The sequence below is a fragment of the Prionailurus bengalensis genome, chromosome C1 (assembly GCF_016509475.1).
Source record: "Prionailurus bengalensis isolate Pbe53 chromosome C1, Fcat_Pben_1.1_paternal_pri, whole genome shotgun sequence".
Classification (NCBI taxonomy): domain Eukaryota; kingdom Metazoa; phylum Chordata; class Mammalia; order Carnivora; family Felidae; genus Prionailurus; species Prionailurus bengalensis.
In genome coordinates, this window is record NC_057345.1 from 103452240 (window position 1) to 103578666 (window position 126427).

Consider the following 126427-nt stretch of genomic DNA (forward strand, 5'->3'; position numbering starts at 1 on the left):
GGTGCTCTTTAGCCACGGGGCAGGCCCTCTGCCTTCTGCCCTCCTGCACCCAAGCGCTGTGGGCCTGGCGTGGGTGTCCTCGACTCCTCCCACTTTGTCCTCCTCAAGTGGCCTCATCGGCCAATAAGGCCACAGCTCCTCTTTAAAAAACAATGCCCTTAGCACTGGTGCAGTGCTTTTTAAGTACAAACGTTGAGGGTTTCCTTCTCCCAGTGTCTCACCCTGACTGTGGCTATTTTCTGTATTCCGTAAAAGTCTGTATTCAGAATCATTTTCCAACGTTGATTCTAAACTCTAGGAGCCACACCAATACAGACCCACAGAAACTGGATTTCTTCTCCTGCCCGAAACCAAAAAGCAACTACAAACCACACAAGGAGAGGGAATGCAGATTTCCGAGACCCTGGGCATCAGGGTTCGAGGACGGCGATCCCGGACACTTGGAAACACACAGGCGAGCCGAGCCCTACCGTGGCTCCAGTGTGCTGCCCCGAGAGACTTTCCAAGCAAGGAACCGGGAGAGGAGACTGAAGAGGAGCCCAGTGGACCTCGTGGGGTCGAGGACACGGAGCTGAGAGTCCACAGGACAGTGTAGAAGGGAGGACAGAGCTGCGGAAAGCCAACTAAGGAGAACTGCTGGGGCGCCCAAAGGGTGCAGCACAGTCCTGCTCTGTGCCTCCCTGGGAGCCATCTCCAGCAAGTCGGGGGCAATCCTGTGAGACGATTAGAGGGAATAGGGCCCGGTTCTCACAAAGGGGAAAGAATTGCTCATGAGGAGAGAGATCAATCCTTTGAACAGAGCCCAGAGCTGACCCAGATGTGAGAACCACCAGAGAAGGACATGAACACACGTATTCTGATCGTAGGTGTGCCTGGGAAGCTCACTCAGTTGGGCTTCTGACTTCTACTCAGGCCACGATCTGGAGGTCTGTGAGTTCAAGCCTGACGACAGGCTCTGTGCTGACAGCTCAGAGCTGGGAGCCTGCATCAGATCCTGTGTCTCCCTCTCTATCTGCCCCTCTCCTGTGCGTGCATATGCTTGCTCTCTCTCTTTCTCTCTCTCTCTGTCTCTCTGTCTCTCAAAAATAAATAATCATTACAAATGTGTTTTAAGTGATCATATTCCATCAGTTGAAAATGTTAAATAGATCATGGAAAACATAGAAAAGACCCTCTGTATCTTTAAGAGATGAAAATCATGGGGGTATCTGGGTGACTCAGTAGGTTAAGTGTCCAAGTCTTGTTTTGGCTCCGGTCATGATCTCATGGTTTCTTCACTGAGCCCCGCAACAGGCTCTGCACTGACAACTTGAGTCTGCTTTGACTTCCCTCTCTCCCTCTCTATTTTTCCCCAACCCCCCCCCCCGCCCCCACTTGCAGGTGCTCTCTCTCTCTCTCTCTCTGTCTCTCTCTCTCTCAAAATAAATAATTTTTTTTAAAGGAACTCTTAAAAAAAGAGAGAGAGACATGAAAACTACGATGTCGGAAAGGAAATGTAGTGTAAGAGATTGGAACAATTAGAAAATTCAGAGGAATGTCTATACTACCTAAAGCAATCTACACATTCAATGCAATCCCCATCCAAATACCACCAGCCATGGGGCACCTGGGTGGCTCGGTCGGTTGAGCATCCCACTTCGACTCGGGTCGTGATCTCGCAGTCCGTGAGTTTGAGCCCCGCGTCGGGCCCTGTGCTGACAGCTTGGAGCCTGGAACCTGCTTCGGATTCTGTGTCTCCCTGTCTCTCTGCCCCTCCCCCGCTCATGCTCTGTCTGTCTCACTCTGAAAAATGACTAAATGTTAAAATAAATAAATAAATAAATAAATAAATAAATAAATAAATAAATAAATAAATAAAAATACCACCAGCCTCTGTCACAGAGCTAGAACCAACAATGCTAAAATTTGTATCTAACCGCAAAAGCGCTTGAAGAGCTAACTCCATCCAGGAAAAGAAAAGCAAAACTGGGGGCATCACGATTCCAGATTCCGAGCTCTATTACACAGCTGTGGTCATCAAGTCAAGGTGGTAGTGGCACAACACACACACATAGACCAATGGCCCAGAATAGAAAGCCCAGAAATGGACCCACAACGATATGGTCAACTCTTCTTCGACAAAGCAGGATGAATATCCAATGGAAAAAAGACAGTCGCTGCAACCAACGGTGTTGGGAAAACCGGACAGCAACATGCAGAAGAGCGAAGCTGGACCAATCTCTTGCTTGACACAGAAAGATAAATTCAAAATGGAAGAAAGACCTCAATGTAAGACAGGAAACCATCAGAACCCTAGAGGAGGACACAGGCAACAACCTGTTTGACATCGGCCAGAACAACTTCTTCCTGGACGCGTCACCAGAGGCAAGGCAAACAGAAGCAAAGATGAGCTCCTGGCACTTCATCAAGATAAAGAGTCTCTGCACAGTGAAGGACACGATCGATGAAACTAACAGGCAGCCGAAGGAACGGAAGAAGAGATTTGAAAATGGCGAATCCGATAAAGGGTTAGTATCCAAAATCCGTAAAGAACTTATCAACCTCAACACCCAAAAAACAGAGAATCCAGTGAAGTGTGGACAGAAGACATGAACAGACAGTAATCCAAAGCAGACATCCAGCTGGCTAACAGACACGTGAAAAGATGTTCAGCATCACTCATCATCAGGGAAATACAAATCAAAACCATGATGAGATACCACCAGACATCTGTCAGAATGGGTAACATTAACAACACAAGAACCAACAGGTGTTGGTGAGGATGCAGAGAAAGGGGAACCCTCTGGCACTGCTGGTGGGAATGCAAACTGGTACAGCCAGTCCTGAGAACAGTATGGAAGTTGCTCAGAAAGTTGACAGTGGAGGTACCCGATGATCCAGCAATGGCACTACTGGATATTTACCCAAAGGATACTAAAGTACTGATTTGAAGGAGCACATCACCCCGATGTTTATATATAGCCGCGTTCTCAACAATAGCCAAACTATGGAGAGAGCCCAAATGTCCATGGACTGATGAATGGATCAGGAAGATGTGGTACATATATACAATCAAGTATTACTCAGCCCTCAGAAAGAATGAACTCTTGTCATTTGCAACACTGGGGATGGAACAAGAGTGTATTATTATGCTAAGTGAAGGAGGTCAGTCAAAGCAAAACAAACACCATAGGATTTCACCTCTATGTGGACTTTAAGAAAGAAAACAGGTGAACTTTGGGGGAGGGGGCAAGGGAGTGAGGGAAACAAATCATAAGAGACTCTTAGAGCTAGAGAACAAACTGAGGCTTGATGGAGGGAGGGGATGGGCTAGACAGGTGATGGGTACTAAGGAGGGCACTTGTTATCATGAGCACTGGGTGTTGTATGTAAGTGATGAATCACTGAATTCTACCCCTGAGACCAAGATTGCACTGTATGTTAACTACAAGAATTTAGATAAAAATTGGAAAAGGAAAAAACAAAAGTAAAAGCAGAGGGAAAGATTTTGATCGAATTGAATCTCTAGATCCCTTTGAGGAGTGTGGCCATATTAACTACATTCAGTCTTATGATACGTGAATACTGGAGGGGTTTTCCCCTTAGGTCTTCTTTAATTTCTTACAACAATGGTTTATACCTTTCAGTGCACAAGTCTTGCTTCTCCTGGAATCAGTGTATTCCTCAATAGTTTATTGTTTTGGGTGCAATTGTAACTGGAATTGTTCTCTCCATTTTGTTTTCAGATTGTTCATTGCCAGTGCATAGAAGCACACCCGATCTTTGTATATGTTGTACCCTGCAGCTTTCCAGAAGTAGTTCATTGACTCTGGTATTTGTGTGTGTGGATTATTTGAGAGTTTTCAACACATAGGACCATGTCGTCAGCACATAGAGACACAAGATGACCCTTGAACCCGGCGGGGTTAAGGGTGCTGACTCCCAAGGTCAGAACTCTGTGTATACCTCCTGACTCCTCCCAAACTTAGCTACTAACAGCCAACTGTTTACTGGAAGCCTTAGCGATAACGTCGTCGATCCACCTATATTTTGCAAGTTATACGTATCATACACTGGATACTTACAGTGAAGCAAGCTAGAGAAAAGAAAATGTTACTAAGCCAATTCTAAAGAAGACGGGGTGCCTGGGTGGCTCAGTCGGTTAAGTGTCAGACTCTTGATTTCGGCTCAGGTCATGGTTCATGAGTTTGAGCCCCGTGTCGGGCTCCACGCTGACAAGGGCCGCTGAGCCTGCTTGGGATTCTCTCTCTTCCTCTCCCTGCCCTTCCCCAGCTTGTGCTCTCTGTCTCTCGGTCTCTCTGTCAAAATAAGCAACTCAAACTTAAAAAAAAAAAAAAAGATAAGCTGGAAAGGAAAACTTAACCAGAAAGTGACAGAGGTCAAAATGGAGGTATTTAAGGCTACAACTGGGTCCTCTTTCAGTGATATTGAACACTTTTTCATATATTTATGAGTCATTTACTTGTCTTCTTTGACAAAATGTCTTCTCATGTCTTTTACTGACTTTAAAAACCCTGTTGTTTCTCTTTTTGGGGTTGGAAGAGTTCTTTGGCTCTTGCAAATACTATTCCTTCATTCCTCCAGTTCAATCTGAGGCTATTTTCTCCAGTCTGTGGCTTGTCTTTTCATTTCCTTATTGGTGTCTGTTGATGCAAAAGAGTTCTTTTTTTCCTTACACTGCTTTTTAATAAATGTTTATTTAGTTTTGAGACAGGGAGAGAAAGCACACCCACAAGAGTGGGGGAAGAGCAGAGAGAGAGGGAGATGGAAGATCCAAAGCAGACTCTGCCCTGAGAGGGGAGAGCCAGACGAGGGGCTCGATCCCACCAGCTGGGAGATCATGACCTGAGCCACAGTCAGACACTTAACTGACTGAGCCACCCAGGCTCCCCACAAAAGGGTTCTTAATTTTAAGCAACTTCAATTTCTTAATCTTTTTCTTTTATGTACTGACTGTCCTTTTGCTGTGGTGTCTTAGAACTGTTTGCTTAATGCAAATTTATGACAATTTTCTCCAAAATTCCTCTTGAAATTTTATTTTATCTCTTTTATTTAGGTTTGTGATCCATTTTGCATTAATTGCTGTATACGGTGTTGCTGAGAGAAAATCTGTCTGAAGGCCTAATATTTAAGGGAAATCATGGTAGACTTCTTTCTAAGTCAGCATAATGGTGGATAAACTTTGTTCCAACCTGAAGGGTGATTTTTGGCCTGCCAGGCACGCAGTGAGGAGAAGCATTTGCCATTAGTATTTCAATCAATGCTCTTACTCCCTGCATCCGAGCTGTTAAAACTCGTAATTCCTGCGTGTCTATGTTGATCTATAATCTTTTTGAACTTTTTGTGTTGTCTCTCCCGATCGGATGGGGGCCCCCAAAATGGGGCGAGGATTGTGTGGAAGGGGCAGAGCGGGTGTGAGAAGGTTCACCTGAGGCAGGACAAAGGGGATGGAAGTTGACTGAATACACTGCCGGGAACAGAGGGCAGGTCAGCACAGCAGAGACTGTCTGCAAGGAGGCAGTGGGGGGAAGGGGTAGGGCAAGAGGCACAGCCCCATGTGCCTCAAGAGGGATTTTCTCTCTTTTGGTAACCTTGCCTATAAGTGGCCCATTGGTTAGTGAAGGCCTGTGGATATTTTGAGGCGTGTCCCTGCATTCAGCCAGGTGGTCACTGTGGGCCCTTCTGCCTTGATGAAGTTTCCATTGCTCAAGCCTGTTGTCTGAAAGTGGCCTCGGCATTTTTCAGGAATGTACTTGTGACCTTGATTTGTGGCTCTCTGTGTAAAGCATAGGTAACCCTGTAAAAAGTGTTCATTCTCCGGAGCACTTTCTTCCCCCTGAGGATGGGGTTCCCCGGGCAGCTATCCTAATCCGGGTTTGAGTCAAACTCTGTCTTCTTCTTATATTAGAGTTCTTTCTGGTCAGTTGGCGTCGATAGTGTGATTTCAAGTAAAGTGCCACGGGGAGGCTTTGTCCTGATAGCTGTAAGAGAATTTAGCGGTAAGTTATGTTTAAGAGTTCATCTCCAGGCCAGGAAACGGAGACTTCATACCTCGGCACCTGTCAGTGATGGGCTAAATGCCCTGGGGTAGGGGAGGTGAGTGAGTTTTGGTGGCCGTACACCCCGTGTACTTTCAATCTTACAACACTGGGTAGCAAGCGGTCCTCCTCCAAGATGTCCCTAGAAACAAAAACACACCAAAAGCAGGAGAGGATTCCACACAAAGGATAAAGGGGGACCAGCAGGGACTCAGGAAACATATGCCTGAGGGATCAGAGCAGGTGGAAGGCATTTCACAGACTTGTAAACATTTTTGCCAAAAAGAAAATAGTGATGTGTGTGTGTGTGTGTGTGTGTGTGTGTGTGCGCGCGCGCGCGTGCGCTCGCGTGTGTGTTGTCTTGGAAATCATAAGGTGTTTAGATCAGGAACGTGTTGTTACTCCCCCTAAGGAAAGGAAAGGGAAATTATCTTGGGCCTTGCAGATCAAGAGCCATTCTGAGCCCTGAGAGAATCCTAAATGTTGCCTGACATTCTCCAAGATCAGTGCAGAGTCCCTATATATTTTAAGATTTGTTGACGGGGCACATGGGTGGCTCAGTTGGTTGAGCATCTGACTTCGACTCAGGTCATGATCTCACAGTTCATGAGTTCGAGCCCCACATCAGGCTCGCTGCTGTCAGCCTGTCAGATCCTCTGTCCCCTTCTCTTTGCCCCTCCCCTGCTCGTGCTGTCTCCAAAGAATAAAAAAAAAAAAAAAAAGATTTGTTGTGTTTTGTATGTGTGGTCCGAGGTACAGTAGCAGACAAAAGTTGACACGCAGAGTACAGAAGTAGCCCAAGAAACAGAATATGACCTGGATATAGCACATTACTTACCACCCTCACTAGTCTCACTGAACATGGGAGTGGGCATTGGAAATACCTGGTATTTAAGGCAGGTTATGGGAAAACACTGAAGGTATGGGCTAACAGTTCAAATTATTATGTCCTTGGATTATATTCGTTGGAAAGTGAGGACTCTGCTGAAAAGTTTTGTTGGCTCTGCAGGTGGAAAGGAGACACTAAGGGAGAATGAAATTATACAACTCATTATTATTTGTTTAATGTTTATTTCTTTATTTAGAGATAGCATGAGAGCAAGCAAGTGGGAGAAGGGCAGAGAGAGAGAGAGAGAGAGAGAGAGAGAGAGAGAGAGAGACAGGGAGAGAGAATCCTAAACAGTCTCTGGGCTGTCAGCACAGAGCCTAATGTAGCGCTTGATCTCACGAACCATGAGATGATGACCTGAGCCAAGACCAAGAGTCCAATACTCAACCGACTGAGCCACCCAGGCGCCCCTCAATCTAACTTTGATAAATATCTTTCACACTTCACATAGGTTTTCTGTCATTTTCTGTGATGCCATGGTCCCTTGCCGACGTCTAAACATATTTGCACCAAGAGGTTGATATCAAAATAAAATACAGGGGCACCTGGGTGGCTTAGTAGATTGAGTGTCCCACTCTTCATTTTGGCTCAGGTCATGATCCCATGGTCATGGATTGAGCCCCATGTCAGGCTCCACATTGAGTGTGGAGTCTGCTTAAGATTCTCTCCCTCTGCCCCTCTCCCCTACCTGCAGGCGCTCTCTCTCTCTCTCTCTCTCTCTCTCTCTCTCTCTCTCCAAAGAAAAAAACAAATGCACACACAAAAACATGAAACCCGTATGACTAAATTTGACAGTACTTATTCATAATGGTACTTTAGGCTTGTTTACTAGTACATGTAGCCCAATTATGGCTGACTCTGAAGGCAGCCCCATTCTAGCCGGGTGCACACTACTCCTTGGCCTCACCTCTAGGTTAAGCAGTACCTCTGAACTGGCACCATCACTGGGGGAAGGATGTTCGTCCAACAGGTAATAAAAGGAAATGGGACAGGGTAGTAAAAAGAAAAAGAACACATGCTCCTAAGTGGAATGATTCCACAGAGGACCATGTTCTTTCTTAGGATAATATACATATTATTGAAATATGAAATCTGGTACTGACTAATGAGCAATGCTAGGAGATATCACTGTACCTTTGCTCGGAGAAAGAAACTTGAATTCCTGCTGATGTATAAGCTGTGCCTAAAAACCCCACCTAGACACTTTCTTAAAAATGTTTATTTATTGAGTGGGGTGTTCAAATCCCCCACTAGTATCGTATTACTGTTTATTATTCCTTTTAGCTCTGTTAGTTTTTGCTTTGTATATTTAGGCACTTAGATATTGGAGGAATAAATATCTACAGTTGGCATACAAAATGTTTATTTATTTTGGTATAGAGAGAGGGGGGCAGAGAGAGAAGGAGAGAGAATCCCAAAAAGGCTCTGCACTGTCAGGGCGGGGCCCAACACAGGGCTGGATCCCATGATCCATGAGATCATGACCTGAGCCAAAATCAAGAGTAAGAGGCCTAACCAGCTGAGCCACCCAGGAGCCCCTCCACCTACACAATCGGGGACTAGAAGAGAAACTGTGTTCCTTCTACTTGTTATCATCTCCTTTGGTGAGGCAGGCCTGGAAAAAGAAACATGCCCCAGTCAAGTTTCCTTGTAAGCATCTGGTGAGAAACCTGTTGACAAAGATAGTAATGGTGGTTCCTATTGGGAGAGGTCTTCCCTGTGGCATGCTGAGAGCAGGATGTATGTGGTGTGTGGAGAACTCTTCAGGGAATCAAACGGAGACTCTGTGGATTTGTGAGGCCTCATTCCTTGCAACCTGTCACATGAGTTATGTACGTATCAGCACGGGAGATGGCCCTAAACAGCTTCATGCTGTATAAGTGACGACCTCGTACACCAGACACCACATGTGGTCGACTCAGGCCAGAACACGTCCTAATGTGGGAAAAGGGTTCTGGCAGATAGTGTTCCTGGCCTCAGACTTGCTGTTGCATTGCTTGTGCCTCCCAAGTTTATCCTCAAAACTGTGAGTAAAACTTCATAGGACGTAAAGTGTACCATCCTGGTGGGCTGACGATGCAGCAGCCTTTATGGCCAAACATGTTGGTAACATGGCTTTCATGACATGTGGGTAGAATTAACCCAGCAGATAAGAAGTCCAACAAAGCAATTGTATCTTGAAAACATACGGCCACTTTTGAATACCTACAGGACCATACATAGAAACCCAGCCTGTGTCGCCTGGGCACAACCTTGTATTCTTCACAATGTACATTCACGGTCTCTAGGCTGCAGGCCTGCCCCAGTGCACACACACACACATGCGCGCGTGCCCACATACACACACACACACACACACACACACACGCGCGCGCGCGCGCGCACGCATGTCCATCTACCCAGACTTGCAAGCACATCGGGTAGCAGTCCTAGAGTATCAGGTCCTAGAGTCTGTGAGCAACAGAAGCCTAAACAGCAGCCACTGTCAAGCCTCATCCATAGGAGACAGGTCCCTTTACATGGGTTCCTTGGCTGCCACACCAATCGGAATGATGCTCCCCCACACCTCTCCCTGCCCATCCCACCCTCCTGGCCAATGGCCTGCTGGCCTACCAGGCAGGAAGTGATGTCATTACCCTCTAGGTTCAGGCCCAGTGTGGATTCTAAGGCCTCAGGCCTTGGATGCTCCGTGGTTATGAAACCGGTGTAGAAAAATAGCTCTTGAAAATGAAAACGTCAATAGTAGGAATAAGAACAACAACAAAAAGATTCGCCAAATATATGCCACGGATATATTCTAGAAGTCAGCCAAAATATTAAGGGAACAAAATGAAGAAAGACCCAGAAGGTGTGTCTGGTAAGCACAGATACAAGGAGCGGGATTTCTGGGGGAAAAAGAGATGTCATGTGAGTCTCCTACTCGCCGGGGGGGGAGGGGGGGAACGAGTGGAGACCAGCACCCCACAGTGTCGTGGGAGGAGAAAGGAAGGGAAGGGCCAGGCACCCATGTGAAGGAGACCAGATGGAAGGAACCCGCCAAGTCCTCCTTGTGCTTTACCAAGACCGCCAGGCGCCGAACCGAGTCCGGCTTTTGCTACACAACACGGACAAACGCATTCCGAACAGCATACGTTTCAGTTGGATTGGGTGAGGACGTCTTGCTATTGACTAATTACTGAAAGAAATGTAGCATCTCCTGAACGTGGCATGGGAGAGTCCTGCGACGTTGTAGCCAACAGAAGATTTTGTGATGCTCTGATGTCACATAGCTGTAGATACGGCAACACGGTTTTTGGGCTCGATGTCTTCTTTTTGATTGTTTGTTTTGAAATTCATTTTTAGTAATCTCTACACCCAATCCGGGCTCGAACTTACAACCCTGAGATCAAGAGTCATGGGCTTACCAACGGAGCCAGCCAGCAGCCTCGTGGGCTCAATATCTTCTGAGGTGATGGAGTTAGACAAGGCAGAAGAGCCCAGAGTGGCAACTTGGGGCTAGAGAGGCCAGGGAGAGGATCAGCGCCTGCCTTTGGTTGGGTCAACACCCAGCTCCTTCATCTGCAACTGAAGGCTTGGAGCTTCAAGCTCAGCTAGGAATACTAGGTTTTAAGTGATCCCAGGCCCTGGGAAGCTACACGTGTGCTACACATTCTCTCTTAACTAGCTTCTTTCTTAACCTTATCCTTAATCTCTATCTTAAATCAGATGTGGAGAAAAACATCCTGCCTGAGCGCCTAAGTTTCATGTTAGTTACCAAAGGGGTTTGGTAGGGAGAGTCTTTTATTTTCTTTTAGTTTTTAAGATAAAAATCAGGTCTGGAGCCCCAGAGCCTAGGCATCTCCCAGACAATGTAACCTTTCTTCCTGAGGCTGGGTGTTTACAGCTGCTCATTCCTGGAAGGCTGGTGTTAATTCCTTTAAGGCAGATTGCCAGGAAGACACCTCTCACTAAAGAGGTTGGGATTTTTATTGCTTGCAGCCAGAAAGAACACACCCCAAGGTCTCAATGAGAGGATCTATTATAGGATTTGGACTTTGGTTGGTTGATGTGGGTGGGGGCTGATGGAAGTAAGCAGGGTTTGTTCTATAGTGAAGCCTATTAGCACTGGACATTCTATGCTTATAGCATTTCCTTATGAAAAGAAGATGTTTGGGACGTTGTAAATTTCACTGTGACCTTGCTGTTGTCTGGCCTGAACAATATTGTGAGGTAGCCTTGTTTTGTCTCGTTTTATCAAGGTCTCAAAGCAGTCTTATCTGAGGTTGGTATTCTGTATCTCACATCCTCTCTTTCCAGCATGAGAACAACACAGTCAAGCCGGGAGTGCAGAGTTCAGGGCATTGGGGGCTGGCCTTGTTCTTTCTCCCTGGACATCCGTAACATAGAGAACAAGAAAAGAGAGCGCTCTGGCCTCACAAGCTGTAGGTGCAAACCTGGTGGCAAAAGTGTGACATTGACGAAGTCTCTTGAATCGTTCTGTGGCTCCATTTCTCATTTCCAAATGGGTCCAAAGGAATTGTTCCTACGTGGGTTGTCCCAGGTGTTAAACTGATAGAGTAGGCAGCTAGACGGGAGCTGGAGGCAAGGGTGGTGGTAGAGAGTGGTTGTGGTTTCCCGCCTCCCGGGACTAGAAGAGCGGGGACACGGCACGTGCTCTACTTTCTAGCTTGTGTCCTACAATGCCCGATGGCCTCATCATAAAATATTGACCCTGTGGTTTTGATCCCCTGGGAGGGGAAGATGACCATGACAGTTCCAGCAACAACCTCATAGAGCCAAAAACTGCCCCTCCTGACCGATAGGACAAGTTCCTTAGATGATTGGAAACAGCTTCAGTTGGAGACCGCACCAGCTATGACCCATAACCTCTGCAAACAGAAGAAGAAAAGACAGCCCTAACCCTGGTGCTGTTGCCCCTCTGGGCCTGTCTGCATTCCCATCTTGAGAATGTGCTGTCCTTCATCTACTGCCCTACTGTCCTTCCACGGGCTGGTAGCATACTTTTGCTTTTATTTTCATTTTATATTTTAAGTAGGCGCACCGCCAACGTGGGGCTTGAGCTTCCAACCCCGAGATCAAGAGTCGCATGGTTTACCGACTGAGCCAGCCGGGTACCCCGTCACTGTCTTCATTCGGGCACGGATCCTCATGTCAGTCGTTCACGGGGAATCTAAGCACTGAGCTCTCCATTCACACAGTGCAGAATCTCCCACTGGTAACATCTGGTGCCGTGATTCAGATTGCTTAAGGTAAGATAGTCCTCGCCCTCCTGCTGCTAGAGGACTTCTGTCAGAGGAATTTCTCAGATGCCTGCTCTCTCATTCTCCTTGCAGGTTGGCTACCCCTGTGTGCTGCATGATCTCACATTTTCTGATCCAATAGTCTCGTGGTTCATGCTGATTTCTCTACCTTACAGTATACATTTTTCTCTTATTATACATGCGATAAACATGCTCCAAGAGATACTGAAATCATCCACTGAAGCATATGTGACATGTGGTCAAGCTGGTTTTGGAATCTGGGCCTGCTTGTCTTTTTTTTTTTTTTTTTAATTTTTTTTCAACGTTTATTTATTTTTGGGACAGAGAGAGACAGAGCATGAACGGGGGAGGGGCAGAGAGAGAGGGAGACACAGAATCAGAAACAGGCTCCAGGCTCTGAGCCATCAGCCCAGAGCCCGACGCGGGGCTCGAACTCACGGACCGCGAGATCGTGACCTGGCTGAAGTCGGACGCTTAACCGACTGCGCCACCCAGGCGCCCCTGGGCCTGCTTGTCTTAAAGCTGTGCTTTTATCGCTTCAGCAAAGACCCTGGATAGCGTTTGTTTGGAACTGTGGTTGGGACTAGAGATCGGTAAAAGGCAGTTGCTCCTGATAACTGTTATTTATCTGCTTGACAAATATTTACTGAACGTTTTCCCTGGCAGGCTCTTAATGGAGGCGCTGCGGAGACGGGATGAACAGGGCAGGCAGAGCGCCTGCTGTCAGGAAGATGATTTTCCAGCCCAGGAGATCGGTGTCTTATAGATAACCACATCAATACATTTTAATTTCTGCTGTGATGAATTTTACTTAATTGTTGAGTTCCTTGGGCCCATTGTGTCAGGCAGGCTTGAAAATCAACTGAGTATAAACTACAGGACTGTAGAAGTGTGACAAGGAAGTGTCCCAGGAAAGGTCCTTGCGACATTTTTGTTTTAACGGGGGGTGGGGGAGGGGGTACTGATGTTTGATCAGTGTCCTCTGACATTCAGATGTGGGTTCCTGGAGGGTGTGATAGGAGAGTCCAAGGGAAGCTTGAGGCCAAGACACCTGTTGGTGTGTGTGCTGCCATCAAGCGATGAGGGAGTTTGGGAAAATCTCCTCATCTCTCTGGGCCTCAGTTTCATCGTCTGCAACATAAGGTTGTTATTCAACTTCTCCAAAGTCCCTGGCCGCTCAGTCTCTCTGAGAGCACGAGGGACAGAGGTGCCTGTTAAACGTGTCCTGGGGACTGCGGCTGAGACCTGACTTGGTCCCTTGTCTGTGTGTCTCCTGCAGGAGCCCGACTGAGCCCACACTGGAAACAGAGGACCGAGGGAGCCGATGGAAGACAGAAAATCAGCAGGTGTGGAGCATGAGAATAACCCGGAGAAGGACAAAGGTAATGGTGGAACGGTGGTTGCCCAAGGACCTGAGAATACGGGCAAGTTGAGCTCAGAACAATCTGGAGAAACTGAGGAATGCGTACAATAGCATCCAACCCTGCAAGGAGCAGCCTAGGGTGAGAGGTGAGGACTGGGGGTGTAACGCACTCCACAGTGAACGGTGCACCTGCCAGGGAGCCCCACAGGACGGACGGGGGTTGGTTTGCACTGCCGGGAAGCACCGTTTCTAAGGGTAGGATGGTGTGACCACGAGGCTCTGCCCCAGTCCCCGAGCTTCGACGTTGGAGCTGCCCTGACAGTGGATGGCCTCCAAGGAAGTGTGGGTTTGGAGGGATCAATGACGTTTGGATCAGATTTGGAGATGTCCATTCTTACCACAAATCGTTTTGCCCTATGGCCAGGAGGGGCCAGGGCAGGGGACCCTTGCATCTGAAGTCATAATAGTAATAATATTCTTCTGAATTTCTGGTCAGGAATGTGGAAGTCTTTACACATAATATCTGTTGACCAGTGATTGTCTTGACTATTGGTTGAGTGCTTCATTTTCCTGAGGCTGTGTTCAGAACTTGGAAATCAATACGATTTCCCGAGGAGGACAAAGCAGTGGGAGAACGATGCAAACACAATGTGGTAGCTCTCATACACTGGGATGTTGTGTTGTGACAGAGCAGAGGATTGGAGTGGGGGTCCAGGCCCAGGACATCTCTTCCCAATGACAGAGTGAACCATTGAGAGGAATCCGCAAGGAGAACCCCATCTTCATCAGAGCTCACCACAGGGCAGTGTCCTGGGACATGGAGAAGGTAGGGCAGGTTCCTCTCTGAGGGAGGGGATTCGCTACCTGTTGGGAGAAAGCAGGGGACCCCTGAGTGGACATTTGTGACTGGAATGGAGTTGAGATGGTCAGAGATTGGCAGCAACTTGTATTTGATCAGTGAAAGGAAGTCCCTGAGGGCCTCCTCAGTGCTTGGCTCGGTGCTAGGAACCCCGAATACAGTGGTGAGTAACACATTCTCCCAACTGTCCTGGGGATCTCAGTCTGGTAAACAGGAAGTCATGAGAAGTGTAGTGGTGGTGGGTTCCTTGGAGGAAATGGCCAAAGCTGCCTGGCGATGACCTTGGTGATTGTCCTGGTCTGCCTGTGTGTTTGCCAACAGCTGGGTGACCTGCCTTGGCCCAATAGCCCTGGAGCCTCAGCCAGATTTCAGCCTTTTAGGACACAACTGACACCCGGGGTGCATGGTGGCTCCAACCAGTCAACACTGCCAAGGTGTCCAGAGGAAACGGCTGGCATCTGTAGCTACTACCCACTATGTCTTGGCCAGCTGGAGAAACAGAGGCAACTTCACTAAATCTCATAGGGTCATCCTCTCCATAATGACCAGTGATGATCTGTCTTCCTCTCTGGTAAGTTAAATGCTTTCTGGTCTTCCGTATTCTCTCGCCACATAAAAACTAATATAAATATTGGCCAAATTTTAGAACAAGGAATTCACGTACAAAGGGAGTAGAGCAACTTCTAAGCTTCAGTGAGAACGTACAGAAGCTGTTACAACTGAGTAATAATAGGATACATCACTCCGAAATTGTGTAAAAGATGTGTATGGCCATTCTGGAACAGGCACTTGAGTCATCCACCATTCTTCTTCTTTTTAAAATCACTGTGATAATTCAAGATCCTTTCCATTTCCATATGAAGTGTTGGATCAGCTTAGAAATGTTTCCTAGCATGTCTGCTGGAATTTTGATTGGCCTTGTATCAGATCTGTAGATCAATTTGGGAAGAATTGACATGTAAACCATATTGAGGTCTTCCAGTCCACAGCAAATTTTACCTCTCCATGTGTTTAGTTCATTAATTTCTCAAGGTAATGCTGTGTAGTGTTCAGTGTACTGTTCTGACACGTATTTTGTGTGATAAGACAGTGCAAGAAGAGAATTGGTCAAGAGTCTTTTATTGTTATGTATTCTGAGAGGGCTATAGAGAGCAAGCAGGCAAGGGTCAGAGAGAGAGGGAGACAGAATCCCAAGCAGGCTCCACACAGTGAGCACAAACCCTGAAGTGGGGCTCGATCTCAGGAACTGTGGGAGCATGACCAGAACCAAAATCACCAGTCAGACACTTAACCAGCTGAGCGACCCAGGCGCTCCTGGTCAAAAGTCTCGAGGAAGAAATACCTCACAAAACACGATGTACAAATGGCCACAAAGCACTTGAAAAGATGGTCCACTTGAAACCACTTAAAGTTGAAGAAAAACCAAAATGGCTTCCCTGATGTTTCCGCAGGGTTCGATTTTAAACTATGTAACCTTTTTCTTGTCTTCTGCAAAGCTCCCCTCCTCCCTTCTTAGCCTTGTGTATCAGGAAGCAGGTACACCCCAGGACATGAGGAAGGAGGGTAGCAGCATGTACACAGTTGCTGTCACTACTGGCCACACCTTGATTTTCCCAATAAGACCCCCAACCCCTTCCTCCAGGGGGCAGGAGCTGGCAGTTTTTGAAGGCCTTAGCCTGCTGTCGTCCTCTTTGCCTGGGAAAGCAAGAAAGCTGTTAGTGTTCCTCCTTATCTCAGACTCTGTCTTTGTGGTATCTTTTGGCTCCAAAGCATGGAGGTCAGTTTTCCAGAACACACTCAGTCATCAGGAGCAACACAAGTTAATGCTTCCGTGAGTTAGCATTACACGTCCATCGCCATGGGCTAAAATGAAGAAGACCGGAAATATATGTGGTGGGGATGTGAAGTCACTAGAAGTTTCCAACACTTGTGGGAATAAAAACTGGTCCAGTCCCGTAGAGAGGCTGAACCATAGTTAAACATTGACCACTCACACGAACACCCATTTCACTTCTAAGTATTTACACAATATGTCCACACACCGATCTGTACATGAAAAGTCCCCATCGCTTTCTTCACAGTGGCTAAAGCCTGGAGACCACACAGAGGTCACTAGTAGGTGACTGTATAAATCGACAGGATGTAGCCATTCGGAGGAATACTACTTAGCGATAAAAAAGCACGAACTGGCGATACGCACAGTAATATGGATGGATTTCAGGATCCTTATGCTGCACCAAGGAATGTAGGCACCAAAGCGTTCCACCTACTAGAGTTGTTAAAAAATGCAAACCCACCTGTAGGGTCAGCGGTTGCCTGGGGCTGAGGCGGAGACAGTGATGGACTGCAAAGGGCCACAAGGGAAGTTGTGAGCTGGAAGAAATGCCGTGTCTTGATGGTAGCTGGACTTTGATTTTGCTGTGCATTGAATTGTACGCCTTATTTACTTTTTTAATGTTTATTTATTTATTCTGAGATTGAGCAGGGAAAGGGTAGAGAGAGAGGGAGAGCAAGACAATCCCAAGCAGGTTCCACACTGTCAGCACAGCACCCGATGTGTGGGCTTGAATCACTAGCCGTGAGATCATGACCTGAGCCAAAGTCCAGAGAGTCAGATGCCTAACTAACTGGGCCACCCATACCCCGCATGGTACACTTTAATGTACCATGGAACACTTTAATGTACCAATGGAAGTTTTTCCATTTCTTTCTGCCCTCTTCAGTGTCTTTCGTAAGGGTTCTCTAGTTTTCAGAGTGCAGATCTTTTACGTCTTTGGTGGGTTCATTCCTAAGTATCTTACGGTTTTAGGTGCAATTGTACATGGTTTCAGCTCCTCAAATTCTCTTTCTGCTGCTTCATTATTGATGTGTGGGAACGCAAGAGATTTCTGTATGTTGATTTTGTGTCCTGGGACTTTACTGAATTCGTGTATCAGTTCTAGCAATGACGTGGATGGAGCGAGAGTGTGTTATGCGAAGTGAAGTCAGTCAGCCAGAGAAGGACACATATCATATGATGTCACTCATCTGTGGAGTTTAAGAAACTCAATAGATGAACAATGGGGGGTTGGTAAAGAGAGAGGCAAACCATGAAACAGACTCTTAAGTATAGAGAGCAAACTGAGGGTTTGTTAACCTCCGTTCTGTTAAATATGAGGGTAGGCCAAATGAACGTAATCAAATAGCCTCAAGTTTATAGATGTTTCCAAAGTAGGTGGTCACTACATGTATTCAAGGACATACGTATAAATTAACATTTTGACAGTTGGAAAGAGATCTTGTGAGAGACACATGAAATCCGTAAGTGACAAGCATGAACTATGGTTGTTTAGTGACATTATAAAAACAACAAAAAAAGCAACTCACACGTAGAGAAGGAGTCGAGGATATAGGGATATCCAACATCAGTTTAATGGAAAGCCAACATGGTGCCCCAAGAGGGGATAAGGAAGCCTCATAACACAGGAAAACAGCCAGAAGAACAGTGAGAGTCGGGACAAAACATTTTTCTCAAGTAAATATTTATTCACTTAGTATTATACTCTGCCTCATGTCTTACACTTTTTAATGGATAGAGGACAAACTAGAGAGACCCAGAGAAGAACATCATGACAGTCGAAGACTTTGGAATCTTTCACTCACTGGAAAAGCCTGAAGGTCTGTTTGACCTTAAAGAGAAGTGGGGTGGCTTCATGACAGCCCTTTAGTAAAACCTGGGAAACTATTTCTGCCTTGATGTTTTTATGCACACACAAGAATGAACAGTGAGAACGATGCTGAGATGTGTTTGGAAAGAGATGGGGTCTGTGGCACCTGGGTGGCTCATTGGGTTGAGTGTCTGATTCTTGATTTTGGCTCAGGTCGTGATCTCACGGTTCATGAGATCAAGCCTCCCGTACGGTACTGTGCAGATAGTACAGAGTCTGCTTGGGATTCTCCTTCTCTCCCTCTCCCTCCACCCCGTCCCGCTCACGTGCTCGTGCTTTCTCTCAAAATAAATAAATAAACTTAAAACAGAGACAGACAGAGAGAGAGATGGGATCTGTGGTATTAGCACAAGGGTAGACAACTACTGAGAGTGGCCGCTGAGGGGTGGTCCCCATCAGTGGTGACCTTCAGGGGAGACTAGGCAGCCTTGGGTATCCGCGTAGCCTTGGCACCTGGTAGGCAGTGGCTCCCAAGGTTCCATGACACCCCCCGCGTTCCAATTCTGTTATGGCAACTACAGACCGTCAGGTGCTCGGTCTGTCATTCCGGTTGGAGTCTGAGCTACAGGCAGTGCCTTGGGCTCTCGACTCTGGCATCTCGAACCTTCTTTTTGTAGCTGCTGAGTCTCCAGTGCTGTGCGGTGTTGTTCAAGTTGTTCCCAATAGTAAGTAAAGAATTCCTGTATCCTCGCCCCTCAGTCCTGATTGAACCTACTGGATTTCACTTGTTTTTAACCCGTCATGTGTTTGGTTTCTTCTCCCCAGTCCCCAGCTCTACCTCTTCTGCCACACGTCACCATGGCAGCACCTCTTGACCCGGTGTCTGATCCAGGGACAGAAATGAGCCTCCTGGAACTCAACCAGGAGCTTCAATCCAAGCTGGAAGCAAGCCAGCAGGACTTCCGAGACCTCAGAGAGAAATTCCTTGTATCCCAAGCTACTGCCTACTCCCTGGCCAACCAGCTGCAGAAATATAGTAAGTCCTACAAGGCCAGGGTCACCAAAGTGATGACTGTCTGTATTCCTGGAGACAGGAATTGGCTTTGTGTGGAGAGAAAACGAAAGCCCTCTCCGGACTTTGTCTTCTCTATTTCCATCGTCACGATAAATTCCATTGTGACCACAATCCAGGAAAAGTAGCAGTGGGTATTTCTTAATGTATGTTTGTTGGTTTTGAGAGAGACAGCGTTAGTCGGGGTGGAGCAGAGAGAGTGGGAGATAGAGGATCCCAAGCAGGCTCGGTGCTGTCAGCACAGAGGCTGACGTGGGGCTCGATCTCAGGAATGTGAGATCATGATCTGAGCCAAAATCAAGAGTTGGGCGCTGAACAGACTAAAGCTCCCGGGCGACCCAGTGGAAGTGGGTGTCTTACTCTCATTTCGCTAAGGATGGGAAGAATGGGGAAAACGAGACTAGCAGTTTCTCCAGGTTGGTTTGCAGTGCTGTATAGGGCGGGGTTAGAGTTAACTTTCTAGTGATTGATTCCTGACGCAGACCCGGAAATGCCTGGTCCTCTCAGGATCCTCTGTGTGTGTGTGTGTCACATCCTGCATCACCGCTGGCCTTCGTGCATCGGACTCATGAACTCCATGACGTCACACTTCTCTGAGGTTCCATTGGCAAAGCAGCGAGCTGGCTCACTGGGGAAACTTGCTGATGGTGCACACGGGGCGCGGGTGGGGACCAGGGGACACGGCCAGCTTGCAAGGAGCTGGAAGATGGGTCTGCTTTCCCTGAAACTGCGGTATCCACGAGCGATGCCGTCCAGACAGTGACTCCCCTGATGAGAGGGAAGCCGTGCTTCGTGGGCACAGGCTCTGCTTCCTGAGTCCTCGGTAGCCATTGACACCCTGTGGCGAGGTAGAGGGCATTTCAAGGCCCATCAGACAATCTGCGCTCCCTCCTGTGTCTCTCCCTGAGCTGGGGAACCTTCAAGGATGCAGGATGGCCAGCAGGGCCAGGCCTGGGCCAGGAGTCAAGTGGCCCGGTGGGAATGAGGGTGAGCGGGGGAGACCACAGCCCCGGTGACCGCCCAAGCCAGTGTGTGGAGCTGGCCCTCCCCCACAGTCAGCCTGGAATGGGGAGGCCCGCTGCCTGTTCATTCAGAGGGGGCTGCCATGGCGGGAGGAATCCTGAGTTAGGGGCACGTGTGCAGCGGGGCAATGGGAAGGAATCCTGACGACTCTGAGCCCGAACTGTTGCCGTTTCCTTACCAAGAGTTTTCCATGAAACAAGGGGAGGTGGGATTACAAATGACTGATGGGGAGAAAAGTAATGTTGGAAGCGGCTCTTTAGCAAGGTGGAGAGATGATGAGCTTTGGGGAAAGGACAAGCAGAGTTTTCTTTGCGTCTTTCCTGATAACCATGACACAAGTGCGGGAAACCACTTGTGAAGACGAAGAAGGAAGACATCCCCCAGGAGCTTGGGGTGGAGGGAACACAGTATGGCTCTGGGCCAGTCTTCCTGTGCTCCCCCCCATGCTGCCCTGCCCCGATTTCTGTGCCTCACATTCCTCCTCTGTGATCCTGCTGCTGTCATAGTAGCTGCTGCTTTGAGTGGAGGGGACGGGCAGGGAGAGAGGGACACAGGATCCGAGAAGTGGGCTCTGCGCTGAGAGCAGTGAGCCTGCTGCGGGGGCTTGCCCTCACGAACCACGAGGTCATGCCCCGAGCCCAAGTCGAAGCTCGCCTGACTGAGCCACTCAGGCGCCCCACCCCGTCTGCTGCTTCCGACACCACAAGCTTTGTTAGTGTTTGGCCGTATCGCTTTCAGGTCCTTCCGGTTTTACGCACCATAGTGCACACAAGAGTATGCGGGTGAACTTTTTGCCTTTGAGATATGTGCTCATTATCCAACTCAAGGGAACCATGAGTCAGTCCTGTGGTCCTAAGGGCCTCACTTCATGTCCCTGCTTAGTGTCCTACCTGAGAGGCTGCAAGCTCGGGTGAGTGGCCGTGATCAGGGTGAGTGTCAGGGGATGTGGATTCTGATTCTGCCAAATACCAGTCATTCACCTTGTCTAGTTCCTGTGCACGCCTTTGGAGCTGCTCTTCCCTCAGCTCTAAAACAGGGAGGTATCAAATACCGTGTAGCTGGGGGGCTGAGGAATGAGATGCTCAGAGCCCGATGCTGGGCTTACATTGTCCTGGGGTACACCCCGCCCCCTCCCTGGAGGCCGCGAGCACAGCGGCCCGTGTAGCTTGTCCACTGAGGCCGGTGTCTGTGTTCTCAGAGTGTGAAGAGTTGAAAGACATCATCGAATCCGTGCTGGGGGAGACGCTGCAGTGTAAGCAGGGGAAGTTGGCAGAGACCTTGACCGAGAAGCTCAGGTAAGGAGGGCTCCGTGGCTGGTGGGAGGCCGTAGGCATCTCTGACTCCTGTCAGCGACAGGTCTGGGCCAGGAGAAGGGCAGAAACTTGCCTGGCACACAGGTGCACACACACATCTGTCAAACAGTGAAGACAGCAGTATCTGGTGTATTGCGGACTCCAATTATTCGGGGCCTCGCTCAATGTTTGTGTTTTTTTTTTTTAATTTATTTAAATCCAAATGAGTTCGCATATAGTGTATAAATGGTTTCCGGAGGAGATTTTAGGGTATCATCTCTTACAAATGACACCCGGTGCTCATCCCGAAAACTGCCCCCCTAATGCCCATCTCCCATGTAGCCCATCTCCCACCCAAAACCCCTCCAGCAAGTCTCAGGTTATTCTTTGCATTTAAATGTCTCTAATGGTTTGCTTCTGTCTCTGTTTTTATCTTAATTTTCCTTCCTTTCCCCTGGTGCATCTGCTTTGTGTCTTAAATTCCACATATGAGTGAAATCATGTGATCTTTATCTTTCTCTGATTGACTTATTCGGCTTAGCATAATACACTCTAGTTCCATCCACAGTGTTGCAAAGGGCAGATCCATTCTTTTTCATCACCAAGTAATGTTCCGTTGTATCAATTCACGTACCATGTCTTCTCAATCCATTCATCCGTCGATGGACATCTGGGCTCTTTCCATCCTTTGGCTATTGTTGATAACAGTACTGTAACATTGGGGTGCAGGTGCCCCTTCGAATCAGCATTTCTGAATCCTTTGGATAACTACCTAGTAGTGCCATTGCCGGGTTGTAGGGTAGCTCTTCTCTTAATTTTTTGAGGAACCTCCGCACTGTTTTCCAGAGTGGCTGCACCAGTTTGCATTTCTACCAGCAAAAGTGCCAAAGTGGTCCCCTTTCTCTGCATCCTCACCATCTGTTATTCATTTTAGCCATTCTGACAGATAGGAGTGGTATCTCATTGTGGTTTTACTTTCCTTTTCCCTGATGATGAATGATGTGGAGCAAGTTTTCATGTGTCTGTTACCACCTGGATGTCTTCTTTGGAGAAGTGTCTGTTTCTGTCTCTTGGCCATTTCTTCACGGGATCATTTGCTTGTTGGGTGTTGAGTTTTGAGTTTGATCAAGGTTGTTTCATAGATTTTGAATACTAGCTCTTTATCCGATATGTTGTTTATAAATATTTTCTCCCATTGCTTCGATTGCCTTTGAGCTTGTTGTTTGTTGAAGCTTTTTATCTTGATGAGATCCCAGTGGTTCACGTTTGCCTCAGGAGACATGTGTAGTAAGAGGTTGCTGCGGCCGAGGTCAAAGAGGTTGCCACCTGTCTTCTCCTCCAGGATTTTGATGGTGTCCTGTCCTACATTTAAGTCTTTCATCCATTTTGAGTTTATTTTTGTGTACGGTGTAAGAACGTTCTCCAGGTTCATTCTTCCACACGTCTCTGTCCAGTTTTGCCAACCCCCTTTGCCGAAGAGACCGTCTTTTTTCCATTGGATAATCTTTCATGTGTTGTCGAAGCTTATTTGGCCATACATTTGTGGGTCCATTTCTGAGTTCTCTCTTCTGTCCCCTTGTTCTATGTGTCTGTATTTGTGCTGATACCATACTGTCTTGATGAATCCAGCTTCATAATGTGGCTTGAAGTCCAGAAATGTTAGGATTCCTTGTTCTAGCTCCGTGAAGAATGCTGGTGTTCTTTTGATAGGAATTGCATTGAGTCTGTAGATTGCTTTGGGTAGTATTGAGATTAAAAACATTTTTTTTTTAGTATTTCTTTTATCTTGGGAGACAGAGAGACAGAGTACAAACAGGGGAGGGACAGAGAGAGAGAGAGATCCAGAATCTGAAGCAGGCTCCAGGCTCCGAGCGGTCAGCACAGAGCCCGACGTGGGGCTCGAACCCACGAAGCACGGGACCATGACCTGGGCTGAAGTCAGATGCTTAACCGACTGAGCCTCCCAGGCGCCCCACTGATGACATTTTAACAATATTTGTTCCTCAGATCCAGGAGCATGGATTGTTTTTCCATTTTTGTGTGTGTGTCTTCAATTTCTTTCATAAGTTTTCTACACTTTACAGCTTTTTATAGTGACAGCAAATCTTTTACCTCTTTGGTAGGTTCATTCCCATGTATTTTGTGGTTTTCAGTACCCTAGTAAATGGGATCAGTTCCTTGAGTTCTCTGTCTGCTGCTTCATTATCGGTATACAGAAATGCAAGCAATTTCTGTACGTTGACCATATTCCAGCGAATTTGCTGAATCCATGCATCAGTTCTAGCAGTGTTTTGGGGAGTCTTTCCGGTTTTCCATGTGGCGTATCATGTTGTCTACAAAGAGTGAAAGTTTGACTCTTTCCTTGCTGATTTGGATGCCTTTTATTTCTTTTGCTGTCTGGTTGCTGAGGCTAGGACTTTCAACACTATGTTCAACAACAGTGGTGAGAGCGGACCTTCTGTCGTGTTCCTGACCTTAGGGACCTCAGGTTTTCCCCACTGAGGTGATATTAGCTGTGGGTCTTTTGTAATCGGTATATATGATCTTGAGGTATGTTCCTTCTATCCCTACTTTCTTGAGGGTTTTCTCAAGAAAGGATGCTGGATTTTGTCAAAAACGTTTTCTGCATTGATTGAGAGGATCATGTGGTTCTTATCCATTTTTTATTCATGTGATGTATCAGGTTGATTGATGCGCAGATATTAACACAAACTTGCAGCCTAGGAATAAATCCCCCCCACCCCCGATTGTGGTGAATAATTCCTTCTGTTTTTTTTTTTTTTTTAATTTTTTCTTCATTTTTGAGAGGCAGAGGGAGACAGAGTGCAGGTGGCGGAGGGGCAGAGAGAGAGGGAGACCCAGAATCCGAAGCAGGCTCCAGGCTCTGGACTGTCTGTACAGAGCCCAATGGGGGCCCAAACTGACGAACCTTGAGATCATGACCTGAGCCGAAGTCGGACGCTCAACCGACTGAGCCACCCAGGCACCCCGTGAATAATTCTTTTAATATATTGTTGGGTGTGGGTGGCTAGTATCTTGTGGAGAATTTTTGCATCTGTGTTCATCAGGGAGATTGGTCTGCAAGTCTCCTTTTTAGTGGGGTTTTGGATGGTTTTGGGGTCAAGTTAATGCTGGCCTTGTAGAATGAGTTTGGAAGTTTTCCCCCCATTTCTATTTCAAACAGCTTCAGAAGAATAGGTACGGACCCTTCTTTAATGTCGGGTGCAATTCCCCTGGGGAGCCATCTGGCCCTGGACTGTTGTTTGCTGGGAGTTTTTTTATTGCTGATTCAATTTCTCCACTTGTTATGTATCTGTTCAAATTTCCTATTTCTTCCTATTGCAGTTTGGGGAGTTTATATGTTTCTAGGGATTTGTCCTTTTCTTCCAGATTGCCCCATTTGTTGGCATATAATTGCTCATCATAATGTCTTCTTTTTTGTGTGTATTTCTGCAGTGTTGGTTGTGGTCGCTTCACTTTCACTCCTGAGTTTATTTATTTGGGCCCTTTCCTTTTTCTTTTGATAAAGCTGGCTAGGGACTTACCGATAATGTTAATTCATTCAAAGAAGCAGCTCTTGGTTTCATTGATGTGTTCCGTTTTATTTTACTTCCATATCATTGACTTCTGATCTCATCTTTATTATTTCCCTTCTTCTGCTGGTTTTGGGCTTCATTTGCTGCTCTTTTTCCAGCTCCTCTAGGTGTAAAGTTAGGTTGTGTATTTGAGACTTTTCTTCCTCTTTTACGAAGGCCTGGATTGCTATATGCTTCCCTCTTATGATCGCCCTTGCTGCATCCCAGAGGTTTTGGACTGTCGTGTTTCATTTTCATTGGCTTCCATGTATCATTCACTCTGTGTCCAATAAATATCATTTATTAGGCTGAAAGTCACCAAATTGAAGTGAACAATTTGTGGCATTGGCCACATTCACAATGTTGTGGGATCACCACCTCATTTGCCTGTAACACAGTCACCTCCTGAGGGATGACAGCTTGTCGGTCATGTTTTCCTTCAGACAATGCTGTCCTCTTGACCCTGCCGTTCTCCTGACCTGTGTAGTCCACACCAGCTGTCCTGTCCACATTTCTGTGGCTGGCGCTGGGTCCATGCACAGCACGATGCACACCGTGTAGGTTCCCGGGAAATGGCTGTGCCGCAGCGAGGGGCTGAAGGGACATCTCTCTGACGGGTGTTGAGGAAGACACCTGGCTTTGTTTACAGAAGAAGGAGTGCAAAGGAGGTCAAGGAGCCTCCCCGACACAGAGGAGCCTCGTTTTACCTTCTTCTTTCTGTGTCACAGGCAGGGCCCCACACACGTGCCGGAACGTGGCCTTGAGGGCTCCTTGCGGAAATTCTCACAGAAACGTCCGTGAAAGCTCTTAGAGAATCTATTCAACTCTGTGTTTTAAAATTTTCTCTATGTCCCACCTTAGGCAATATCATATCCTGATTAAAGCTCAGGCTGCAGAGCTGACCCAGTTGTGGCAGAAGTTACGGGAAGGGAGAGAAGTTTCTGAGCCAGTCGATCAGCACCTCAAGGACCTCCTCACCCACGACGACCCCGAGCGTTCCCAAGGCCAGGGCTTCCGGGAGCAAGTGGCCGAGGGACGCAGGCTGGCAGAGTGCCTTGCCCGCCAGCTCAGCCCCGGTAAGGCGGCCACAGGCCCTGAGTGCACTGAGCTGCTCCGAGGTCCTGGGCTCCCCAGACATCTCCCGCCTCCCCTCACGTTGTTGGCAGGCGCTGTCTTGGTTTCCATGTGACACCTGGGGCCACCAGAGGACCCGGACTAGCAGGTGGGAAAGGAGAGGAGAAGTGCACAGGGTGGAGGTCACGGTGCTCCACCCATCTGTGTCCTCCCCGAGGGAACTGCCTTTAGGGCAGGAGACAGCCTCCACCAGTGTCAGAGCCCAGAAGGGAGGACGAGGAAGGAGGCAGCTTGTTCGAGTGCAGGGAGCCCTGAGCTAAGCGGGCAGTTCCAGGCTCCCGCCCAGGAGCTGTCTTTATGAACTGTGGGCGAGAGAGTGATCTTCGCTTTCTCCATTACTGTCTCCTCATCTATCTATCAAGTAACCTGTCATAGCTGTGGTGATCACATGCGGAAAGTTCACGAATGCGCTTCAGGAAAAATAAAGCCCCTGACTGTGTGGAGGTGAATGAGGTATTGGATGTAGTAGGCCTTGGAGGCGGAACGTCGTTTAGACTGAAACACTTTTCATACAGACGGCCCGTCCATAACACTGACGTCCACTTGGGGACCCGTGAGTCCACATGTGGAGGGACTTGGGACCGGGTGATTGTGCTGTCCTCGGGGCAAGGAGGAGACTCTACGTGAGCACTGGGAGCACACAGGGCCTGTGCCTGTGGCATGACTGTGGCACCTGCAAGACACTGTTCGCAGAAGTCAGATCGAAACTGGACAGGCATCCACGGATCTGGACAAGAGACAGTTTAAACTTTTGCCCAGTCTCAGTCATGGTGAGCCTCCGAATCAGAGACACTCCCTGCTGGATCTGAAATCCATACCGCAACGGTTCTCAAGGGCAGTGCCCTGGAGCTTCAGAACAAGAGTTAGTCATGCATAGATAATTATGTCGCTAGGGCATATAAGCCACTGTGTTTATAGTGGTGATGTGGGAGCTCGCTGACGGGAGATTTCTGAATTTCTTTGCAGAAGATGAGGAGAAGGAGGAGGAGGAGGAGGATGAACAAGCAGAAGAATCCCTCACCACCAGGTAACAATGAATACTGGGGACCCGGTAATGTGTGGGTGAAAAAGGATAGGGACTCAGAAAGAACAGTAGGTGCGGTCACAAGAGTCCAGGTGGCAGATGCAGGGATCAGCAGAGCTGCAGATGGTAGTGATTGAATTCCCTCAGCGGCAAATGGCCCTGTTCCCTCGGTTGTCTGCTGTCGCGGGGCTGCTTGTCTGGGGAGCCCCAGATGAACTCAGCAGCCTTAGGATTCCCCGTACGCACAAAGTACCCGTTCTCTCCTGTAAATGAACACCAGGAGGAGACGCATCTCTACACAGTTCTCAAAGGTCCCTGGTAGGAAGGTAACCAGCAAAGGAACTGATAGACACACAGCTGGCAAAATTCACACGGCATTACCTAACCAAAACCAAAAAGTTGGGGTGTCATGTGACACTATGAATAGAAAAGTGCCTGGAGGGCACAAGTTTCTGCAGGGCACAGTGACTCAAGAGCTGTAACCGCTTGATCAGTCTATGTTAAATTCAACATGACTCAGGCACGTGGCGGTTGCCCCTGGCATGGACTCCCATTGGTCCTTCGTCTCGTGACTGTACCATACTGGGATGGTCGAGTCTCATTCCTCATTGCTCGTTATGTGGCCAGTGGACTGAGTATCTATCTGTTGTTGCTTCTCTCCCACCCCTTCCTGGCCACACTCTGCCTCTTGTAGGATAACCTTTTGTCTCTCAAGGCTATGGTCCCTTTCCTTTCTGCGACCACTCCCTTGCCTCCCATCCACACCAGCTAGGTAGCAAGCCATGGTGTCTGATCCTCCTGGTTTCCTCTTCTGTCGTTCTTGCCCCACCTGGCACAGCATGGAGCTTCCGGAAGCTGAAAAGAAGGAAGTCCTCCAGGACACGCTGAATGAATGTGTTTTGACACCTTCCATTGGCCAAGAAGGGCGTGACTGCTACCAGCCTTACAGGGATGGCACGTTCCCATCGGATAAACAGGAATTCGGCTCTGCTCTGCATGTAGCCTGTGAATGCTCCCATTCCAAAGGGGATGAAACTCCACCCAGTTCCCCAGGTAGGGTGCATAATCTTTGTTTGCACACACCCTGTGTAGACTACGAGATTTAACCCGCAGAAGTGGACCATGTACTCACAGACAGTTTCCATCCAGGCTCTAGGACTGAGTTTGAAATAAGACATTCCATGAGTCAGTGAGCTTTGTTCGATTCATGTCTAAGCCATGGCACTTTTGTGTCTGAGCCGCCGCCCATCGCTGCTCTGAAGGTGGTCCTGCCAGACTCCTATACCTCTCTACCCCAGGCACAGGAGGTCGCTATCAGACCTCCAAATTTTGGATTAATCTCTTATCTCTCTTGCCAGGCTCTGATTTCCATCCTTGAACCATGTTTCTGAATATCTATGGCCACCCAAGGCTGTTGGAAGCCTTTTCTATATCATAGGAAATGTCACGATCCAGGTTCACTGTCTCTACCTGGTCTGTCTCTTCCTTTTCTTCTTGTCTCAAGTCAGCTGAGAACCAGGACAGGACTACGTCTATCATACGTTGTATGTTTCTCTGCAGCCAGGCAGGGCCCTGGAACTTCCCGACCCCATGAACGGCCCCTGGTGCTTTGCAGCTTTGAAGATTATTCTGCTTTGATGGTGTGTAGATTCCAATGGTCAGTTTAATCTCAACGGCTGATTCCTCAAAACCATTAGCCTGAAGCATTTCAAATGGAAAAAGCCTGAATATTGCAGCAATGGTCTAGGAAGCAGCCAGGTCCTTCCCCAAGATCTCTGGGAAAAAGGATAAATTTTCTGTGTGTGTTGACCTGTCTTAGGACACTGTGATCATGGCCTGTCATATCAGGGACATTTATTTGCTCAAGAAAGCAATCCCAGTGATTTTTTTCCAGGGCCCTACTGAATCCCTCCTGAATGATTTCTCTCACAATTGCCTGTTATGACTGTGCTTCTATTTCTGTTTTCTGCTACACGGCACATGGGAGTGAGCATTTGTGGAGGGGAATCTGCCTAATGGAACTCTTTCTCTTCATTTATTTGCAGACAACCAAATGGGTCACGAGGGGCTGAAAGGGCGAGAGTCAGATGCCCCCAGGTAATTCTGAATACTTGGGGGCTGGGGAATCAGTGGTGGCGTCAGCAGACCTCAGAACCAAGGAAAGGCAGAAAGTGCTGGATAGAACCATGTTATCCATTCGGTCGATGGCCAATTATCCGCTTTCACAATGGTTTCTGTTTTCATTGTGGTACTTGTATCGCTCCCATTTCTTAATTACGACTCAAGTTGAGTAACACACAGTCAGCTGGCCCAGGTGAGCTAAAGGCACAGGGATTCCTGCACTCACCATTCTCCCCAGCATTCGAGAGAAAGGCAATCTACTTGCTGCCCCGTTCGATTTAGCAGGTGGGCATGTATTTCAGAGCAAGAATGTACTTAGACTAAAATGTGCCATCATGCCGTGATATTGAGAGAGACAGGCCTTCATGGCATGAGAATTCTGAGACAGTAGCCGGCCCCCGAAGCTGCACGCACTGGGCCACTCCATGCAGGACTCAAGGGCATTTGAACGGAAGGGAGGGAGCCACTGCTGTCCTGTGACTCTGTGTGTTTGAGTCAGGACTGGATGGCACGGTGCTCATTCAGGCTCTTTCCTCATCAGCTTGCTAGGTGGCCAGTGTAGAGAGCACTTACTGTCCTTTCTGTCTGCCGCCCCTGTGACAGACACACCCTGTCCCACACAAAAAGAAGAGTTGTTTCTCTCATTAATGAGGCACTCTCTTTGCTTTTGTGAAAATGCCTTTTGCCTTCCATCAAAGCCAGACAGGACGTAGGATTTCAGATCCCTCTTTGGTTAATCTTCAGTTTTGCCCCTGCCTCAGGCTCAGTAGACTGCTGCTAGAGGTGGTGGAGGAGGAAATCACATGGGACTCTCTGGATGAACGCTACTGGACATATTCGGTTCTTCCTGACCTGTCTGACTCCTACTGGCCTTACAGGAGCACCGCCATCTTCTTCCCTGAGGAACTGGAAGTCTCTTCTGCTCTGGAAATGGCCAGTGAGTACTCCGCTGTCAGGGTGATCAAGCTCCAGCTGGACTGCCCCGTACATCTCCTGGTCTTTGTGCCCCACACCTGTGCTGTGCTGAGAGAGCTCATCCCTGTGTGCAGGCCCTGTACACACATCTTGATCTGAGCCAGGCTCCAGGATGGATGGAGTTTCAAGCACAGACATCATGTGGGTCAGGGAACTCTTCTCCCTTCCTACTCCCAGGACATGCCCATGTCCCCTGGGCTTCACTGTCAGGTCATTGGACCCAAGGGCGGCATGACAGATACGACTCGCCTCAGCAACACGACCATAGAAGGTGTCTGTCAGACCTTGGATGCAATGCCTCTTCTCAGCTTTCATGCTCCACATTTCATCTCTGAGCCAGGTCCTTTAAGAATCCATGCCTGCCACAGTCAGTCGGAATCCTTGTCCAGGGTGAAAGATGTAACCTTGGCTTTCCTGTTCTTAGCCTCATTCTCTATCTCTTTGCTTTGGCTTGTCTTCCTAAGCCTCGTCTGAAAACCCACCCTACTAGGTGCCTCTACTGTTAGCTCGTTTGTGTGTTTCCAGGAGTAGAGCTGTGCGTTGGCATTCCCTCATCACAGGAATTGCGCCAAGGTTTCTGTGTCGCTCAAAGACTCATTTTAATTTGAGGCTTTGTACTTGCACGCTCTCTGTTCCATCTCAGTGTATAAATTCCACTAAGCCGTCACCAGCCAGGTATCTCACGAGAGAAGGCTGAAAACTGCACGTATCCTTTTAGAAGGTAGAGAGGCCAGGTCCCCAGAATCTGTGTGAAAAAGAGAACTGAAAGTGTTTGCACAGACTCAAAACAGAGGAACTTGTGATGATGATCTCTTGGAGAGAGCAAATTTCTCCCAGTGGCTCAGGCCAGGAAATCAAGCCAGTTGTCACACTATCTGAGATACCCTGAAATATTTCTCACTCAACCTGTGCTCTCATTGAGCATCGCTGAGTCCCCGGGTGGCACCGAACACTGGGTTACTAATGTGCAAGCAGGGATCTGTTTAACGTGACTGGCCCCGTCTGTATTTATTTGCAGAAAATCACACCCATCAAGAGGAGGAACAAGACCAAGACCTGACATGCGCCAGGTAAGTCTGAGGAATCATGGGATTTTATTTCAGTGGTTCAACTCTACATTTCACAGGAAAAACAGAAACCGCCAAATTTACCTATTTCATCCATTCTCCAGTCTCAGAATATCTTTTTTGGCCATGACGTGTGTCTTCATGTATTATGTGGATAAGTTCCTTTAATGATCCCTCAGTTTCGATAACGGGCAGTCAGTTGAAGTAGGTGAATTGTCACTCCCTGAGGTGCTCTGTATTGCCCTGATCTCTCCTTTGGGAAACACCAGAGTGACAGACGTGTCTACTTCTGTCTCTCTGGTGTTACCTCTTTGAGGATCTGCTGTAGCAAATGGATAACTGCCAAAAAATCAAAAAACCTCACGTGATGTCACGATAGTAAGAGAAAGAGTCCTTGAAGATGCAAATCTCTCCATGTGGATGATGCCTTTTAACATGTGTTCACTTAGCCACTGAATGTATATCAACAAAATTTATGCAAAAGGGTTGAACTCATGTTTAGGATTCTCCATGTGTGCTGTGAGTCATGACATCCATTCCACAGTAGTTCAGTTTGGTGCACAGAAGTTGGTTCTGTGGCCAGTGCCCTGAACACCTCTGTTCTGTGTGTGTGTGTGTGTGTGTGTGTGTGTGCGCGCGCGCGTCTCCCTGTCTCTCCCTCTCTGCCTCTCCTGCCCCCATAGCATCCCCACTGTGCCCCTGAAACAGGAAGATAGTTTTCCCTGTCAATAATGGGGTTGCCCCTACGTTATGACTACACTTCTCGGCTCCCCGTGAAAACCAGTAAGATGCTGTGGTGTCTACTTTTCCTGTTTTAATCTTCAGACCTCCCCTCCCCACCAGGTTCTGCAGGGAGCTGCAGGAGAGTGCAGAGCAGGATGTCCAACAGGACTCACTGGATGAACGCTATTTGACTTACTCAGCTCTGCCTGACCTATCTGATTCCCCCTGGACACACAGGAGGGCCAACATCAACTCATATGAGGATCTGGATGTCTGTCCTGCTCTGGAAGCAGCTAGTGAGTCCTCCACTGCGAAGGTGCTAAAGCTCCAACTGGACTCCCAAGTCGACCCCATAGTTGGGTATCCCTACTCTGCTTATGTTGGAATTTGTTATCCAGGTGTTTCAGCCCTGTAGACATATGGATCTGAGTCAGGCTCTAGGATAGACTTCTAAGCACAGACATCAGATGCATCAGGGCCCTGCCCTCTGTTCCTCATCTCAGGCCATGCCTGTGGCTCCTGACACAAGTCAGGACATTGGGGTCAGGGCGGGTGTGACAAACTCACACTCATCTGTGAGGCACACGCAGAGGAGTCTGTCTTGTTCCTGATTTCCACACACTGTGTCTCCTCAACTGCCATCCTCTCACTTTCATCCCAAACAATATTCCTTGAAGTTTTGTGCCTGTCAAGGCGATGTCAGCCTTACCCATGTCTTTGGGTGTGTTGTTTCCCTGGTTTCACTGCTCTGGTCCCCAGTGTCCGTGTCCTCTGTGTTGGTTGTCTTCCCTAAGTCGTCGTCTGAGTGTCAGGACATAACCACCTCCACCATCAGCTTGCTTGTACGTTTCCCTGAAGCATAGCTGAGCCCCGGCATGGCCCCACCCCGTGCATGGCCCATGTGCCTGTGTAGCAAAAGGGATCACGGACAAAAGATTTCCTTTGATTTGAGGGTCTGCAGATTCCGTGCATCAGTCTGGCCTCTGTAGAAATTCCCTAAAACCCTGCCACCTAGAGTATCTCATGAGGGAAGCTAGTGAGAGAAGTTTGCAGTACGTTTTGAGAATGCAGGTAAGCCGTTCCCCGGAATCTGCGGTAAAACAGAGGTTGACCTCTGCAGACGGACTGTTGAGATGGGGCTCTACCAGATCAGGGAAATCCTGCCCGATGCTTTAGGAAAGCTAGCCAAGGCATGTTCCCAAGGCATTGCTTGAGGCCTCTTGGATTATTTCTCTCAATGCCCTGCTGCCCAACTAAGGACATTAGTGCCCGTGTGCTAGTTGCGTGGGACACTTAATTTTCATGTCCAAGTGCTGCTCTGTTTATGTGACTGGCCGGTCTGTATTTACTTGTAGACAATCATAATGATCTTTGCGATGAAGAAGACCAGGACCCGACATGCCCCAGGTAACTCTGAAGAATCATGGGCTTTAATTCAGTGGTGACATCTGGGGATCTCAGATCTAGGCCAATCTAGAAAGAGCTAAATGCACCTATTTCATCCCTTCCGACACCCACAAGGTGGTCCTTCAGCAAGGTCCTCTGTGTCATGTGGTACTCGCATAGGCCCCGTTATTAATCCCTCTCAAATGGAGTATCTTTCGTTCACTGACGCAGGTGGACTAAGCAGTCCCAGGATGCCTTGCACTCTCCCGGTCTCTCCTCGTATTAGGTCCCGTGTAAGATGCACAGCTCTCTCTGCCGGTTGCCATTAGCACATTGGCGGGCATTCACAGCAAGGATGGTTTTAGGAAAACAGTTTTCCCGTCTCAGTATTTAGACACGTCGGCCTTGGGCCCACGAGATATCCAGGAGTCTACAATGCTGCCTTAGCCTGGGGTTCTCTTGGTGCTTTGTGTAAATGTCCACACAGTGTATGCCAAAGTGTTGATGGTGCTTTATCGTCTTCTGGTGTGCTGTGGGTCATGACTGTTGTGCCCTGGGGTGGTTCCCACTCCTGCCCCATAAGCTGGCGCTCTGGCCATGCCCTGAGCACCTGCCTGTCCCCATCCCCCCCCCCCCCCCGCACCTATCCGGGTGCACCCACACTGTGGCCCAGCTGCAGGCAGACTGCTTCATTTCCCTTTGTGGGGATCCTGCTTGTGTTCTGTGACCAGTCCCTCCGCCCTGCCCTCAAAACTAGCTGGCACTGCATGTTGACTAAACCTTCTTTCTGCATGTCTCGTCCTCCCAGCAACACCAGGCTCTGCAGGGAGCTGCCAGTGGCCCCAGAGGATGAAGACCCACAGGACTCAGTGGGGGAATGCAATTTGACTGCTTCTGTTGGCCATGACCTGTCAGACACCTATAGGCCTTATAGGAGTGCCTCATTGACCTTTGACAAACAGGAAGTCTTCTTGGGCGTGGATGTAGATGGTGAGTCCTGTTCTTGTGAGGGGCACGAAGTTCCTGCTGGGGCCCCAGGAAGCCTGTCCTCTGTGTCTTCAACAACCTGAATCGGCTGAGAGTTGCATCCCTGCCAACAGGCCCCGTAGGCTCGTACCGGTTTGAACTCTGCTCTCGGATTCACTCTTTGAAAGGCATCCTGTGGCTCAGAGCCCTTTCCTTCCTTCTGTCCCAGGCTGGCCTCTGTCCCCCGGCCCCGTCCAACATGCAGGCTGTTGGTACCAAGTGAGGCTCGAGAGGAGAAATGGAGAAAAGGGAAAAAACGGTTCAGAATCTCAGCCACCGCTATCTTACCCGGAGACAGCTGGGTGACAGTCCTCCTTTGTTTTTTCCTGATTTTGTTTTGTTCCAAAAGGAGACCACTGCTACTTGTGCAATTCTGCTGCCAATTGTATTTCTTGTGTGGCTTCCTACAAACTCCCTGGCTTTCCACACAGGTTTGTGGTCAGCTCCACATTGGCTGCATCTGTTAAATCGTTGCTGAGCTGCTAGTTGTTTCTCCTGGGGCGCCCGCCTCCCTGTGTACCAGAGCACCCAGTTCTACCCAAATGATCTGAAACAGTTGTAAATGCAAAGAGAACAGTTGCTAGACGCCCCCAACGACCCCTGTGACCCTGCAGGAGTGCCAGCTCCTACCCTGTCAGTGCACTTTGTGGTGTGAGCAGAGCCAGGGCTCATCCAGCCCCTCCAGGAGCTCAAGGTCTGCAGGAGACGCTCCATGAAAAGCAATCAGAGCTGAGAGGTCCCAGACGATTTCTGTTCTCACTAGGGGTCCCATGGTGGCTCTTCACTTGGCTGCCTGGCACCCTGGTAACCCTGCAGAGCTCTGTGTCAGAGACCCTGACAGCCAGGTCTGGGTTTCCATGGGGGCAGGGATGGGACAGGTTAAGACGCGTCTCAGGAGGGTGATGCGTGTGACATGGCCTTGCATTAAGCCTGGGCCATGAGAGGCTATGAGGATGGGCGGAGATGAATGAAGGCAGCGTCTCCATTATGCACAGTCCGTCCCCGATGCAGGTTCTGGTGGGAACGTGGGAACAGTGTGTGTGGGCTGTGATTGCCGCAGGGGGCGCCCCAGGAGGGCTGCCCTGCCCCAGCCTCCCTGCACTGGGACCAGCCAGGGAGAAACAGGCATCTGAAGCCTTGAGGCCAAATTCTGCCCCTCTTCTTTTTTCTTTTGGGGCACATATCAGCAGTACTTTCTCGTTCTGCCCTGAGGCCTCTCTAGAACCTTCTCTCTAGGCTGTAGGACGAAGGGTACTACTACAGAATAATAGGCATGAGCCCGCCTCCCATACAAAGCCGTCTGGACTCCAGGGGGTGACCTTCCCTTCAGGGACTTTGCGTCCTGGACACTTGCCATCTCAGCATGCCCAGGCACACAACGGTGACATCGCCTTCGTATCCATGATGTCTGCCTTTGTACCTGCTCACTGGCTGGTCTCACAGACGGTGGGGGACGAGGCGGGAGGACATCACAAATGGAAGTTCTGGCAGTGCTGAGTTAAGAAAACTGGGGTTTGTCCATTGAAGTGTCTTCTTGCTTCAGCCCCGATGCAGGTGCCCGGTCCCCAAGGGCCATCGAGTGGAAACTTGACTTTCCCAAGGACGGAGGTGCAAGCTTCACAAGCACCGCCACAGTCAGATACCCAGGTGGCCAATTCTGTGCCAGGGCAGCCGGACCAGCAGTTGGCTTGTGGTGACCGCAGAGCCAGGCTCCGCCCCTCCCCCGCCATCAGGAGACTGGCAGCCACGATGGTTTCTGGGAGCCAACGGCCGCTCTTCCAAGGTGAGAGGTGCGGGGGGGAGTAGGAAGCTCTAGTCACAGGGTTGTGGGCGCAGGCAGCAATGGGGCCTCTTGCAGGCTTGCTTTGCCCAGCTCCAAACTCACAACGCTCCAGCTCCAAAGAGCTTGGGGGTGAGGGTCAGCTCTGTCTGCCCAGGTGCCATGGTTTCAGCCTCCTGGCTGTTTACTGGCCACGTTATTCATCATCTCATGTATGTCCCCCTCGGTCCCTTCATCTGAAACCATTGAAAATGGGATCTCCATCCCATCAATGCTGGGAGCAGGAAGCTACATAATTTCCAGGGACCCGAGTGAGCAAAATGGCTTGAGAACATCGATGAATCTGTAATGCGTAATTCTTGTGGCTTTGTGGCGTCTGAACACTTGGAAAATGGTTCCATGGCATTGTTTCACGTGTGCCAGAGCTGTCCTTACCTGGCTCCGCTTTCGCTGGACCCCATCTTCCCGGACTCTCTCAGCAAGGCTTGTGGGCCAGTGTTTGCTCTCCTTCAACATCCATCAGGCAGCCGATATTCCCTGTTAGGCGCTCACAGTAACGGTGGAAATACTGGCCCCACGACAGTTTCCCATGCATTTGCCTGGTTTCCCTTCTCTGCAACTATAAGGGGCCAGTTTCCTAAAGTGCACACTCTGTTCTCCGATACTTCACCTAGTTCCTCTTGTCCCGCCTCATCTCCACGAGCACGTCCCCAGCTTTGTTGTCATCAGGATCCGCGTCAGCTCACATTTCATGAAGACCGAGCGTTTCAGCGTTCCCCTGGGTTGTGTCGTCTTTACCCTCCCACCCTTGGTGTCCCCTCCTGGAGCCTGGGTCTCCTTCTTCAGGCACCAACTTCATCTGTGAAAAGAGGAGACACAGTTCCCAAGTGAGGTGATGAGGGCGCAGCCCTGTCGCCCCGTGGAGATGCTCCAGAGGACGCCTCAGTGGGAGTTCAGGGAAGCACAGCCCTGACAGGTGGCTTAGGACGGGAGATTCTTACTGTCTTCTCCCTCTTGCCTCTCTGCCACTTCTCCCTGACTCCCGTGGTCCCGGCCCAGACTCTCCTGCTGGCTCAGTCCCTCTCTGTGGCTCACCTTCCCCACAGGCCTCAGCAGGAAACGGGGCTCCATGCCAGACTTTTGTCCAAGGAGGGTTTCTTAGTCCATTCAGGCTGTGATAACAAAAATGCCATAGACCGGGTGATTTAGTCAGAGCAGAGATTTGTGTCTCCCGTTCTGGAGGCTGAGTAGAACCAAAATCGAACAGTGGCACATTGGGCGCCTGGTGGTACCTCCTTCCTGCTGATGTGTGGCCGCCTTCTTGCTCTGTCCTCACAGGGTGGAGGGGTGAGGGAGCTCTGTGGGGTCAATTTCATAGGGCACAGATCCCTTTCATGGGGGGATCTGCCTCCCATAGGCCCACCCCACCCAGCATCACGTTGGCAATTGGGTTTCCACAGATGAATTTGGAGGAAGACAAACTATCACTCTGGGGCAGGTGGTTTTACTCTGTTTGATTCTCAGCCTGTAATTCTTCCTCGGTGCTTAAAAGGTCACCTGTTTCTTGCCACAACTCTTCTCATCCTTCTCAAGTTTGTATATATTTTCCACTTGCAACTGACTGAAGAGTGTTTAGAACTTTATGCTCGATGTCCCCCAACGCTTAACTGCCCATTTACTCAATTAGATAAGAATGTGCTTATAGACACACATATTACGTCTTACGTCACACACATTACGTGTATTCGGTGTGTATGCTCTGCATAGTGTACATATATGAAATATATCAAGTATTGGGGCGTGTTCTGTAAATTCCCCAGCTTTGGTTTCCCCGGTGACTCTCAAAAGGCTTGCCTTCAACTTTGACTCCTCCCTTGAATAGGACAGCCTCTTTCGAGCACCACCTCCTGGCCTTTGTCTCTTCTTTGTCAGAACTGTGTGTTTTGACCAATTCTACTTTTCTCAATTTCACTTTTGGCGCTGGGGGCATGTTGGCCTCCCCGCGCTCTTATCCTTACAGGGTAGCGTGAGAGAGGTCAACAACACAGGCTGTAATCAAAGCGTGTCCCTCGGCGCCCCTCACACGTGAACTTCCCGATGGCCTTTCTCGTCCTGCCCACCGTCCTTATTCGATGTCAGCGTAGGTAGAGGATTTAGTCACAGGAAGATCACGACTAACAGTGGATCCTGTTGATGTGCTTTTATTTTCAGAGCAGGGTTTGGAAGCTTCCATGGGTGTGAAGATCCCTCCCAAGCTGGAGGGTGACGCTGCTGAGGGCTCGGTGGCCAACCAGTGTGCAGGTCAAGTCTTTGGCCACGTTAATGCCCTGGGTGTGATGAAACAGAAGATGATCAAGAGAAAAGTGCAGTTCGGCGAGGGCAGACTCGCGTGCAGATTCCGTGGCATTCAAGCTTAGGGCACAGAGGTAATGGCGTCCGTGGCTCTTGGAGTATGGATTCCTGTTGCTGTGTTAGATTATAGCTCCTCCCACACCCCAAACTGTTTTTCTCTTCCTCGTTTGGTCCCTCCGCCAGCTGCCGCTGCCTTTGTCTGATCCTGCCTCTGACTGGTCCTGCCTCTGTCTGGTCCTGCCTCTGTTTGCCACGGGGACTGCCACCCTGGGGGCCCTCCCATCTCCATCAGCTGTGGCATGTGAGCTGTGCTGTGTCCCCACGGGGGCTGTCCTGGGGTTCCCTCTCCCATGTCCTCACGGCCACGGGAATTAGGCCCCACGGCCCCCCTCAGCAGACCGGCATCATTTACACGTGTGGCCAAACACATGGCACTCTGGCACAAGGCACCCACTTTCCTGGCTTCTTTGACTTCCTTCCTTGCTTCCCCAGCTCCATGACCTCTTTCTCCCAAAGCATGGTCTTTTTTTTCCCTTAATTTTTCTTTTAAAGTCATTTATTTTCAGAGAGACAGAGACTGCACGAGTCGGGGAGGGGCAGTAAGAGAGGGAGAGGGTGGGAATCCCAGGCAGGCTCCAGGCTCTGAACTGTCAGCACAGAGCCAGATGCAGGGCTTGAACCCTCAAACTGTGGGCTTGTGACCTGCGCCAAAACCAAGAGTCAGACGCTTCACCGACTGAACCACCTAGACGCCCCATCAGGAACATCGTCTTAATGTCTCTTGCACATGGCTTCTCCTCTGGGGTGTTTCCGGGAACACGACCTAGAACGACACTTACCCCTCAGCTTCCCCACGTGAATAAGAAGTGTTAAAACTGAGGAGAAAGAGCACCCCGACAAAAACTCCACGACATCATGGGTCACCTCTGGGACTGCCACACGGCCTGCCTGGGGTCAGGTTTGTCCTCGGCCCCAGGTGAGCAGGCCTGTGCTAATGTGTGTGGGGTTTCCAGGACTCAGTGTCCACCCACACCTTGGGACCTCAAGAGAGCTGGCATCAAGTGGAGGACAGTCATGGCACTCTACAGGGACACTGGCCAAACACAGATGCAGAGGCCAGGTTTCCAACCTGCACAGACACGAGGTGTTCAGGCATCCACCTGTCTTCCCTTTTCACTGCCGTTACCTTGTCTACATGCCCAGCTGGTTCATAAAAGGATCCACCGAAAGGAACTGAGTTGATTCTCAGGCCAGAGCACATACGCGAGCATTGACTGAATTAACTCTGGGCAGCTCTGTGAAGTCCCCGCGAGATCCAGGGGAACACGAGACAATCTGTGCCTCATACAAGTCCAGCGGAGAACGGGGATTCATGGGAGGGTGTCCGAAGGAAGACCAAAATCTTTAGGGCCGGTATCGTCATGGTGGCAGAGATGAGGACAAGAACACCATGGTCTGAAACAGAGTAGCTTCGCTAATAGTTCTAAATCACGCTGTCGTGAAAGAAACACTGACTGAGCTTTGAACTCACGTGAATGCCGTCACCCAATCCCTTGAGATTTTGATTTCAACATTCTGGGCTGGGGTGTGGTAATGGGAGATGTTTTAAAGCTCTGCTGGTATGCACCTAGGAATCAGAAGGACTGTGGAGCTATAGGATGTTCATAAGCCAGATAGAAGGATCCCGTGTGTGTGTCACTCATTTTGTGGACAAGCTGAGAATCAGCCCCTGATGGAGTTGACATTCCTCCCTCAACAGAGCCCAGAGAAAGAAGAGGACAAAGACACATGAATGAATTCGATGAATACTCGCTCTTCTGGATCCAAGTGTCTCACAATTTTTATACTAGAGGATGCAGTAAGAAAGAAATGTTGCCTAGAAACCCAGTGTAAGAACAGTCCGTCCCCTGATTACCAGTAACGGAATTCAGGGCTCTTTTTCCTCCTCGTGCAATGAAAATCACGGTTGACTCTTCACTAAAATGCGTTTCCCAGCCTCCTGACAGGTGCACTGCAGATGGAAAGGAAATGTTTTACTCAAACTTTCTCCTTATATAAAACCTCAGTAAAGAAGCTTAGGTCTCCCTCTGCCCTTCGCAGGCCCTCGTTTACATTAGGGTCAACACCGAGAGACTCTCCTCAGGGACAGTTTGGGAAACGTGCGAGAAGAACCTAGACGAGTAAAAGGAAGGCTCTTCCGTTTTCTCTGCAGAGTTCCGAGTGTGTCCACTGAGAATATTCCTAGACGTTCCCTCAGGTGTATCCTGGCGTGAGGTGCCCTGCAGGGGCTGTTGGGGTCCCTGAGCAAAAGGGGGTGAGGCCCTGGGTACACTCCCCACTCTTTTCGTCATTCCTCTTGGAGTTTCTCCCTTTGGGGTTCTTTTCGGCCCCTTTGGGGCAGGATTTCTGTGCAAAGCCTTATTTCCGTCCAGCCAAGCGGCCAACAGCGTCTACTGCCTGCCCACACCCCCAGATCGGAGGCTTTCGTCTCCCGACCCCCACAAGGATGGGAAGGGCCCGAAGCCTGGGTTTCAGTTCCAGGGTGTCAGGCACAGGTCACACGGCTACAGGTGGTCCTTATCAGCCCCTTGGCCCACGGTTCCTCATCTGCACACGGCAGGACTGAACGGGGACATCGTCTGAGGCCCCTGTTGCATCTCACGTGCTGGGGCTCGTTCCATAGCCTGGCCTCCCCCTTCAGAAGACCAGGGCAGGGTGAGAAGGGGTGTGTTTGTCTGCAGAGGGCCCCCTCCTGCCTTCGGCAGTCTGTTTCTGAACGTGTGTGTCAGGGGCTAAGCACATGCCTCCGTGGGACACATGAGAAAGCCATCACTTTGCTTCTGAGGAAGGGGGTTCCAGGGTGAGGTGGCTGCTGAGGGAGGGATGGTCGGGACCTGGCAACAGCTCAGGGCAGCCTTGAGCTGGGATGCCACCAGGCGCCTGCTGCGGGGAGCACAGGGGTCCCTGCATCCTACAGTGTAGGCTGGATGCAATTGAGGGGGCTATTGCTTCAGGCTTGTGGCTCTCACTCTCCCCCTCAGCCTGCCTGCAGACCCCCCTTCAGCTCCTTCTCTGCACGGGGGCTCAGCTCGCCCCTGGCCTCTGTCACCACGGAGCCATCCCTCCAGGCTCAGCCGTCAGCAGGACCTGAACAAGACTCACATTTGATTCCTCTGTCTCTCTCTCTCACTGTCTCAGATACCAAGGACTTCAGGAACTAAGAAAAGATACTCCTCATTTAAACGAAACCCCATCATAAAACCCCATCATTCTCCACTTGCTGAAAAGAACTCTAAAGCAGCAAATCAAGCTAAAGCCCAAACAGAACATGCGAGGGATCCTTTGCTGAGAATCGACATCTCGATCACAAGCCACTCTCTGGGATTTTTACTCCAAAAGTCTGGTTTCGTGAGAGGAATTCTCGCTCTTCTGACTCCAGTCGTGATAAGTCGCCGAGGCAACCAATGCCCAGACCACACGCCCTTGTGAGACACCTTCAGTCTGGCCCCTCTCCATTCCATCCTGCGGATAAGCGGAGGCTGGAGCAACGTGGCAATAGACCCCATGTCAAACTGGACATTCTGGGCCACCAGCTGGGCTGTGCCAGGAGCAGACAGCATTAAGTACGCAGCGTTCTCGCTGAAGAGGCTTAGCCTGAATCTGAGCACGAGGTAGGGATCAGAAAACTGCAGAATTTTGACCATCGAACAAGACATCGGGCCTGTCTTTCTTCAAACAGCCAGTGTCCACAGCACAAATAAGGCGACAAAAAGGAGAAGAGACATCTTGGGTTCCAAAGGACTCAGAAGATTGTGCTATCGTAATTTTGTAGTCCTTTCGAACCCCAAACATCTCCTCACCTTTCTGTGGCTGTCTCTGGTGGTGGTGACACTTCCTTGTCTGTAGGGGACAGGCCAGATGTCTGGCTTGATGGTCTACATCCTGAAGGTGTCTGATCACTTCCTCCTGATTAAATTCAGTCTAACCTTTTCCCGGGTCGTTCCCTCGTGAATGCAGTGTGTGTCCCAGCCCCGCCCACCCAGAGACCCAGAGCCTCCAGTCTGCCATCACCATCATTGTGAGAGCAGCACTGGTTGCCTTCTATGGGGGGCCTATCAGATCGTTCATGGTCTTCTGTTTGGGTGTAACATCTGAGACTGTGTGAAGATGCTCTCTCTAAAGTCTGTCTCTACAATGTTACCATCTTTTAGTGATCCCTGCAGTGTGTCACAACCGTATCTGTTTGTATGTTGGAAAAACTCTAGTTGTATCATCCTTGTGTATGTGTATTTGCTGGCATCGTGCTGTGGAAAAGAACACTCCCTCCCCGTTCTCTATCATTAAAGTGTTTATTTTGACAATCACTGGGGACTGGTGAATTATGTTTCCTTCAGGGCTCCAATCCATCACCATCGTGATGTAAATGTTCTTGGTTCTCTTCTGGTATTTAGTGCTGAGTCTCTGTATCTTTTAGCCTCTGTTGCCCCTAAGGGCAAGAGTACATATGCGTGTCTGAATGTGCACCTGTTGTTTAGAAAGGTTGTATATGTAGGGCTGAACACTGCATCACAAGTGCGGGACATGTTTGGTTCTGTATTAACTTGTGAAACTTGTCACATCGCCATTCTAAGATTTAAACGATCTCGGGGTGACTGGGTGGCTCAGCAGGTTGAGGGTCCAACTTTGGCTCAGGTCATGGCCTATGGGTTCATGAGTTTGAGCCCTGCATCGAGCTCTGTGCTGTCAGCACAGAACCACCTTCAGATTCTCCGTCCTCCCCCCTGTCTGCCCTTCTCCCGCTTACATGCTCTCTCTCTTAAAAATAAATAACCACAGGGTCACCTGGGTGGCTCGACTGGTTGAGCGTCCGACTTCAGCTCAAGTCATGATCTCACGGTTCGTGAATTCGAGCCCCGCATCGGCCTCTGTGCTGACAGCTCAGAGCCTGGAGCCTGCTTCAGATTCTGTCTCCCTCTCTCTCTCTCTGCCTTGCCCCCACACACACTGTCTCTTTCTCTCTCTCTCTCTTTCTCTCTCTCTCTCTCTCTCTCTCTCTCTCAAAAATAAATGAAAACAACACAAGTTTTAAGTGATCTCCCAACTTCTCAGATCTCAGACTTCTGACATTATTCTATTTTCTCTTCTGTCTCCACCTGCCACTTGTTATAGTATTGTTCCCGCCCGGTGAAACGGATGCCATTTACATCCTATTTCTCCCACTGGTTCCACTCCCAGACTTTTGTCTCAGATCTACAATGAAGTGTATTCAGTGACAATCAGTTGTACAAAAGTCAAAACTTCTCTTATTGGGCAGAGTTCGTCTTTAAATGACTCCTAGTGACGGAATCAAGACTCCCTGAGTGTTGCATATTTAGTACTCTTTTTCTACTGCCTTTGTACATGGACATCTTAGGTGAATAGAAAGTGCTTGTACAATGAGTTTTTGCTGAGGGTTTAAAATATATGGCCTTGCTTTGTATGTTTGGTGGGGATGTAGACTATAGATTGATTTTTCTCTGCATGCGATATAAATTGGCTTCTTTGGGTGGTGGGGAAGGTGTCTGCAGCATCAGAGGTTTTCTCCTTTTTCTGGAAAATCTACTAGTTCTAGGGGTGCCTGGGTGGCTCAGTCAGTTAAGCGTCCACCTTCAGCTCAGGTCATGATCTCACATTTCGTGAGTTCAATACTCAAGGTGGGGAATCTACTGCCAGCACAGGGCCCACGTAGCACAGAGCCCACTTCATATCCTCTGTCCCCCTCTCTCTTCTTACTTGACACATCTCCAAAGGCAAGGGAAATACAGGCAGAAATGAACTATTGGGACCTCATCAAGATAAAAAGCTTCTGCACTGCAAAGGAAACAATCATCAAAACTGAAAGGCTACCGATGAAGTGGGAGAAGATATTTGCAAATGATAGACCGGATAAAGGGTTGGTATCCAAAATCTATAAAGAACTTACCAAACGCAACACCCCAAAAAACAAAGACTCCAGTGAGGAAATGGGCAGAAGACATGAATAGACACTTTTCCAAAGAAGACATCCAGGTGGCTAACAGACACGTGAAAAGATGCTCCACATTGCTCATCATCAGGGAAATACAAATCAAAACCACACTGAGATACCACCTCACGCCAGTCAGAGTGGCTAAAATGAACGACTCAGGAAACAACAGATGCTGGCGAGGATGTGGAGAATCGGGAATCTCTTGCAGTGTTGGTGGGAATGCGAAGCGGTGCAGCCGTTCTGGAAAACAGTGTGGAGGTTCCTCAAAAAGTGAAAAATAGAACTACCCTATGACCCAGCAAGAGTACTACTAGGCATTTATCCAAAGGATACAAGCGTGCTGATGCAGATGGGCACGTATACCCCAGTGTTTACAGCAATGCTTTCAATAATAGCCAACTTATGGAAAGAGCCTAAATGTCCATCACCTGACGAATGGATAGAGAAGATGTGGGTTATATATACAAGGGAACACTACTTGACAATGAGAAAGAATGAAATCCTGCCATTTGCAACAAGGTGGACGGAACTGGAGGGTATTATGTTAAGTGAAATAAGTGTCACAGAAAGACAGATACCATGTGTTTTCACTCACATGTGGAACTTCAGAAACTTAACAGAAGACCATGGGGGAAGGGAAGGGGAAAACATAGTTTCAAACAGACAGGGAGGCAAACCAGAAGAGACTCTTAAATACAGAGAACAAACTGAGGGTTGATGGTGGGAGTTGGGGAGAGGGGAAATTTCGTGATGAGCATGGAGGAGGGCCCTTGTTGGGTTGAGCACTGGGTGTTGTATGGAAGCGATGAATCATGGGAACCCAGTCCCGAAGCCCAGAGCACACTGTTTTGACTGTATGTTACCTAACTTGACAATAAAGTATATTTGGAAAACAGAACAAAACAAAAGAATGAGGCAGATGATAAAAACGCTGACGGCAGAGGACCGAGCAGACCTAATACGTGCTGAGTATTTACTCCCTGCCAGGCACTGGGCTCAGTGCTTCCCCTGCACCTCTCCTGTAACACCGGGGACGACTCGTGTAGAAGAAACCCCATTGGCCCCATTTTGAAATGAGACACTGAGCCACAGAAAGGAAAATTCAAGACACTCAGGCAAAGTCACACTGTAACTCAGCCAGGCTCGCACCTACAGCTTGTGAGCCCAGAGTGCTCTCTTTCTTGACCTCTAGGTTAGGGATTTCCAGGGAGAAAGAACAAGTCCAGCCTCTGATGTCCTGAATGGCCCTGCTGACATCCCGGCCTGGCTGTTTTGTTCTCACGCTGGGAATAAACAGTCTCAGATACAGGATCTCAACCTCAAAGAGACTCTGAACCCTGAGACAATGAGACACAACAAGACTACCTGATTATTCCAAGCAGGCCCCACAAACACCAGGTCACCGTGCAAACTACAACGCCCCAAACACCCTCCTCTTTTCGTAAGGAAATGACTGCTGACTCTCACCGCAGTCAAGACGGGCCCGTGCAGACTACCAGTGTTCAAGGTAGAGCAGACCCTGCTTCCTTCCAGCCTCCCCGCCATCAACCAACCACAGCCCCAATCCTGTCATGTGTGGTTCTTTCTACCACTCTCTTACTGAGACCGTGGGGTGTGATCTTTCCGGCTGCAATGATTATAAACCCCCACTTGTTTCTTGGGATGTACGTTCCTGCTGATTTGGCTGAAGAGAAATCCGAAATTTCTCCTAAGGCTACGTTTCTCTAAGATTATGCCAGGGGAGACAGGGAACAATTTTTCACTCGTGGTGTGGCAGATTTCCCCAAGGTCGATGTACCTCCTCAAGGTAAGAGTGCTCACTGTACTTGATATTCTCTTATCTCTGCTCCTTTCCTAACATGGGAAATTAACATTTGCTAAGGGATAGAGAGTTACGATATATGGGCTTTCTCCTGTGTGGGATTTAATGAGAGCTGTCATCATCCTGAACTTGTAGGGAAGTGAGGACAAGGACCACAAGGGGTAGCAGGGAAAGGTGGCTCTGGGCTTTGGGAGTCACAAATGGGCACGTGCAAAAAGAACAATACGTGATTTTGGAAGACGTGCCAGCAAGAAATGTGGCCATAAAGGCCACTGCGTATTTAATCCATGATCCACCAGTCGCTTTGCTCACAGATTATCCCTGTTTATCTTGGCCATGATGAGTGCTTTAAGAACACTCAGAGAATTGCATCAGACACATCCATCTGAAAAGGACACACATAAAATACTGCATCGCCAAATCAGACCTACCAAACCCACAAATCTTCTCTGATATCAAGTTTGACGTACATTTTCAAGGATAAAATTAACTGTGTGAGGCGCAAGCAAAGCAACAAGAAATCTCGGACAACCAACACTAACTGCAAGAAACTTCTTCCCACCTTAGGACGTGTTCTGGCCCCGAGTTAACATAGGTGCTCTCTAAGTGCTGCATGAAGTCGTCACTTGTACCCAATGAATCTGGTTGAAGTCGATGAACCTGGTAGAAGTCATCTGCTAGGCTGATACTCACAGAACTGATGCGGCAGTTTCCAGGACACTAAGCTACATAAATCCACGGGCATATGTTTGAGTCCCTACAGGGTTCTGCTCACACGAGATCCCTCCCACTTACAGGCATGTCGTAGGTAAGGACTCTCCCTACACTAACTACCATGAGTGTGTTTGCCAAGAGGTTCCTCACTCGATGGTTATGCGGAAAGTTGACTGGGGTACCTTTCTTTCTTTCCAGGCCAGCGTCACTGAAGGAACTGAGCAACTGCAAGGAACCCAGTTCCTGTTCTTCTGTCCAAATTGTCTGGGTGGAGTGTTTAGGCTGAGCTTATAAATCAGCAGGAATCCAATTTTCTTCCTCCGAGAAGAGATACAATGGTTTCTCGCAGCATTGCTGATTGGGCAGTGCAAGTTTGCAGAGAGAGACAGAGAGAGAGAGCGAGCGAGTGAGAGAGATATCGCCAGGCATGTTATTTTAGCATTGCCATAGTCCTCCCACATTGTCCATCCCACTCCTGACAATGCCTGCTTTAAGCATCCTCTCTCCATTTCCCTTTATTACCTGCTTGACCTACATCCTTCCCCCAGTGAGGGAGCCAGCTCAGACGGTCTGCTTAACCTAGACTAGAGGTGGGCCAAGGAGAAGTGTGCCTGTGGCTAGAATGGGCTGCCTTCAGAGTGAGCCACAACGTGGCTACAAGCAGTTAGAAACCAGCCTAAAACACCGTTAGGAATAAGCAGGGCCAAACGCAATGGTATGGATTTTACGTTTCGTGTTGATAGCAGCTTTCTTGTACAGATACATTTAGACTTACTCACGGGAGCAGGGCATCAGACAAAATGAAAGAAAACTGTGTCAAGTGTGAAAGATACTAAGTTACCAAAGTTACATTGAGTTGTAGAATTGTTTTTTATCCTTTAGCCCCTCATTTCCACACTCAGAACCTAGAAAACTTTCTTCACTGCCCATAGGAATTCAATGTGGACACAACAATTTAAACTATTAACCCAAACTTTCCTTTTTTTTTTTTTTTTTTTTTCCATAAACCTCGTTGAATACCAGGTATTGAAATGCCCACTCCCATGTTCGGTGAGACTAGTGAGGGCGGTAAGTAATGTGGTATATCCAGGTAATATTCTGTTTCTTGGCCTACTTCTGAACTCCGCGTGTCAACTGTTCTCCGCCAGGGGACCTCTGGCCACACACGGGAAACCCAACAAACTTAAAAGTGTAGGGTCTCTGCGTTGATCTTGAATTGGAATGTCAGTCAACACGTAAGATTCTCTCAGGGCTCAGAAAGGCTCTGGATCTGCAAGGACAAAGGTAGTTGCCTCATCCTTTCCTCAGGGAGAGTACCTCCAGATTTCCTGATTCAGGCACCTTATGACGGCCAAGCACATACCACGATTTCCACGTGAGGCAAAATGTTTACAGATGTGTGAAATGCCTTCCATATGCTCCAATCCCTGTGTGCATGTTTCCTGAGTTCCTGTTGTGTGAGAGTCCCCTTTCCCCCAACCCATGGGGACCCTGTGGGAACCCAACCAAATCCCCCTGTGATTCTTTTTGTCTTTTCCATATAATCCCCTCCTTTCAGAGTGTTTTTCTTCTCTTTTTTTTAATGGTTCTTATTTATTTTTTGAAAGAGAGAGCGCGCACAGTGCAGAGAGGGAGCCAAGTAATGCAAAGCAGGCTCCAGGCTCAGAGCTGTGAGCCCGGAGCAGGAGGTGGGTCTTAAACTCAGGAACCCTGAGATCATGACCTGGGCCAAAGTGGGACGCTCAGCCACTCAGCTACCCAGGCAGCCCTGGAGTGATTTTCTTTTTTCTCTTTTTTTTCCCCAAAGACAGCTCTGAGTAGCACTGGCCTTAGGCTCCTGGGAGCTCCCTTGTACCTGCTGGCAGAAAATGGGGAAGCCAGGCAATGGTTGAGCACTGCAGCCCCACTTCCCTCCCCTCCTGCAGAGAAAGCACTGAGGCCATCCCTAAGAAATGCGAACACGTGAGGCGCCTAGGAGGCTCTGTTGGTTAAGCATCAAGACTGCAAGCATCCCAAGCTTCTGACTTGGGCTCCAGCTCATAACCCAGCTGAGGTCAGGTGGTGAGCTCCCACTTGCAGTCCTGGCGCCACGTGTGTGGTGAGACGTCAGAGCCCTCCCGCCCTTTTTACAAAGGCAAAACCGTAAAAAAGCCTTTGTAGCAGGATCAGGGTGACCAGTTCGAGCCCCCCAAGGAACATTGCTCCCACCGCCAAAAGTGAGACACAACCAACCACACAGGAGACCAATACCAAAGATAAGACAAGTAAAGAACTGCCTACAAAACTATTTACTCTCCTGTGAAGAGACACCTAAAAGTAAGAAAAAGGAGAAAAACAAGGTAACGAAGCACTCAGACACCTGTCTTTGAAAGACCGCTGACCAGGGGAGAGCGCGAACGCAGTCCCCCACTACCACAAATTATGCAGTCGAGTTTCCCACATGTGGGGAAATCGCAGGGGTCAGCACGCCCGCAGTGCAATGGGCAAGCCTCGCCCTGGGAAAACCACCTTCCTGATCATGGTGTCTCCCCTGCCAGGTAAGTATGACTTCCTCCCCCTCCGCCCCAACCCAGCCTCACACGCACCACACTGTACACACACGGTCACTGGCCTCCCCGCACCCCAAAACCCTCCGCACCCACTCCCGTCTCAACCATCCTCACCCCACACACGTCGTCCTCACACAAGCCGAGCCACAGCTCGGGCACTTCCACAGCCCGGGGAATTCTACCGCCCGGTAGAATTCGACCGCGCCCACCGCGGCCTCATTTCCATAAGGCCACGCCCCGGTCACGGCGCAACGGCCCCGCCTCACTCCCCGCCCCTCCCCGCGTCACCCGGCTCCACGCGCACGCCGTCTCCCTGCCCCCAGCTCCGCTCCCGCCGGGATCTCAGCGCTGAGGCTTCTCCTCTTCCTCCCGCCCCCCGCCTCCTTCCTCTCCTTGCGAGGCTCCTCCGTCTTCTCCCTCCACACTGATTTGCTTCCCGCTCGTCTTCCCTCTCCATGCAGCTCCCGCAACGGCCCCTGCGCCCGTCGTGGCGCCCACGCGGCGGGCAGCACCGGGCCGACTGCGCCCGCCAGCACCGGGCCGACTGCGCCCGCCTGAGAGGAACACGAGGGAGGACGTCCCCCAGCCGGAGAAGCGCCCACACACCTCGCTCGCTCTGTCTCTCGCTCTGCCTCTGCCCAGAGCCCGGTTTGAAGGAGACACAGTGCGATGGCTCGACCTGAGGGGCTCAGCCGCCAAGCCAGTCCCCCCGCACCAGGGCTGGACACCAGAGCGGGGGGACCGAACGTCTGGCAGCTGGGGGCGCGCGATACCACACCTGTCGTTTGAGAACTGCCGCGTGCCTGCTGCTTTACAGGTGCCTTCGCGGGGCGGGGCGGGGCCGCGGCGCCCCCTGGTCGACGCCCGGGGGGGCGCACCAGGATCCCCGCGTTGAGGCGGGGGCGGGTCCACGGAAACCTGCCTTGAGCTCACTTAGACCCTCCCCCCACTGCCGGAGGTCACAGCAGGGGTTAGTGGGGTCCCGGGCGCCCCACTCTGCCTCTGCCGTCCCTTCCTCCCCTCCTGCGCGCTTCCCCTTGGAGGAGATTTCTGCCAGCAAAGTCCCCTTCCGTGGGAAAAGCCAGGTCTGGAAAGCCAAGCAGCACCTACTCGGAAGAGACTAGTCCTGGGGCAATTTCCTGGTCCTGTCCCTGGCGTTCTGGTTTCTGATTTGCCTTTGTCTCCCTTGGGCCTTGACGTGTGCTTGACTTTTACTAGACTGCTGAAATTAGAAGAGACCTGGGGGGGGGGGGGCGGGCGTCTGACATTAGTTGTCACCTGAGTCAATAGTGTGGCGGTCCGCGGAAGGATGCCCCCTGCCTGGGAGGTCCCCAGCCTCATCCCGGATCCTGTGAAAATGATCCATCACACAGCCAACGGGCCTCTGCGAAGGTGCTTAGGTCAAGGACCCTGAGATGGGGAGATCGTCCTGGAATATCCGGGCGGCCCCCTGGGATTACAGGGGTGCCTTCAACCTGGAGGAGGCAGAGGAGGAGATGTCTGCCTGCTGTAGCTGGTGGTGCGGAAGATGGAGACAGAGGAAACCAGGGCGGGTGGGACACAGGCGCTCCCTTGCCAAAACCTCCCGACTGCACTGTAGTGAGGTTTCCCTGGATTAAATTGCTCAGTCTCCCTGAGCCTCCAGAAGGGGCGGTGGCCCTGTTGACATCTCCATCTGAGTCTGGTGAGATCCTTTTTGGGACTTTTCACCCACAGAAATGTCAGGTGACAAACGTGTGTCCTTTTAAGCCTCTAAGTTCGCGGTGAGTCGGTACCCCGGCGACAGACAACCCATGTCAGGCGTCTGGCTCATCACGATCTGCGGGATGGAATCAATTCTGTATAAATGCTGCAGGTCGTGAGTCTTAGGTGGTCCGGCCAAGCGCTGCTTTTCCCCGGTGAAGTGTTAGGTTAGGGACCTGCCGATGTGAGGTGCGCCAGGAGCGAAAGGTTCAGAAAGGATTCTCGGGGCACCTGGGTGGCTCTGTGGCTTCAGCATCTGACTCTTGCTCTTGGCTCAGGTCCTGATCTCACAGGTTTGTGAGATTGAGCCCAGAGTCAGGCTTTGTGCTGACAGCAGGGAGACCGTTGGGGATTTTCTCTCTCTCTCTCCCTGTATCTCTCTCAAAATAAATAAACTAAGAAACAAAACAAAACAAAGACTTCGTGAGACGTTCTCGGTGCAAAAAGGTGTTTATAAAAAGCGTGAGGACAGGACAGGGGGACAGGAAGAGCTGCACTGGGATTGTGAGGTGTGACTGGTTATAAAGTTTTAATTTGGGGGTGGGGGAGGATGGGGGCGTAGAGCCCAATGAAGTTTCCGTCAGGAGTTCCATACGTTCCAGAAGGCTTACAGGACCCTGGAGGTCTGGTTAGCCTCAAGCCGAGGTTGGTTTTTGCGTCCAGCAGAGCGTTAACATTAAGGCAGTTGTGAGTTCCTTGAGGAGGTCCTGTGTCAGCTATTGACCAGTGGGCTGCAAGGTGTAAGGAAATTGAATTGCATCTCCATTTCTTTTGCCTTTCTTCACCTCATCACCCGCCATCTTTTTTCTTTCCCTTTTCTGTAACATTCAAAGTCTGTTCCCTGCACACAGGCTCAGCACGTTCTTATGCAAAGTGGAAGCCACTGGTGGTCACACAGATTGACTGTTCACTTTTCAAGAGTGGGCTGTGCTCCTTTCCCAAGGAGGGCAAGGACATAACCTACAAAAGGAAAAATACGGGAGAACCCCCTCCTCTCACAGCTACGTTTCTGTTGCGCACGTTCTCTTCAGGCACAGAGCTACTTTTCAGCATGTCACAGAGAGCGAACATGCAAGCATGGCGTTTACGGCTTTCCCCCAAAAGTGATCTGTGACTGGATCGCGAGCAGACCTGAGCTTTATAGGGTGTCATAGGCTGTTGCTTTCGTAAATGTCACGGACATAAAACGAACTTTGTGGAAGCACCGAGTTCTCCTGAGTACTGATTCTGCGACCAGGCCCGGCAGCACAGGGATGGGGGAGGAATTGTCCGGATCCTGGAATAATCACGGGGCAGCACGGCCTCGCTCTGGGCTTCTGTGTCCTACTTGTTTACAGACTCGTCATCCGTTCTGCGGATTGGGCCAGCGAGTTGCTCTGTTGACAGCCAAAGGCACTCATGGGAAGACTTAAACAACCAAGTGTGACAGCACACGTGGGGTCACTCCGTCTACCATGAAAGTAGGACCCGTGTCTGCCTCAGGTGTGAGTCTTTGGATGGATCTATTTGTTACTGGAGGTGGTGGGGAGGATGGTGTTTGAGGGTTTTGTGGTTGCTGCTGTCTGTGTTGTTGAACTCTTTCTAGGAAATCATTGTGGAGTGATAGCTTTGTGTTAGGTCCTGGAAGGACGTGACTAAGACACTTGCTGAGGGTTAGTTGCAGATCTCGGTGCCACATTTGTGGAAGGACTTCCACGCTTTGCAGTTAAGATGCTCCCTTAAAGGAAACCAACTTCATTCATACCTTTGGGTCAGTGTTAGAGAGCAATATGTTGGAATTGGTCTGCAGCCCACTTGCATCAGAATCACCTGGGTTTGATGTAAGAAATGCAGATTCTGGGGCCTCACACCAACTACATCTCTTGGGGTTAGAGCCCCGGTGGTAGCTTCTGTGACCTCCATTGCCGACTCTAAGGCTTTCCCAACCTAAGACCCACTCTCTTTTACTTTTAGATTGGGGATTCTTACACAATGATCAAAGAAGCCCAAACTTTTTCCTTTACTCCAAAGACTTTAAACACTGGACCGTGACCTTCTTAGGGACAGTGTGACTTTGCTCCTCTCTCACACTCAGCCTAGAGATGGTGCCCAGATCGGAAATAAAGCAGCTGAAGAAAAATGTTTGATTTCTTTATACACTTTTTACTTTCATAGCCACCGAAAAGACTGTGTTTCATTTCCTCTAACAGACTTCCACCAGTTATGTTGCCCAAAACATATCGCTATAGCGACAGATAGAAATATCTATGATACATTTATACACACAGACACACGTTCTGAAGCACTGCGAAGACACAGACGAGGCTTTCACACAACTGGGGGCCTCTCAGGTGCCACTTAAGTATGATCACTGGGTTATCTTATAGAGGACTCTCGATGGGCTTGGTGTGGCCACGAGTCCCAGGTCCCCAGAGAGGACTTAGTTCAAAGGGGCAAGCGTAACTAGGCCGCGGTCATCGCCACACTTTGGAGGCCATAAACGGAAATAGGAGGCGCCAGGCTAAGCGGGACATTGCGCGTGGGAAGCCACCACTTTCGCCACGTGGATTCAAAGCACTCGGGTGCTGCAGTGTAGACGGACGCCCAGCCCACGCTGGCCGGGCTGAGCTAGCCCCGAGCAAGCGTACATCTGGGAGTAGTGCCGGCTGAGCCCCACTGTCCCTCAGGGCACCGCTGTCACTTGTGTGCTTTAGAACTGCTGAGGAGCTCCCGTGTGGGGACCACGCGTCCCATCCGTAGGGAGCAGGGTCCTGTTTCCCCTGGGTGACCACGTGAGGAAGGGCACTGAAGCGAGAATTGGCCGTTGCGAGTTCCCAGGCCAGTGTGGCATTTAGAAACAGGGTCACGAGGCCCTGTACAAACCGTGCCTGTTCTGCTCAGGGTTAGGCCCAGGGCACCCTGGCTGGTGGTTCTCTTGATGGTGCTCCTTAACCGCAGGACAGGCTCTCTACCTTCCGCCCTCCTGCACTGGGCCACGCGTCTGGCTCCTCCTGCACCCTCCAACAGGTGTGCAGGAGTGGGGCCCAGGTCTCATCAGCAGGTGGGAGTTGCACCACGGGGGGGTGGGCCCATCCTTCTTGCTGCTTGAAGGATCTCTGCAGGCTCCTCTTCTTGCGTGACTCCTGGAAGGCAAGGGTCACAAGACTGGGGTGCCTGGCAGAGCCCTCAGGGACTTCACCTGGAGACAAAAGTGCAACAGGGTGAGTCCATTGTCAGGCCCTGCTGGTGGCTCCCTGAGCTGCAGTGAGCACTGGGCGGTGGCAGGGCCATGGGCTCAGTGACAGCCTAGGGGAAGGGCTGCTGTCCTGAGGAACCTCTGGTGCCACCGGGTTAGAGGGAAAGCTTCCCACCACCTCGGGTTGTGATGGCCCTGCTCAGAGCCGCTGCCCGGATCCCACACTCCCTCTTTGGGACCCAGTTCACTCCCCAGTTCACTTGGAGCAAAATGATGGCTTCTGTGACCTCCCAGGAATAGAAGCACCTAGCATGAAACATGCATGTGTAGAAATAGCCTGTTGCAGGATGGATAGCACACGGTGCAGGGAAGTCCCCTGTGAAGTTCATGTCTAGCACTTAATGAGGAGAGGGAGGGGCAAGGCAGCTGGGAGCTTAGAGATCCCCTAAGTCTAGTGCCACCTCCTACAGAAGCAGGGTGGTGGACTCACAGAGACTGAGGGGCCAGCCAAAGCCACAGGGCTGGTTGGTGACAATCCCAGGATTAGAACCCAGCAATGGGCCCTTTCCATTGTCTCTCGGAGGTGTGGAGGAAACTTCCATACAGGGGGAAGCCAGTGGGTATGTGGGGCTGTGGGGTTACCTTTGCTGGGACAGGAATAAGGCTTTACAGAGGCCATCTTGTAAGTGTTCTTCTAAAGAGGCTCAGGAAAGAAAGGAATTATCAGAGAAAAAGGAAAGGGAATTAGCCAAAAAAGAAAAAAAAAAAAAAAAAGGAGGGTGACGTCATGGCCCGACCCATTTTCACACTGTGGGATCAGCTTTCTCTCAGGTTATAGTTAGGGAACATTCCTAGGAATAGGCCCAACTGCTTCTGGCAAAGCTTTGAGGTCCAAGTGAAAGGTATAGTTTCTGATTTACAAGCCATTTCCTACACTTCACGTATTTGGTGAGCATATTTGCTAGGGAAGGTGTTAGTATTTTAAGTAAACCTACAGAATGTCTGCCATATAGATAAAATGTTTCTCTTCAAGTTCCATTTTTATTTATCATAAAATTCTCTTTTAGGTGGATAGGACCCAATGGTTTTCTTTGGGATGAGATATATCAAAGTCGAATTGCTGTCCTCAGCGCAATAGGGGGTGGGATGGACTCAATCAATTAGATGGCATCTTGGCTTTACTTTTCATGAGGTGGAAAGTGCTCCAGGAAACAGCTGAACGGGCCCCAGCACCCTCTCCCAGAAGCTCATTCAGAGGCGGACTCCCCTCTGACCTTGAGAATCAACTCACTTGCTTTCCTCGGACTCCTGACTTGGCCTACAGGAGGGAAGAAGTGGGGTGAGGAAACAAGAGGGTGACAATGTGACAGGGAACAGAGATGGCAGTGGAGGGGTTGGGAGGGGAGCTAGAAGGACACTTATTGAGGACCTGAGTCCTACAAGTGGATGGGAAATCTGGAAGGTCAGAGCAGGTCAGGGATCACCTGCAGACTCTGAAGACACATGGAGATGGGTGTGGGCTGGGCTCTGTGGCTCTGACTGGTCAGTGTCCCCCTTACCTCCAAATTTGTCCTTGCCTTCTTCAGCACGTCATGTGTCCTGGTCACTGAAACAACAAAACAGCCCAAGAAAGCAGGGATCACCAGCTGGGCCCATACCTGCCTTGGGTGTGTGTTCTGAAGCGTATCCTTCTGGCCACTCAGCTCAGTGTCTCCTGCTGTCCCCACATGCCCCTCCCTCCACATCCACAATCACTGGTGGCACGGGAGGTTTGGGGATGTCACATCAGTGTGCCCCCTCCCTAAGTCTGTATGGTCACCGTCTATCCGCAGCACAAGTGGGTAGGCTGGAAGCCCCCCCACCCCAAATTCCTCTCCTGTCCCTCGGCTTGGGGGCACTCACACTGGCTGAAGATGAACCGCTCCATGGTCTCCTTCTGCTGGTTGGCGGTCTTCAGACGCTCAGCTGTGCTCTGAAGGAGATTCTCCTGTGCAGACAGTTTGGTTCTCAGTTCCAGAAGTTCCCTTTTCAGGGACTGTCCCTGAGGAAGAGAAACAGGCTCTCTGTCAGTGGTCAGAAGGCCTAAGCACCCCATGCTTTGTGGCTCTTGAAAATCGAAATTGGGATTCTATGATCTTCTCCATTATTTCTGGCCTGGGTTCCCTCCCTGAAAGCCTCTAAAACCCTCCAGCGGAGGCCCGCCTAGGGTGGTCTGGAACGGTAGGATTAGGAAGCCTCCCTGAAAACCTGGGAGCCCCACACAGAGGAGGCCTCCAGTCCTGTTGCTGAAGAGAACCTGACTCCGGGCAGTGCCAGAAGTCCTGGTGGTTGAACAAGAAAGAACCCACGTTTGGTGCTGATGTCATGTCTGGTACCCTGGCATCACAAGTATGACTTGCTAGTTGGGAATGTGACATCCAGAGAGAGAGGGCTGGCCTGAGACAGTCTGAGATTTTGTAGATATTTGTGCCAACTTCAAGATGGCAAAACACCCCCTCCCTTGGTGCTGGCATACTTAGGTCTCCTAAGGTGTCAGTGACATTAATCTGGCTTCAGAATCCCGGGGTGGGGGGCAGATGGAGAAACCTTCCTGTCCAAGGTCCCAGCAAGCAGATCCCAGGCCTCGGGTCTGAGGGCACCTGGCGGAGGTGGGGGGAGGGCTGACTCTCTGGGGCCTGGCCCAGGGATGCAGAGGTAAGCTGTGTGTTGGGATGCGGTAGGTGGCTTCTAGAGGCTGGTCCTCTCATGGTGATATTCTGTGGGGTGGCACAGGGACACGAATGTTGACACTTTCACATGCCCCTAAACTCTCAACTCAGCCAAGTTTAGAAAGTGAAAGAAAGCGAACACTCATGGGCCACCAGGGCTCTGCTGCGCGCCCTCTCCACAGCCTCCTCTTCCGTCTTCACAGGGGGAGGAAGGAGAAGGGATGTCGTCAGAGCTGTACTGCATGCAGCCAGCACAGATGACAGGTCTCCCTTGGGGACACTCCTCTGAGGAGCCTCGCACTGAAGCGAGAAGTGGCCGTTGTGAGTTCCCAGGCCAGCGTGGCGTTTAGAAGCAGGGTCACAAGGCCCTGTACTAACCGTGCCTGTTCTGGGCTGCAGGGCCGGGCCGAGGGCACCCTGGCTGATGGTGCTCTTTAGCCACGGGGCAGGCCCTCTGCCTTCTGCCCTCCTGCACCCAAGCGCTGTGGGCCTGGCGTGGGTGTCCTCGACTCCTCCCACTTTGTCCTCCTCAAGTGGCCTCATCGGCCAATAAGGCCACAGCTCCTCTTTAAAAAACAATGCCCTTAGCACTGGTGCAGTGCTTTTTAAGTACAAACGTTGAGGGTTTCCTTCTCCCAGTGTCTCACCCTGACTGTGGCTATTTTCTGTATTCCGTAAAAGTCTGTATTCAGAATCATTTTCCAACGTTGATTCTAAACTCTAGGAGCCACACCAATACAGACCCACAGGAACTGGATTTCTTCTCCTGCCCGAAACCAAAAAGCAACTACAAACCACACAAGGAGAGGGAATGCAGATTTCCGAGACCCTGGGCATCAGGGTTCGAGGACGGCGATCCCGGACACTTGGAAACACACAGGCGAGCCGAGCCCTACCGTGGCTCCAGTGTGCTGCCCCGAGAGACTTTCCAAGCAAGGAACCGGGAGAGGAGACTGAAGAGGAGCCCAGTGGACCTCGTGGGGTCGAGGACACGGAGCTGAGAGTCCACAGGACAGTGTAGAAGGGAGGACAGAGCTGCGGAAAGCCAACTAAGGAGAACTGCTGGGGCGCCCAAAGGGTGCAGCACAGTCCTGCTCTGTGCCTCCCTGGGAGCCATCTCCAGCAAGTCGGGGGCAATCCTGTGAGACGATTAGAGGGAATAGGGCCCGGTTCTCACAAAGGGGAAAGAATTGCTCATGAGGAGAGAGATCAATCCTTTGAACAGAGCCCAGAGCTGACCCAGATTGAGAACCACCAGAGAAGGACATGAACACACGTATTCTGATCGTAGGTGTGCCTGGGAAGCTCACTCAGTTGGGCTTCTGACTTCTACTCAGGCCACGATCTGGAGGTCTGTGAGTTCAAGCCTGACGACAGGCTCTGTGCTGACAGCTCAGAGCTGGGAGCCTGCTTCGGATCCTGTGTCTCCCTCTCTATCTGCCCCTCTCCTGTGCGTGCATATGCTCGCTCTCTCTCTTTCTCTCTCTCTCTGTCTCTCTGTCTCTCAAAAATAAATAATCATTACAAATGTGTTTTAAGTGATCATATTCCATCAGTTGAAAATGTTAAATAGATCATGGAAAACATAGAAAAGACCCTCTGTATCTTTAAGAGATGAAAATCATGGGGGTATCTGGGTGACTCAGTAGGTTAAGTGTCCAAGTCTTGTTTTGGCTCTGGTCATGATCTCATGGTTTCTTCACTGAGCCCCGCAACAGGCTCTGCACTGACAACTTGAGTCTGCTTTGACTTCCCTCTCTCCCTCTCTATTTTTCCCCAACCCCCCCCCCCGCCCCCACTTGCAGGTGCTCTCTCTCTCTCTCTCTCTCTGTCTCTCTCTCTCAAAATAAATAATTTTTTTTAAAGGAACTCTTAAAAAAAGAGAGAGAGACATGAAAACTACGATGTCGGAAAGGAAATGTAGTGTAAGAGATTGGAACAATTAGAAAATTCAGAGGAATGTCTATACTACCTAAAGCAATCTACACATTCAATGCAATCCCCATCCAAATACCACCAGCCATGGGGCACCTGGGTGGCTCGGTCGGTTGAGCATCCCACTTCGACTTGGGTCGTGATCTCGCAGTCCGTGAGTTTGAGCCCCGCGTCGGGCCCTGTGCTGACAGCTTGGAGCCTGGAACCTGCTTCGGATTCTGTGTCTCCCTGTCTCTCTGCCCCTCCCCCGCTCATGCTCTGTCTGTCTCACTCTGAAAAATGACTAAATGTTAAAATAAATAAATAAATAAATAAATAAATAAATAAATAAAAATACCACCAGCCTCTGTCACAGAGCTAGAATCAACAATGCTAAAATTTGTATCTAACCGCAAAAGCGCTTGAAGAGCTAACTCCATCCAGGAAAAGAAAAGCAAAACTGGGGGCATCACGATTCCAGATTCCGAGCTCTATTACACAGCTGTGGTCATCAAGTCAAGGTGGTAGTGGCACAACACACACACATAGACCAATGGCACAGAATAGAAAGCCCAGAAATGGACCCACAACGATATGGTCAACTCTTCTTCGACAAAGCAGGATGAATATCCAATGGAAAAAAGACAGTCGCTGCAACCAACGGTGTTGGGAAAACCGGACAGCAACATGCAGAAGAGCGAAGCTGGACCAATCTCTTGCTTGACACAGAAAGATAAATTCAAAATGGAAGAAAGACCTCAATGTAAGACAGGAAACCATCAGAACCCTAGAGGAGGACACAGGCAACAACCTGTTTGACATCGGCCAGAACAACTTCTTCCTGGACGCGTCGCCAGAGGCAAGGCAAACAGAAGCAAAGATGAGCTCCTGGCACTTCATCAAGATAAAGAGTCTCTGCACAGTGAAGGACACGATCGATGAAACTAACAGGCAGCCGAAGGAACGGAAGAAGAGATTTGAAAATGGCGAATCCGATAAAGGGTTAGTATCCAAAATCCGTAAAGAACTTATCAACCTCAACACCCAAAAAACAGAGAATCCAGTGAAGTGTGGACGGAAGACATGAACAGACAGTAATCCAAAGCAGACATCCAGCTGGCTAACAGACACGTGAAAAGATGTTCAGCATCACTCATCATCAGGGAAATACAAATCAAAACCATGATGAGATACCACCAGACATCTGTCAGAATGGGTAACATTAACAACACAAGAACCAACAGGTGTTGGTGAGGATGCAGAGAAAGGGGAACCCTCTGGCACTGCTGGTGGGAATGCAAACTGGTACAGCCAGTCCTGAGAACAGTATGGAAGTTGCTCAGAAAGTTGACAGTGGAGGTACCCGATGATCCAGCAATGGCACTACTGGATATTTACCCAAAGGATACTAAAGTACTGATTTGAAGGAGCACATCACCCCGATGTTTATATATAGCCGCGTTCTCAACAATAGCCAAACTATGGAGAGAGCCCAAATGTCCATGGACTGATGAATGGATCAGGAAGATGTGGTACATATATACAATCAAGTATTACTCAGCCCTCAGAAAGAATGAACTCTTGTCATTTGCAACACTGGGGATGGAACAAGAGTGTATTATTATGCTAAGTGAAGGAGGTCAGTCAAAGCAAAACAAACACCATAGGATTTCACCTGTATGTGGACTTTAAGAAAGAAAACAGGTGAACTTTGGGGGAGGGGGCAAGGGAGTGAGGGAAACAAATCATAAGAGACTCTTAGAGCTAGAGAACAAACTGAGGCTTGATGGAGGGAGGGGATGGGCTAGACAGGTGATGGGTACTAAGGAGGGCACTTGTTATCATGAGCACTGGGTGTTGTATGTAAGTGATGAATCACTGAATTCTACTCCTGAGACCAAGATTGCACTGTATGTTAACTACAAGAATTTAGATAAAAATTGGAAAAGGAAAAAACAAAAGTAAAAGCAGAGGGAAAGATTTTGATCGAATTGAATCTCTAGATCCCTTTGAGGAGTGTGGCCATATTAACTACATTCAGTCTTATGATACGTGAATACTGGAGGGGTTTTCCCCTTAGGTCTTCTTTAATTTCTTACAACAATGGTTTATACCTTTCAGTGCACAAGTCTTGTTTCTCCTAGAATCAGTGTATTCCTCAATAGTTTATTGTTTTGGGTGCAATTGTAACTGGAATTGTTCTCTCCATTTTGTTTTCAGATTGTTCATTGCCAGTGCATAGAAGCACACCCGATCTTTGTATATGTTGTACCCTGCAGCTTTCCAGAAGTAGTTCATTGACTCTGGTATTTGTGTGTGTGGATTATTTGAGAGTTTTCAACACATAGGACCATGTCGTCAGCACATAGAGACACAAGATGACCCTTGAACCCGGCGGGGTTAAGGGTGCTGACTCCCAAGGTCAGAACTCTGTGTATACCTCCTGACTCCTCCCAAACTTAGCTACTAACAGCCAACTGTTTACTGGAAGCCTTAGCGATAACGTCGTCGATCCACCTATATTTTGCAAGTTATACGTATCATACACTGGATACTTACAGTGAAGCAAGCTAGAGAAAAGAAAATGTTACTAAGCCAATTCTAAAGAAGACGGGGTGCCTGGGTGGCTCAGTCGGTTAAGTGTCAGACTCTTGATTTCGGCTCAGGTCATGGTTCATGAGTTTGAGCCCCGTGTCGGGCTCCACGCTGACAAGGGCCGCTGAGCCTGCTTGGGATTCTCTCTCTTCCTCTCCCTGCCCTTCCCCAGCTTGCGCTCTCTGTCTCTCGGTCTCTCTGTCAAAATAAGCAACTCAAACTTAAAAAAAAAAAAAAAGATAAGCTGGAAAGGAAAACTTAACCAGAAAGTGACAGAGGTCAAAATGGAGGTATTTAAGGCTACAACTGGGTCCTCTTTCAGTGATATTGAACACTTTTTCATATATTTATGAGTCATTTACTTGTCTTCTTTGACAAAATGTCTTCTCATGTCTTTTACTGACTTTAAAAACCCTGTTGTTTCTCTTTTTGGGGTTGGAAGAGTTCTTTGGCTCTTGCAAATACTATTCCTTCATTCCTCCAGTTCAATCTGAGGCTATTTTCTCCAGTCTGTGGCTTGTCTTTTCATTTCCTTATTGGTGTCTGTTGATGCAAAAGAGTTCTTTTTTTCCTTACACTGCTTTTTAATAAATGTTTATTTAGTTTTGAGACAGGGAGAGAAAGCACACCCACAAGAGTGGGGGAAGAGCAGAGAGAGAGGGAGATGGAAGATCCAAAGCAGACTCTGCCCTGAGAGGGGAGAGCCAGACGAGGGGCTCGATCCCACCAGCTGGGAGATCATGACCTGAGCCACAGTCAGACACTTAACTGACTGAGCCACCCAGGCTCCCCACAAAAGGGTTCTTAATTTTAAGCAACTTCAATTTCTTAATCTTTTTCTTTTATGTACTGACTGTCCTTTTGCTGTGGTGTCTTAGAACTGTTTGCTTAATGCAAATTTATGACAATTTTCTCCAAAATTCCTCTTGAAATTTTATTTTATCTCTTTTATTTAGGTTTGTGATCCATTTTGCATTAATTGCTGTATACGGTGTTGCTGAGAGAAAATCTGTCTAAAGGCCTAATATTTAAGGGAAATCATGGTAGACTTCTTTCTAAGTCAGCATAATGGTGGATAAACTTTGTTCCAACCTGAAGGGTGATTTTTGGCCCGCCAGGCACGCAGTGAGGAGAAGCATTTGCCATTAGTATTTCAATCAATGCTCTCACTCCCTGCATCCGAGCTGTTAAAACTCGTAATTCCTGCGTGTCTATGTTGATCTATAATCTTTTTGAACTTTTTGTGTTGTCTCTCCCGATCGGATGGGGGCCCCCAAAATGGGGCGAGGATTGTGTGGAAGGGGCAGAGCGGGTGTGAGAAGGTTCACCTGAGGCAGGACAAAGGGGATGGAAGTTGACTGAATACACTGCCGGGAACAGAGGGCAGGTCAGCACAGCAGAGACTGTCTGCAAGGAGGCAGTGGGGGGAAGGGGTAGGGCAAGAGGCACAGCCCCATGTGCCTCAAGAGGGATTTTCTCTCTTTTGGTAACCTTGCCTATAAGTGGCCCATTGGTTAGTGAAGGCCTGTGGATATTTTGAGGCGTGTCCCTGCATTCAGCCAGGTGGTCACTGTGGGCCCTTCTGCCTTGATGAAGTTTCCATTGCTCAAGCCTGTTGTCTGAAAGTGGCCTCGGCATTTTTCAGGAATGTACTTGTGACCTTGATTTGTGGCTCTCTGTGTAAAGCATAGGTAACCCTGTAAAAAGTGTTCATTCTCCGGAGCACTTTCTTCCCCCTGAGGATGGGGTTCCCCGGGCAGCTATCCTAATCCGGGTTTGAGTCAAACTCTGTCTTCTTCTTATATTAGAGTTCTTTCTGGTCAGTTGGCGTCGATAGTGTGATTTCAAGTAAAGTGCCACGGGGAGGCTTTGTCCTGATAGCTGTAAGAGAATTTAGCGGTAAGTTATGTTTAAGAGTTCATCTCCAGGCCAGGAAACGGAGACTTCATACCTCGGCACCTGTCAGTGATGGGCTAAATGCCCTGGGGTAGGGGAGGTGAGTGAGTTTTGGTGGCCGTACACCCCGTGTACTTTCAATCTTACAACACTGGGTAGCAAGCGGTCCTCCTCCAAGATGTCCCTAGAAACAAAAACACACCAAAAGCAGGAGAGGATTCCACACAAAGGATAAAGGGGGACCAGCAGGGACTCAGGAAACATATGCCTGAGGGATCAGAGCAGGTGGAAGGCATTTCACAGACTTGTAAACATTTTTGCCAAAAAGAAAATAGTGATGTGTGTGTGTATGTGTGTGTGTGTGTGTGTGCGCGCGCGTGCGCTCGCCTGTATGTTGTCTTGGAAATCATAAGGTGTTTAGATCAGGAACGTGTTGTTACTCCCCCTAAGGAAAGGAAAGGGAAATTATCTTGGGCCTTGCAGATCAAGAGCCATTCTGAGCCCTGAGAGAATCCTAAATGTTGCCTGACATTCTCCAAGATCAGTGCAGAGTCCCTATATATTTTAAGATTTGTTGACGGGGCACATGGGTGGCTCAGTTGGTTGAGCATCTGACTTCGACTCAGGTCATGATCTCACAGTTCATGAGTTCGAGCCCCACATCAGGCTCGCTGCTGTCAGCCTGTCAGATCCTCTGTCCCCTTCTCTTTGCCCCTCCCCTGCTCGTGCTGTCTCCAAAGAATAAAAAAAAAAAAAAAAAAGATTTGTTGTGTTTTGTATGTGCGGTCCGAGGTACAGTAGCAGACAAAAGTTGACACGCAGAGTACAGAAGTAGCCCAAGAAACAGAATATGACCTGGATATAGCACATTACTTACCACCCTCACTAGTCTCACTGAACATGGGAGTGGGCATTGGAAATACCTGGTATTTAAGGCAGGTTATGGGAAAACACTGAAGGTATGGGCTAACAGTTCAAATTATTATGTCCTTGGATTATATTCGTTGGAAAGTGAGGACTCTGCTGAAAAGTTTTGTTGGCTCTGCAGGTGGAAAGGAGACACTAAGGGAGAATGAAATTATACAACTCATTATTATTTGTTTAATGTTTATTTCTTTATTTAGAGATAGCATGAGAGCAAGCAAGTGGGAGAAGGGCAGAGAGAGAGAGAGAGAGAGAGAGAGAGAGAGAGAGAGACAGGGAGAGAGAATCCTAAACAGTCTCTGGGCTGTCAGCACAGAGCCTAATGTAGCGCTTGATCTCACGAACCATGAGATGATGACCTGAGCCAAGACCAAGAGTCCAATACTCAACCGACTGAGCCACCCAGGCGCCCCTCAATCTAACTTTGATAAATATCTTTCACACTTCACATAGGTTTTCTGTCATTTTCTGTGATGCCATGGTCCCTTGCCGACGTCTAAACATATTTGCACCAAGAGGTTGATATCAAAATAAAATACAGGGGCACCTGGGTGGCTTAGTAGATTGAGTGTCCCACTCTTCATTTTGGCTCAGGTCATGATCCCATGGTCATGGATTGAGCCCCATGTCAGGCTCCACATTGAGTGTGGAGTCTGCTTAAGATTCTCTCCCTCTGCCCCTCTCCCCTACCTGCAGGCGCTCTCTCTCTCTCTCTCTCTCTCTCTCTCTCTCTCTCCAAAGAAAAAAACAAATGCACACACAAAAACATGAAACCCGTATGACTAAATTTGACAGTACTTATTCATAATGGTACTTTAGGCTTGTTTACTAGTACATGTAGCCCAATTATGGCTGACTCTGAAGGCAGCCCCATTCTAGCCGGGTGCACACTACTCCTTGGCCTCACCTCTAGGTTAAGCAGTACCTCTGAACTGGCACCATCACTGGGGGAAGGATGTTCGTCCAACAGGTAATAAAAGGAAATGGGACAGGGTAGTAAAAAGAAAAAGAACACATGCTCCTAAGTGGAATGATTCCACAGAGGACCATGTTCTTTCTTAGGATAATATACATATTATTGAAATATGAAATCTGGTACTGACTAATGAGCAATGCTAGGAGATATCACTGTACCTTTGCTCGGAGAAAGAAACTTGAATTCCTGCTGATGTATAAGCTGTGCCTAAAAACCCCACCTAGACACTTTCTTAAAAATGTTTATTTATTGAGTGGGGTGTTCAAATCCCCCACTAGTATCGTATTACTGTTTATTATTCCTTTTAGCTCTGTTAGTTTTTGCTTTGTATATTTAGGCACTTAGATATTGGAGGAATAAATATCTACAGTTGGCATACAAAATGTTTATTTATTTTGGTATAGAGAGAGGGGGGCAGAGAGAGAAGGAGAGAGAATCCCAAAAAGGCTCTGCACTGTCAGGGCGGGGCCCAACACAGGGCTGGATCCCATGATCCATGAGATCATGACCTGAGCCAAAATCAAGAGTAAGAGGCCTAACCAGCTGAGCCACCCAGGAGCCCCTCCACCTACACAATCGGGGACTAGAAGAGAAACTGTGTTCCTTCTACTTGTTATCATCTCCTTTGGTGAGGCAGGCCTGGAAAAAGAAACATGCCCCAGTCAAGTTTCCTTGTAAGCATCTGGTGAGAAACCTGTTGACAAAGATAGTAATGGTGGTTCCTATTGGGAGAGGTCTTCCCTGTGGCATGCTGAGAGCAGGATGTATGTGGTGTGTGGAGAACTCTTCAGGGAATCAAACGGAGACTCTGTGGATTTGTGAGGCCTGATTCCTTGCAACCTGTCACATGAGTTATGTACGTATCAGCACGGGAGATGGCCCTAAACAGCTTCATGCTGTATAAGTGACGACCTCGTACACCAGACACCACATGTGGTCGACTCAGGCCAGAACACGTCCTAATGTGGGAAAAGGGTTCTGGCAGATAGTGTTCCTGGCCTCAGACTTGCTGTTGCATTGCTTGTGCCTCCCAAGTTTATCCTCAAAACTGTGAGTAAAACTTCATAGGACGTAAAGTGTACCATCCTGGTGGGCTGACGATGCAGCAGCCTTTATGGCCAAACATGTTGGTAACATGGCTTTCATGACATGTGGGTAGAATTAACCCAGCAGATAAGAAGTCCAACAAAGCAATTGTATCTTGAAAACATACGGCCACTTTTGAATACCTACAGGACCATACATAGAAACCCAGCCTGTGTCGCCTGGGCACAACCTTGTATTCTTCACAATGTACATTCACGGTCTCTAGGCTGCAGGCCTGCCCCTGTGCACACACACACACATGCACGCGTGCCCACATACACACACACACACACACACACACACACGCGCGCGCGCGCTCACGCATGTCCATCTACCCAGACTTGCAAGCACATCGGGTAGCAGTCCTAGAGTATCAGGTCCTAGAGTCTGTGAGCAACAGAAGCCTAAACAGCAGCCACTGTCAAGCCTCATCCATAGGAGACAGGCCCCTTTACATGGGTTCCTTGGCTGCCACACCAATCGGAATGATGCTCCCCCACACCTCTCCCTGCCCATCCCACCCTCCTGGCCAATGGCCTGCTGGCCTACCAGGCAGGAAGTGATGTCATTACCCTCTAGGTTCAGGCCCAGTGTGGATTCTAAGGCCTCAGGCCTTGGATGCTCCGTGGTTATGAAACCGGTGTAGAAAAATAGCTCTTGAAAATGAAAACGTCAATAGTAGGAATAAGAACAACAACAAAAAGATTCGCCAAATATATGCCACGGATATATTCTAGAAGTCAGCCAAAATATTAAGGGAACAAAATGAAGAAAGACCCAGAAGGTGTGTCTGGTAAGCACAGATACAAGGAGCGGGATTTCTGGGGGAAAAAGAGATGTCATGTGAGTCTCCTACTCGCCGGGGGGGGAGGGGGGGAACGAGTGGAGACCAGCACCCCACAGTGTCGTGGGAGGAGAAAGGAAGGGAAGGGCCAGGCACCCATGTGAAGGAGACCAGATGGAAGGAACCCGCCAAGTCCTCCTTGTGCTTTACCAAGACCGCCAGGCGCCGAACCGAGTCCGGCTTTTGCTACACAACACGGACAAACGCATTCCGAACAGCATACGTTTCAGTTGGATTGGGTGAGGACGTCTTGCTATTGACTAATTACTGAAAGAAATGTAGCATCTCCTGAACGTGGCATGGGAGAGTCCTGCGACGTTGTAGCCAACAGAAGATTTTGTGATGCTCTGATGTCACATAGCTGTAGATACGGCAACACGGTTTTTGGGCTCGATGTCTTCTTTTTGATTGTTTGTTTTGAAATTCATTTTTAGTAATCTCTACACCCAATCCGGGCTCGAACTTACAACCCTGAGATCAAGAGTCATGGGCTTACCAACGGAGCCAGCCAGCAGCCTCGTGGGCTCAATATCTTCTGAGGTGATGGAGTTAGACAAGGCAGAAGAGCCCAGAGTGGCAACTTGGGGCTAGAGAGGCCAGGGAGAGGATCAGCGCCTGCCTTTGGTTGGGTCAACACCCAGCTCCTTCATCTGCAACTGAAGGCTTGGAGCTTCAAGCTCAGCTAGGAATACTAGGTTTTAAGTGATCCCAGGCCCTGGGAAGCTACACGTGTGCTACACATTCTCTCTTAACTAGCTTCTTTCTTAACCTTATCCTTAATCTCTATCTTAAATCAGATGTGGAGAAAAACATCCTGCCTGAGCGCCTAAGTTTCATGTTAGTTACCAAAGGGGTTTGGTAGGGAGAGTCTTTTATTTTCTTTTAGTTTTTAAGATAAAAATCAGGTCTGGAGCCCCAGAGCCTAGGCATCTCCCAGACAATGTAACCTTTCTTCCTGAGGCTGGGTGTTTACAGCTGCTCATTCCTGGAAGGCTGGTGTTAATTCCTTTAAGGCAGATTGCCAGGAAGACACCTCTCACTAAAGAGGTTGGGATTTTTATTGCTTGCAGCCAGAAAGAACACACCCCAAGGTCTCAATGAGAGGATCTATTATAGGATTTGGACTTTGGTTGGTTGATGTGGGTGGGGGCTGATGGAAGTAAGCAGGGTTTGTTCTATAGTGAAGCCTATTAGCACTGGACATTCTATGCTTATAGCATTTCCTTATGAAAAGAAGATGTTTGGGACGTTGTAAATTTCACTGTGACCTTGCTGTTGTCTGGCCTGAACAATATTGTGAGGTAGCCTTGTTTTGTCTCGTTTTATCAAGGTCTCAAAGCAGTCTTATCTGAGGTTGGTATTCTGTATCTCACATCCTCTCTTTCCAGCATGAGAACAACACAGTCAAGCCGGGAGTGCAGAGTTCAGGGCATTGGGGGCTGGCCTTGTTCTTTCTCCCTGGACATCCGTAACATAGAGAACAAGAAAAGAGAGCGCTCTGGCCTCACAAGCTGTAGGTGCAAACCTGGTGGCAAAAGTGTGACATTGACGAAGTCTCTTGAATCGTTCTGTGGCTCCATTTCTCATTTCCAAATGGGTCCAAAGGAATTGTTCCTACGTGGGTTGTCCCAGGTGTTAAACTGATAGAGTAGGCAGCTAGACGGGAGCTGGAGGCAAGGGTGGTGGTAGAGAGTGGTTGTGGTTTCCCGCCTCCCGGGACTAGAAGAGTGGGGACACGGCACGTGCTCTACTTTCTAGCTTGTGTCCTACAATGCCCGATGGCCTCATCATAAAATATTGACCCTGTGGTTTTGATCCCCTGGGAGGGGAAGATGACCATGACAGTTCCAGCAACAACCTCGTAGAGCCAAAAACTGCCCCTCCTGACCGATAGGACAAGTTCCTTAGATGATTGGAAACAGCTTCAGTTGGAGACCGCACCAGCTATGACCCATAACCTCTGCAAACAGAAGAAGAAAAGACAGCCCTAACCCTGGTGCTGTTGCCCCTCTGGGCCTGTCTGCATTCCCATCTTGAGAATGTGCTGTCCTTCATCTACTGCCCTACTGTCCTTCCACGGGCTGGTAGCATACTTTTGCTTTTATTTTCATTTTATATTTTAAGTAGGCGCACCGCCAACGTGGGGCTTGAGCTTCCAACCCCGAGATCAAGAGTCGCATGGTTTACCGACTGAGCCAGCCGGGTACCCCGTCACTGTCTTCATTCGGGCACGGATCCTCATGTCAGTCGTTCACGGGGAATCTAAGCACTGAGCTCTCCATTCACACAGTGCAGAATCTCCCACTGGTAACATCTGGTGCCGTGATTCAGATTGCTTAAGGTAAGATAGTCCTCGCCCTCCTGCTGCTAGAGGACTTCTGTCAGAGGAATTTCTCAGATGCCTGCTCTCTCATTCTCCTTGCAGGTTGGCTACCCCTGTGTGCTGCATGATCTCACATTTTCTGATCCAATAGTCTCGTGGTTCATGCTGATTTCTCTACCTTACAGTATACATTTTTCTCTTATTATACATGCGATAAACATGCTCCAAGAGATACTGAAATCATCCACTGAAGCATATGTTACATGTGGTCAAGCTGGTTTTGGAATCTGGGCCTGCTTGTCTTTTTTTTTTTTTTTTTAATTTTTTTTCAACGTTTATTTATTTTTGGGACAGAGAGAGACAGAGCATGAACGGGGGAGGGGCAGAGAGAGAGGGAGACACAGAATCAGAAACAGGCTCCAGGCTCTGAGCCATCAGCCCAGAGCCCGACGCGGGGCTCGAACTCACGGACCGCGAGATCGTGACCTGGCTGAAGTCGGACGCTTAACCGACTGCGCCACCCAGGCGCCCCTGGGCCTGCTTGTCTTAAAGCTGTGCTTTTATCGCTTCAGCAAAGACCCTGGATAGCGTTTGTTTGGAACTGTGGTTGGGACTAGAGATCGGTAAAAGGCAGTTGCTCCTGATAACTGTTATTTATCTGCTTGACAAATATTTACTGAACGTTTTCCCTGGCAGGCTCTTAATGGAGGCGCTACGGAGACGGGATGAACAGGGCAGGCAGAGCGCCTGCTGTCAGGAAGATGATTTTCCAGCCCAGGAGATCGGTGTCTTATAGATAACCACATCAATACATTTTAATTTCTGCTGTGATGAATTTTACTTAATTGTTGAGTTCCTTGGGCCCATTGTGTCAGGCAGGCTTGAAAATCAACTGAGTATAAACTACAGGACTGTAGAAGTGTGACAAGGAAGTGTCCCAGGAAAGGTCCTTGCGACATTTTTGTTTTAACGGGGGGCGGGGGAGGGGGTACTGATGTTTGATCAGTGTCCTCTGACATTCAGATGTGGGTTCCTGGAGGGTGTGATAGGAGAGTCCAAGGGAAGCTTGAGGCCAAGACACCTGTTGGTGTGTGTGCTGCCATCAAGCGATGAGGGAGTTTGGGAAAATCTCCTCATCTCTCTGGGCCTCAGTTTCATCGTCTGCAACATAAGGTTGTTATTCAACTTCTCCAAAGTCCCTGGCCGCTCAGTCTCTCTGAGAGCACGAGGGACAGAGGTGCCTGTTAAACGTGTCCTGGGGACTGCGGCTGAGACCTGACTTGGTCCCTTGTCTGTGTGTCTCCTGCAGGAGCCCGACTGAGCCCACACTGGAAACAGAGGACCGAGGGAGCCGATGGAAGACAGAAAATCAGCAGGTGTGGAGCATGAGAATAACCCGGAGAAGGACAAAGGTAATGGTGGAACGGTGGTTGCCCAAGGACCTGAGAATACGGGCAAGTTGAGCTCAGAACAATCTGGAGAAACTGAGGAATGCGTACAATAGCATCCAACCCTGCAAGGAGCAGCCTAGGGTGAGAGGTGAGGACTGGGGGTGTAACGCACTCCACAGTGAACGGTGCATCTGCCAAGGAGCCCCACAGGACGGACGGGGGTTGGTTTGCACTGCCGGGAAGCACCGTTTCTAAGGGTAGGATGGTGTGACCACGAGGCTCTGCCCCAGTCCCCGAGCTTCGACGTTGGAGCTGCCCTGACAGTGGATGGCCTCCAAGGAAGTGTGGGTTTGGAGGGATCAATGACGTTTGGATCAGATTTGGAGATGTCCATTCTTACCACAAATCGTTTTGCCCTATGGCCAGGAGGGGCCAGGGCAGGGGACCCTTGCATCTGAAGTCGTAATAGTAATAATATTCTTCTGAATTTCTGGTCAGGAATGTGGAAGTCTTTACACATAATATCTGTTGACCAGTGATTGTCTTGACTATTGGTTGAGTGCTTCATTTTCCTGAGGCTGTGTTCAGAACTTGGAAATCAATACGATTTCCCGAGGAGGACAAAGCAGTGGGAGAACGATGCAAACACAATGTGGTAGCTCTCATACACTGGGATGTTGTGTTGTGACAGAGCAGAGGATTGGAGTGGGGGTCCAGGCCCAGGACATCTCTTCCCAATGACAGAGTGAACCATTGAGAGGAATCCGCAAGGAGAACCCCATCTTCATCAGAGCTCACCACAGGGCAGTGTCCTGGGACATGGAGAAGGTAGGGCAGGTTCCTCTCTGAGGGAGGGGATTCGCTACCTGTTGGGAGAAAGCAGGGGACCCCTGAGTGGACATTTGTGACTGGAATGGAGTTGAGATGGTCAGAGATTGGCAGCAACTTGTATTTGATCAGTGAAAGGAAGTCCCTGAGGGCCTCCTCAGTGCTTGGCTCGGTGCTAGGAACCCCGAATACAGTGGTGAGTAACACATTCTCCCAACTGTCCTGGGGATCTCAGTCTGGTAAACAGGAAGTCATGAGAAGTGTAGTGGTGGTGGGTTCCTTGGAGGAAATGGCCAAAGCTGCCTGGCGATGACCTTGGTGATTGTCCTGGTCTGCCTGTGTGTTTGCCAACAGCTGGGTGACCTGCCTTGGCCCAATAGCCCTGGAGCCTCAGCCAGATTTCAGCCTTTTAGGACACAACTGACACCCGGGGTGCATGGTGGCTCCAACCAGTCAACACTGCCAAGGTGTCCAGAGGAAACGGCTGGCATCTGTAGCTACTACCCACTATGTCTTGGCCAGCTGGAGAAACAGAGGCAACTTCACTAAATCTCATAGGGTCATCCTCTCCATAATGACCAGTGATGATCTGTCTTCCTCTCTGGTAAGTTAAATGCTTTCTGGTCTTCCGTATTCTCTCACCACATAAAAACTAATATAAATATTGGCCAAATTTTAGAACAAGGAATTCACGTACAAAGGGAGTAGAGCAACTTCCAAGCTTCAGTGAGAACATACAGAAGCTGTTACAACTGAATAATAATAGGATACATCACTCCGAAATTGCGTAAAAGATGTGTATGGCCATTCTGGAACAGGCACTTGAGTCATCCACCATTCTTCTTCTTTTTAAAATCACTGTGATAATTCAAGATCCTTTCCATTTCCATATGAAGTGTTGGATCAGCTTAGAAATGTTTCCTAGCATGTCTGCTGGAATTTTGATTGGCCTTGTATCAGATCTGTAGATCAATTTGGGAAGAATTGACATGTAAACCATATTGAGGTCTTCCAGTCCACAGCAAATTTTACCTCTCCATGTGTTTAGTTCATTAATTTCTCAAGGTAATGCTGTGTAGTGTTCAGTGTACTGTTCTGACACGTATTTTGTGTGATAAGACAGTGCAAGAAGAGAATTGGTCAAGAGTCTTTTATTGTTATGTATTCTGAGAGGGCTATAGAGAGCAAGCAGGCAAGGGTCAGAGAGAGAGGGAGACAGAATCCCAAGCAGGCTCCACACAGTGAGCACAAACCCTGAAGTGGGGCTCGATCTCAGGAACTGTGGGAGCATGACCAGAACCAAAATCACCAGTCAGACACTTAACCAGCTGAGCGACCCAGGCGCTCCTGGTCAAAAGTCTCGAGGAAGAAATACCTCACAAAACACGATGTACAAATGGCCACAAAGCACTTGAAAAGATGGTCCACTTGAAACCACTTAAAGTTGAAGAAAAACCAAAATGGCTTCCCTGATGTTTCCGCAGTGTTCGATTTTAAACTAAGTAACCTTTTTCTTGTCTTCTGCAAAGCTCCCCTCCTCCCTTCTTAGCCTTGTGTATCAGGAAGCAGGTACACCCCAGGACATGAGGAAGGAGGGTAGCAGCATGTACACAGTTGCTGTCACTACTGGCCACACCTTGATTTTCCCAATAAGACCCCCAACCCCTTCCTCCAGGGGGCAGGAGCTGGCAGTTTTTGAAGGCCTTAGCCTGCTGTCGTCCTCTTTGCCTGGGAAAGCAAGAAAGCTGTTAGTGTTCCTCCTTATCTCAGACTCTGTCTTTGTGGTATCTTTTGGCTCCAAAGCACGGAGGTCAGTTTTCCAGAACACACTCAGTCATCAGGAGCAACACAAGTTAATGCTTCCGTGAGTTAGCATTACACGTCCATCGCCATGGGCTAAAATGAAGAAGACCGGAAATATATGTGGTGGGGATGTGAAGTCACTAGAAGTTTCCAACACTTGTGGGAATGAAAACTGGTCCAGTCCCGTAGAGAGGCTGAACCATAGTTAAACATTGACCACTCACACGAACACCCATTTCACTTCTAAGTATTTACACAATATGTCCACACACCGATCTGTACATGAAAAGTCCCCATCGCTTTCTTCACAGTGGCTAAAGCCTGGAGACCACACAGAGGTCACTAGTAGGTGACTGTATAAATCGACAGGATGTAGCCATTCGGAGGAATACTACTTAGCGATAAAAAAGCACGAACTGGCGATACGCGCAGTAATATGGATGGATTTCAGGATCCTTATGCTGCACCAAGGAATGTAGGCACCAAAGCGTTCCACCTACCTAGAGTTGTTAAAAAATGCAAACCCACCTGTAGGGTCAGCGGTTGCCTGGGGCTGAGGCGGAGACAGTGATGGACTGCAAAGGGCCACAAGGGAAGTTGTGAGCTGGAAGAAATGCCGTGTCTTGATGGTAGCTGGACTTTGATTTTGCTGTGCATTGAATTGTACGCCTTATTTACTTTTTTAATGTTTATTTATTTATTCTGAGATTGAGCAGGGAAAGGGTAGAGAGAGAGGGAGAGCAAGACAATCCCAAGCAGGTTCCACACTGTCAGCACAGCACCCGATGTGTGGGCTTGAATCACTAGCCGTGAGATCATGACCTGAGCCAAAGTCCAGAGAGTCAGATGCCTAACTAACTGGGCCACCCATACCCCGCATGGTACACTTTAATGTACCATGGAACACTTTAATGTACCAATGGAAGTTTTTCCATTTCTTTCTGCCCTCTTCAGTGTCTTTCGTAAGGGTTCTCTAGTTTTCAGAGTGCAGATCTTTTACGTCTTTGGTGGGTTCATTCCTAAGTATCTTACGGTTTTAGGTGCAATTGTACATGGTTTCAGCTCCTCAAATTCTCTTTCTGCTGCTTCATTATTGATGTGTGGGAACGCAAGAGATTTCTGTATGTTGATTTTGTGTCCTGGGACTTTACTGAATTCGTGTATCAGTTCTAGCAATGACGTGGATGGAGCGAGAGTGTGTTATGCGAAGTGAAGTCAGTCAGCCAGAGAAGGACACATATCATATGATGTCACTCATCTGTGGAGTTTAAGAAACTCAATAGATGAACAATGGGGGGTTGGTAAAGAGAGAGGCAAACCATGAAACAGACTCTTAAGTATAGAGAGCAAACTGAGGGTTTGTTAACCTCCGTTCTGTTAAATATGAGGGTAGGCCAAATGAACGTAATCAAATAGCCTCAAGTTTATAGATGTTTCCAAAGTAGGTGGTCACTACATGTATTCAAGGACATACGTATAAATTAACATTTTGACAGTTGGAAAGAGATCTTGTGAGAGACACATGAAATCCGTAAGTGACAAGCATGAACTATGGTTGTTTAGTGACATTATAAAAACAACAAAAAAAGCAACTCACACGTAGAGAAGGAGTCGAGGATATAGGGATATCCAACATCAGTTTAATGGAAAGCCAACATGGTGCCCCAAGAGGGGATAAGGAAGCCTCATAACACAGGAAAACAGCCAGAAGAACAGTGAGAGTCGGGACAAAACATTTTTCTCAAGTAAATATTTATTCACTTAGTATTATACTCTGCCTCATGTCTTACACTTTTTAATGGATAGAGGACAAACTAGAGAGACCCAGAGAAGAACATCATGACAGTCGAAGACTTTGGAATCTTTCACTCACTGGAAAAGCCTGAAGGTCTGTTTGACCTTAAAGAGAAGTGGGGTGGCTTCATGACAGCCCTTTAGTAAAACCTGGGAAACTATTTCTGCCTTGATGTTTTTATGCACACACAAGAATGAACAGTGAGAACGATGCTGAGATGTGTTTGGAAAGAGATGGGGTCTGTGGCACCTGGGTGGCTCATTGGGTTGAGTGTCTGATTCTTGATTTTGGCTCAGGTCGTGATCTCACGGTTCATGAGATCAAGCCTCCCGTACGGTACTGTGCAGATAGTACAGAGTCTGCTTGGGATTCTCCTTCTCTCCCTCTCCCTCCACCCCGTCCCGCTCACGTGCTCGTGCTTTCTCTCAAAATAAATAAATAAACTTAAAACAGAGACAGACAGAGAGAGAGATGGGATCTGTGGTATTAGCACAAGGGTAGACAACTACTGAGAGTGGCCGCTGAGGGGTGGTCCCCATCAGTGGTGACCTTCAGGGGAGACTAGGCAGCCTTGGGTATCCGCGTAGCCTTGGCACCTGGTAGGCAGTGGCTCCCAAGGTTCCATGACACCCCCCGCGTTCCAATTCTGTTATGGCAACTACAGACCGTCACGTGGCGTGCCGGGTGCTCGGTCTGTCATTCCGGTTGGAGTCTGAGCTACAGGCAGTGCCTTGGGCTCTCGACTCTGGCATCTCGAACCTTCTTTTTGTAGCTGCTGAGTCTCCAGTGCTGTGCGGTGTTGTTCAAGTTGTTCCCAATAGTAAGTAAAGAATTCCTGTATCCTCGCCCCTCAGTCCTGATTGAACCTACTGGATTTCACTTGTTTTTAACCCGTCATGTGTTTGGTTTCTTCTCCCCAGTCCCCAGCTCTACCTCTTCTGCCACACGTCACCATGGCAGCACCTCTTGACCCGGTGTCTGATCCAGGGACAGAAATGAGCCTCCTGGAACTCAACCAGGAGCTTCAATCCAAGCTGGAAGCAAGCCAGCAGGACTTCCGAGACCTCAGAGAGAAATTCCTTGTATCCCAAGCTACTGCCTACTCCCTGGCCAACCAGCTGCAGAAATATAGTAAGTCCTACAAGGCCAGGGTCACCAAAGTGATGACTGTCTGTATTCCTGGAGACAGGAATTGGCTTTGTGTGGAGAGAAAACGAAAGCCCTCTCCGGACTTTGTCTTCTCTATTTCCATCGTCACGATAAATTCCATTGTGACCACAATCCAGGAAAAGTAGCAGTGGGTATTTCTTAATGTATGTTTGTTGGTTTTGAGAGAGACAGCGTTAGTCGGGGTGGAGCAGAGAGAGTGGGAGATAGAGGATCCCAAGCAGGCTCGGTGCTGTCAGCACAGAGGCTGACGTGGGGCTCGATCTCAGGAATGTGAGATCATGATCTGAGCCAAAATCAAGAGTTGGGCGCTGAACAGACTAAAGCTCCCGGGCGACCCAGTGGAAGTGGGTGTCTTACTCTCATTTCGCTAAGGATGGGAAGAATGGGGAAAACGAGACTAGCAGTTTCTCCAGGTTGGTTTGCAGTGCTGTATAGGGCGGGGTTAGAGTTAACTTTCTAGTGATTGATTCCTGACGCAGACCCGGAAATGCCTGGTCCTCTCAGGATCCTCTGTGTGTGTGTGTGTCACATCCTGCATCACCGCTGGCCTTCGTGCATCGGACTCATGAACTCCATGACGTCACACTTCTCTGAGGTTCCATTGGCAAAGCAGCGAGCTGGCTCACTGGGGAAACTTGCTGATGGTGCACACGGGGCGCGGGTGGGGACCAGGGGACACGGCCAGCTTGCAAGGAGCTGGAAGATGGGTCTGCTTTCCCTGAAACTGCGGTATCCACGAGCGATGCCGTCCAGACAGTGACTCCCCTGATGAGAGGGAAGCCGTGCTTCGTGGGCACAGGCTCTGCTTCCTGAGTCCTCGGTAGCCATTGACACCCTGTGGCGAGGTAGAGGGCATTTCAAGGCCCATCAGACAATCTGCGCTCCCTCCTGTGTCTCTCCCTGAGCTGGGGAACCTTCAAGGATGCAGGATGGCCAGCAGGGCCAGGCCTGGGCCAGGAGTCAAGTGGCCCGGTGGGAATGAGGGTGAGCGGGGGAGACCACAGCCCCGGTGACCGCCCAAGCCAGTGTGTGGAGCTGGCCCTCCCCCACAGTCAGCCTGGAATGGGGAGGCCCGCTGCCTGTTCATTCAGAGGGGGCTGCCATGGCGGGAGGAATCCTGAGTTAGGGGCACGTGTGCAGCGGGGCAATGGGAAGGAATCCTGACGACTCTGAGCCCGAACTGTTGCCGTTTCCTTACCAAGAGTTTTCCATGAAACAAGGGGAGGTGGGATTACAAATGACTGATGGGGAGAAAAGTAATGTTGGAAGCGGCTCTTTAGCAAGGTGGAGAGATGATGAGCTTTGGGGAAAGGACAAGCAGAGTTTTCTTTGCGTCTTTCCTGATAACCATGACACAAGTGCGGGAAACCACTTGTGAAGACGAAGAAGGAAGACATCACCCAGGAGCTTGGGGTGGAGGGAACACAGTATGGCTCTGGGCCAGTCTTCCTGTGCTCCCCCCCATGCTGCCCTGCCCCGATTTCTGTGCCTCACATTCCTCCTCTGTGATCCTGCTGCTGTCATAGTAGCTGCTGCTTTGAGTGGAGGGGACGGGCAGGGAGAGAGGGACACAGGATCCGAGAAGTGGGCTCTGCGCTGAGAGCAGTGAGCCTGCTGCGGGGGCTTGCCCTCACGAACCACGAGGTCATGCCCCGAGCCCAAGTCGAAGCTCGCCTGACTGAGCCACTCAGGCGCCCCACCCCGTCTGCTGCTTCCGACACCACAAGCTTTGTTAGTGTTTGGCCGTATCGCTTTCAGGTCCTTCCGGTTTTACGCACCATAGTGCACACAAGAGTATGCGGGTGAACTTTTTGCCTTTGAGATATGTGCTCATTATCCAACTCAAGGGAACCATGAGTCAGTCCTGTGGTCCTAAGGGCCTCACTTCATGTCCCTGCTTAGTGTCCTACCTGAGATGCTGCAAGCTCGGGTGAGTGGCCGTGATCAGGGTGAGTGTCAGGGGATGTGGATTCTGATTCTGCCAAATACCAGTCATTCACCTTGTCTAGTTCCTGTCCACGCTTGGAGCTGCTCTTCCCTCAGCTCTAAAACAGGGAGGTATCAAATACCGTGTAGCTGGGGGGCTGAGGAATGAGATGCTCAGAGCCCGATGCTGGGCTTACATTGTCCTGGGGTACACCCCGCCCCCTCCCTGGAGGCCGCGAGCACAGCGGCCCGTGTAGCTTGTCCACTGAGGCCGGTGTCTGTGTTCTCAGAGTGTGAAGAGTTGAAAGACATCATCGAATCCGTGCTGGGGGAGACGCTGCAGTGTAAGCAGGGGAAGTTGGCAGAGACCTTGACCGAGAAGCTCAGGTAAGGAGGGCTCCGTGGCTGGTGGGAGGCCGTAGGCATCTCTGACTCCTGTCAGCGACAGGTCTGGGCCAGGAGAAGGGCAGAAACTTGCCTGGCACACAGGTGCACACACACATCTGTCAAACAGTGAAGACAGCAGTATCTGGTGTATTGCGGACTCCAATTATTCGGGGCCTCGCTCAATGTTTGTGTTTTTTTTTTTTATTTATTTAAATCCAAATGAGTTCGCATATAGTGTATAAATGGTTTCCGGAGGAGATTTTAGGGTATCATCTCTTACAAATGACACCCGGTGCTCATCCCGAAAACTGCCCCCCTAATGCCCATCTCCCATGTAGCCCATCTCCCACCCAAAACCCCTCCAGCAAGTCTCAGGTTATTCTTTGCATTTAAATGTCTCTAATGGTTTGCTTCTGTCTCTGTTTTTATCTTAATTTTCCTTCCTTTCCCCTGGTGCATCTGCTTTGTGTCTTAAATTCCACATATGAGTGAAATCATGTGATCTTTATCTTTCTCTGATTGACTTATTCGGCTTAGCATAATACACTCTAGTTCCATCCACAGTGTTGCAAAGGGCAGATCCATTCTTTTTCATCACCAAGTAATGTTCCGTTGTATCAATTCACGTACCATGTCTTCTCAATCCATTCATCCGTCGATGGACATCTGGGCTCTTTCCATCCTTTGGCTATTGTTGATAACAGTACTGTAACATTGGGGTGCAGGTGCCCCTTCGAATCAGCATTTCTGAATCCTTTGGATAACTACCTAGTAGTGCCATTGCCGGGTTGTAGGGTAGCTCTTCTCTTAATTTTTTGAGGAACCTCCGCACTGTTTTCCAGAGTGGCTGCACCAGTTTGCATTTCTACCAGCAAAAGTGCCAAAGTGGTCCCCTTTCTCTGCATCCTCACCATCTGTTATTCATTTTAGCCATTCTGACAGATAGGAGTGGTATCTCATTGTGGTTTTACTTTCCTTTTCCCTGATGATGAATGATGTGGAGCAAGTTTTCATGTGTCTGTTACCACCTGGATGTCTTCTTTGGAGAAGTGTCTGTTTCTGTCTCTTGGCCATTTCTTCACGGGATCATTTGCTTGTTGGGTGTTGAGTTTTGAGTTTGATCAAGGTTGTTTCATAGATTTTGAATACTAGCTCTTTATCCGATATGTTGTTTATAAATATTTTCTCCCATTGCTTCGATTGCCTTTGAGCTTGTTGTTTGTTGAAGCTTTTTATCTTGATGAGATCCCAGTGGTTCACGTTTGCCTCAGGAGACATGTGTAGTAAGAGGTTGCTGCGGCCGAGGTCAAAGAGGTTGCCACCTGTCTTCTCCTCCAGGATTTTGATGGTGTCCTGTCCTACATTTAAGTCTTTCATCCATTTTGAGTTTATTTTTGTGTACGGTGTAAGAACGTTCTCCAGGTTCATTCTTCCACACGTCTCTGTCCAGTTTTGCCAACCCCATTTGCCGAAGAGACCGTCTTTTTTCCATTGGATAATCTTTCATGTGTTGTCGAAGCTTATTTGGCCATACATTTGTGGGTCCATTTCTGAGTTCTCTCTTCTGTCCCCTTGTTCTATGTGTCTGTATTTGTGCTGATACCATACTGTCTTGATGAATCCAGCTTCATAATGTGGCTTGAAGTCCAGAAATGTTAGGATTCCTTGTTCTAGCTCCGTGAAGAATGCTGGTGTTCTTTTGATAGGAATTGCATTGAGTCTGTAGATTGCTTTGGGTAGTATTGAGATTAAAAACATTTTTTTTTAGTATTTCTTTTATCTTGGGAGACAGAGAGACAGAGTACAAACAGGGGAGGGACAGAGAGAGAGAGAGATCCAGAATCTGAAGCAGGCTCCAGGCTCCGAGCGGTCAGCACAGAGCCCGACGTGGGGCTCGAACCCACGAAGCGCGGGACCATGACCTGGGCTGAAGTCAGATGCTTAACCGACTGAGCCTCCCAGGCGCCCCACTGATGACATTTTAACAATATTTGTTCCTCAGATCCAGGAGCATGGATTGTTTTTCCATTTTTGTGTGTGTGTCTTCAATTTCTTTCATAAGTTTTCTACACTTTACAGCTTTTTATAGTGACAGCAAATCTTTTACCTCTTTGGTAGGTTCATTCCCATGTATTTTGTGGTTTTCAGTACCCTAGTAAATGGGATCAGTTCCTTGAGTTCTCTGTCTGCTGCTTCATTATCGGTATACAGAAATGCAAGCAATTTCTGTACGTTGACCATATTCCAGCGAATTTGCTGAATCCATGCATCAGTTCTAGCAGTGTTTTGGGGAGTCTTTCCGGTTTTCCATGTGGCGTATCATGTTGTCTACAAAGAGTGAAAGTTTGACTCTTTCCTTGCTGATTTGGATGCCTTTTATTTCTTTTGCTGTCTGGTTGCTGAGGCTAGGACTTTCAACACTATGTTCAACAACAGTGGTGAGAGCGGACCTTCTGTCGTGTTCCTGACCTTAGGGACCTCAGGTTTTCCCCACTGAGGTGATATTAGCTGTGGGTCTTTTGTAATCGGTATATATGATCTTGAGGTATGTTCCTTCTATCCCTACTTTCTTGAGGGTTTTCTCAAGAAAGGATGCTGGATTTTGTCAAAAACGTTTTCTGCATTGATTGAGAGGATCATGTGGTTCTTATCCATTTTTTATTCATGTGATGTATCAGGTTGATTGATGCGCAGATATTAACACAAACTTGCAGCCTAGGAATAAATCCCCCCTCCCCCGATTGTGGTGAATAATTCCTTCTGTTTTTTTTTTTTTTTTAATTTTTTCTTCATTTTTGAGAGGCAGAGGGAGACAGAGTGCAGGTGGCGGAGGGGCAGAGAGAGAGGGAGACCCAGAATCCGAAGCAGGCTCCAGGCTCTGGACTGTCTGTACAGAGCCCAATGGGGGCCCAAACTGACGAACCTTGAGATCATGACCTGAGCCGAAGTCGGACGCTCAACCGACTGAGCCACCCAGGCACCCCGTGAATAATTCTTTTAATATATTGTTGGGTGTGGGTGGCTAGTATCTTGTGGAGAATTTTTGCATCTGTGTTCATCAGGGAGATTGGTCTGCAAGTCTCCTTTTTAGTGGGGTTTTGGATGGTTTTGGGGTCAAGTTAATGCTGGCCTTGTAGAATGAGTTTGGAAGTTTTCCCCCCATTTCTATTTCAAACAGCTTCAGAAGAATAGGTACGGACCCTTCTTTAATGTCGGGTGCAATTCCCCTGGGGAGCCATCTGGCCCTGGACTGTTGTTTGCTGGGAGTTTTTTTATTGCTGATTCAATTTCTCCACTTGTTATGTATGTATCTGTTCAAATTTCCTATTTCTTCCTATTGCAGTTTGGGGAGTTTATATGTTTCTAGGGATTTGTCCTTTTCTTCCAGATTGCCCCATTTGTTGGCATATAATTGCTCATCATAATGTCTTCTTTTTTGTGTGTATTTCTGCAGTGTTGGTTGTGGTCGCTTCACTTTCACTCCTGAGTTTATTTATTTGGGCCCTTTCCTTTTTCTTTTGATAAAGCTGGCTAGGGACTTACCGATAATGTTAATTCATTCAAAGAAGCAGCTCTTGGTTTCATTGATGTGTTCCGTTTTATTTTACTTCCATATCATTGACTTCTGATCTCATCTTTATTATTTCCCTTCTTCTGCTGGTTTTGGGCTTCATTTGCTGCTCTTTTTCCAGCTCCTCTAGGTGTAAAGTTAGGTTGTGTATTTGAGACTTTTCTTCCTCTTTTACGAAGGCCTGGATTGCTATATGCTTCCCTCTTATGATCGCCCTTGCTGCATCCCAGAGGTTTTGGACTGTCGTGTTTCATTTTCATTGGCTTCCATGTATCATTCACTCTGTGTCCAATAAATATCATTTATTAGGCTGAAAGTCACCAAATTGAAGTGAACAATTTGTGGCATTGGCCACATTCACAATGTTGTGGGATCACCACCTCATTTGCCTGTAACACAGTCACCTCCTGAGGGATGACAGCTTGTCGGTCATGTTTTCCTTCAGACAATGCTGTCCTCTTGACCCTGCCGTTCTCCTGACCTGTGTAGTCCACACCAGCTGTCCTGTCCACATTTCTGTGGCTGGCGCTGGGTCCATGCACAGCACGATGCACACCGTGTAGGTTCCCGGGAAATGGCTGTGCCGCAGCGAGGGGCTGAAGGGACATCTCTCTGACGGGTGTTGAGGAAGACACCTGGCTTTGTTTACAGAAGAAGGAGTGCAAAGGAGGTCAAGGAGCCTCCCCGACACAGAGGAGCCTCGTTTTACCTTCTTCTTTCCTGTCCTTTCCTGTCTTTACCTTTTACCTGTCACAGGCAGGGCCCCACACACGTGCCGGAACGTGGCCTTGAGGGCTCCTTGCGGAAATTCTCACAGAAACGTCCGTGAAAGCTCTTAGAGAATCTATTCAACTCTGTGTTTTAAAATTTTCTCTATGTCCCACCTTAGGCAATATCATATCCTGATTAAAGCTCAGGCTGCAGAGCTGACCCAGTTGTGGCAGAAGTTACGGGAAGGGAGAGAAGTTTCTGAGCCAGTCGATCAGCACCTCAAGGACCTCCTCACCCACGACGACCCCGAGCGTTCCCAAGGCCAGGGCTTCCGGGAGCAAGTGGCCGAGGGACGCAGGCTGGCAGAGTGCCTTGCCCGCCAGCTCAGCCCCGGTAAGGCGGCCACAGGCCCTGAGTGCACTGAGCTGCTCCGAGGTCCTGGGCTCCCCAGACATCTCCCGCCTCCCCTCACGTTGTTGGCAGGCGCTGTCTTGGTTTCCATGTGACACCTGGGGCCACCAGAGGACCCGGACTAGCAGGTGGGAAAGGAGAGGAGAAGTGCACAGGGTGGAGGTCACGGTGCTCCACCCATCTGTGTCCTCCCCGAGGGAACTGCCTTTAGGGCAGGAGACAGCCTCCACCAGTGTCAGAGCCCAGAAGGGAGGACGAGGAAGGAGGCAGCTTGTTCGAGTGCAGGGAGCCCTGAGCTAAGCGGGCAGTTCCAGGCTCCCGCCCAGGAGCTGTCTTTATGAACTGTGGGCGAGAGAGTGATCTTCGCTTTCTCCATTACTGTCTCCTCATCTATCTATCAAGTAACCTGTCATAGCTGTGGTGATCACATGCGGAAAGTTCACGAATGCGCTTCAGGAAAAATAAAGCCCCTGACTGTGTGGAGGTGAATGAGGTATTGGATGTAGTAGGCCTTGGAGGCGGAACGTCGTTTAGACTGAAACACTTTTCATACAGACGGCCCGTCCATAACACTGACGTCCACTTGGGGACCCGTGAGTCCACATGTGGAGGGACTTGGGACCGGGTGATTGTGCTGTCCTCGGGGCAAGGAGGAGACTCTACGTGAGCACTGGGAGCACACAGGGCCTGTGCCTGTGGCATGACTGTGGCACCTGCAAGACACTGTTCGCAGAAGTCAGATCGAAACTGGACAGGCATCCACGGATCTGGACAAGAGACAGTTTAAACTTTTGCCCAGTCTCAGTCATGGTGAGCCTCCGAATCAGAGACACTCCCTGCTGGATCTGAAATCCATACCGCAACGGTTCTCAAGGGCAGTGCCCTGGAGCTTCAGAACAAGAGTTAGTCATGCATAGATAATTATGTCGCTAGGGCATATAAGCCACTGTGTTTATAGTGGTGATGTGGGAGCTCGCTGACGGGAGATTTCTGAATTTCTTTGCAGAAGATGAGGAGAAGGAGGAGGAGGAGGAGGATGAACAAGCAGAAGAATCCCTCACCACCAGGTAACAATGAATACTGGGGACCCGGTAATGTGTGGGTGAAAAAGGATAGGGACTCAGAAAGAACAGTAGGTGCGGTCACAAGAGTCCAGGTGGCAGATGCAGGGATCAGCAGAGCTGCAGATGGTAGTGATTGAATTCCCTCAGCGGCAAATGGCCCTGTTCCCTCGGTTGTCTGCTGTCGTGGGGCTGCTTGTCTGGGGAGCCCCAGATGAACTCAGCAGCCTTAGGATTCCCCGTACGCACAAAGTACCCGTTCTCTCCTGTAAATGAACACCAGGAGGAGACGCATCTCTACACAGTTCTCAAAGGTCCCTGGTAGGAAGGTAACCAGCAAAGGAACTGATAGACACACAGCTGGCAAAATTCACACGGCATTACCTAACCAAAACCAAAAAGTTGGGGTGTCATGTGACACTATGAATAGAAAAGTGCCTGGAGGGCACAAGTTTCTGCAGGGCACAGTGACTCAAGAGCTGTAACCGCTTGATCAGTCTATGTTAAATTCAACATGACTCAGGCACGTGGCGGTTGCCCCTGGCATGGACTCCCATTGGTCCTTCGTCTCGTGACTGTACCATACTGGGATGGTCGAGTCTCATTCCTCATTGCTCGTTATGTGGCCAGTGGACTGAGTATCTATCTGTTGTTGCTTCTCTCCCACCCCTTCCTGGCCACACTCTGCCTCTTGTAGGATAACCTTTTGTCTCTCAAGGCTATGGTCCCTTTCCTTTCTGCGACCACTCCCTTGCCTCCCATCCACACCAGCTAGGTAGCAAGCCATGGTGTCTGATCCTCCTGGTTTCCTCTTCTGTCGTTCTTGCCCCACCTGGCACAGCATGGAGCTTCCGGAAGCTGAAAAGAAGGAAGTCCTCCAGGACACGCTGAATGAATGTGTTTTGACACCTTCCATTGGCCAAGAAGGGCGTGACTGCTACCAGCCTTACAGGGATGGCACGTTCCCATCGGATAAACAGGAATTCGGCTCTGCTCTGCATGTAGCCTGTGAATGCTCCCATTCCAAAGGGGATGAAACTCCACCCAGTTCCCCAGGTAGGGTGCATAATCTTTGTTTGCACACACCCTGTGTAGACTACGAGATTTAACCCGCAGAAGTGGACCATGTACTCACAGACAGTTTCCATCCAGGCTCTAGGACTGAGTTTGAAATAAGACATTCCATGAGTCAGTGAGCTTTGTTCGATTCATGTCTAAGCCATGGCACTTTTGTGTCTGAGCCGCCGCCCATCGCTGCTCTGAAGGTGGTCCTGCCAGACTCCTATACCTCTCTACCCCAGGCACAGGAGGTCGCTATCAGACCTCCAAATTTTGGATTAATCTCTTATCTCTCTTGCCAGGCTCTGATTTCCATCCTTGAACCATGTTTCTGAATATCTATGGCCACCCAAGGCTGTTGGAAGCCTTTTCTATATCATAGGAAATGTCACGATCCAGGTTCACTGTCTCTACCTGGTCTGTCTCTTCCTTTTCTTCTTGTCTCAAGTCAGCTGAGAACCAGGACAGGACTACGTCTATCATACGTTGTATGTTTCTCTGCAGCCAGGCAGGGCCCTGGAACTTCCCGACCCCATGAACGGCCCCTGGTGCTTTGCAGCTTTGAAGATTATTCTGCTTTGATGGTGTGTAGATTCCAATGGTCAGTTTAATCTCAACGGCTGATTCCTCAAAACCATTAGCCTGAAGCATTTCAAATGGAAAAAGCCTGAATATTGCAGCAATGGTCTAGGAAGCAGCCAGGTCCTTCCCCAAGATCTCTGGGAAAAAGGATAAATTTTCTGTGTGTGTTGACCTGTCTTAGGACACTGTGATCATGGCCTGTCATATCAGGGACATTTATTTGCTCAAGAAAGCAATCCCAGTGATTTTTTTCCAGGGCCCTACTGAATCCCTCCTGAATGATTTCTCTCACAATTGCCTGTTATGACTGTGCTTCTATTTCTGTTTTCTGCTACACGGCACATGGGAGTGAGCATTTGTGGAGGGGAATCTGCCTAATGGAACTCTTTCTCTTCATTTATTTGCAGACAACCAAATGGGTCACGAGGGGCTGAAAGGGCGAGAGTCAGATGCCCCCAGGTAATTCTGAATACTTGGGGGCTGGGGAATCAGTGGTGGCGTCAGCAGACCTCAGAACCAAGGAAAGGCAGAAAGTGCTGGATAGAACCATGTTATCCATTCGGTCGATGGCCAATTATCCGCTTTCACAATGGTTTCTGTTTTCATTGTGGTACTTGTATCGCTCCCATTTCTTAATTACGACTCAAGTTGAGTAACACACAGTCAGCTGGCCCAGGTGAGCTAAAGGCACAGGGATTCCTGCACTCACCATTCTCCCCAGCATTCGAGAGAAAGGCAATCTACTTGCTGCCCCGTTCGATTTAGCAGGTGGGCATGTATTTCAGAGCAAGAATGTACTTAGACTAAAATGTGCCATCATGCCGTGATATTGAGAGAGACAGGCCTTCATGGCATGAGAATTCTGAGACAGTAGCCGGCCCCCGAAGCTGCACGCACTGGGCCACTCCATGCAGGACTCAAGGGCATTTGAACGGAAGGGAGGGAGCCACTGCTGTCCTGTGACTCTGTGTGTTTGAGTCAGGACTGGATGGCACGGTGCTCATTCAGGCTCTTTCCTCATCAGCTTGCTAGGTGGCCAGTGTAGAGAGCACTTACTGTCCTTTCTGTCTGCCGCCCCTGTGACAGACACACCCTGTCCCACACAAAAAGAAGAGTTGTTTCTCTCATTAATGAGGCACTCTCTTTGCTTTTGTGAAAATGCCTTTTGCCTTCCATCAAAGCCAGACAGGACGTAGGATTTCAGATCCCTCTTTGGTTAATCTTCAGTTTTGCCCCTGCCTCAGGCTCAGTAGACTGCTGCTAGAGGTGGTGGAGGAGGAAATCACATGGGACTCTCTGGATGAACGCTACTGGACATATTCGGTTCTTCCTGACCTGTCTGACTCCTACTGGCCTTACAGGAGCACCGCCATCTTCTTCCCTGAGGAACTGGAAGTCTCTTCTGCTCTGGAAATGGCCAGTGAGTACTCCGCTGTCAGGGTGATCAAGCTCCAGCTGGACTGCCCCGTACATCTCCTGGTCTTTGTGCCCCACACCTGTGCTGTGCTGAGAGAGCTCATCCCTGTGTGCAGGCCCTGTACACACATCTTGATCTGAGCCAGGCTCCAGGATGGATGGAGTTTCAAGCACAGACATCATGTGGGTCAGGGAACTCTTCTCCCTTCCTACTCCCAGGACATGCCCATGTCCCCTGGGCTTCACTGTCAGGTCATTGGACCCAAGGGCGGCATGACAGATACGACTCGCCTCAGCAACACGACCATAGAAGGTGTCTGTCAGACCTTGGATGCAATGCCTCTTCTCAGCTTTCATGCTCCACATTTCATCTCTGAGCCAGGTCCTTTAAGAATCCATGCCTGCCACAGTCAGTCGGAATCCTTGTCCAGGGTGAAAGATGTAACCTTGGCTTTCCTGTTCTTAGCCTCATTCTCTATCTCTTTGCTTTGGCTTGTCTTCCTAAGCCTCGTCTGAAAACCCACCCTACTAGGTGCCTCTACTGTTAGCTCGTTTGTGTGTTTCCAGGAGTAGAGCTGTGCGTTGGCATTCCCTCATCACAGGAATTGCGCCAAGGTTTCTGTGTCGCTCAAAGACTCATTTTAATTTGAGGCTTTGTACTTGCACGCTCTCTGTTCCATCTCAGTGTATAAATTCCACTAAGCCGTCACCAGCCAGGTATCTCACGAGAGAAGGCTGAAAACTGCACGTATCCTTTTAGAAGGTAGAGAGGCCAGGTCCCCAGAATCTGTGTGAAAAAGAGAACTGAAAGTGTTTGCACAGACTCAAAACAGAGGAACTTGTGATGATGATCTCTTGGAGAGAGCAAATTTCTCCCAGTGGCTCAGGCCAGGAAATCAAGCCAGTTGTCACACTATCTGAGATACCCTGAAATATTTCTCACTCAACCTGTGCTCTCATTGAGCATCGCTGAGTCCCCGGGTGGCACCGAACACTGGGTTACTAATGTGCAAGCAGGGATCTGTTTAACGTGACTGGCCCCGTCTGTATTTATTTGCAGAAAATCACACCCATCAAGAGGAGGAACAAGACCAAGACCTGACATGCGCCAGGTAAGTCTGAGGAATCATGGGATTTTATTTCAGTGGTTCAACTCTACATTTCACAGGAAAAACAGAAACCGCCAAATTTACCTATTTCATCCATTCTCCAGTCTCAGAATATCTTTTTTGGCCATGACGTGTGTCTTCATGTATTATGTGGATAAGTTCCTTTAATGATCCCTCAGTTTCGATAACGGGCAGTCAGTTGAAGTAGGTGAATTGTCACTCCCTGAGGTGCTCTGTATTGCCCTGATCTCTCCTTTGGGAAACACCAGAGTGACAGACGTGTCTACTTCTGTCTCTCTGGTGTTACCTCTTTGAGGATCTGCTGTAGCAAATGGATAACTGCCAAAAAATCAAAAAACCTCACGTGATGTCACGATAGTAAGAGAAAGAGTCCTTGAAGATGCAAATCTCTCCATGTGGATGATGCCTTTTAACATGTGTTCACTTAGCCACTGAATGTATATCAACAAAATTTATGCAAAAGGGTTGAACTCATGTTTAGGATTCTCCATGTGTGCTGTGAGTCATGACATCCATTCCACAGTAGTTCAGTTTGGTGCACAGAAGTTGGTTCTGTGGCCAGTGCCCTGAACACCTCTGTTGTGTGTGTGTGTGTGTGTGTGTGTGTGTGCGCGCGCGCGCGTCTCCCTGTCTCTCCCTCTCTGCCTCTCCTGCCCCCATAGCATCCCCACTGTGCCCCTGAAACAGGAAGATAGTTTTCCCTGTCAATAATGGGGTTGCCCCTACGTTATGACTACACTTCTCGGCTCCCCGTGAAAACCAGTAAGATGCTGTGGTGTCTACTTTTCCTGTTTTAATCTTCAGACCTCCCCTCCCCACCAGGTTCTGCAGGGAGCTGCAGGCGAATGCAGAGCAGGATGTCCAACAGGACTCACTGGATGAACGCTATTTGACTTACTCAGCTCTGCCTGACCTATCTGATTCCCCCTGGACACACAGGAGGGCCAACATCAACTCATATGAGGATCTGGATGTCTGTCCTGCTCTGGAAGCAGCTAGTGAGTCCTCCACTGCGAAGGTGCTAAAGCTCCAACTGGACTCCCAAGTCGACCCCATAGTTGGGTATCCCTACTCTGCTTATGTTGGAATTTGTTATCCAGGTGTTTCAGCCCTGTAGACATATGGATCTGAGTCAGGCTCTAGGATAGACTTCTAAGCACAGACATCAGATGCATCAGGGCCCTGCCCTCTGTTCCTCATCTCAGGCCATGCCTGTGGCTCCTGACACAAGTCAGGACATTGGGGTCAGGACGGGTGTGACAAACTCACACTCATCTGTGAGGCACACGCAGAGTAGTCTGTCTTGTTCCTGATTTCCACACACTGTGTCTCCTCAACTGCCATCCTCTCACTTTCATCCCAAACAATATTCCTTGAAGTTTTGTGCCTGTCAAGGCGATGTCAGCCTTACCCATGTCTTTGGGTGTGTTGTTTCCCTGGTTTCACTGCTCTGGTCCCCAGTGTCCGTGTCCTCTGTGTTGGTTGTCTTCCCTAAGTCGTCGTCTGAGTGTCAGGACATAACCACCTCCACCATCAGCTTGCTTGTACGTTTCCCTGAAGCATAGCTGAGCCCCGGCATGGCCCCACCCCGTGCATGGCCCATGTGCCTGTGTAGCAAAAGGGATCACGGACAAAAGATTTCCTTTGATTTGAGGGTCTGCAGATTCCGTGCATCAGTCTGGCCTCTGTAGAAATTCCCTAAAACCCTGCCACCTAGAGTATCTCATGAGGGAAGCTAGTGAGAGAAGTTTGCAGTACGTTTTGAGAATGCAGGTAAGCCGTTCCCCGGAATCTGCGGTAAAACAGAGGTTGACCTCTGCAGACGGACTGTTGAGATGGGGCTCTACCAGATCAGGGAAATCCTGCCCGATGCTTTAGGAAAGCTAGCCAAGGCATGTTCCCAAGGCATTGCTTGAGGCCTCTTGGATTATTTCTCTCAATGCCCTGCTGCCCAACTAAGGACATTAGTGCCCGTGTGCTAGTTGCGTGGGACACTTAATTTTCATGTCCAAGTGCTGCTCTGTTTATGTGACTGGCCGGTCTGTATTTACTTGTAGACAATCATAATGATCTTTGCGATGAAGAAGACCAGGACCCGACATGCCCCAGGTAACTCTGAAGAATCATGGGCTTTAATTCAGTGGTGACATCTGGGGATCTCAGATCTAGGCCAATCTAGAAAGAGCTAAATGCACCTATTTCATCCCTTCCGACACCCACAAGGTGGTCCTTCAGCAAGGTCCTCTGTGTCATGTGGTACTCGCATAGGCCCCGTTATTAATCCCTCTCAAATGGAGTATCTGCCGTCCACTGACGCAGGTGGACTAAGCAGTCCCAGGATGCCTTGCACTCTCCCGGTCTCTCCTCGTATTAGGTCCCGTGTAAGATGCACAGCTCTCTCTGCTGGTTGCCATTAGCACATTGGCGGGCATTCACAGCAAGGATGGTTTTAGGAAAACAGTTTTCCCGTCTCAGTATTTAGACACGTCGGCCTTGGGCCCACGAGATATCCAGGAGTCTACAATGCTGCCTTAGCCTGGGGTTCTCTTGGTGCTTTGTGTAAATGTCCACACAGTGTATGCCAAAGTGTTGATGGTGCTTTATCGTCTTCTGGTGTGCTGTGGGTCATGACTGTTGTGCCCTGGGGTGGTTCCCACTCCTGCCCCATAAGCTGGCGCTCTGGCCATGCCCTGAGCACCTGCCTGTCCCCATCCCCCCCCCCCCCCGCACCTATCCGGGTGCACCCACACTGTGGCCCAGCTGCAGGCAGACTGCTTCATTTCCCTTTGTGGGGATCCCGCTTGTGTTCTGTGACCAGTCCCTCCGCCCTGCCCTCAAAACTAGCTGGCACTGCATGTTGACTAAACCTTCTTTCTGCATGTCTCGTCCTCCCAGCAACACCAGGCTCTGCAGGGAGCTGCCAGTGGCCCCAGAGGATGAAGTCCCACAGGACTCAGTGGGGGAATGCAATTTGACTGCTTCTGTTGGCCATGACCTGTCAGACACCTATAGGCCTTATAGGAGTGCCTCATTGACCTTTGACAAACAGGAAGTCTTCTTGGGCGTGGATGTAGATGGTGAGTCCTGTTCTTGTGAGGGGCACGAAGTTCCTGCTGGGGCCCCAGGAAGCCTGTCCTCTGTGTCTTCAACAACCTGAATCGGCTGAGAGTTGCATCCCTGCCAACAGGCCCCGTAGGCTCGTACCGGTTTGAACTCTGCTCTCGGATTCACTCTTTGAAAGGCATCCTGTGGCTCAGAGCCCTTTCCTTCCTTCTGTCCCAGGCTGGCCTCTGTCCCCCGGCCCCGTCCAACATGCAGGCTGTTGGTACCAAGTGAGGCTCGAGAGGAGAAATGGAGAAAAGGGAAAAAACGGTTCAGAATCTCAGCCACCGCTATCTTACCCGGAGACAGCTGGGTGACAGTCCTCCTTTGTTTTTTCCTGATTTTGTTTTGTTCCAAAAGGAGACCACTGCTACTTGTGCAATTCTGCTGCCAATTGTATTTCTTGTGTGGCTTCCTACAAACTCCCTGGCTTTCCACACAGGTTTGTGGTCAGCTCCACATTGGCTGCATCTGTTAAATCGTTGCTGAGCTGCTAGTTGTTTCTCCTGGGGCGCCCGCCTCCCTGTGTACCAGAGCACCCAGTTCTACCCAAATGATCTGAAACAGTTGTAAATGCAAAGAGAACAGTTGCTAGACGCCCCCAACGACCCCTGTGACCCTGCAGGAGTGCCAGCTCCTACCCTGTCAGTGCACTTTGTGGTGTGAGCAGAGCCAGGGCTCATCCAGCCCCTCCAGGAGCTCAAGGTCTGCAGGAGACGCTCCATGAAAAGCAATCAGAGCTGAGAGGTCCCAGACGATTTCTGTTCTCACTAGGGGTCCCATGGTGGCTCTTCACTTGGCTGCCTGGCACCCTGGTAACCCTGCAGAGCTCTGTGTCAGAGACCCTGACAGCCAGGTCTGGGTTTCCATGGGGGCAGGGATGGGACAGGTTAAGACGCGTCTCAGGAGGGTGATGCGTGTGACATGGCCTTGCATTAAGCCTGGGCCATGAGAGGCTATGAGGATGGGCGGAGATGAATGAAGGCAGCGTCTCCATTATGCACAGTCCGTCCCCGATGCAGGTTCTGGTGGGAACGTGGGAACAGTGTGTGTGGGCTGTGATTGCCGCAGGGGGCGCCCCAGGAGGGCTGCCCTGCCCCAGCCTCCCTGCACTGGGACCAGCCAGGGAGAAACAGGCATCTGAAGCCTTGAGGCCAAATTCTGCCCCTCTTCTTTTTTCTTTTGGGGCACATATCAGCAGTACTTTCTCGTTCTGCCCTGAGGCCTCTCTAGAACCTTCTCTCTAGGCTGTAGGACGAAGGGTACTACTACAGAATAATAGGCATGAGCCCGCCTCCCATACAAAGCCGTCTGGACTCCAGGGGGTGACCTTCCCTTCAGGGACTTTGCGTCCTGGACACTTGCCATCTCAGCATGCCCAGGCACACAACGGTGACATCGCCTTCGTATCCATGATGTCTGCCTTTGTACCTGCTCACTGGCTGGTCTCACAGACGGTGGGGGACGAGGCGGGAGGACATCACAAATGGAAGTTCTGGCAGTGCTGAGTTAAGAAAACTGGGGTTTGTCCATTGAAGTGTCTTCTTGCTTCAGCCCCGATGCAGGTGCCCGGTCCCCAAGGGCCATCGAGTGGAAACTTGACTTTCCCAAGGACGGAGGTGCAAGCTTCACAAGCACCGCCACAGTCAGATACCCAGGTGGCCAATTCTGTGCCAGGGCAGCCGGACCAGCAGTTGGCTTGTGGTGACCGCAGAGCCAGGCTCCGCCCCTCCCCCGCCATCAGGAGACTGGCAGCCACGATGGTTTCTGGGAGCCAACGGCCGCTCTTCCAAGGTGAGAGGTGCGGGGGGGAGTAGGAAGCTCTAGTCACAGGGTTGTGGGCGCAGGCAGCAATGGGGCCTCTTGCAGGCTTGCTTTGCCCAGCTCCAAACTCACAACGCTCCAGCTCCAAAGAGCTTGGGGGTGAGGGTCAGCTCTGTCTGCCCAGGTGCCATGGTTTCAGCCTCCTGGCTGTTTACTGGCCACGTTATTCATCAACTCATGTATGTCCCCCTCGGTCCCTTCATCTGAAACCATTGAAAATGGGATCTCCATCCCATCAATGCTGGGAGCAGGAAGCTACATAATTTCCAGGGACCCAAGTGAGCAAAATGGCTTGAGAACATCGATGAATCTGTAATGCGTAATTCTTGTGGCTTTGTGGCGTCTGAACACTTGGAAAATGGTTCCATGGCATTGTTTCACGTGTGCCAGAGCTGTCCTTACCTGGCTCCGCTTTCGCTGGACCCCATCTTCCCGGACTCTCTCAGCAAGGCTTGTGGGCCAGTGTTTGCTCTCCTTCAACATCCATCAGGCAGCCGATATTCCCTGTTAGGCGCTCACAGTAACGGTGGAAATACTGGCCCCACGACAGTTTCCCATGCATTTGCCTGGTTTCCCTTCTCTGCAACTATAAGGGGCCAGTTTCCTAAAGTGCACACTCTGTTCTCCGATACTTCACCTAGTTCCTCTTGTCCCCTCTCATCTCCACGAGCACGTCCCCAGCTTTGTTGTCATCAGGATCCGCGTCAGCTCACATTTCATGAAGACCGAGCGTTTCAGCGTTCCCCTGGGTTGTGTCGTCTTTACCCTCCCACCCTTGGTGTCCCCTCCTGGAGCCTGGGTCTCCTTCTTCAGGCACCAACTTCATCTGTGAAAAGAGGAGACACAGTTCCCAAGTGAGGTGATGAGGGCGCAGCCCTGTCGCCCCGTGGAGATGCTCCAGAGGACGCCTCAGTGGGAGTTCAGGGAAGCACAGCCCTGACAGGTGGCTTAGGACGGGAGATTCTTACTGTCTTCTCCCTCTTGCCTCTCTGCCACTTCTCCCTGACTCCCGTGGTCCCGGCCCAGACTCTCCTGCTGGCTCAGTCCCTCTCTGTGGCTCACCTTCCCCACAGGCCTCAGCAGGAAACGGGGCTCCATGCCAGACTTTTGTCCAAGGAGGGTTTCTTAGTCCATTCAGGCTGTGATAACAAAAATGCCATAGACCGGGTGATTTAGTCAGAGCAGAGATTTGTGTCTCCCGTTCTGGAGGCTGAGTAGAACCAAAATCGAACAGTGGCACATTGGGCGCCTGGTGGTACCTCCTTCCTGCTGATGTGTGGCCGCCTTCTTGCTCTGTCCTCACAGGGTGGAGGGGTGAGGGAGCTCTGTGGGGTCAATTTCATAGGGCACAGATCCCTTTCATGGGGGGATCTGCCTCCCATAGGCCCACCCCACCCAGCATCACGTTGGCAATTGGGTTTCCACAGATGAATTTGGAGGAAGACAAACTATCACTCTGGGGCAGGTGGTTTTACTCTGTTTGATTCTCAGCCTGTAATTCTTCCTCGGTGCTTAAAAGGTCACCTGTTTCTTGCCACAACTCTTCTCATCCTTCTCAAGTTTGTATATATTTTCCACTTGCAACTGACTGAAGAGTGTTTAGAACTTTATGCTCGATGTCCCCCAACCCTTAACTGCCCGTTTACTCAATTAGATAAGAATGTGCTTATAGACACACATATTACGTCTTACGTCACACACATTACGTGTATTCGGTGTGTATGCTCTGCATAGTGTACATATATGAAATATATCAAATATTGGGGCGTGTTCTGTAAATTCCCCAGCTTTGGTTTCCCCGGTGACTCTCAAAAGGCTTGCCTTCAACTTTGACTCCTCCCTTGAATAGGACAGCCTCTTTCGAGCACCACCTCCTGGCCTTTGTCTCTTCTTTGTCAGAACTGTGTGTTTTGACCAATTCGACTTTTCTCAGTTTCACTTTTGGCGCTGGGGGCATGTTGGCCTCCCCGCGCTCTTATCCTTACAGGGTAGCGTGAGAGAGGTCAACAACACAGGCTGTAATCAAAGCGTGTCCCTCGGCACCCCTCACACGTGAACTTCCCGATGGCCTTTCTCGTCCTGCCCACCGTCCTTATTCGATGTCAGCGTAGGTAGAGGATTTAGTCACAGGAAGATCACGACTAACAGTGGATCCTGTTGATGTGCTTTTATTTTCAGAGCAGGGTTTGGAAGCTTCCATGGGTGTGAAGATCCCTCCCAAGCTGGAGGGTGACGCTGCTGAGGGCTCGGTGGCCAACCAGTGTGCAGGTCAAGTCTTTGGCCACGTTAATGCCCTGGGTGTGATGAAACAGAAGATGATCAAGAGAAAAGTGCAGTTCGGCGAGGGCAGACTCGCGTGCAGATTCCGTGGCATTCAAGCTTAGGGCACAGAGGTAATGGCGTCCGTGGCTCTTGGAGTATGGATTCCTGTTGCTGTGTTAGATTATAGCTCCTCCCACACCCCAAACTGTTTTTCTCTTCCTCGTTTGGTCCCTCCGCCAGCTGCCGCTGCCTTTGACTGGTCCTGCCTCTGACTGGTCCTGCCTCTGTCTGGTCCTGCCTCTGTTTGCCACGGGGACTGCCACCCTGGGGGCCCTCCCATCTCCATCAGCTGTGGCATGTGAGCTGTGCTGTGTCCCCACGGGGGCTGTCCTGGGGTTCCCTCTCCCATGTCCTCACGGCCACGGGAATTAGGCCCCACGGCCCCCCTCAGCAGACCGGCATCATTTACACGTGTGGCCAAACACATGGCACTCTGGCACAAGGCACCCACTTTCCTGGCTTCTTTGACTTCCTTCCTTGCTTCCCCAGCTCCATGACCTCTTTCTCCCAAAGCATGGTCTTTTTTTTCCCTTAATTTTTCTTTTAAAGTCATTTATTTTCAGAGAGACAGAGACTGCACGAGTCGGGGAGGGGCAGTAAGAGAGGGAGAGGGTGGGAATCCCAGGCAGGCTCCAGGCTCTGAACTGTCAGCACAGAGCCAGATGCAGGGCTTGAACCCTCAAACTGTGGGCTTGTGACCTGCGCCAAAACCAAGAGTCAGACGCTTCACCGACTGAACCACCTAGACGCCCCATCAGGAACATCGTCTTAATGTCTCTTGCACATGGCTTCTCCTCTGGGGTGTTTCCGGGAACACGACCTAGAACGACACTTACCCCTCAGCTTCCCCACGTGAATAAGAAGTGTTAAAACTGAGGAGAAAGAGCACCCCGACAAAAACTCCATGACATCATGGGTCACCTCTGGGACTGCCACACGGCCTGCCTGGGGTCAGGTTTGTCCTCGGCCCCAGGTGAGCAGGCCTGTGCTAATGTGTGTGGGGTTTCCAGGACTCAGTGTCCACCCACACCTTGGGACCTCAAGAGAGCTGGCATCAAGTGGAGGACAGTCATGGCACTCTACAGGGACACTGGCCAAACACAGATGCAGAGGCCAGGTTTCCAACCTGCACAGACACGAGGTGTTCAGGCATCCACCTGTCTTCCCTTTTCACTGCCGTTACCTTGTCTACATGCCCAGCTGGTTCATAAAAGGATCCACCGAAAGGAACTGAGTTGATTCTCAGGCCAGAGCACATACGCGAGCATTGACTGAATTAACTCTGGGCAGCTCTGTGAAGTCCCCGCGAGATCCAGGGGAACACGAGACAATCTGTGCCTCATACAAGTCCAGCGGAGAACGGGCATTCATGGGAGGGTGTCCGAAGGAAGACCAAAATCTTTAGGGCCGGTATCGTCATGGTGGCAGAGATGAGGACAAGAACACCGTGGTCTGAAACAGAGTAGCTTCGCTAATAGTTCTAAATCACGCTGTCGTGAAAGAAACACTGACTGAGCTTTGAACTCACGTGAATGCCGTCACCCAATCCCTTGAGATTTTGATTTCAACATTCTGGGCTGGGGTGTGGTAATGGGAGATGTTTTAAAGCTCTGCTGGTATGCACCTAGGAATCAGAAGGACTGTGGAGCTATAGGATGTTCATAAGCCAGATAGAAGGATCCCGTGTGTGTGTCACTCATTTTGTGGACAAGCTGAGAATCAGCCCCTGATGGAGTTGACATTCCTCCCTCAACAGAGCCCAGAGAAAGAAGAGGACAAAGACACATGAATGAATTCGATGAATACTCGCTCTTCTGGATCCAAGTGTCTCACAATTTTTATACTAGAGGATGCAGTAAGAAAGAAATGTTGCCTAGAAACCCAGTGTAAGAACAGTCCGTCCCCTGATTACCAGTAACGGAATTCAGGGCTCTTTTTCCTCCTCGTGCAATGAAAATCACGGTTGACTCTTCACTAAAATGCGTTTCCCAGCCTCCTGACAGGTGCACTGCAGATGGAAAGGAAATGTTTTAATCAAACTTTCTCCTTATATAAAACCTCAGTAAAGAAGCTTAGGTCTCCCTCTGCCCTTTGCAGGCCCTCGTTTACATTAGGGTCAACACCGAGAGACTCTCCTCAGGGACAGTTTGGGAAACGTGCGAGAAGAACCTAGACGAGTAAAAGGAAGGCTCTTCCGTTTTCTCTGCAGAGTTCCGAGTGTGTCCACTGAGAATATTCCTAGACGTTCCCTCAGGTGTATCCTGGCGTGAGGTGCCCTGCAGGGGCTGTTGGGGTCCCTGAGCAAAAGGGGGTGAGGCCCTGGGTACACTCCCCACTCTTTTCGTCATTCCTCTTGGAGTTTCTCCCTTTGGGGTTCTTTTCGGCCCCTTTGGGGCAGGATTTCTGTGCAAAGCCTTATTTCCGTCCAGCCAAGCGGCCAACAGCGTCTACTGCCTGCCCACACCCCCAGATCGGAGGCTTTCGTCTCCCGACCCCCACAAGGATGGGAAGGGCCCGAAGCCTGGGTTTCAGTTCCAGGGTGTCAGGCACAGGTCACACGGCTACAGGTGGTCCTTATCAGCCCCTTGGCCCACGGTTCCTCATCTGCACACGGCAGGACTGAACGGGGACATCGTCTGAGGCCCCTGTTGCATCTCACGTGCTGGGGCTCATTCCATAGCCTGGCCTCCCCCTTCAGAAGACCAGGGCAGGGTGAGAAGGGGTGTGTTTGTCTGCAGAGGGCCCCCTCCTGCCTTCGGCAGTCTGTTTCTGAACGTGTGTGTCAGGGGCTAAGCACATGCCTCCGTGGGACACATGAGAAAGCCATCACTTTGCTTCTGAGGAAGGGGGTTCCAGGGTGAGGTGGCTGCTGAGGGAGGGATGGTCGGGACCTGGCAACAGCTCAGGGCAGCCTTGAGCTGGGATGCCACCAGGCACCTGCTGCGGGGAGCACAGGGGTCCCTGCATCCTACAGTGTAGGCTGGATGCAATTGAGGGGGCTATTGCTTCAGGCTTGTGGCTCTCACTCTCCCCCTCAGCCTGCCTGCAGACCCCCCTTCAGCTCCTTCTCTGCACGGGGGCTCAGCTCGCCCCTGGCCTCTGTCACCACGGAGCCATCCCTCCAGGCTCAGCCGTCAGCAGGACCTGAACAAGACTCACATTTGATTCCTCTGTCTCTCTCTCTCACTCTCTGTCTCAGATACCAAGGACTTCAGGAACTAAGAAAAGATACTCCTCATTTAAATGAAACCCCATCATAAAACCCCATCATTCTCCACTTGCTGAAAAGAACTCTAAAGCAGCAAATCAAGCTAAAGCCCAAACAGAACATGCGAGGGATCCTTTGCTGAGAATCGACATCTCGATCACAAGCCACTCTCTGGGATTTTTACTCCAAAAGTCTGGTTTCGTGAGAGGAATTCTCGCTCTTCTGACTCCAGTCGTGATAAGTCGCCGAGGCAACCAATGCCCAGACCACACGCCCTTGTGAGACACCTTCAGTCTGGCCCCTCTCCATTCCATCCTGCGGATAAGCGGAGGCTGGAGCAACGTGGCAATAGACCCCATGTCAAACTGGACATTCTGGGCCACCAGCTGGGCTGTGCCAGGAGCAGACAGCATTAAGTACGCAGCGTTCTCGCTGAAGAGGCTTAGCCTGAATCTGAGCACGAGGTAGGGATCAGAAAACTGCAGAATTTTGACCATCGAACAAGACATCGGGCCTGTCTTTCTTCAAACAGCCAGTGTCCACAGCACAAATAAGGCGACAAAAAGGAGAAGAGACATCTTGGGTTCCAAAGGACTCAGAAGATTGTGCTATCGTAATTTTGTAGTCCTTTCGAACCCCAAACATCTCCTCACCTTTCTGTGGCTGTCTCTGGTGGTGGTGACACTTCCTTGTCTGTAGGGGACAGGCCAGATGTCTGGCTTGATGGTCTACATCCTGAAGGTGTCTGATCACTTCCTCCTGATTCAATTCAGTCTGACCTTTTCCCGGGTCGTTCCCTCGTGAATGCAGTGTGTGTCCCAGCCCCGCCCACCCAGAGACCCAGAGCCTCCAGTCGGCCATCACCATCATTGTGAGAGCAGCACTGGTTGCCTTCTATGGGGGGCCTATCAGATCGTTCATGGTCTTCTGTTTGGGTGTAACATCTGAGAATGTGTGAAGATGGTCTCTCTAAAGTCTGTCTCTACAATGTTACCATCTTTTAGTGATCCCTGCAGTGTGTCACAACCGTATCTGTTTGTATGTTGGAAAAACTCTAGTTGTATCATCCTTGTGTATGTGTATTTGCTGGCATCGTGCTGTGGAAAAGAACACTCCCTCCCCGTTCTCTATCATTAAAGTGTTTATTTTGACAATCACTGGGGACTGGTGAATTATGTTTCCTTCAGGGCTCCAATCCATCACCATTGTGATGTAAATGTTCTTGGTTCTCTTCTGGTATTTAATGCTGAGTCTCTGTATCTTTTAGGCTATATTTCTTTCCCCTACGGGCAAGGGTATATATGTGTGTCTGGATGTGCATTAAAATATATTGCCTTGCTTTGTATGTTTGGTCGGGATGTAGACTGTAAATTGGTTTTCTCTCCATGGGATATAAATTAGCTTCTTTTGGTGGTGGGGAAGGTGTATGCAGCATCAGAGGTTTTGCTCTTTTTCTCGAAAATCTATTAGTTCTAGGGGTGCCTGGGTGGCTCAGTCTGTTAAGCGTCCACCTTTGGCTCAGTTAATGATCTTGCCATTCGTGATTCGAACCTCGATTCGAGGCGTCTACTGCCAGCACAGAGCCTACTTAGCACAAAGCCCACTTCATATCCTCTGTCCCCACCCCTCTGGCCTTCCCCCATGCACGTTCTCATTCTCCCTCAAAAATAAACATTAAAAAATAAACAAAATTTATATCCGTGAGGGTGGGTCTTACCATTGTCTCTTCCCCTCTGTCTCTCCCAGGCATCTATGACTCCTTCTCTGCTCCTTTCTCAATATCTTTTATTCATTTCCATTCTGTTTGATGCTTTCATTTCTATACTCAGTGTTTCCTATGATTTGGGACAAATGTTGCCCTTATAACCCTTGTCAATCAGCCTCTTTATCAGAGAATTTCCTTTCTTCAGGGTTTTTCTGAAGAAAGGTTAATTTCTTGGTTTCTCACAGGTTAATTTCCTGATTTCTCATTTCTTATTTCTTGCCCATTTCTCTTTTAACTTGTGTTTTTTTTAAAGAAGAACTTTTTTTGTTGTTTTTAGATGTTTTACTTAATTTAGAGAGAGTACAGGTAGGGAAGGGCCAGGGAGAAGAAGACAGAGGATCCAAAGCAGGCTCTGTGCTGACAGCTGCGAGCCCAATGTGGGGCTTGACCTCATGAACCATGATATCATGACCTCAGCCCAAGTCAGACACTCAACTGACTTAGCCAACCCAGGTGCCCCTTGAGTTGTGTGTTTCTTAAGTGACGGTTCATATTCTTCATATCTACAAATGCTTCGTTAGGTACATTAAATTCAGGCCAGAATGTCATTTTTTATAGTTTTCCTGGGTTTTGTGATGGCTGTAAGCTGAAATCTTTGACTGTTTCTGTTTCTGTTACCTTGGAATACATGTCTGCTATGCCACTTTCCCTTTCACGTGTCTGGGCTTTCTGGAAGGAGCAACAAAGTTCCCTGTAGGAACGAGTGAGTGCTCTGAGTGTCTGGATCTCTCTCTTTGGTGCAGTCATTCTAACAGATGTAAAGGTCTGAAGGAGAGGCGGGGTGTGCCTTCTGCTCTTAGGATCCTGTCTTCTCCCAGTAGTACCTTTCACATCTACCAGTCGCTTCATTCTTTCTCTTCACCACAAGCCTCCACAGGATGCTACCTTCACCCAGGTCTGCCCCCTTGCAGTGGTGACTGCACCTCCCCCAGAGCCCCTCCTCTGGCGCTCCACATCTTGCCACCTTCCTTCTGATCCCAGGAGCCCAAGCTGTCTTCAGCAGGCCTCAGGCACATTCTGAGCTATCCCCACTCTCTTTCTGCCATCATTCACCTGGGTTCCCTCCTGAAAAGCCCTCCCTGCTGTCCTCTCCTCTAAGTGCATGGGCTGTGCTGACCCTTCTGGGGCCTCTGGCTCCCACACCTGGCTCAATGCCAACCAGCTGGAGTCCACAGTATTCTCCGGCCCCTGGCTATTTAGGGGCCAGGTAATGAGTGGTGTTACTGACTCTCTAGGTTAATCCCTCAGCTTGGAAGTATGTGTTGAGAGATTCAGCTGTCCTTATCCTGGGAAGGCCTGTGTGATAAAGATCCTTCTTTCTCAGATGCATTTCCCAGTCTCATTGTTATTTTGAATGAAGGTCTAAGAATGTTCAAAATTATCACTCCTAATTTCCTCATGGCATTTTATTGCTCTTTTCTCAACTACCAGGCAGTATTAAATGTATGCTTACAATACTCACGCACTTGCAGGAGAAAAGGGAAAACATTTTATCAAACTTCTGAAGTATTGCCCAATATAATTAGTTTGGCAGGTGGGGAAAATCCCTGGATAAAAGATGAGTTTGGAATGTAGGTTGTGATTCAGCTGTTTCTCCAATGCTGGTCCCTGTGCAGGGAGGATGGGGCACGGCAGCACTCCTGCAGCTCCCCTGTGGAAATCACAGCCCACACACACTGTTCCCACGTTCCCACCAGAACCTGCACCGGGGACGGGCTGTGCATAATGGAGACGCTGCCTTCATTCATCTCCGCCCATCCTCATAGCCTCTCATGGCCCAGGCTTAATGCAAGGCCATGTCACACGCATCACCCTCCTGAGACATCTCTTAACCTGTCCCATCCCTGCCCCCATGGGAACCCAGACCTGGCTGTCAGTGTCTCTGACACAGAGCTCTGCAGGGTTACCAGGGTGCCAGGCAGCCAAGTGAAGAGCCACCATGGGACCCCTAGTGAGAACAGAAATCGTCTGGGACCTCTCAGCCCTGATTGCTTTTCATGGAGCGTCTCCTGGAGACCTTGAGCTCCTGGAGGGGCTGGATGAGCCCTGGCTCTGCTCACACCACAAAGTGCACTGACAGGGTAGGAGCTGGCAGTCCTGCAGGGTCACAGGGGTCTTTGGGGCATCTCACAACTGTTCTCTTTACATTTATAACTGTTTCAAATAATTTGGTACAAAAGCAAAGAGGAAAGGGTGAGCACCATCCCCATTTAGTCCCTGACAGGACCGAGTGGAGAGCAGAGGACAGAGCCTGAGCTGATGAGGGTCTGATGTCCCACTGCGCACTGGCCAGGGGTCTTGGGAAAGTGGAGTGACCTTTCTGAGTCTCAGCACTCTCCACTCTCACAGGACATGCACACCTGTGGGGAGTGTCCCTGTGAGGACTGAATGGGTTCCCACATACAGCTTGCTGGTAAGCCCCTTGTGTTCAATTTTGTTTTCTGCAAATAAGGTGGAGAAAGAGTTCCATTAAGCAGATTCCTCTCCACAAATGCTCACTCATGTAGCACAGGACAGAAATATAAGCAGAGTAATAACAGGTAATTGTGAGAGAAATCATTCAGGGGGGATTCAGTAGAGCCCTGGAAAAAATCACTGGGATTGCTTTCTTGAGCAAATAAATGTCCCTGATATGACAGGCCATCATCACAATATCCTAAGACAGGTCTACACACCCAGAAAATGTATCCCTTTTCCCAGACATCCTGGGGAAGGACCTGGCTGCTTCCTAGACCATTGCTGCAATGTTCAGGCTTTTTGCATCTGAAATGCCGAAGGTTAATGGTTTTGAGGAATCAGCTGTTGAGATTAAACTGACGATTGGAATCTACACACCATCAAATCAAAATAATCTTCAAAGCTGCAGAGAACCTGGGGCCGTTCATGGGGTCGGGAAGTTCCAGGGCCCTGCCTGGCTGCAGAGAAACATACAACGTATGATAGACGTAGTCCTGTCCTGGTTCTCAGCTGACTTGAGACAAGAAGAAAAGGAAGAGACAGACCAGGTAGAGACTGTGAACCTCGACTGTGACACTTCCTATGATATAGAAAAGACTTCCAACAGCCTTGGGTGGCCATAGATATTCAGAAACATGGTTCAAGGATGGAAATCAGAGCCTGGCAAGAGAGATAAGAGATTAATCCAAAATTTGGAGGTCTGATAGCGACCCCCTGTGCCTGGGGTAGAGAGGTATAGGAGTCTGGCAGGACCACCTTCAGAGCAGCGATGGGTGGCGGCTCAGACATAAAAGTGCCATGGCTTAGACATGAATCGAACAAAGCTCACTGACTCATGGAATGTCTTATTTCAAACTCAATCCTAGAGCCTGGATGGAAACTGTCTGTGAGTACATGGTCCACTTCTGTGGATTAAATCTCTTGGTCTACACAGGGTGTGTGCAACAAAGATTATGGACCCTACCTGGGGAACCGGGTGGAGTTTCATCCCCTTTGGAATGGGAGCATTCACAGGCTACATCCAGAGCAGAGCCGAATTCCTGTTTATCCGATGGGAACGTGCCATCCCTGTAAGGCTGGTAGCAGTCACGCCCTTCTTGGCCAATGGAAGGAGTCAAAACACATTCATTCAGCGTGTCCTGGAGGACTTCCTTCTTTTCAGCTTCCGGAAGCTCCATGCTGTGCCAGGTGGGGCAAGAACGACAGAAGAGGAAACCAGGAGGATCAGACACCATGGTTGCTTCCTAGCTGGTGTTGATGGGAGGCAAGGGAGTGGTCGCAGAAAGCAAAGTAGCTGTCCCCTTGGAGGGAAAAATCTTTCCTCCTGTATGAGGAGTAGAGAGAGACAGAACAGCAGATACTCTGTACCGGCCTCAGAAGCAGGTGACGGAGGAGGAGACTAACCTCTCCCTGTGTGTTAAAGTCATGACTCCCAGGACACAGCATATAGTGGCTTCAACCCTTCTGCTTACATTGCATTGACTTTCACATGGAGTGTCCAAGTAAATAAAGTTCCTGAGGCCTTACGGACTCTTAGATATTCTGACTACAGGGACCATTTTCTCAACATGTGATATAACATGAATTTATTCTTCAATTTCCACTCTTGCTATCAAAAAACCTGCCAGCATGATGATGCCAAACATACATAATGCTGATATGCATCTCACCTGGGTCTTGCCCACGCAGGAGAGAACACCTGATTACAAGAATCCCTGGGTTGGGTCAGTTCATGTGTGTCCACTGTCTGTAGGTTACTCAACAGGAGAGAAAGAAATAGAGACCTACACAACTACCACGTGAACATAGATGATATGTTTCAAAGGGATATTCTGCCATTGCTGAATGGATGGAATAGTTGTATGTAGTACTGTTTCTCCCTGGATCTAAGGTCTCCAGGTGCCACTAGAAAAATTCACAGCCCAGAAATCCTCAGAGTTACCTGGGGCATATTGGGGGTTGTCCATTTCCTTCCTCAAGACCATTTTGATTTTCTGCAAGTAAGTTCAGAGATAGCAGGTCACATATAGATGTTTTCATCTACAGATAACCAGGGCTACCTGGGAATAGTCATCTTTAGGCTCTCTTAGGGAAGGGTATGTATAACTTCCCTCTGGAGCCCCCAGTGTAATTGGCTTTGCCCTCAGGGGCACTGTAAGTGCACTCATGGAGCTCACCTAATTCAGGTGCCAAGTTGTCTGGATAAGCAGATTTGTTATAGAAGAGAGAAATGAATGGGGTACATAGAGGAGCAAAACAGAGGTACTATTTTATTGTTTCTAAGAGTATAAAAGTCATTGTGTTCATCAACCATGAGGAATCAGAAAGCAAGGAATTTAGCCCCAGGCCCCTTCATTCTCCTCATAAACTAGGGCTTGCTTCATTCCCTCCTACTTTAGTTTTTGATCTACAATTTGAGGATAAAATTGCCTACTTCTACAATTGTAGGAACATGGGCAATATTTACATTATTTTTGATGAGAAGAAAGAATATTGAAATCTGGAAAGCATTTAACTTAGAGGAGATGGGTCATCACTGGTCATTATGGAGAGGATGACCCTGTAAGACTTAGGGAAGTTGCCTCTGTTTCTCCAGCTGGCCAAGACATAGTGGGTAGTAGCTACAGATACCAGCCATTTCCTCTGGAAACCTTGGCAGTGTTGACTGCTTTGGACCAACATAGAACCCAGGTGTTTGTTGTATCCCAGGAGGCTGAAATCTGGCTGAGGCCCTGGGTCATTGGGCAGGACAGGTCACCCAGCTGTTGGAAAACACAGAGGGAGACCAGGACAATCACCGAGGTCATTGCCAGGCAGCTTTGGCCATTTCCCCCAAGGAACCCACCACCACTACACTTCTCATGACTTCCTGTTTCCAGACTGAGATCCCCAGGACAGTTGGGAGAATGTGTTATTCACCACTGTATTCGGGGTTCCTAGCACCGAGCCAAGCACTGAGGAGGCCCTCAGGGACTTCCTTACACTGATCAAATACAAGTTGCTGCCAATCTCTGACCATCTCAACTCCATTCCAGTCACAAATGTCCACTCAGGGGTCCCCTGCTTTCTCCCAAGAGGTAGCAAATCCCCTCCCTCAGAGAGGAACCTGCCCTACCCTCTCCATGTCCCAGGACACTGCCCTGTGGTGAGCTCTGATGAAGACGGGGTTCTCCTCGGGGATTCCTCTCAATGGCTCACTCTGTCATTGGGAAGAGATGTCCTGGGCCTGGACCCCCACTCCAATCCTCTGCTCTGCCACAACACCCCAGTTTAGGAGAGCTACCACATTGTGTTTGCATTGTTCTCCCACTGCTTTGTCCTCCTCGGGAAATTGTATTGATTTCCAAGTTCTGAACACAGCCTCAGGGAAATGAAGCACTCAACCAATAGTCAAGAAAATCACTGGTCAACAGATATTATGTGTAAAGCCTTCCACACTCCTGACCAGAAATTCAGAAGAATATTATTAGTATTAACGACTTCAGATGCAAGGGTCCCCTTCCCTGGCCCTCCTGGCCTTAGGGCAAAATGATTTGTGGTAAGAATGGACATCTCCAAATCTGATCCAAACGCCATTGATCCCTCCAAACCCACACTTCCTTGAAGGCCATCCACTGTCAGGGCAGCTCCAACGTCGAAGCTCGGGGACTGGGGCAGAGCCTCATGGCCACACCATCCTACCCTTAGCAACGGTGCTTCCTGGCAGTGCAAACCAACCCCCGTCCGTCCTGTGGGGCTCCCTGGCAGATGCACCGTTCACTGTGGAGTGCGTTACACCCCCGGTCCTCACTGCTCGCCTCAGGCTGCTCCTTGCAGGGTTGGATGCTACTGTACGCATTCCTCAGTTTCTCCAGATTGTTCTGAGCTCAACTTGCCCATATTCTTATGTCCTTGGGCAACCACCATTCCACCATTACCTTGTCCTTCTCTGGGTTATTTTCGTGCTCCACACCTGCTGATTTTCTGTCTTCCATCGGCTCCCTCGGTCCTCTGTTTCTAGTGTGGGCTCAGCCAAGCTCCTGCAGGAGACAGACAAGGGACCAAGTCAGGTCTCAGCTGCAGTCCCCAGGACATGTTTAACAGGCACCTCAGTCCCTCGTGCTCTCAGAGAGACGGAGCAGCAAGGGACTTTGGAGAAGTTGAATGACAACCTTATCTTACAGACAAGGAAACTGAGGCCCAGAGAGATGAGGAGATTTTCCCAAACTCCCTCATCGCTTGATGGTAGCAGACACACCACACAGGCCTTGGCTACAAGCTTCCCTGTGGAGTCATACCTTCCAGGAACTCACATCTGAAATTCAGGGGACACTGAAATTAAAAGTTCAACTTAAAGGGGCACCTGGGTGGCCCAGGTGGTTAAGGGTCCAACTTCTGGTTTCAGCTCAGGTCATGATCTCATGGTTTGTGAGTCTTAGCCCCACATCTGGATCTGCGCTGACAGCTTGGAGCCTGCTTGGGATTCTCTCTCTCCCCATCTCTCTCTGCCCCTTCCCTGCTCATGCTCTCTCTCTCAAATTAATTAAATAAAAGTTTTAAAAAATGTTTTTAAAGCTCAACTTAAAAATAAATTAATTAGTAAATTTCAGAGGACTTTGGATCAAATGTAGATATTTCCACTGTTACAAATACCAGAAGGGCCTTTCTGGGGACAAATCTTTTATCCCAGTTCTATAGTTCTGTTATTTATATTCACTTTAGTTTTTTTTTAAATGTTTGTTTATTCATTTTTGAGAGAGAGCACAAGTGAGGGAGGGGCAGAGAGAAAGAATGAGACAGAGAATTCCAAGAAGGGTTCAGGCTCTGAGCTGTGAGCACAGGGCCCGACATGGGAAGCCTGATGGGGGGAGCCAGACGCAGGGCTTGAACCCACCAGCCGTGAGATCATGACCTAAGTCAAAGTTGTATGCTCAAGTGACTGAGCCACCCAGACACCCCTATATTCTCTTTTAAATCACTGACTCCTAGATTAGGATCACAGAACACAAAAAGTATTAAATAATACTTACCATAATCACAAATAAAATGTACTTATGTGATTATCTATAAAAAACTGGCTCCTGGGTTGCCTGGGTGGCTCAGTCAGTTAAGCCCCTGACTCTTGATTTAGGCTCAGGTCATGATCTCATTTTTCTTGAGACCAAGCCCCGAGCTAGGCTCTGTGCTGACAGTGAGGGGCCTGCTTGAGATTCTCTCTCTCTCTCTCTCTCTCTCTCTCTCTCTCTCTCATATGCACACTCATATGCATACATGTATGAGAGCTTTCTCTCTCTCTCTCTCAAACATTAAAAAGTATCCAGATATATATATCTAAAGATAGATAGATAGATCTGGCTCTTGTGCGGTTTTATTTTCCTGACAGCGGGCGCTCTGTCTGCCTTGTTCACCCCATCTCTGCAGCGCCTCCATTAAGAGCCTGCCAGGGAAAACGTTCAGTAAATACTTGTCAAGGTGATAAATAACATTTACCAGGAATAACTACCTTTTACCGATCTCTAGTTCCAAACACATTTCCAAAGAAACCCTGCCCCGGATCTGTGCCAAAGCAATAAAAGTACAGAATTAAAAAAACAGCCCAGGATTCCAAAACCAGCTTTACCACACGTCACATACACTTTGACGGATGATGTAATTATCTCTTTGAGCACCTTTTCTTCGTGTAAAATAGAGAACGTATACTGTAAATAGTTAGAAGGCAGCATGAACTACTGGGGTGTTGGATGTGAAATGTGACATCGTGCAGCAGACAGGGCTCCAGTCCCTGGGCACCAGCTGTGGGGCTGAAGATCACCTACATCAGAGTCACTGTGGTGCTTGTTCAAATCCCATGGGGATAAGAAGCTGCATCTCAGACAAAAATTCCAAGGAGATTCCCAGGTAAGGAAGAAGCCCATTAGTAAACAATGAGCATAGGATGCAGACCCTGAAAGCCCCAGTGCTCACCAGACTGACTCAGCTTTGAGCAGATCAAGTCCCTCATTCAAGATGGCTTTCAATGGGAAATGGGGACATTTCTGGGAAGTCGGTCCCGCTTCCGTGATCTGGGCTTTTAGCACCTCCACTGACCTATAGTTTCCTCCTCTGTTCCATTCGCTGGGGGATGTCAGCCCTCATGGGGGTCATTTCTTTATGAAGACCTCTGTCCTTTTATTCTCTTCCTGGAGGAGATGGCCGAGATCAGTTCTGGGACCCCACAGATCTAGCCTTCCTCCTAAGCCACCTGGGTAAGTGGAAACAATCATGACAGATGGAAATCAGATCAGGGAAGAGGACCCCAGAGGAGGGAGATGGTGAGGGCAGCCCCTCATGAGAGACAGAGCCAACATTTCGTCTACGAAATCACATCACAGCAAGCTGACGCTTGGATTTCAGACTTGGGAGATTCTGAGCACAGAACCCACACACATTATTCTAGACTTCGGAATCTACAGGACTGTGATATAACAAATGTATGTTGTTTTAAACCACTCTTTCTGTAATCTGCTCACGTGCATCAATAACCAACTAATTCAGACGTCTATCTCTATATCTCTATTTTCCTGATTTTTTTTAATTTTCAGAAACGTATGCTAATTCCTATAAGAGAAAAAAATCAAAGAAGTGCAGTAAAAATCTTATGCTCACTTTCACATGACTCTTCCCAAGCCCTTTTAAAATAAAGGACACTGTGAAGGGCATTTCAGGTGCTGGAGAAATGTCTCTCCAATGTTACCAACCAAACTTCTTTACGAATAAAGATGGTATAATACTTAGCTTCAGGTAACATTATCTGTGATTTCAGCATTTATCACCATTTCCGCAGCACATAGTTTTTGTTGTTATGGTTGTTTTGTTTTGCTTTTTTAGTTCTTGTTCTCCTGATTTACCAGACAAGATTTTATAGCAAGTACCACTTACTTGCACAGGCAAACCATTTCCAAATTGTTCTTGTGTTTAGGTATAGGCATGGTGAGTAGGGATTAGGGACTGACTGCAAAGAGGCTGGAAGGGATTTGGGGAGGCAAAGAAATTGTTCTAAAACTGGACTCTGGTTCCAGACAACCTTATAAATATACTAAAATCATTGATTTGTACATTTACAATTTTGTAATATTGTGTAAGGGTTCTCCAGAAAAACACGACCAATAGAGATGTATTATGAGGAACTGGTTCGTGCAGTTAGGAAGGCTAAGAGCCCCCATGATCTGCCATTTGCAAGCTTGAGACCCAGAAAGCCAGTGGTGTACTTTCAGTCTGTCCAAAAGCCTGAGAACCAAGGGAGTCAATGGTATAGATCCCAATCTAGGGGCAGGAGAAAGTGATGTGCCAGCTCAAGCAGAAAGGCAAAATGGAAAAAGGATCAATCTTTCCACTTTTTGTTTTGTTCAGGTCCTCAAATAATTGGATGATGCCCACCCATATGATAGGAGGCAACACTGAGTCCATTGATTCAAATGCCAATCTCATCCCAAACACCCTCACAAACACACCCAGAAATAGTGTTTACTCAGCCAAGTTGACAAATAATATTAACCATCACATATATGTTATTTACTCAAAAAAAAATCAAACTAGGTTTCTACTCCAACATGAAAAGAAGTTGGAAGTCACCACTCTCATCCTTACAATAAAAAATGCGGATGAAACTGAAAATTAACAACTCTTCTTAGACCAGAGAAGTGAGGTCATAGGGTACGTCACCCCAAAAACTAGAGGGACAAGCTAATTCAGGAAATCACAGCTTATTGGAACAGCTTACTGGAGTCAGCAACTGATAGAAATCCTCAAGTTGCTGGAAGCTGAGTGTGGAATAGCTTGAGAGTTTAAAACTCCCGGGGCTCCACATTTTGTGAGGTTTTACCTCCATGAACCTGTGCAGGTTCTTGTGCTGAAGTAGAAAAATCCCCAAAGGATCGACACTACCAACTTCAAGTCTTGCTATAAATCTACAGTAATCAAAACAGTGTGGAATTGGTGAAAACGCAGACAAACAGATCCATAGAACACAATCAGAAGTAGGTCTCCATAAATAGAGTCAACTGATCTTGGACAAAGGAGAAAAAGCAATTTGATGGAGAATGTATAGTGATAGCCTTTTCAATAAATGGTGCTGGAGAAACTGGACATCTACATGCTAGGGGGAAAAAAAGAATCTAGACAGAAACCTTACACTTTTCACAAAATAGATCATAGACCTAAATGTAAGGTGTAAAACTATAAAACTTCTAGAATACAGCATTGGAGAAAATCTAAGTGGCTTTAGGTTTGGTGATGACTTTTTAGCTGTAACACCAAAGGCTCAATCCATGAAACAAGAACTTGATTAAGTTGGATTTCAATAAAATCAAAATTTTCCACTCTATGAAAGACACCATCAAGCTAATTAAAGACAAGACATAGACTGTGATAAAATCTTTACAAAATGTGTATCTGATGGAGGACTGGTATCCAAAACATACAAAGAACCCTTAAAACTCAACATAAGAAAGCAAATGACTCAATTAAAAATGGGCAATGGATCTAAACAGATACCTCATCAGAAAAGATATACAGATGGCAAAGAAACCTATGAAAGATTCTCAGAATCATCTGTCATTAGAGAATTTAAATTAAAACAACAATGAAGGACACCTGGGTGACTCAGTTGGTTAAGTGTCTGACTCTTGATTTTGGTACAGATCATGATCTCAGGGTTGATAGGATGGAGCCTCCTCAAAGGCCTCCTTGCTGACAGTGTGGATTCTGCTTGGGATCCTCTCTCCCTCTCTCTGCCCCTCCCTCCACCCTCAAAATAAGTAAATTAATTTAAAAAAATAAAACAACAATGAGATACCACTACACACTTATTATAATATCTAAAATCCAGGGCACCTGGGTGGCTCAGTCGGTTAAGTGTCAGACTTTGGCTCAGGTAATCATCTCACAGTTCGTGGGTTCAAGCTCTGTGTTGGGCTCTGTGCTGACAGGTCAGAGCCTGGAGCCTGCTTCAAATTCTATGTCTCCCTCTCTCTCTGGCCCTCCCCCCACTTGCTCTCTCTCTCAAAAATAAATAAACATTTAAAAAATTCTTTAAAAAGGATATCTAAAATCCAAAACACTGATAATTACAAATCCTGGCAAGGATGTGGATGAATAGGAACTCTCATTCATTAGTGATGGGAATACAAAATTGTACAGCCACTTTAGAAGACACTTTGGCAGTTTCTTACAAAAAAAAAAAACCATATTCTTACATTTGATCCAGAAATCACAGCCCTAAGTATTTACCCAAGTGAGATGAAAACTTACATTCAAGCAAAAACCTGCAGTTTATAGCAGCTTTATTCATAATTGTCAAAAAGTGGAAGTAACCAAGATGTCCTTTGCTAGGTGACTAGACAGTGGTACATTCATAAAATGGTATTTAGCAATAAAAAGAAAGGAGCCATCAAGCCATAGAAGACCTGTGCAAACCTTAATAATACATAGCGTTAAGTGAAAGAAGCCAGTCTGTAAAGCCAACATACTGTGTGAATCTAACTACAGGACATTCTGGAAAAGGCAAAACTGTAGCACCAATAAAAAGATCAGTGGTGCCATAGGTCTGTGAGGAGAGGAGGGACAAACAAATAAGAATAACCCTGGGATTTTTCAGATAGTGACACTATTCTGTATGACACTGTAGTGGTGAATTCACAACATGCATGTGTCAAAACCCACAGAACTGTATGACTCAAAGAATAGACTCTAATGTAAACTATGGGCTTCAATTAATAATGTGTCACTTGTAATATCACTTGTAACATCACTTGTGACAAATGTACCACAGTAATGGAAGAACGTAGAGAGGAAGTTTATGAGGGAGAACAGGGTGCATGTGAACTCATTTATTAATTTATCTGTAAATCTCAAATTGTTTTTTAAAAAATAACATCTATTATTATCTACTACCTACTAGATAATAGATAATAATATTAGATACTAATATTAGATAATAATAATGGATAATAATAATCGATAATAGATAATAATATATATAATATATATAATAGTAGATAATAGATAATATTATCTAATATATAATAGATAATATTATCTAATAGATAATAGATAGGTATTATCTATTATCTATCGATTATCTATACTTAATAACATTATTATCTATTGATAATAATAATAAAAAAGTAAGGATGTGACACCCTCAACCCAAAGCGTTTGTGGCATCCTGTGATGGTGCGGTTAATACTGAGCGATGAAGTGCACCAACCTAGAGACTGACCAGTGGGTGATTCTGATGCCTGTGCCTTCAGCCTCTAGGCCCAGCAGTCCCCCTGGAATCCAAATGTCCCGTCAGACAGGTCAAGGTGTCCTCTGGTCTTCAGATGGCGCAGAGGGACCAGAGGCATCTGGTAAGGATGGGGAGAAACCATCCCACAGGACAGAACCAAGTGAATTCAGGACGACTGAGACTCCACAGTTGCCCCACCTGCACCCCAAAGCAAAAGGGAGGGTAGGGGTGAATCAGAGCTGCTGAGTGAGGTCGCTGCCTGAAAGATAAAAGCAGCTCAAGGGCACCTGGGTGGCTCAGTCGGTTAAGCATCCGACTTCAGCTCAGGTCATGATCTCACAGTCTGTGAGATTGGGCTCTGTCGAGCTCTGTGCTGACAGCTCAGAGCCTGGAGCCTGTTTTGGATTCTGTGTCTCCCTCTCTCTCTGCCCCTCCCCTGTTCTGTCTCTCTCTGTCTCAAAAATAAATAAAAACATTAAAAAATTAAAAAAAAAAAACAGCTCGAGAAACTCTGATAAGTTCTGAGAACTGAAAGCCAGAGGAAAATAAGGGTCAGTGAAGACTAGAACTTCCCACGATGAGCTGGAACCACCAACCTTTCCACTGCCAGCCATACCCGCTCATTATACCACTGAGACCGGGTATTACAAAATCTCAGCGTTGCCATGGGTGAGAACTTGCTCCCCATCCCCTCCATCCTCTGCCAAAAAACACACTCAAAGCCAGCTGGTGCTGGAGACGCTGAGTCTTAATATCGGGCGTATTTGGGCACTGACACTAGCAAGTGGCCACTAGATGCCGCATGCCAGGCCCTGGGTCCTCCCAGCCTGTCCCTTGCCTCCCCCACAAGAGGCCCCGCTCCACGTGACGACCACAGCTTCTTGGGCCAAAGTCATCCATTTGCCATTCTTCGCTGCACGCCACCCGTCGCGCTCACCGCGAGTCCCTCGGCCTGGACCCGGACTGTGGAAGGACAAGCCGGCCTGTGTCGCACAACGCGCTGCCGCCTCTCAGTGCCTCCGGACCAGACCTCCATCGGGCAGGACCTGGGGTCTGCCCACCATGCAGCCCCTTGCGCACTGCAGGGTCTGGTACCTAGTAGGCGCCCAATAAATGTTCGGTGAAGGATGTATTCCGCGGCAGGGTGCTGGGAGGGACCAAAAATGTCACTGTGGACTATGAGGTTTTAGTCCTAAAAGGGACCCCAGAATGGGAGGATGTGAAAGACTTTAAAAGTGATTGTTGTTTAAAACTTTTACACTGGTAGCTGAATCCTGCAAATGTCCTGATGGTGGAAATGTCTAGAAGGCACCACCTGTAATCGCACTGAGCCCTCCATCCGGGACCTTGCGGCGGCCTCGAGTCTGCGCCGACACCTGCGGGTTGGAAGGAGGGGTGAACCCGAAAAGTTGAAGAAGAGGAAGGTGAAGGCGGGACCACCAAGTGAGGGGAGGGAGAGACAGGGAGAGAGAGAGAGAGAGAGAGAGATGCAAATACAGCCACTGAGGAATGAGCCAGGGGAAAATGCTGTCGCCTACTTACACCTGACCACACCACCGCAGGTCGTGGGTGGTGAACCTTGCTCATGGGGTGGTGTACAGGGGCCCTGGCAGCTTCCGTTTGAATCCGATTCATAATGGAGAGAGGACCCTGTCCTCGAATGAAGCCAGCAACGCCGTCTGATTTGACTCTTTGGACCCTGGAGCTCTCCCTGGGGCGAGGCTGCGCTGGGCGCACCACACACAGAAGATAAAGTGTTGCGCGGCGCTGGGACTCGGCCCGAAGCCTTCGTGCGGGCACTCGGCAGCCGCTCCACGACGGAGGCCAAGAGTGGCCGGCTCCGGCTCTGCGGCTACCGACCCCTCCAGGAGAACAGGCGGGGACGGTTGCTTGGTAAGGGCTCGGTTCGAGTGGACCTTCTACGTCTAACTGAGAAGCTTGGATTCGTTTTCTTCCGACAAGAAATTGCAGCATCCTAGGTGATGCCAACCCCAGGTCCCCCTGAAGGGACCACAAGGAGGTGCCGTGGTCCTTTCACTTAAAACGGGTGGCAAAGAGGGTGCCTGGGTGGCTCAGTGGGTTAAGCGTCCGGCTTCGGCTGGGGCCATGATCTCACAGCTCCATGGGTTCGAGCCCCGCGTCCGGCTGAGCTACGGATTCTGTGTCTCCCTCTGCCTGCCCCTCCCTCGTGCTCTGTCTCTCAAAGATAAATAGACATTGATGGGAAAAGAAAAAAAAAAAAAAAACACTTTTTTAACGGCTGGCAAAGGACGAGGTCGCCCGGAGGTCTCCATTCCCTGGACATGGGAGGTCAGAGGTAGCCTTACTTATTTTGGGTCGCCCCCGGCACCGAGTCGCCTTCGATCAGCCCGTCCTGCCCAGGCCCTGGAGGACCGGCTGTGGACCCTCACCATTCCGCTGGGACCACCTCTCTCCGCCTCCCCAGCACAGACCCCCATAAAGTCCTGACCAGAGAGAACTGCCTTCCTCATCGTCCTCTCAGGCCGGGCAGCCCATTCCTACGTTGGCCTGGGCCGGGGTGGTTTGGGGAAAGGGGAGCGAAGAGAAGGAAACGGAGCAGTGGCCAAGGAGGAAGGAAAGGAGACTGAGAGAGCTGGAGAAAGGAGAGCTGAGAGAGCTGGTGAGGAAAGACAGCGAGAAAGACGGGAAGGAAATAGGATCCGGAGTGGAAGGGGAGGTGTTGGAGCCCCAGGACGCCCCACGTCCGGTTCGAGGAGCACCGGGGTTCCCGGGGCAGTGGGAAGAAGACAACGGCAAAGCAAAGGAAGGGAACACTTTTTTCTGGCGGGAAACTGGTAATTCAGGCAGAGCAGGTGCACTCAGGGGAGGCCCCCAAAGCCCATCCCTCTCGCTGATTCCACCCCCTTCTCCCCCCCCCCCCCCCCCCCCCCGCAAGGGACCCGATCTCGGTCCCCGACACGCTAGCCGACAGAGCGGCCGCAGAACGTGGCCCGGGGCGACCCCTGGCGGGCGGGGGAGCAGAGCTCGGACCCCCGAGGCGAGCAGAGCCCGGCAGGAGGCGCGGCCGGGAACGCCGGTCGGAGGAAGGGCCTCCGCACACCTCGGAGAGGCAGCCGGTCGCGTCCCCGGCGGTTCCATGGTGTAATGGTGAGCACTCTGGACTCTGAATCCAGCGATCCGAGTTCAAGTCTCGGTGGAACCTGTCCCTTTGGGCCGAGCCGCGGCCACCTTTTACTCTCCGCTCCAAGGCCCCGCGAGGAGGAGCACGAGCCTTCCCGCTCCCGCTGCCCTCGGGCCGGGGAGGGAAACTCAGGGGACCACGCGCGCCGCTGCCGCTCCCGCTCCCGCCGCCGCGTCCCCCGCGCTCCGCCGCTTCCGGACTCGGGGACCAACGAGCCCGGTTCCCAGAGCGGCGCGCCCCGCACGAGCATTGCAGCCACGGCGAGGAGACCCGGCCAGCGCCGCCCCTCGTCGGGCTCACCCTCGGACCTCGGGGTGAAAGCCACCCGCCGCGGCCACTGAATCCTGCACCGCGAAGCACGTCGCGCGGCGCGTCCCGTACTGGCACCGATCGGCCTGCTCCCGTAGAGGGCAACTTACGTGCGAAACGGCGTGTCTTACCTCAGCTGGGCGGTGGTGACACTGAAGTTTCGGGTCGTGGGTTCTAGCAGAAGGTCGGGTGCCATTTCATTTCAGTTTCCGCGGCTCCTTTCCTACCACCTACCAGAAGAGTCCAGAGTCTCTGCTGAGGCCAGTAGGGGTCGCAGTTGTCCTGAAATACGTGCTTCAGTCCGTGGCCCTCGTGCGGAAAACCCTCAACTCTGCCCAAAAGGGAGATTCTGGCCGGGGATTCTTGGTCCCTGACCCGCCGCCTCCCACGGGGCTCCTGCGCGGGACAAAAGTGACAGGAGCCGGACCAGCTCCGAGTTCTGCCCCTCCGTCCTGCTGCGACTCTGCTCCACGGACTGAAGGCGCCTTAGGATGATACCGGATGGAAACACGTTCGTTCTCCTCTACTCGGTAGAAAAAATCTGGGATTTCTGAAGGACGTCATAGTTAGTGAAAGTGTAAACCGCCAGATCTCTCTTAGTTTTGGGGATTCCACCGGTTTACAAAGGACTGTAAAATGCTACTGTTTTTCAAGGGCTCGCTTTGAGGGTCTGAAAGGCAAGGGGGTGAGGGCCCGAGGGCGGGTGGGGAGAAACGGGAAAGCGTAGACGAGAAAAGTAAGGAGGTAGGAAAGAGAAGGGGCGCCCTCCGAGGGCGAGTTCACGCACTGGTTCGGTTGCCCCTTCCGGCTCCCTCTACAGTGCTCCCACGTGTGGGGGAGAGAATTTCGGCTCTACCTGGAAAACCCGTACCTGCTTGGCTGGCGTTTGTCCTTGCAGTTTCTTTTCATTAATTGTGGGGGTCAGAGTAGGAGGGTAAATAGACCTGCAAGTTATTGGGAACCAAATCAGGACCTTGTTGGATTCCTTGGCATTACCTGGCAAGTAGACTTTCCCTCCCTTTTCTCGCCTTGCAAGACGACTGCTGGCAATAGCGGGCCTAGAGAGGGTCATGGCACCCAAGACCATGAAGATTGCCAGGGAACAGTCCTTGCTGGACATGTGGTGGCTGAGCAGACTGTGCCCTTCCAGAACAGGGAGTCTGAGGGCCTGGCCAGGAGACTAGGCAAGGGGACCAGAGTCACGGTTACTCAATGGGCTTTCTCCATAGGATCGCAGACATTCCTTTTAGATCCCCTCCTCCTTTACTAGAGCGATTCTTTTAATGGAACTGCATTTACACATAGATTTTAGTACCCTTATCTGACCAACCATAGCCTCACTCCCTACCAAGATCTGAGCTCCAGACTTTTCTTCAAGGAGAAGATGCCCTTCCCTTTCTTTTCCCACCTGAACTGTTCTAACTCAAGCTGAGTGACCAGGACAGCCCCTCACCAGTCTCCTTGGGTTAGGACGGGCAGATGCTCCTCAGCTCCCCGCCCCTCGGCAGCCCCACATAGGTGTGTGTGTGACTTCAGTCCATACAGCATACCCAAGGCTTACATCTCTCAAAACTCCTTCCCCTCACCCTGGATCTGTATTCTGCTACATATACCCATTGCAGAGTGATACAGTTTTCTTCTTGTCTTTGCTGTTGCCTACCCAGCACCCCAGCATTTTTCTTCTTTTGTTCTTGGAATTATTGCTCTTTCTTTGGGTAACGTCTTCCTGGTACTGTTCATGAAGGTCCTCTGCCTTCGTTTGCTCCAGGAGAGGGCATTGACCCAAGCTGAGCCAATCAGACCTAGATCCTGTACTTGCCTGGAATATGAAAAGGGGGGGGGGCGGGGAGGGTGCTTGACCAAAGAGTAAATAAACTTCAGCTTAATCCACTAAAAAAAGAGTCCTTGGGGTGCCTGAGTGGCTCAGTCCCATTAAGTGTGGGACCCTTGGTTTCAGCTCAGGTCATGATCTCTTGGTTGGTGAGTTCCAGCCTCATGTTGGGTTCTGCCCTGACAGTGCAGAACCTAGTTGAGATTCTCTCTCTCTCTCCCTCTCTCTCTGCCCCTCCCCTGTTGGTGCTCTCTCTCTCTCTTTCTCTCTCAAAATAAGTAAGTAAACATGGAAAAAGTTGAAAGAAAAAGAGCCCCTGAAGACACTGGTCTTTTGTTCCTGCTATTTGTATCCTACGTGGCTCAACTGAATATAAAGTTTACACAGTTTAAATAATATAATAATTGACCCATCAAATTATGATACAAATATATTGGAGGATAAGGCCAGGGGAGGTGTGTTGGGTGTGTGGGTGTTGATGGAGGAGTATGTGAAAGAGAGATAACGTCTACAATTTAAAAGTCAAAGAGTAGTAAAGGAGAATTGCTGTTTTTCTAAATAAACTTACGAGTATATATAACTTTGATAAAGCTATGTCCCAAACACAAAATAATTCTTTTGCCACATATGTACATGTATGTAAATTTAAAGTTTATTGTTTGTACCCTGAATATAAGTGTATATATAGTCATATTAATAGCTCTTTTCATTGAAGTATTCTGGGTTTGGTGTCATGCACAGAACGCCTTCCCACTCGAGGTCTATAAAAATGTTAGCAAAAATAGGTTCAAAAGAAATGGTAGGTAATTACTATCCAATTTTGGCAAAACAGTGGAGAAAAGAATGTTCTCATAAAACACAGGGAATATGACCGACTACATTTTCTCTTCAGGGTAACTAGGCAGGAATTAGCAAAATTAGAAATGTGCAAATATTTTGATCTGGCAGTTCCATTTCTGGGACTCTGTAGAGAGGAAAACAAGTGATGACATATTTGTGTAACGCTGTTTCCTGCAGTAGCATTTTTTTTTTTTACATTTATTTACTTTTTGAGAGACAGAGCACAAGTTAGGGGGGTGGCAGAGAAAGAAGGAGTCATAGAATCCAAAGCAGGTTCTAGGCTCCGAGCTGTCAGCACAGAGACTGACGCCGGGCTCCAACTCACAAACCATGAGATCACGACCTGAGCAAAGTCGGACGCTTAACCGACTGAGCCACCCAGGTGCCCCTCCCTGCAGTAGTATTTGTGATAATAAGTGTTAGAACCAATTGCATGACCATCAGTTAGAGACTGTTTGAGTAATGACTTATTTACATCAAGAAGGATATTAACTAAAATGAACAGTGCGGGTAACAAAAACACTGATGGCAATGGCACTAGTAAGAGCTAATCTGTACTGAAACATTTGCTACGTGAGAGAAACTGGCTACCTGCTTTCCCTACACATCTAAACTTTGGACAACCCAAGTACTCCATTTGGCTCATTTTACATGTAAAAATGGAGGCACAGAAAAGTCGAGTAACTTTTTTGCATAAGTTAGGTTTCCCATCCAGATCATGCGCCTCAGGTTCTCTTGTTCTTCATTTGAGGGATTTATAATATTCCAAATATGCTAAGCTGTAAAAACCAGCCTCAGAAAAGTAGGGAAGATGGACTGCCGGTGTAGATTAGGTATGCTCTGGAGCCCCAAAACTTTGCTCCCAAAGGGGCACTTTTTGCTTGTGGTGCCTGAGGACCAGGGCCATGAATTCAATATCCCGAGTAGAAAGAGGAAAGGCAATATCGCCAGAAACACAAGCGTCCCTGGGTGGGCTCGAACCACCAACCTTTCGGTTAACAGCCGAACGCGCTAACCGATTGCGCCACAGAGACACCTGGTGGAGGTGGCTGTGGGTTGTTGTGAGTCAATTGTATTATATACATAATAGTCTGACGCTCGTGGTCAGAATCTTAGGATTTCCAATCATCAGATAAATGAATAGATATAATGCACATGATATCTCTAGTTAACCCTGCTGTATGGTATACTTGAAAGTTCTTATTAAATAGTTAAGAGTTCTTATCAAAAGGAAAAAATACATTTAAAAAATTTTGTATCTGTATGAGATGATAGATGTTCACCAAATTTCACGATATATGGAAGTCAGGTCATTATGCTGTACACCTTAAACTTCTACAGAACTGTATCTCATTTCAATCTCAATAAAACCGGGGAGGGGGGCGCCTGGGTGGCTCAGTTGGTTGAGCAGCCGACTTCAGCTAGGGTTATGATCTCGTGGCTTGTGAGTTCAAGCCCCGCATGGGGCTCCGTGCTGACCTCGCAGCCCGGAACCTGCTTCGGATTCGCGTCTCCTTCTCTCCCTGCCCCACTTGTGCTCTGTCAAAAATAAATAAATGTAAAAAAGGGTTTTTATTTTTAAATATTCAAACCCCGCATGGGGCTCTGTGCTGACCTCGGAGCCTGGAACCTGCTTCGGATTCGCGTCTCCTCTCCCTGCCCCACTTGTGCTCTGTCAAAAATAAATAAATGTAAAAAAGGGTGTTTTTGTTTTTTAAATAAAAAACTGGGGAGGGGGAGGAGTATATTATACATAATCACCTCATTGTACAAACTTACAGAGAAGTGTTCTTTATCCCCGAGCTAGGGCACAGAAGCCTGAGGGCGCAGGCACATTGAGGCCCAGAGTCGTGTGGCCAGTTAAATGTGGGTATACAGACATGGAGCTCTGAATGAGTGCAGAACTCCGACGGTCGAACAACAGGCCCCCAGGTGACAACCGCAGCCTCTCGGTCTGACGTCATCCATTTTCCAGTTCTTTGCTTCACTTCATCTGTCCACGAATCGCCGCGGATCCTGACCGGCGGGCGCGCTCGCGAAGCACCAGAATCGGCGGTGCCTCCACCGCGCTGCGCACCCCCTGCCCTCCCGGGATGCCCCTGATGTAGACTCCATGGGGCAGGGACCTTGGGTTTGCTCACGGTGCAGCTCACCAAGAATTTCACCTTGCACTGTCAGTTTTAGTTTTGGAGAATACCCCGAATGGGAAGACGTGAAAGGCAGCCATTCTTTAAAATATACTCGAAGCTGTTTTAGAACCAGGTCAAGGTCCCGATCGTGGAAACGTCTAGAGGACACAACCTAGAATGTCACTGAGTTCCCCACCCTGGAAGGTGCGGCGGCCTCAGCCTAGGGGACGCCGGTGGGCGCAGGGAGAAAGGTGAATGAGGAAAGCTGAAGAGAAGAAAGCGGGTGGCAGTCTGGAGAGCAAGGAAGAAAGGGCAAAGGGAGGACAGGAGTGAAAAGAAAGCTGAGAGGCACCAACACTAGCGGCTGAAAGAAAAACCAGTTAGAAAACGTTGCGGCTATTGAGGTCAATTAATAGCCCTCAACCACAGCACACCCAGTCGGTGGCGTGCGGTGATGGTTAGTGGTTAGTACTCCGCGATGCGACCCTAGTAACCTTGGCTTGAATCCGAGTTGTGACGTTGTCTAACTCGCTATTTTCCTCTTTAAACAACCCCCCAGTAAAGCCGGAGATATGGTGCGGATTTCCCGCTTTGAAACTGGTGACCGTCGGCAGTTAGATCGGGCTCTCGAGGTCCCCGTGGCGGTGCTCCCAGCCTGAGCCCTCCACCCGCCTAACCTGGGGTAAGGCCGCAGGTCGCCGCGAGCCAAAATCTGCAGCGCCCGCATTCCGCATCCCTATCCCGGCTCCCGCCCTCGCCCCCCAAGGGGCAAGGCAAAGACTGCAAAAGGGCCTGACGGGCTGCGAGAAAGGAAAAAGCGTGCATCTGGAACCACTAACTTTAACTTATGCGTCAGACTCTGAAGAAAAGCATCCAGCATGGTTGGGAAACGAATTCTTAGGAGAAGGTTAGGCAACCGACCTACTATTAAGTAGAAGACATCCCAGCTTTTCATCATCTAGTTTGTTCAGTCCGTAATGTATGGTTTCTGCTGTCTCAATTATCATACAGTGAAACTGCCTTTTTCTTTTGGTACAAATTCTCCATAATTAGAATACATAAGTTTCATCTCACCAAAAATCTTAGTGCTATCTTGTTACAGTGTTACAGTCACATCTCCCCCGCAAACATAAGCCCTTGGGATCACTGATCTGTTCATCGCTATAGTTCTGTCTTTTTGAGAATGTCCTAAGAATGGAAGTATATAGTATGTAGCCGTTTGAGACTGGCTTCTTTTACTCAGCACAGTGACTTAGGGATTTCTTTAAGTTGTTGTATACATCAAGAATTCCTTTTTATTGTTGGGTATTCCATCCAGTGGGTGAACCACTGTTTTGTCTATCAATTAATCCCTTGAAAGATATTCGATGATTGTACTTTCAGCTCTTACAAATAAAGCCTATGAGAATTCCTGTACAGGTTTTTCTGTGAACATAAATTTTCATTTCTTCAAGGCAGATTGCTGGGATTGTGTTTACTAGATTATATAGTACTTATATGCTTAACTTTATGAGAAACTGCCAAATCTTTTCCAGGGTAGCTGTGCCATTTTGTATTCTCACAAGCAGCGTATGAAAATTCTGCTTACTTCTTATCTTAGACACTTGGTACTGTCATTCTAGCAGGTGTATATTGGTATCTCATTATGTTTCAATTTGCATTTCCCTAATGTCTAATGATGTTCATGTGCTTATATCCTCTAGGGAAGTGTCTGTTCCTATCTTTTGCCTTTTTGTTGTTGTTGTTGTTATTGTTTCCTTGTTATTTTAAGATTTTTTTAATATATGAAATTTATTGTCAAATTGGTTTCCATACAACACCCAGTGCTCATCCCAAAAGGTGCCCTCCTCAATACCCATCACCCACCCTCCCCTCCCTCCCACCCCCCATCAACCCTCAGTTTGTTCTCAGTTTTTAACAGTCTCTTATGCTTTGGCTCTCTCCCACTCTAACCTCTTTTTTTTTTTTTTTTCCTTCCCCAAGATTTCTTTATACATCTTGTCGCCAACCTTTTTGTCATCTTTGTGATTTGTTGATTTTTATCCTCTCAATCTGTAACTGTCCATTCTCTCAGCTATTTTTTTAAACAAACATTATTAATTTCAATGAAATACAATTTATTGATTTTTTTTCTTTGACTGGATAGAATTTTTGGTGACATATCTAAGAACACTGCCTAACCCCAGGTCATGAAGACTTCCTTCTATAAATTTTTGAGTTTTACATTTTACATTTAGTCTGTGCTCCATTGTGAGTTAGTTCTTGTATAAACTGTAGTGTAGGTGGAAGTTTCATTCATCTAGATGTCCAATTATTCCAACACAATTTGTTGAAAAGAAAAAAGTCTTCATCAAATTGCTTTTACACCTTCATCAACAATCAACTGGACATATTTCCGTAGTCCTATTTCTGGACTCTCCATTCTATTTAATTGGTCTGTTTGTCTACCCTTTGCTTATTCACAATATATCCCTAACTGTAGCTTTATAGTAAGTCTTAAAGTTGGGTAGTGTTATTCCTATACCTTTATGCTACTTTTACAAAAGTATTTTTAGTTCTTTTAAGGTCTCTCTCTCTCTCTCTCTCTCTCTCTCGGCCATTCCAGGCCACCAAAATGAGAATCTGTTTATATCTACAAAAAACTTTAAAACTACAAAGACTCTGAATAGAATGAAAACACAACGGCCTTCTTTTCCTATGGTGTCTTCTTGGAGTAGATCCAGGCAGGAAGAAGGGGGAGCCCCGTGGGAGGCGGCGGGTCAGGGACCAAGAATCCCCGGCCAGAATCTCCCTTTTGGGCAGAGTTGAGGGTTTTCCGCACGAGGGCCACGGACTGAAGCATATATTTCAGAACAACTGCGACCCCACTGGCCTCAGCAGACTCTGGACTCTTCTGGTAGGTGGTAGGAAAGGAGCCGCGGAAACTGAAATGAAATGGCACCCGACCTTCTGCTAGAACCCACGACCCGAAACTTCAGTGTCACCACCGCCCGGCTGAGGTAAGACACGCCGTTTCGCACGTAAGTTGCCCTCTACGGGAGCAGGCCGATCGGTGCCAGTACGGGACGCGCCGCGCGACGTGCTTCGCGGTGCAGGATTCAGTGGCCGCGGCCGGTGGCTTTCACCCCGAGGTCCGAGGGTGAGCCCGACGAGGGGCGGCGCTGGCCGGGTCTCCTCGCCGTGGCTGCAATGCTTGTGCGGGGCGCGCCGCTCTGGGAACGGGGCTCGTTGGACCCCGAGTCCGGAAGCGGCGGAGCGCGGGGGACGCGGCGGCGGGAGCGGGAGCGGCAGCGGCGCGCGTGGTCCCCGGAGTTTCCCTCCCCGGCCCGAGGGCAGCGGGAGCGGGAAGGCTCGTGCTCCTCCTCGCGGGGCCTTGGAGCGGAGAGTAAAAGGTGGCCGCGGCTCGGCCCAAAGGGACAGGTTCCACCGAGACTTGAACTCGGATCGCTGGATTCAGAGTCCAGAGTGCTCACCATTACACCATGGAACCGCCGGGGACGCGACCGGCTGCCTCTCCGAGGTGTGCGGAGGCCCTTCCTCCGACCGGCGTTCCCGGCCGCGCCTCCTGCCGGGCTCTGCTCGCCTCGGGGGTCCGAGCTCTGCTCCCCCGCCCGCCAGGGGTCGCCCCGGGCCACGTTCTGCGGCCGCTCTGTCGGCTAGCGTGTCGGGGACCGAGATCGGGTCCCTTGCGGGGGGGGGGGGGGGGGGGGGGGAGAAGGGGGTGGAATCAGCGAGAGGGATGGGCTTTGGGGGCCTCCCCTGAGTGCACCTGCTCTGCCTGAATTACCAGTTTCCCGCCAGAAAAAAGTGTTCCCTTCCTTTGCTTTGCCGTTGTCTTCTTCCCACTGCCCCGGGAACCCCGGTGCTCCTCGAACCGGACGTGGGGCGTCCTGGGGCTCCAACCCCTGATTCTGTTCCTGATCCCCTCTCCTCCCCGCGTTCCTCGCTGTCTTCTCAGCTTTCCCGCTTGCTTCACCTCCTTCGCTACCACCCCCTCACTTTCCCCGCTCCCGCCCCTGCACACAGCGCCGGCTATCGGAACACTGGGAAAGGTTGCCACGGTCTGACAGGAAGCAGAGGGAACGTTTTCCATGGACGCCAGAAGCT

At 49.2% G+C, this 126427-nt stretch overlaps 1 protein-coding gene, 2 long non-coding RNA genes, 4 other non-coding genes and 1 pseudogene across 7 annotated transcripts; 4 read left to right on the plus strand and 4 right to left on the minus strand.

Moving 5' to 3' along the window:
• Positions 1-12764: 12764 nt before the first annotated feature.
• On the plus strand, positions 12765-42971 carry LOC122481036 (annotated as a pseudogene).
• Positions 40405-49984, minus strand: LOC122481042. Its single transcript, XR_006296737.1, has 2 exons — positions 49814-49984; positions 40405-40618 (listed from the first exon to the last, which is right to left on the minus strand). It is a non-coding gene; the product is annotated as an uncharacterized LOC122481042 (long non-coding RNA).
• Positions 49532-49695, minus strand: LOC122482395. Its single transcript, XR_006297176.1, has one exon. It is a non-coding gene; the product is annotated as a U1 spliceosomal RNA (small nuclear RNA).
• A 5-nt stretch (positions 49985-49989) lies between the features above and the next one.
• LOC122481040 lies at positions 49990-52643 on the plus strand. Its single transcript, XR_006296735.1, has 2 exons — positions 49990-50516; positions 52294-52643. It is a non-coding gene; the product is annotated as an uncharacterized LOC122481040 (long non-coding RNA).
• Positions 52644-70637: 17994 nt separating this feature from the next.
• LOC122481038 (neuroblastoma breakpoint family member 6-like) lies at positions 70638-100737 on the plus strand. The gene is given in 18 exon segments (XM_043576010.1): positions 70638-71295; positions 72457-72543; positions 72545-72706; positions 76473-76520; positions 76621-76831; positions 79087-79183; positions 83644-83858; positions 84883-84943; positions 85779-85993; positions 86986-87037; positions 87823-87998; positions 89055-89106; positions 89947-90122; positions 91182-91233; positions 92020-92201; positions 93781-94020; positions 96229-96443; positions 99572-100737. Coding segments are annotated over 17 exon segments (2259 nt in total). The 5' UTR covers positions 70638-71268; the 3' UTR covers positions 96435-96443; positions 99572-100737.
• Positions 100738-117160: 16423 nt separating this feature from the next.
• Positions 117161-117232, plus strand: TRNAQ-CUG. The gene has a single exon. It is a non-coding gene; the product is annotated as a tRNA-Gln (tRNA).
• A 3919-nt stretch (positions 117233-121151) lies between these two features.
• Positions 121152-121225, minus strand: TRNAN-GUU. Its single transcript has one exon. It is a non-coding gene; the product is annotated as a tRNA-Asn (tRNA).
• A 4513-nt stretch (positions 121226-125738) lies between these two features.
• TRNAQ-CUG lies at positions 125739-125810 on the minus strand. The gene has a single exon. It is a non-coding gene; the product is annotated as a tRNA-Gln (tRNA).
• Between the last annotated feature and the right edge of the window lie 617 nt (positions 125811-126427).